The sequence below is a fragment of the Ranitomeya imitator genome, chromosome 4 (genome assembly GCF_032444005.1).
Source record: "Ranitomeya imitator isolate aRanImi1 chromosome 4, aRanImi1.pri, whole genome shotgun sequence".
NCBI classification, from domain to species: domain Eukaryota; kingdom Metazoa; phylum Chordata; class Amphibia; order Anura; family Dendrobatidae; genus Ranitomeya; species Ranitomeya imitator.
The window spans coordinates 701,976,578-702,120,756 of NC_091285.1; the positions used below are offsets into that span (position 1 = coordinate 701,976,578).

Here is a 144,179-nt window from a genome sequence, read left to right on the forward strand (position 1 = left end):
TATGATCATTTCTATGAAAAAAGCCTTCCCTGTCGCCCATCACCAATTCCTGGCCTGCACCTTACAGTTTGAAGCACTTGTCTACAATAAAATTACACCCTTGAGAAAGCGGTCGATTAGGGATGCGAAACGCGCGTCGGGGGGCTTTTCCTACACACCCAGCCCAGGACCCTCCTACCCCTGTCAGTGGTAAGTGCCTGCCGACCCTCCTTATAGTCACGACTGCCCCGCTGTGGGGATATATATACTTGGGGTTTCTATTTCAACTGGCAGACATACTTACCAGTGCCATAGCACTTTCTTGCACATGCACCTTATAAAGAAACCTATTGATAGGCATCTACAGACGAGGGCTATTGGTGGGTCCTGGTGACCCCGGTGTGTTGTCCTTGCACACGTGTCATTTTACGTATGTCTTCAATATTTATGTGTATAATATCATTTGAATCTTCAATAAACTTTGATATATTTTTTATATATACCTAGTACAACTCTTATTTTTCTCCTTCTAAGCAAATAAAATTACACTGTGCAGTTTTTACTAAACCAGAACCACATTTGTCTATGGGAAATGTCTGAAGTTAAGGAAAGAGAGCGCACAGGGCGATAAAAGTGATAATTTGGGTGACAAAACGTGGTAGGTGCACTCACCTTTACAGGTTGCGAAAGGTCACAACCCCTTGCAGGATATGAGAGGAAACAGTGGTTTCTACATACTCCCATGGATACCATTGTCACAAGGAAGGTAGAAGAAGACCGGGTTTCTTGTATCCACGCTGACCACACAATGATGGTAATGTTCTTAAAAGCTTCATTGTGCCGACGCGTTTCGTGCCAATCTGCTACTTCCTCAAGGCCAAAAATTAATCAGATTGCCTTGAAATGCGTCGGCACAATAAAGCTTTTAAGAACATTTCCATCGTTGTGTGGTCAGCGTGGATACAAGAAACCCGGTCTTCTACCTTCTTTGTGATATGGGGAATGTCTGGTATGGTCGATCATCTCTATAAACAGATGGACTGCCATCAAGAACCTGGCTAACACATAAGAGATGTACAAGGTCAGTCATTAGAAGCCACCGGCTGCAGGAACAAACCCGTTACCTGTAAAGATTCTTTATATACAGATACGGAAACATGGATTCCACTCAAATGCAATAAATTTATTGAAAATATTGAAATTAATTCAGTACAGGCAGAACATCCGGAAAACATAAATATCCTTTACTACATCATTAATCTTATTCATGTCTTATGATTTACTGTACTGCGAACATTTGTCAGCTGGCAAAGCCACGTTATTCCGGTATGTTTGTATCCCAAGGAAACTTCACACTGAAGTCTTTCATTTCTGCCTTGTAGATCTTGTCAAAATATTCATTTTGAGCCACAGTAAAATGATTTTTCCAATCTCCGACTATCCCTGTAAATCACAAGTGGTGACAAAATATTTAAATTTATGTTTAAGAGATCTGTTATAGGCACATAGTAACCCCTAAAATAGTAGCAGTCCTAAAACACAATACTTAGGAATAGTAAAGAAATAAAAAATGTGAAGAATGTGGCATAGTCCAGACAAAATTGGATAAGGGCAAAAAGAATTTCATCAAATAAACATAAACTACACGTTTCTACGTTGTACTGATGCCTTCCGCAGAAAAATATATCAGAAAAAAAGGAGCTATAAATGGGATAAAAAGACGGGAATACAAGTCTAAAGTCTAATCATGAAAACAATAGTAGAACATTTCATTCAAACTTAAATCCTTGAATAACTGTCAATGCACAATAAAAACACATGATCACGTAGAAATAGGTCATCAATATCTGAACAATAGGCTACAGCAACCCGGCCGACCAGCTGTTACCGTCGCCAGCTGGAAGTTCTCAGATAATGCCGGGAATACAGAATATTTATAGTGACCACAGTCAGGTACTGCACTTTGACCCCTATTCATTTAAATTATTATTATTATTATTTATTGTTATAGCGCCATTTATTCCATGGCGCTTTACATGTGAGGAGGGGTATACATAATAAAAACAAGTACAATAATCTTAAACAATACAAGTCATAACTGGTACAGGAGAGAGGACCCTGCCCGCGAAGGCTCCCAATCTACAAGGGATGGGTGAGGATACAGTAGGTGAGGATAGAGCTGGTCATGCAGCGGTTTGGTCGATCGGTGGTTACTGCAGGTTATAGGCTTGTCGGAAGAGGTGGGTCTTCAGGTTCTTTTTAAAGGTTTTGATGGTAGGCGAGAATCTGATATGTTGAGGTAGAGGGTTCCAGAGTAGGGGTGATGTGCGAGAGAAATCTTGTATGCGATTGTGGGAAGAGGAGATAAGAGGGGAGTAGAGAAGGAGATCTTGTGCGGATCGGAGGTTGCGTGCAGGAAAGTACCGGGAGACGAGGTCACAGATGGAGTGCTCTGCTGCACGGGGCTTCAGGAAAATGGCCACCGCAATCTCCATCTGCGCATGCGCGGCATCCCGCGGCCATTTTCCTGAAGCCCCGTGCAGCAGAGCACTCCATCTGCGCACGCGCGGCCCCAGGAAGATGGCCGCCCCCACCGATGACATGGGGTAATAGCGCAGATCACGCGCTGTTTCTTCACGTGCGCGCAGTGGATTCGGCACTTGGACATGCGCACACCACTACGCCACCAACGGAAAGCTGGGGAAGAAAAGAGCGATGTCACCACGCCCACCCAACCTGACCAGCCTGATTGACAGGCGAAAACGGCGACTTTGGTAATGTATTTCGCAGCATAGGTGGGGAATCAGGGTACACTACATACACTATTGTAACGCACAGCGCAGGCCCTATTTAACAGTATTTTTATCTCAATCTGAAAAAACGGGGTGACAGGTTCCCTTTAAAGGTTAGATTTGTGATGTAGAAGACCGATCACGCAACAATAATATTCGGGTAAGGGGTTCTCAGAGACTGTTCAAGAAAAAAAGCTTACTATTCAATTTTGTAAATTTCGGAAGATGGTCTGTTAGGAGTCGAGTTTCCTCTGCTGCACAGGGGGAATCTCGATCCGTGTCTGCTGCGGTCTCCCATTCTGCATCGGCCGCAGTAGGGTCTGCTCAGCGGAGACGTCGCTCCCAGCGTCTCGCTGAGGTTGATTCTGTGCATAGGGTTACTGCTGCCTTTTCTGGGTCTCCTATTGTACCCTGCACTGATCTGTGGCGAGCAGGCTTCTCTGGGACTAAGTCCATATTTACACACACTGAGCATGCCCAGGGCAAGATCTCTCAGTGGAGGTCTAGGGTTACATGCTCAGGTACTGCAGCGACTCCCATTGGTCCTTTTCATGGAAGGTCCTGCAGGTACTAGGACTAGTTCTGCTTTGCACAATGAGCATGCCCAGGGCAGGATCTCTCAGTGGAGGTCTGGGGTCACGTGCTCAGGTGCTGCAGCAATTCCATTGGTCCTTCTTTCACAGTTCCTATATGTGCTGCAGCTATTTAAGGCTCGCATGGCCGCATGGCCATGCGCTAGTATCGTCTTATGTTATATGCTTTGCGCCAAAGTGGTCATGTGTTTGAATGTGTTCAGGGACCCGGCTGAAATAAGCCCCTAGAATGCTGGCACCTCCGGCGAGGAGATTGTGTTTAAGTGTGTTCAGGGACCCGGCTGAAATAAGCCCCTAGAATGCTGGCACCTCCAGCGAGGAGTTTGTATGCATGCATAACCACTCACTGCTCACATCTGGGTAGTTGGCCTGTGCCTCTGTGAAAGTCTAACAGGGCACAGAGCTTTCCTCTCGCGGTTACTCTGTGAAGCTAACAGAGTTGGTATATACCGCCATATAGAGCCGCCATTATTTAGCAGCAGGTATTTTCCTGCACGGTGGATCCCGGGTTGCGAACGCACCAATTCCATTTAATAAATAATATATTTGGTGCGTTCCACCAACCCTAACAGTATACTAGCGCCAGGATCTGGCTAAGTAATGGCGGATGAACAGCGATTGCAGGAGTACATCCAGCTGCTGGAGGGCCGGTTGGCGTCTCTTGAGCGTGCAACCTCGGCGGTGGATGTTACCGCAATAGCTGTTCAGGCTGCTAGCGTGGCTGCAGCAGCTTTACCCACTGCCACCTCTGTTCCCACCCTATCTCACCTTCCTTTGCCTGAGAGTTACTCTGGGGACAGTAAGTCCTGTAGGGGTTTCGTGAGCCAATGTGGTATACACCTCGAGCTCCTGGCTGCACGTTTCCCTACTGAGCGGGCAAAGGTGGGATTCATAATCTCTCTCTTGTCGGACAGAGCGTTGGAGTGGGCTACGCCGCTGCGCAACGATCATGTGGTGCGGAGTGTTCCTCAGTTTCTGGACACTCTGAAACAGGTCTTTTTAGGACCTCAGGTCACCCATGATACAGCGCTCCAACTGCTGGCTTTGACTCAAGGTTCAACCATGGTCAGCCATTTTGCTGTTCACTTCCGGACATTAGTGTCTGAGTTGGAATGGCCAGATAAAACCCTCATTCCCGTATTTTGGAGGGGGCTGGCTGACCATGTGAAGGACGCTTTGGCCACTAGGGAGATTCCCACCACAATGGAGGAGCTCATAGCCATATCTACTCGCATAGACCTTCGTTTTCACGAGCGAAGGTTGGAGTGAGCCCAGTGTAGGCAGAGGTTTCGGCTGGCTCCCACCTTCGCCAAACCTTTGGAATCTCCAGTTCAGGCATCCGAGTCACATGAGGCCTTAGAGGTGACTCAAGCGGGATCCAAGTCTCAGTCCGCCCATGCACATAAGGTCCGTCATGTTTGCCGGCAGTCAGGACATCTTGCCTCCAAGGGTCCTCAGTGGTCGGGGAAACGTCAACGTCTAGTGGCAGTTGGAGGAGGTACACTAGACACGGCGACGTTTGCCTCAAAGTTGTCCTTCAAGGGGACAATTACCATAGACCCATCCACTCTTATGGTCGAGCTATGCATGGATTCTGGGGCAGAGGGTAACTTTATGTCTTCCGCTTTTGCCCAGCGTCACGCAATACCCTTGGTGATGCTCGCCAAGCCAGTAACTGTTCGAGTGGTAAATGGGTCGACACTACCCTCACAGATTACCCACCAAACCATTCTTTTCACGCTTTCTGTGTCTCCATCACATCAGGAGATAATCTCCCTATTAGTCATTCCTGAGGGAATTGATGAGGTCCTGTTGGGGATACCATGGCTTCGCTACCATTCTCCTCATATTGAGTGGTCCTCAGGGAGAATTTTGGGATGGAGTAAATCCTGCGAGGGTAGATGTCAGAGGGAGTGTGTTCAGGTTGCTACTACACAGGTACCCGCAGATCTTTCTTCTCTGCCCAAGCAGTATTGGCCCTATGCAGACGTGTTCTCCAAAAGGGCTGCGGAGACCCTTCCTCCTCACCGCCCCTATGACTGTCCTATTGATCTCTTGCCTGGTGCTGAGCCTCCCCGGGGTCGAGTCTATCCGTTATCTCTCCCGGAGATGGAGGCAATGTCTCAGTACATCCAAGAGAATCTGGCAAGAGGATTCATTAGGAAGTCAGTGTCACCGGCAGGGACTGGGCTCTTCTTCGTACAGAAGAAGACTGGAGACTTACGTCCATGCATAGACTACAGGGGTCTTAACGCCATCACCGTTAAGAACAAGTACCCATTACCCCTGATATCTGAGCTTTTTGATAGGCTATGGGGAGCAAGGGTATTTACAAAGTTAGATCTGCGGGGTGCTTACAACCTGATTCGCATCCGTGAGGGGGATGAATGGAAGACGGCTTTTAACACCAGGGATGGGCACTATGAATATCTGGTGATGCCCTTCGGGCTCTGTAATGCCCCAGCCATTTTCCAAGACTTTGTGAATGACATCTTCCGAGATATGCTCACCACCTCGGTCGTAGTCTATCTGGATGATATTCTCATCTACTCTCCAGATATTGACTCCCATCGGAGAGATGTTCGCAAAGTCTTCGACCTCTTACGGGCAAATTCCCTCTGCGCCAAGTTGGAGAAGTGTGTGTTTGATGTTGTGAATTCTGTGGCAGAGTTCACTCCTGTGGTCACAAGTGGTACTTCGGCTGATTCTCTCTGGGATCTTCCGTTTGTGGAGGAAAGTGGTACTGCAGCTTCTGAGTTTCCTCCCTCAGGTGATCTGGTGAGCTCGTTAGCTTCTTCTCTACTTAACTCCACCTGATGCTTTGATCCATGCTTCCTGTCAATGTTCCAGTGTTGGACTTGTTTTTTTCCCTGGATCATTCCTGTGGCCTGCTGCTCTGCAAAGCTAAGTTTTGCTTATGTTATTTTGTTGCTATTTTTCAGTCCAGCTTGCTTTATTGGTTTTTCTCGCCTGCTGGAAGCTCTGAGACGCAGAGGGACCACCTCCGTACCGTTAGTCGGTGCGGAGGGTTTTTTTGTCCCCTCTGCGTGGTTATTTATAGGTTTTTGTGCTGACCGCAAAGTTATCTTCCCTATCCTCGTTCTATTCAGCTAGTCGGGCCTCACTTTGCTAAATCTGTTTCATCTCTATGTTTGTGTTTTCATCTTACTCACAGTCATTATATGTGGGGGGCTGCCTTTTCCTTTGGGGAATTTCTCTGAGGCAAGGTAGGCTTATTTTTCTATCTTCAGGAATAGCTAGTTTCTCAGGCTGTGACGAGGCGCCTAGGTTCTGGTCAGGAGCGCTCCACGGCTACCTTTAGTGTGGTTTGATAGGATTAGGGATTGTGGTCTGCAGAGTTCCCACGTCTCAGAGCTCGTTCTATTATTTTGGGTTATTGTCAGATCACTGTATGTGCTCTGACCTCCATGTCCATTGTGATTCTGAATTGCCTTTCATAACAGTTTGAGCAGGAGTCCTTGCCTTTCCTTGGTTATATCATCTCTGCCCAGGGTTTGGCTATGGATCCTGCCAAGCTACAGGCTGTAATGGACTGGCAGGAACCCCGTTCTCTTAAAGCGGTGCAGCGCTTTATGGGGTTCATTAATTACTATCGCCAGTTCATTCCACACTTCTCAACTTTGGTAGCTCCCTTGGTTGCCCTCACCAAGAAGGGAGCAAATCCCAAGTTGTGGTCAGAGGAGGTCTCCAAAGCCTTTCTCTCGATCAAGTCACACTTCGCTAGCCCTCCCATCCTACATCGCCCTGATGTAGATAAACCATTTATCTTGGAGGTGAATGCCTCATCCGTTGGTGCTGGAGCAGTCCTTTTCCAAAAGGATGCTCAAGGTCGGAAGCATCTTTGCTTCTTCTTCTCCAAGACCTTCACACCAGCGAAGAGGAATTATTCCATCGGGGACAGGGAGTTGCTAGCCATGAAGTTGGCTTTTTCAGAGTGGAGACACCTCTTGGAGGGAGCTCGCTTTCCCTTCCAAGTCTTCACTGACCACAAGAACTTGGTGTATATACAGATGGCCCAGCGGCTGAATTCTCGCCAGGCTAGATGGTCCCTGTTCTTCTCCCGGTTCCATTTTACTCTCCATTTTCTCTCCGGGGAGAAGAACGTTAGTTCCGACGCTCTCTCCCGCTCCGTAGTGTCATCTGAGGAGGAGGAGCCTCGGCTTATTGTCCCTTCTGAGAGCCTGAGAACTGTAGCTCCGGTTTCGCTAGAGTCTGTGCCCCCGGGCAAGACTTTTGTGCCAGCAAATTTGCGACCGGAGGTTCTCTCTTGGGCTCACTCCTCCAGAGTGGGTGGGCATTTTGGGACCAAGAGGATATCTGAGCTTCTGGCGAGAACATACTGGTGGCCGCATATGGCCCGAGATGTCAGGGACTATATTCAGGCATGCGTTTCTTGCGCCCAGAATCGGTCTCCTCGGCAACGGCCTGCTGGGCTGCTTTACCCTCTAACTGTGGCAGACAGGCCCTGGGAGATGGTTGGGATGGACTTTGTGGTGGGCTTACCCAAGTCGCGTGGCTGCTCCGTTATTTGGGTTGTCACCAACCATTTCTCTAAGATGGTGCATTTGGTGTCACTTCCACGGTTACCTTCTACACGGGCCTTGGCGGTGTTGTTCATTAAGCACATTTTCCGATTACATGGTATGCCTGATAAAATTGTCAGCGATCGGGGTCCCCAGTTCGCGTCTCGGTTTTGGAGAGAGCTCTGCCGTTTACTCAGCATAGAGTTGAACCTCTCCTCTGCATATCATCCCGAGACGAATGGGTTGGTGGAGAGAACCAACCAGACTCTGGTGACATATTTGCAACATTTCGTCTCTGTTAGGCAGGATGACTGGGCATCTTTGCTACCTTGGGCGGAATTTGCCTTGAACAACGCCGTAGCCGATTCCACTGGTCAGACTCCTTTTCTCCTTAATTACGGCCAGCATCCGCGTGTCCCTGTGCCCATGCCTGTGTCATCCACCGATTCTAGGGTGGCAGACTGGGCGGTGGAGGCACGTGACATCTGGGACCGCACACAGGATGCCATCCAGGCCTCCAAGGAGAGAATGAGGGTTTTGGCTGATACACACCGGCGCCCTGCTCCGATCTTTGCTCCTGGCGACTTAGTGTGGATCTCCGCCCGTAACATCAGGCTGCGAGTTGAGTCCACTAAGTTTGCTCCTCGCTACATTGGCCCGTTTAAGGTTCTGGAACAGGTCAACCCTGTGGTCTACCGTTTGGCTATTCCTCCACGCCTTGGTATCACCGATACTTTTCACGTTTCCCTCTTAAAGCCCGTTCATTTGTCCCGGTTTTCTGAGTCATCTGCTGGGACATCGGGTTCATCCACGGATGAGTTTGAGGTGAATGCTATTGTGGGGTGCATGGTGGTACGTGGCAAGAAATTTTATCTGGTGGACTGGAAGGGTCACGGCCCAGAGGATAGAACCTGGGAGCCTGTGGAGCACATTCAGGCTCCGCTGCTTATTGCAGCTTTTGAGCGTAGTGAGGCTCAAGGAGGGGGGGGCCCTAGGAGGGGGGGGTAATGTTAGGAGTCGAGTTTCCTCTGCTGCACAGGGGGAATCTCGATCCGTGTCTGCTGCGGTCTCCCATTCTGCATCGGCCGCAGTGGGATCTGCTCAGCGGAGACGTCGCTCCCAGCGTCTCGCTGAGGCTGATTCTGTGCATAGAGTTACTGCTGCCTTTTCTGGCTCTCCTATTGTACCCTGCACTGATCTGCGGCGAGCAGGCTTCTCTGGGACTAAGTCCATATTTACACACACTGAGCATGCCCAGGGCAAGATCTCTCAGTGGAGGTCTAGGGTCACATGCTCAGGTACTGCAGCGACTCCCATTGGTCCTTCTCATGGAAGGTCCTGCAGGTACTAGGACTAGTTCTGCTTTGCACACTGAGCATGCCCAGGGCAGGATCTCTCAGTGGAGGTCTGGGGTCACGTGCTCAGGTGCTGCAGCAATTCCATTGGTCCTTCTTTCACAGGTCCTGTATGTGCTGCAGCTATTTAAGGCTCGCATGGCCGCACGGCCATGCACTAGTATCGTCTTATGTTATATGCTTTGCGCCAAATTGGTCATGTGTTTGAATGTGTTCAGGGACCCAGCTGAAATAAGCCCCTAGAATGCTGGCTCCTCCGGCGAGGAGTTTGTATGCATGCATAACCACTCACTGCTCACATCTGCGTAGTTGGCCTGTGCCTCTGTGAAAGTCTAACAGGGCACAGAGCTTTCCTCTCGCGGTTACTCTGTGAAGCTAACAGAGTTGGTATATACCGCCATATAGAGCCGCCATTATTTAGCAGCAGGTATTTTCCTGCATGGTGGATCCCGGGTTGCGAACGCACCAATTCCATTTAATAAATAATATATTTGGTGCGTTCCACCAACCCTAACATGGTCCTTCCAGAACACGACCACGGGACTTGATGATAGACAGAATCCATATTGTTCCTAAGCCAAAGAATTTTAACCCATCTTTGCCAACGATTATATTGGCATAATTTAATTTTTCTAAGCTAAGGAAGCCTTTTTACTAAATCTGAGGAAAAAGCCTAACTTGCCAGACCCTTTTCAGAATATTTCAGTTTTTCCAGATTTGTCTATGTCGACAATTGCTAAGAGAAAGGAACAAGCACCTGTAGCTAAAGTGTTGAGAGACAACAGCATTATATATAAATGAGGCTTCCCAGTCAAAATTATGATTCTCTATTCAGGAACAACGCATGTGTGCCAGTCACCGGCACAAGAGGAACATCTGTTATATAAATGGAGCCTGCTATCTTCTATGCCTGAGAATAAAGCTCAAAACAGCGGCAGTCAGAAGAAATTGGACCTGGACTAGCTAAAGATTTAAATATGGAGAGATCCATAAGTCTTGCTGGGCTTAGTTGAAACTGGGGTTTATTGCAAGTCAGAAATAAGCAACTTGTGCTTGACACTTCAGGATTCTCAATAACTTTGCCTGTATCAGGAATGTCTTCAATTTTTTGTGACAAATCTACTTGCAAAAACAATATATTGATTTTACTCTACTCCTATATTAAAATAGATGTAGTAATTAGTGATGAGCGAACGTGCTCGCCACTACACGTTACTCGCCCGAGTTTCGAAGCACTCGGGGTACTCGCCGAGCAGCGAACATTTCTGGAATTATTTGGCGGTAACTGGTGTCTGCAGCCAGCATTTTTGCCGGACTTTTGAGACCCAATCATGGTGCAGGGATTGTCTTCCAGGCCATGAAACACCACAGCCATATTTGTTGTGGTCGTGCAGTGATTGGCTGGGCCGCACAGCATCATCCCGAGGATAAACGACCAGGCGCCGCCCTGCTCGCCGCAATCTGTTCCTGTTTCAGTGAGAGTAGGGAGAGCTGCTGCCGAGGTAGGGTCAGAATCGTGGTTTTAGAGTTAGTGTAGAGCTGCAAATCTTACATCCACAACTCCTCAGAAACCAAAAGCCCTTTTTAGGCCTAATTCGTGGGTTCCGATTTTGCAGCGCGAGGTAGGCAGGGCACATCATATCCACATCAGTGCAAGGCCTGCAGGCACTGTATGTGCGTCCATTGGTCCCAATGCATCCTTCCCAAAACTCTATAACTGCCTGCTGCTGCAGCTTATTTACTGTCTATATTTTTTTTCCAACCCCCCCCCCCAAAAAAAGAAAAAAAAATATATATATATACAGTCTGTTCTGTCAGACTGAGGCCTGTTGAAAAGTTATTCTTTGTCAGGCATAGTTGTGTGTGCTACCCTTGTGCCCCTTTTTTTTTTTTTGGTGTTTTAAATTCACCGAAAAAGGCCTCATATATCTGCGTGCTTCAAGTTTGGGCATTGGAGGCCGGTGTACTTATTTTTTGGCTGTGTGATACTCAAATTCTATACAGCGTTATTTAGCATAAAAAAATTGAAATGACCCAGATTTGCCAGTGGGGTAATTTCGTTACAGCTGTCACATATCTCTGTGCTCCAAGTTTGTTCATTGGAGGCCGGTGTACTTATTTTTTAACTGTGTGATACTCCAATTCTATAGAGCGCTATTTAGCACAAAAAATTGAAAGGCCACAGATTTGCCAGTGTGGTATTTGAGTTAGAGCCGTCATATATCTCTGTGCTCCAAGTTTCAGCATTGGAGGCCGGTGTACTTATTTTTTGGCTGTGTGATGTGCAAAGTCTATACAGCACTATTTCGCATAAACTATCTTTTAAAAAAAATTGAATACAGTCTGTGAGGTCAGGCTGAGGCCTGCTTGGTGTTTGTGTTTGATTAATCGTAGATTTTCAGGCATACTGATCACATATTATTTTGCTACTAATAAAGACATACAGTTAGGTCCATATATATTTGGACAGAGACAACATTTTTCTAATTTTGGTTATAGACATTACCACAATGAATTTTAAACAAAACAATTCAGATGCAGTTGAAGTTCAGACTTTCAGCTTTCATTTGAGGGTATCCACATTAAAATTGGATGAAGGGTTTAGGAGTTTCAGCTCCGTAACATGTGCCACCCTGTTTTTAAAGGGACCAAAAGTAATTGGACAATTGACTCCAAGGCTATTTCATGGACAGGTGTGGGCAATCCCTTCGTTATGTAATTCTCAATTAAGCAGATAAAAGGCCTGGAGTTGATTTGAGGTGTGGTGCTTGCATTTGGAAGGTTTTGCTGTGAAGTAAACATGTGGTCAAAGGAGCTCTCCATGCAGGTGAAACAAGCCATCCTTAAGCTGCGAAAACAGAAAAAACCCATCCGAGAAATTGCTGCAATATTAGGAGTGGCAAAATCTACAGTTTGGTTCATCCTGAGAAAGAAAGAAAGCTCTGGTGAACTCATCAATGCAGAAAGACCTGGGCCTCCACGGAAGACAACAGTGGTGGATGATCGCAGAATAATCTCCATGGTGAAGAGAAACCCCTTCACAACAGCCAACCAAGTGACCAACACTCTCCAGGAGGTCGGCGTATCAATATCCAAATCTACCATAAAGAGAAGACTGCATGAAAGTAAATACAGAGGGTTCACTGCACGGTGCAGCCACTCATAAGCATCAAGAATAAAAAGGCTAGACTGGACTTTGCTAAAAACATCTAAAAAAGCCAGCACAGTTCTGGAAGAACATTCTTTGGACAGATGAAACCAACATCAACCTCTACCAGAATGATGGAAAGAGAAAAGTATGGCGAAGGCGTGGTACAGCTCATGATCCAAAGCATACCACATCATCTGTAAAACATGGCGGAGGCAGTGTGATGGCTTGGGCATGCATGGCTGCCAGTGGCACTGGGTCACTTGTGTTTATTGATGATGTGACACAGGACAGAAGTAGCCAAATGAATTCTGAGGTATTCAGAGCCATACTGTGTGCTCAGATCCAGCCAAATGCAGCCAAACTGATTGGTCGTCGTTTCATACTACAGATGGACAATGACCCAAAACATAAAGCCAAAGCAACCCAGGAGTTTATTAAAGCAAAGAAGTGGAATATTCTTGAATGGCCAAGCCAGTCACCTGATCTCAACCCAATTGAGCATGCATTTCACTTGTTAAAGACTAAACTTCAGACAGAAAGGCCCACAAACAAACAGCAACTGAAAACCACCGCAGTGAAGGCCTAGCAGAGCATCAAAATGGAGGAAACACAGCGTCTGGTGATGTCCATGAGTTCAAGACTTCAGGCAGTCATTGCCAACAAAGGGTTTTCAACCCAAGTACTAAAAATGAACATTTTATTTAAAATTATTGACTCTGTCCAATTACTTTTGGTCCCTTTAAAAACAGGGTGGCACATGTTAAGGAGCTGAAACTCCTAAACCCTTCATCCAATTTTAATGTGGATACCCTCAAATGAAAGCTGAAAGTCTGAACTTCAACTGCATCTGAATTGTTTTGTTTAAAATGCATTGTGGTAATGTCTATAACCAAAATTAGAAAAATGTTGTCTCTGTCCAAATATATATGGACCTAACTGTATGTGTTGAGCATTTGAAATAGTGCAGAAGTCCATTTAAAATGGTTATGGCAAGGGGCAAGGGATGGGGAAGTGGACGTGATGCTGATGTACATCCAGAGGACGAGGCCGTGGGCAAGGTGAAAGTGGGCAACAACAAAGACCCACATCTTCTTGCTTGACCTTCCTGTCCCAGTTTCTAGGGGACTGCAGCACACCACTATTGAAGCCAAAGCAGTGTGAAATGGTTGTTGGTTGGATAGCAGATAATGCTTCCAGTCACTTAGCCACCACCACCACCTTGTCTTCCACACAGTCAAGTCTGAGTAGCCGTAAGTGTGGCCAGGATATTCCTCACCCTCATCCTCCTTCATCCCACCATGCCAAGTGCCCTGAGACAACTGATTCCACACTTGGACACTCTGAAGAGCTGATCAGTTTTCCATTTCAACATTCAGAAATCTCAGCCGGTCAACTTTAAGTGGAGAAAGTTGAGATCGCATGTAGATTTGCCCAAAGATTTGACCAGCCCTAGTCACACAAAGGAGACGGTGGGAAAGTATCACAAGAGGTGGATGATGATGAGACACAATTGCCAGAAAGTCTGGAGGAGGAGCAGGGGGCGGATGTGGAAGACGAGGTAGTGGATGACACAGTGACTGACCCATCCTGGCAGGAGGACATGCATAGTGAGGACAGCAGCACAAATGGGGAAGGAGGCATATCCCCCCAACAGGCAGGAAGAAGCAGTGTGGTGGCTACAGACAGAAGGCGTGCATCCATTCCCATAACACCAAGATGAGTGAAGTTGCCATTCCACCTGTGAGATCTTCCCTCGACTGGCTATTTTTTAAAGACTCTGCCGATAACCCCAAACAGGCCATTTGCAGCACCTGCCATGCCCGCATGAGCAGGGGTAGCAAAACAAACAGCCTGACCACCAACAGCATGATCAGGCACATGCAAGCAAAGTACCTGACTTTGTGGGCCGAACCACAGGCTCTAGGACCGCTGCCTGCTGGTCACACCCCTGCTTCTTCCACTGTTTTGCATAGAAGCCAATCCCCAGTAAACCGAGCATGTGAAGATGCCTCTAGACCTGCACCTGTTATGGCCCACAGTCAAGCAGCACCATCAGCAAGCCCGTCCACGTTCTTGTCCCAGCAAAGCGTCAAGTTGTCTATAATACAGTCTTTTGAATGCAAGCGGAAATACCCAGCCAATGCCCCACAGGCCACAGTCTTCAATTCTAATATTTCTTGGTCCCCAGACACCACTATTTCTCCCTGCGTGCCGTACCGGCATTGCACCAGTATGTGTCCCATAACATTACCTGTGCCCTCAAGAATGCTGTTACCGGGAATGTCCACCTAACTACGGATACGTGGACAAGTGCTTGTGGGCAGGGATGGTACATCTCTATGAAGGCACACTGGGTTAACATAGTGATAGCCGGGAACCAGTCGGTCCTTCTGATGGGACACATCCTCCCCATGCCGAGGATTGCTGGCCCTACGTCAATCAGGGTTGCCCCCACAGTCTACAGCTCCTGCACCTCCTCCTCTTCATCCTCCATCTCTGAAATCAACACATCAGTCAGAAGCTGGAAGCACTGAAGTACTGCCTTAGCCAAGAGGCAACAGGCTATGTTGAAGCTAATCTGCCTAGGTAACAAACCGCACAATGCAGAAGAGTTGTGGACAGCGCAGAAAGAGCAGTCAGATGTCTGGATGACACCGCCGAACCTACAGCCAGGCACGGTCGTGTGTGACAATGGCCGTAACCTGGTGGCGGCTCTGAGGCAAGGTGAGCTCACACACATACCTTGCTTGGCACATGTGCTTAACCTTATGGTTCAACATTTTCTGAAAAGCTACCCAGAGCAGCCGGATCTGCTAGTGAATGTACTGCGTCTCTCTGCCCATTTTAGAGAGTCAGCTACAGCTTCAGCCACCCTTGCCGTGCTTCAGTAGCGTTTTTACCTTCCAGCTCACCGGCTGTTTTGTGATGTCCCCACGCGCTGGAACTCTACGCTGCATATGTTGGAAAGGATTTGTGAGCCGAAGAGGGCCGTTGTTGACTACCAACATCAACAAGGCCATCGAATTTCAGGTCAGACTCCACACATAAGACCTCAGGAGTGGACATGGATGTCAGACATATGTAACTGTTGTGAAATCTGTTGCCGAACTCCCTCCTGTGGTCGTGAATGGTACTTCGGTGAGTTCTGTCTATGGGCTCCCTCTGTTGGCTATGAGTGAAGCTTCTGCTTCTGCCAGCTGTCAATGTTTTTGCATTCGTTCAGTTCGCTCCTGGATCTCTCTGGTGACCTGCCTTCTCCTGCAGAAGCTAAGTTCCTTATTGTCTTATTTTGTTCTCTGTTTTCTTGTCCAGCTGGTTTTCATGATTTTGTCTTGCTAGCTGGAAGCTCTGGGATGCAGAGTGGCCCCTCCGCACCGTGAGTCGGTGCGGAGGTCTTTTTTGCACACTCTGTGTGGTCTTTTGTAGGTTTTTGTGCTGATCGCAAAGTTACCTTTCTTATCCTCTGTCTGTTTTGTAAGTCTGGCCTCCCTTTGCTGAAACCTGTTTCATTTCTGCGTTTGTGACTTTCATCTTTACTCACAGTCAATATATGTGGGGGGCTTCCTTTACCTTTGGGGAATTTCTCTGAGGCAAGGTAGGCTTTATTTTCTATCTCCAGGGCTAGATAGTTCTTAGGCTGTGACGAGGCGCCTAGGTCTGGTCAGGAGCGCTCCACGGCTATTTATAGTGTGTGTGATAGGATTAGGGCTTGCGGTCAGCAGAGCTCCCACATCCCAGAGCTCGTCCTGTATGAGGTTTAATTATCAGGTCATTCCAGGTGCTCCTAACCACCAGGTCATAACATGTAACATCTTCCAAAACTTTGAGGACTGCACCAAGATGGTGAGCGGCGATGAGGCCATAATTAGCACCACCATCCCGCTTCTCAACATTCTGAAAAACTCTCTGGTCACAATCAAAGAGGATGGATTGCAGGCGGAGCACGTCGACATGGAGCAAGGAATCATACAGGGGGATTACACTCAGCCCAGCCTCATGTCTTCTCAACGTGGATTGGTAGGCAAAGAGGAGGAGGAGGAGGAAGAACAGGAGCTACTTTCATGTGCTATAAACAGTACTACAAACACATCTGTATTAGCTTCTGTTCAGCGGGGATGCCCTGAGGACAGGGAGGAGGAGGATGAGGATAAGGAGGACAGCATGGTCAGTCGTCCTGTTGGTGAGGACACAGAAGTCTTTCCTGTTAGCAGTCTAGCACCCGGAGAATATGTTAGAGAACCCGGAGGAAACCCGCGCAAACACGGGGATGACATACAAACTCCTTGCAGATGTTGTCCTTGGTGGGTTTTGAACCCAGGGCCCCAGCGCTGCAAGGCTGCAGTGTTAACCACTGAGCCACTTTTTGCCCAAATGGAAGCATGCTCCTTTGGCTTTGAAATTGTACTGCTTCCCTTATATTCACCTGAATTGCACCATTGGACTTCCGCCTCTTTCTAACAATAAAGTTATTTTTGAAGGGCAAGCATTTTCCAGATGATGAAACTCTGATTTCCAAAGTCACAACATGGCATTTGGAACAACCTGTCGACTTCAACAAGTGAGGTGTTTACAGTTGCTTTAAGAGATGAGAGAAGTGTGTCCCTAGGTGGAACCTATGTAGAGAAGGACTAATACCTGTGCCAAGTTTCATTGCTTTCAGTCCACAGGAAGTGAGTCAGGGAAAATCTTTAATGAATTCCCCTAGTATATCACCTGAATTAGTGTTTGACTAAAGACTAGTGATGAGCCAGAATATTCGTTGCTCGGGTTTTCCCGAACATGCTCGGGTGTCATCTGAGTTTTTTGGAGTGCTCGTAGGTTTAGATTTTGTTGACATAGCTGCATGTTTTGAGGTACCTAGACAGCCTGATTACATGTGGGGATTGCCTGTTTGTTAGGGAATCTCCACATCTATTCAGGCTGTCTAGCAGCTGCAAATCATGCAGCTGCGTCAACAAAAACTAAATCTCCGAGCACGCCAAAATACTCGGAGGACACCCGAGCATGCTTGGGAAAATAAGAGCAATGAGTATACTCGCTCATCACTTCTAAGTGCTCCTCTGTTTTCTTTGAGAGAGCTGCTACAAACATTTCTGGTGGCAACTTATCTGTTAGATAATAAAAGGATCTACAATCTGAAATTGGAAACGCCAGATTCTTATTTCCCCCAACAATCATCAGTCAGAAGCACCCATGCATACTACACTGTCGGCTGAACCTTTTGATATTGGACAGTTTGGCCACCGTTAATATGTCACTTTTAGGGTACAGTCACCATTAGAGTATGTGCACGTTATGTCTTTTCAACATCTTTGAGCCTGACAATTTTTCAAGTGGAAGACGCTGAAGAGTCTTATTTTGCATCTCTCATTTTTCATTAGTTTTTTCTCAAATTCTTTTGTTTGCCCTTTTTGGACCAGTCACTTTTTAACGTCTTGACGTCTTTGGAAGCCCAAAATAGCTAATGGAATCTAAGCATCAAACCGTTTTCACATTGCAGTTCATATGTTAAGACTGCTAGAATCTGTTTTGGTTTTGACCATCCACCATCTTGTTGTGGTTTTCTTGCTGCTGGTATTTTTCCCCTGGTGCTGGGTTGTCTTAGGTCAGGTGATTGTATAACCCTTTATTACCCAGCACCGGCCTTCCATTCCTTGCTGGACAACAGTGTTAATCCACTAGAGTTCTGGCTTGGTGCTTTGATAGCTTTCTGTGTTTGATATTGTGCAGTTCTGGTTTCTCTGGTTCTGCTATCTTTAGTTTCTGTTTTCAGTTTTCTTGTGCAGCCTTCTCTGTGTTTTCTATTAGGAGGTGACCTGTGTTATACCCAGTCCTTAGATCTTTTAGGGAACTCCTTCCCCCTATCTATAGGTCTTCACTTGAGATTAGCCTAGAATCATCAGTGAGTCTATTCACAAGGAATGGGTCGCCCACTCCATCGTAAGGTATCAGCCTAGTCTCAGTGCAGGGACAGTTTTCCCCCTTCTATCCTAGTTCTGTGTTGCAGTTCCGTAACACAGACCTTTAGAGTTTCCTTTTTGAGGCAGGTTATATAGCATACCCAACTGAAAAAGGTAAAAAAGCTTGGGCCTCCTGAATATTGGGCTTTTCACATCTTTCTGCCGCTTCAAGGCTTTTGAAGCTTGAATTTAAAAGTAAAAGTAACAAATGAAGGGACCTACGAACAGCAAGTTAATTTGACATTGCTGCGCTTAAGTTAATTCATTTATTTTATTTTTTTACTTTTCAGGCAAGTTTTAAGTGGAATCCACCAGATAAAAACACATTGCATGCATATATTCAGTCTGACTTGCCAGGAGAAGGCATGACAGAAATTGGCTAGTGCAGAATTAACGCAAGATATGACCTTGACTGTATATATTTTTTTCTCAATATGATAAGTTTTTACCTTTTCTCATAAATGGGCCTTTCTCCAGGTCCATCCAATCAAGTGGCGCAAGGCTGTAATTAGCCATATTGTTCTGTTTCATGTTCTTAAAGGAAGCATGTTTCACCACAGAGTCCACTGCTTCGTCATCTAATTCCTTTCCAAGAAATCTGCAAATCTTAATCACGCTTCCTCGTAGGTCCTGTTGCCAATTAGGAAAATCCAATATTTAGCATAATAATTATACAGAATGAAATTAAATATTTGTTTCTACTTTTATGGTGAGACCACACACTGCGACTGGACACATGAGGACAGAACTCCGTTCATGTTTTTTGCCAATTGCTGCATAATTTTATTTAAAAATAGTGTAGACATTGGCCAACCATGGCCAGTAGGAGACTCAATGCATGATGAGCCGTAGAGTGTAGCTGCATCCCAAGACTGCACTTACATCTTATAAGTTACTATCTTTATTAATGCATGTCTAGATGTATTCTTGCTCTGCTCCATGATGGCATACTCTCTCTTTCTCTCTCTCTAGACTCCGAACTGTAAAATCAACTTCCAGGAGAAGTCCGTATTCGGAGTTCAGCATAGGACACCAGGTGTCTAGTAAGATCCCCAAACTTTACAGTTCGAGTTTGCTCATCTCTAATCTTCGTCATCATAGGTTCATGCTACAGCTTTGCTTCTTATTGTTTAGATTGGTTGCAAATTTAGTAGGAATTTGATGCCTGGAGATTTTGTTATATTGGGTATAGAATGAATATAAGTAGCAAGAAACTGAACTACCAGCAATAAAAATGCATAACTGGAGTTGCATTTACTTTTGACAACTAATCAACACTTTTTTGGTTTGAGGATTGCGGCAGAGATCAATGATTATGATAATGGGACAACCTCTTTAACTCCTTTCCCCCCAAAAGTGGTTTGCACGCTAATGACCAGGCCAATTTTTACAATTCTGAACATTGTAAATTTATAAGGTAATAACTCTGGAACGCTTCAATGGATCCTACTTATTCTGAGACAGTTTTTGCGTGACATATTATACTTTATGATAGTGGAAAAATTTGTTTGGTATGATTTGCGCTTATTTGTGATAAAAAATGAACATTTGGCGAAAAATGATTACAATTTAGCAATTTTTGCAATTTTTCATCGTCTACTTTACATCAGCACAAATTTGCAACCAAATTTTTTTTTGTTATAAGGGTTAACGTTGACCAGTGAGTTTTAATTTTTCCGACAAAATTTACAAAACCAATTTTTTTTATAGGGACCACATCACATTTAAAGTCATTTTGAGGGGTTTATATGATAGAGGACACAAAAGTGACAATACTCTAAAAATTGCACCCCTGAAGGTGCTGAAACCCACTTTCAAGAAGTGTATTAACCCTTCAGGTGCTTCATAGGAATTTTTGGAATGTGGAAAGAAAAAGTGAACATTTAACTTTTTTCATAAAAAATTTACTTCAGATCCAATTTTTTTTTTATTTTGACAATGGTAACAAGTAAAAGTAGGGCACAAAATTTGTTGTGTAATTTCTCCTGAGCATACTGATACCTCGTATTAGGAAGTAAACCACTGCTTGGGCGCATTGTAGAGTTGAGAATGGAAGGAGCGCCACTTGACTTTTTGAAGGCAAAATTTGCAGGAACAATTGGAGGACGTCATGTTGTCTTTCGAGAGCCTCTGATGTGCCTAAACAGTGAAAATATCCCACAAGTGACACTATTTTTGGAAACTAGACCCCTCAGGGAACGGATGTGTGGTGTGTGGTAAGCACCTTGAAACTCTCTGGTGCTTCACAGATGTTTATAATTATTATTATTTATTTTTATAGCACCATTAATTCCATGGTGCTGTACATGAGAAAGGGGTTACGTACAGGGTTATAGATATCGTCTACAGTAAACAAATTTTGGCCCCAAATTTTGCATTTTCAAGGAGAACAGGAGAAATTGCACCATATAATTTGTTGTGCAATTTTTCCTGAGTATGGCGATGCCCCATATGTGGGGGATACTACTTTTGAGGCACAGTTCAAAGCTCAGAAAGGAAGAGGCATCATATTGGAGTTCAGATTTTGGTGGAATGGTTTGAGGGTGCCATGTCACATTGGCAAAGCCCCTGAGGTGCGAGAACAACATAAACCACATATGTGAACTGATTTTACAATCAACACTCCCCAATGAATTAGTCTAGGAGTGCAGTGATAATATATTCACATCTCGTGTGCCTCACAGAATTTTATACCATTGAGTGGTGAAGAAAGAATAAATTACATTTTTACCACTAAAATGTGGTTTTATCCCCAAATTTTTAATTTTTATAGGGCTAATAGGATTTTTTTTTTTACAAAAAAACGATATCCACTTTTTCCTGATACCCTACATGTAATCAAGAAATTATTTTCAGACACAGTCCATAGCAAGAAGCACCAGATTTTACTATTATGCTTGGACCCATTAGGAGAGCCCATGAGGTGCCAACACAGCAGAACCCCCAATAAGAGACCCCATTTTATGAACTACACCTCTCCATGAATTCATGGAGGGGTGCCATGATCATATTGATACCACGTATATGTCACAGAATTTTATACCATTGGACAGTGAAGAAAATATAACTACATTTTTACCACCAAAATTTTGTTTAGCCCAAGATTTTACATTTTCACACAAGAAGTGAATAAAAATGGCACCAAAATTCGTCCCACAATTTCTACTGAATGTGGCAATAGACCATATGTGGCTGTACAGCACTACATAGCCATACGAAGAGACTCGGGAAGGACAGAGCGCTATTTGCCTCCTGGAGTGCAGATGTTTCTAGAACAGTCTGCAGACTCCATATGCAGAGCCCCTAATTCCTAGAAAAGCAGAATTTCACCCTCAAGACGACCCAATTTTGGAAATTATACCTCTTGGGGAATTTATCTACAGGTGCAGTGACAATTTTGACTCCATGGATATTTTCCAGAAACAAGTAGTAATGAATGTTGCCTAGTGAAAATCGCAAACTACCGTTGCAGTGATCAGTATGTTGCAGTCACCATTACCCTATGCCCAGCCCTTGCTTCTGCAGGCATGCACCCATAAGTTAAGCGGGTTCAGAAATGCCAAGCATGGATTCTATATGTGGTTTAGGTACACTTTGGGGCTCAGAAAGGAGGGGACATTTGGATTTGGTAGCGGAGAATTTGCTGAATTTCTTTTGGTGGGTGAGGAGCCATTTCGCTTTTCCAGAGCCTTTGTGTTACCAGTAACATGGACGCCTCCTATATTTCCATTAACAGATGACGGACCTGAGTGGGGACTTGCTATTTTGTGTGGATTGAATTGAAGCTTTTATGGGGAACATTTTACATAAAGTTTGAGATCACATTTATCCTGCCCTTTACGCTGAGCACTTACTTTGGGGTTTCCATCAAAATCTCTAATTAATGTGATTCAGATGAAACTTTAGAGTGATTCGCTCACTATAGTGATGCAGCAGAGTTACTTCTGTCTGGCCTCTGTTCAGCGGTGTCTTTCTTTTCAAAAGTGCACAAAACTGTGGCAGGCTGCACTTTTATGCAATCCTAAAAGATGGACATTGGCGGATCACAGGTCTGACGGTGCCTACAGTGCTTGCATCTGCCTCATTATAGGGAATCTTTCACCAAGGGTTCATTCTGAATCACATATTTCAGAGATTTCAGAGAAACCTCGATGCAAGTGCTCAAAGCCGAGTGCAGGATAAATGTGCGCCGAACCTTGCTGTGATTTTTGTGAGGCAGAATGAAAAAATCCACAGCAGGTGATGAACTGGTTTTATTTATTTTTCCTCATACTGTATAAGTGACAAGGTGACTTTATTCTTGTGGTAACTGCGATTACAGCGATATCAGATTTATATCGAGTTTTTATGTTTTGGCTGCTGCCACGCGCTAAAATACACTTTTTATTGCAAAAAATTGTTTTTGCATCACCACACTTTGAGAGCTATAATTTTTCCAGATTTTGGCTCACAGAGTCTTGTTAGGGCTTGCTGTTTGTGGGACAAGTTGCCATTTTTATTGCTACCAATTTTAGGCAAATTACATTTTTGATCACTTTCTATTCCAATTTTTTGGAAGCAGAATGAACAAATACCAGCAATTCAGGAATAATTTTTTGTTTGGGGCGTTATACGTTCCATGTGTGGCAATATTGATAAGGCAGTTTAATTATTCAGGTCAGTATGATTACAGCGATAACTCATTTATACCTTTTTTATGTTTTGGCACTATTATAGACTAAAAACTATTTTACAGAAAAAATAAGTATTTTTGCAGCACTTTTTTCAGAGAGCTATAACTTTTTTATATTCCACTGATGGAGCTGTATCTTGGCTTGTCTTTTTACAGGACAATATGATGTTTTCAGGGATACCATGCTGATTTATATCTGCCTTTTTGATCACATTTTATTCCACTTTATGTTCTGTGGTATGACAATAAAACATTGCTTTTTGCCTTGCTTTTTATTTTATTTTTTTTATGGTTTTCACCAAAGGTGTTAACTTCCGGAACAGTTTTATAGGTCGGGCTGTTGCAGATGCGACAATAACAAACGTGTGCTTTATTGTTTATATTTTTATGGCTAGAATATCTTTTTATTTTTTTTATTATTCTACATTTATTAAAAACATGTTTTTACAATTATTTAAAACATTTTCTTTTTTACTTGTTTTACTTTTTTAATTCGTCTACTATGAAGCTATCATTCTTTTGCAGGATGATTGCATGTACACTATGGGTATGCAGCAGCATCCCTGTGCTGTACAAACTGTCAGCTCTGCAATGACGCAGAAAGTTGCTGATCATGCACTGTTCATGATCAAGCAACTTTCCTAACTCTGGTGACCCAGATGTCGTCATGATGACATTGCGTTACCATGGCAACTATTGGCAGCCTACGTCATGCCACAAGGTCTCTGATTCATGTGCAGTGGGGCTGTCATCCCTCTGCGGCTCCCGAAATGCTGCAATCACTTTCGATTGCAGCATTTAGGGAGATAAAGTGCTGGGAGAAGTGCGTGAGCGCTCCTATCACTTAGTGCCGTGTGTCAGCTTTCAGAATCAGTTGACAACCGGCGGTGATCGCCCACGCACAAGCTGTGTGCGCGGGCAATCGCAGTGATGTAATAATCTGTCCCTGGTCAAATAGGACCAGGGCACAGGAACGTATTATTATAACAAATGTCATAAAGGGGTTAATATGATTTTTTTTTACATAATAGACATTTATATCAAACCACATTAATTGAAAGCAGTTGCCCATGACTACTGATCACGGTAAGACGGCCGTCAGGCTTTGGCTCTTTTGCTTAGGTGGCGGTGCCAAAAATGTAAAATGCAGAGAACCACAGTCATGTAGCGAGAACCTGTTAGCTTGATTTGTAATGTTAAGTAAAGACATGGCTGTAATGCTGATTGATTTTATAGTTTTATTAAATATGCAATTTGTCTCTTTAGAGAGGAAAAGGAATAGAATTCTAGTGCCACTTATAAGAAGTACGGTAGCAATCCTAGAAGTTAATGTTGACTCTTTAACAAGCCTTGCCACATGACCTAGGATAAAAGCCAAAACCAGAATATTAATTTGTAGACACTGTTTCAGAGTACTGCCTCTCATCAGGGAAAAGTGTGAGATTTGGTTTGGCTGTGGGAGAGATGACTGACCGGGATCCAAGGGGTATCGTTTCTCCTTGCGGAGAGTGACATGTCAAGCTTGTTGAGATGAGACTTTCAAGCCTCAATGCTCCTCTGGGAAATAAGCAAATTGTCTCTTTGCATATTTCCCAGAGGAGCATTGTGGCTTGAAAGTCTCCTCATCGTGGCATGCTTGATATATCACTCTCCACAAGGAGAAACAATACCCCTTGGATCCCTACTTTAGGTGAAGAAATACGCTTTGTTGACTTTGTTTTTCTTCTTTAGTCACCATTTGAAATTTTTTGCTAAATAGGTTTTGGTGCACAGGGGCCGGACTGAACATTTGGTCTTCTCCTTCCCGTCTGTGATTCCACTTATCTTTTTCTATGCCTTCCCTTCTGTGTTTGAAACCTCAAATTCAAAAAAAAGGAAGCAGGCGAAGGAGCCAGAGAGTCAGACAGTGAGAACACCCAGTGTCCGGCCCCTGTGCACCAAAATCTAATTAGCAGAAAAATTCAAATGGTGATTAAAGACGAACCAGAAAGTAGATTTCCTCACTAAAGGTATTAATGTAATTTCTGCTATTTCTGTATTTCTGAGCCATTACAGCCATGTATTTATTTTACATTCCAAAATCGTGCTAACAGGTTCTCTTTAGTCACACATCTGGATGATATTACATCCATTCTTCTGTTATTTTGGTTTTTACAAAGGTGAGATTTAAATCTATTACATTTTTAACCTTTTTCACGAGATTTATTTCTATACTTAACATGGATATTCATAAGAATCTTTCCTCTACGTGTCAATAATTTCATATTAAAGATTTACCTTCTTAAGATCCTCATAAGTCTGAAACATAAAGTTATCTTTTCCCAGCAATCCCATCCATCCCTTGACGTGATTAAACCAAGATCCATATGGTACTGCAATGAATAAAATAGGACAGTGGAGAATATGTTTATAACTGACAATTTTATAAGTTTACATTAATTTTAATTACTTACTGTTTTCAGTTAAGAATTCTCTTATCAAATTATCCATATTTTTTGGATCTTTGAAGTATGTACTCATTGTTGAAAAATAATAAAGGGACACCGCAACATCTTTAGGATCTCTGATTGTATATATGATCTAAAACAAACATTTCAAAAGCAAGAAATGAAAAATTTATATTTTATATGATTGTTTATACAATTTTACGTATGACTACTTACTTTTAAGATGTACAGTATTTCCTCTATAAAAGAAAGGATAGGATTTATTTCAAAGTGGTGTAAAAACTAAATTAATTCGCCCCAGAGGGTTAGAGTTGACGGGTGATATAATATATCTTGATATTAATACCCGTCTTCTATATAATCTAACATGATATTTTTTCCTAATGCAGAACCAAAACGCAACACTGGATCACAACAGTTTGAAAAAATAAAAACAAAAACTGATGCTAATTATTAAACAGATAGTTGAGTTGTGATATGATGCACACCTTCATCCTGTAATGCTTCCACCCCTTAGTATGTCTGATCAGAAATTGACAACTCAGTAGTCCAGCTTCATGCCGGGGCGTGCTGAGCTGTCTATGCAGTAATTCATAGATCAGGTGTTCAGTCTGTTGCAGGGGTGTGATGACCTGTTTGTATACTTATTGACAGCTCGATCATCCAATTTGAGACTTTCACCAGATGCTAACTATTCTCTTGATTGCTCAGCTATGTAACTGAGCTGACAGTCCCAGATAGCTGTCAGCCATTGCTTCAGCTCCGTGTGCATTGTTTTATCTGTGCCAAGTGCCTTGCTTATTGATCTATCGTTGCCTGACCTTGAACCTCATTCTGACCATCCATTTGTCTAATCCTTGTGCTCTGACCTGCTTTTCTTCTTTGCATTATGACCTTGGACTGCTGGATGACAACACATTTGTGTCTTCCCCTTGATTATGAAGTACTTTCCTGGCTATTGACCTTAGACTACTTGCCTATCCCGACTCGCGGTTTGTCCATGAGAAGTGACTCGTGTCACATTACGGCTGAACTACACATTTCTCGTTTTCACCTATGTAGAGCCTGTTCACACACTGTGTGATCAGGTGGCAAATTTGTCACAGGATTATTCTAATGAATGCCAGAGTCTGGAACCATCACAGTACCAGTTTCAGGGTCAGATAATTTGTTCGAATTCGAATGAAAACTTCCTCTAGCTCTGCACTGCCGGCAGTGGCTATGACATCAGTACACTCTGATGTACGATTGATCTCTTCCAAACCTATAATGGACCTTCTGGGTAAATTATTAGGAGAGGAAGACCAGTTTAGAGTGTTTAGGGAGAGCTGTAGGTTATTTTTTACTCTGCTTCCCCAGACATCAGGGATTGAGTTCCATTGAGTAGGAATAATCATATCACTAGTGCGAGGGGGTCTTCAGACCTGGGCATTTTCCTTGCCCTCACAGGTCCCAGAATGGTCTTCTGTGGACACCTTTTTTGAAGTTTTAACTTTGATCTATGACAAATCCAGCAGGATCCAGGTTGCTGAGACAAAGATCATGCACAGGGTGGCCACACAGCTGAGGACTACTTCACTGACTACTGACAGTGGTCTACTAAATTCCTGTGAAATGATGCAAGTTTAAGGTGTCAGTTTCACAAAAGTCTTTCGAGGCTCTTTAAGAATGCTCTGGTTAATCATGATGCCCCTTGCTCTCTGGTGGAGGCCATAAGGCTACTTTCACACTAGCGTCGTACTCGGCCCCTCGCAGTGCGTCGGGCTGACGTACCGATGCATACTGTGGAAGCACCGCACAACGGGGGCAGCGGATGCATTTTTCCAATGCATCCGCTGCCCCATTGTGAGTTGCGGGGAGGTGGGGGCGGAAACAACTTTTTTTGTTCGGACGGTCCGCCAGAACACGATGTGTAGCAATGCGCCGCAATGCATCGCTAATGTTAGTCTATGGGGAAAAAACGCATCCTGCAGACAACTTTGCAGGATGCGTTTTTTCCTCAAAATGACGCATTGCGACATATCCCAAACGACGCTAGTGTGAAAGTAGCCTAACCCAGTATATATAAATGGACAGCAGAATCAATGAGAGACGTGTTGAACAAAAGGCTGCCCTTTATACTTCCACAAAGAAAGTCCATTTACCTGAGGTGAAGCCAATGAAAGTTAGAATTGCCAGTCTTCTTGTTGTGGAGGGAAAATGCAGATAAGATCTTGGATTCTGTCTTTACTGTTGTCTCACAGGACATTTTCTCAAGAAGCGTCCAACTCATTCTCAGGCAATCAAACCATCGGGAGAATGTTAGTCTGGGTGATGGCTGAGGTACGCATCCAGACTCCCAGGTACCTTTTTCTTCCTTTCATAGAGTACTGATGTTATCTTTCAATAACTAGATGTTATCAGCATTGGGATTCTTTGACTGTGGGACTGCTGCTAACTTTATTGATTTGGGACTGGTTGTAAAGTTGGGATTAATGGCAGTTAGTTTTGAAAGACCTTTTCAAATTTTTGCCATTGACAAGACACCGTTAATCTGGAATTTGGTCAAGAGTGTAACGGTGGATTTCACTCTAAGAGTAGGAGCATTTCTGTCTGAATCCGTCTACTGTTTTTTTTTACCTACAGTTTTGGGAATCAGACATTCATGGCAGCTACTTCACAAACCTGTTATTGATTGATGTCAGAAGGAAATTGTTAAATGGAGCCCCAATTGTTACAGCAAATGTTTAAAATTGGTACAAATATGCTCTGCTACTCTGAGGGGTGTGCCGGGGTTCCTGCAAGACTTCAGAGTTGTGTTCTCGGAAAAAGATGAAGAGATGCTACCTGCCCATTGTCCTACTGATTGTGCTAATAATCTTGTCCCTGGTGCAAAATTACCTAAAGCTCACCTTTACAATTTGCCAGGGCCTAAACTGACAGCCATGAAATAATATGTTTATGACAGTTTATGAAAGGGTCATATCTGTCCGTCCTACTCCCCTATAGCTTCTTGACGGTCCTTGCCTTGATTTCCGAGAACTAAACAAAATCACAGGTAAAAATACATACCAGCTTCCACTTATCCCCAACCTATATAATTAGCCTCTGGGGGCTAAATGGTTTTCTAAACTTGATCACAGAGGGGCTAAAAATTTAATACACAGCTGGAACAATGATGAGTGGAAAATGCCATTCCTTATTCTATTTGAAAATCTCATCATGCCATTTGACTTATCCAATGCACCTGCTGTTTTCCCAAAATGTTATAAATGATATTTTTCATGATTACATTGGAAGATGTGTTGTGATTAGTGATGAGCGAACCCGGTACTTGCCCGAGTATCACTATGCCCGAGTATTTCCTGGATTATTTGGCGGGAGCTCGAGTCTCCGCCCTGCAATTCTGGCGCTGGATAGAGCACCAATAACAATGCAGGGATTGTCTGCCATGCACTGTAATGCCACAGCCATCTTTGTTGTGGTATTACAGTGATTGGCTGGCCGCACAGGGTCATCAGGTCTATAAGAGACTTGGCGCCACCCTGCTCGCCGCATTCTGCGCAGGACTTATGCACTGCACTGTAGGGAGAGCTGCTGCTGAGATAGTTTCAGAATCGTCCTTTAATAGTTAGTGTGGGTCTGCTAGTGTTCAGTCCACAAATCCTGAGAAACTAACAGTCCTTTTTAGGGCTAATTCAGGGTTACAGAGATTGTAGCGCTAGGTAGGCAGGGGAGTGTATGCGCACATATCCACATCAGTGCAAGGTCTGCAGGCACTGTATGTGAGTATATAGACCTCACTTCATACCTCAAAAAGTTCTATTACTGTCTGATGCTTATTTAATATATACCTAGCTGCAGTTACCTGTGGATTTTTTTTTCAGCTTATAACTGGTCATTTTATTCTTAAGCAATCCATAGCCCCCCTTTTTCTACATTTATTTGCTTGGTCACGCTGAAGACTACAGCCAGGTCATTGCAATAGAAGAGCGTGCAAATCTAAGAATTTTATTTATTTTTTTATTGTCCCAGGCATCAGATGTGAGTGCACTAAAAAATCTGTCCTTTTTTTTGGTACTATCTAATATTTTGTAGTGTCTTACAACATTTTTGGACACCATTTTGCTGCCCCAAAAATCTGTAGCTGGCCCAAAAATATTTAGCTACAGCTCATATATTTATCACAGTGAGTTGTACGACACACGCATCTCATATCATTGCACTAAATAGTTTTAAATTTTAGTACTCCTTTTTTTAGTGGCATAGCCAACTAGTTGACTCAATTTTGGTTTGCCCAAACAAACCAAGGTCACATTTTGATGAGTCTGATATCTCAGGCTTGTAAAGTAAGCTGCGGAAACACCATCACGTGTTTCTCAACGCAAGCAATGAATAGCCAGGCCTTTCCCCGGGAAGGAACAACCATGGGAAGGGCAGCATTCAATAAAGGAAAACATCCAATAAAGGAAAACCACCTATGCCAAGCATGGTATCCATCCACAGACAGCTGTTTCGGGGTTTTTGCCCCTCATCAGTGTGGAGTAGGAAACTGGCTATAAAGAGCAGTGCCTAGTAAAAGGCTGTGAAGGTACAGATGAATGACCTCGGGGAGACCAAAACATCCAACACCGGGAGACACCATCACGTGTTTCTCAACGCAGTGATCCAGAACACTGCCCCCATCCCTTATGGGAAATATGCAAATGCATGTAAAGTAAGCTGCGGAGACACCATCATCAGTGTGGAGTAGGAAACTGGCTATTAGGAGCAGTGCCTAGTAAAAGGCTGTGAAGGGATGGGGCAGTGTTCTGGATCACTGCGTTGAGAAACACGTGATGGTGTCTCCGCGGTGTTGGATGTTTTGGTCTCCCCGAGGTCATTCGTCTGATATCTCAGGCTGACGCTTAGTGTATCTGTGGTGTAAAATTCTTCACTTTGCAGGCATAAGTTTCATTGTTATATCTGCTATCCTTGTTCTACTCAGTATTTACTGTTTTAGAAAATTACCCCCAAAAATTCAGTCTGTTATCTCTGTCAGATGCCTCATGTATCTGTGGTGGAAAAATCTTCACTTAACAGGCATACGATGCATAGTTCTGGCTGCTAGCCTTGTTCTACTCAGTATTTAGTGTTTAAGAAAATTATTTAAAAAAATGTAAACAGTCTGTTATCTCCATCAGACGCCTGTTGCATCTGTGGTGGAAAAATCTTCGCTTACCAGGCATACATTGCATAATTCTGGCCGCTAGCCTTGTTCTACTCAGTATTTAGCGTTTTTCAAAAATTACAAATTTTTTTTAAAAAAAATGCATAGTCTGTTATGTCTGTCAGATGCCTGGTGTATCTGTGGTGGAAAAATCTTCACTTATCAGGCATACGTTGCATAGTTCTGGCTGCTTGCCTTGTTCTACTCATTATTTAGTGTTTTAAAAAAATGGCTGCTAGCCTTGTTCAACTCAGTATTTAGTATTTAAATTTTTTTTTTTTTAAATTTAGACAGTCTGTTATCTCCGTCAGATGCCTGGTGTATCTGTGGTGAAAAAATCTATGCTTAGATGGCATACGTTGCATGGTTCTGGCTGCTAGCCTTGTTCTACTCAGTATTTAGTGTTTTCAAAAATTGCAAAAAACAATTTAAAAAAATACATACAGTCTGTTATCTCTGTCAGACGCTTGGTGTATCAGTGGTGGAAAAACCTTCACCAGATATATGTTGCATACTTCTGGCTTCTATCCTTGTTCTACTCAGTATTTAGTGTTTTTTTATTTTAAACATTTAAAAATATCAGACAGTCTGTTATCTCCATCAGACGTCTGGTGTATCTGTGGTGGAAAAATCTTCACTTACCAGGCATACGTTGCACAGTTCTGGCTGCTAGCCTTGTTCTACACAGTATTTAGTGTTTAAAAAAATAAAACATTTCAAAAAATGTAGACAGTCTATTATCTCCGTCAGACGCCTGGTGTATCTGTGGTGGAAAAAGCTTTGCAAGCATACATTGCATTGTTCTGTCTGCTAGCCTTGGTCTACTCATTATTTTTTGTTTAAAAAATACATTTTTTAAAATATATATCTTAGCTGGCAGTTATCTCCGTCATACCTCTGTCAGACCCTTGGTGTATCCGTGGTCTCCAAAAACGTGCTTTTCAGGCATACTGATCACATACAATTTTTCTCCAAATAAATCCATTTGTATTGAGCTTTTCAAAGATTTAAGTAGTCCATTTAAAATGGGCAAGGCAAGAGGCAAGGGACGGGGAAGTGGATGTGATGCTGATGATTCATGCAGAGGATGAGGCCATGGGCAAGCTAAAAGTGGGCGACAACAGAGACCCACATTTTCGTGCTCGACCTTTCTGTCCCAGTTTCAAGGGGACCACAGCACACTACTATTGAAGCCAGAGCAGTGTGAAACGGTTGTTGGTTGGAAGGGGAAAATGCTTCCAGTCACTTAGCTACCTCCACCATGTCTTCCACATGGTCAAGTCTGAGTAGCTGTGAGTGTGGACCGGATATTCCTCACCCTGTTCCTCCTTACTCCCACCATGCTGAGTGCCCAGAGACAACTGATCCAACACTTGGACACTCCAAAGAGCTGTTCAGTTTTCCCTTTAAAGATTCCAGACTCTCGGCCGGTCAAAGATGTCAACAGCCACGGTCACACGAAGGCGATGGTGGGAAAGTGTCACAATTGGTGGATGATGATGAGATTGCCAGAATGTCAGGAGGAGGAGCAGGGTGCGGATGTGGAAGATGAGGAGGTAGATGACATAGTGACTGACCCAACCTGGCAGGAGGACATGAAAAGTGAGGACAGCAGCACACATGGGAAAGGAGGCATATCACTCCAACAGGCAGGAAGAAGCAGTGTGGTGGCCACAGACAGAAGGTGTGCATCCATTCCCCGTAGCACCAACATGAGGGAAGTTGCCATTCCAACTGTTAAATCATCCTGAGTATGGTTATTTTTAGAAGACTCTGCCGATAACCCCAAACAGGCCATTTGCAGCACCTGCCATGCCTGCATCAGCAGGGGTAGTAAAACTACCGGCCTGACCACCTCCAGCATGATTAGGCACATGGCAGCAAAGCACCTGACTTTGTGGGCCAATCCTCAGGCTCCAGGAGCACTGTCTGCAGGTGAAATCACTGCTTCTTCCACTGTTTTGCGTACAAGCCAATCCCCAGTCCACCGTGCATGTGAAGATGTCTCTGGCCCTGCACCTGTTGTTGCACACAGTCAAGCAGCACCATCATCAAGTCCGCCCACATCTTTGTCCCAGTGCAGCGTTCAGTTGTCTATACCCCAGTCATTGTAACGCAAGCAGAACTACCCAACCAACTCCTCACAAGCCAGAATACTAAATTCTAACATTTCTCGTCAGCTTGCTCTCCAAATGTTGCCTTTTAGGCTGGTTGAGACAGAAGTTTTCTGCAACCTGATGGTGGCTGCAGTCCCAAGGAACTCGGTCCCCAGTCGCCACTATTTCTCCTGGTGTGCCGTAAAAGCATTACACCAGCATTTGTCTCACAACATTATCCATGCCCTCAACAATGCTGTTACTTGGAAAGTCCATCTAACCACAGACAGGTACACAAGTGCTTGTGGTCAAGGACAGTACATCTCACTGACGGCACACTTGGTTTACATAGTGAAAGCCGTGACCCAGTCGGACCTTGGGATTGAACACATCCTCCGCACGCTGAGGATTGCGGGCCCGACATCAAACAGGGTTGTCCCCACAGTATACAGCTCCTGCAACTCCTCCTCCTCTTCAGCCTACTTCTTTTAAATGAACACATCAGTCAGGAGCTTGAAGCACTGCCTCAGCCAAGTGGCAAAGGCAGTGCTGAAGCTAATTTGCTTAGGTGACAAACAACACAATGCTGAAGAGTTGTGGAGAGCGCTGAAAGATCAGTCAGATATTTGGATGACACCAGTGAACCTACAGCCAGGCATGGTCATGTGTGACAATGGCCGGAACTTGATGGCGGCTCTGAGGCGAGGTGAGCTCACACACGTACCTTGCCTGGCCCATGTGCTTAACCTCACTATTCAACTTTTTCTCAAAAGCTACCCGGAGCAGCCGGATCTGCTAGTGAATGTACTGCGTCTCTCTGCCCATTTTAGAGAGTCAGCTACACATTCAGCCGCACTTGCCATGCTTCAGCAGCGTTTGCAGCACCCGGTGTCATGATCCGTTCCAGGGTATATTAGTGTCTGCCCTTTTTTCTGGATGGATCATGTCAAGGGTTAACTTTGCTCTGCCTCATTCTGGGTTCAGGTTTGCTATTTAGCTCTCATGAATCTTGCTGGCAGTGTCAGCTATAGTTCTGCCTTCAGTGTGTTAACCTGACCCTGCTGATAGCTCTTGATTTTCCCTGCTGTGAAACCTGACTTGTCCTGTGTCTGTTAACTCCCTCTGTCTGCCCTTGTCCCAGCTTGATTCTCCAGTTTTGATCTCCTGGCTTGGTTGTTTACTTCGTTGCTGTTTGTCCCTATTGTACTGTATATTGCCCGTTCTGGTTTACTGATCTCTGGCTACGTTCTGACTATCCATCTGTCTAATCCTATTATACTGTTGTGCTATCTCATGCTTTTGACTCGGCTTGTCTGACCACTCTCTCGCCACTTGGTGGTGTCTGTTCTGCTGTCCTGTGTGTGCAGTCTCACTTTGCTCTCAAGCTCCCCCTGGTGGAGGTTGCGCTGTACTGCACTGCAGCAACCTGACACCCGGATCACCGACTGGTGTGTGATGTCCCCACGCGTTGGAACTCTACACTACATGTACTGGAAATGATTTGTGAGCAGAAGAGGGCAGTTTTTGAGTAACAACATCAACATGGCTGTTGATATTCAGTTCAGACTCCACACATAAGACCTCAGGAGCGGACATGGATGTCAGACATATGCACCATCCTTCAAAACTTTGAGGACTGTACCAAGATGGTGAGCGGTGATTACGCCATAATTAGCATCACCATTTCACTTCTCTGCATTCTGAAAACCTCTCTGCTCACAATTAAAGATGATGCATTGCAGGCAGAGCACGAGGACATGGAGCAAGGAACCATACAGGGTGATTACACTCAGCCCAGCCTCATGTCATCCCAACATGGATTGTTAGACAATGAGGAGGAGGAAGAAGAACAGGAGTTACTTTCATGCGCTATAGATTGTACTACGTACTGTCATACCATCTGTTCAGCGGAGATGGCCTGAGAACAGGGAGGAGGAGAAAGAGGATGATGATGATGAGTAAGAGAGCATGGTCAGTCGTTCTGTTGCCTGTTAGCTGTCTGGCATGCATGGCTGACTTTATGTTGCACTGCGTTTCACTTGATCTTCCCATTATATAAATTTTGGTTACACTCATTACTGGTTGGTGACACTTCTAGACCCATGCTACAAGGAGAACTTTCAATCTCTTTTGCCAGAGGCAGACAGGTGTACTAAATTTTTGCAGTACCAGAGGGCCCTTATAGTGGAATTTCTTAGAAAATTCCCATGTGAGAACGCTGGCAGCAGAAGTCAGAGTTTGTTGTACAGCCAAGGAGTCCAAGCGAGAGAGACAGAAGTACAATCCAGCTCAGGCAGAGGAACAATGGCAAAGTTCTGGGACAATTTTCTCATACCCTCCCATCGTGCCGGCACAGAGGGGTGCTGTCACAAGAAGTGCATTATTTGGGAAGATGCTGAGGGAGTACCTTGCAGATTGTACAAACGTCCTCCGTGATTCCTCTGTGCCTATTAATTATTGGGTATCCAAGCTGAACACATGGCATGAACTGGCTCTCTACGCCTTGGAGGTCCTGGCCTGCCCTGCTGCTAGCGTTCTGTCAGTGCGGGTTTTTAGTGCCGCTGGTGGAATTATAAGAAAATCCTGTCTGACAGGCTGACTCTTATGTAAATGAACAAGGGCTGGATTGGGAAAGACTTCTGTACACCACCAAGTGAAAACAGTGAAACATAGCCTCAAATACATTCTCTGTTTTGGGGCCGTGTATTCTCATGCACCTCTTCACAACCACACATGAGTATACACTTCCAGATTTGGTCTGTTTGTTGTTATCCTCCTCCTTATCCTCATCCTCATTATCCACAACCAGAAGAACACCAGGGTGAAAGGATTCTGTGATGCCAAAGTCACAATTTTTTTTGTGCAAAGGTGTTTTTATGATGCCAATAATAATTAGAAACCAAAACAAATGTTACTCCCACAGGGGGAAATGTCAAAAAAAGAGATGTACGTCAAATATTCCCATTTATTCTTATATTTTCCATTTTCCCTATCTCTGGACAGTCCTCTAATGAGGCAGTATATACCTCTACATTATAAAATTATTCAAAGACTTTTATATTATATTTTTATTTATAGCCCTGTCTCTGAGCTGTTGCTAGGGACAAACATCTCGTTGGACACATTCTGGCTTCAAATCTATGAACCTTTGTTCACCCCTCCCTTTTGTTATTTACTGTCATCCGTTGATTCACATTTTTTATTTATTTGTTTGATTTCATTATGATTTAGCTTTATGTCTCCTCATTATCCACCACTAGATCACCAGGCTTAACATGTTCTGTGCCGCTACAGGCAGTCAATTTTTTGGCAAGGGTGTCTGTGATGCCCATAGTATATTTTTAAAAAAAATGTATCTCCCTTGGGGAAATGTTTGTCAGCCCATGCACTGCGTGTACATGCATTACAGGTCTAGGAGGCACAATTCTTTAAATTACGCCTAGTTTTTAATGAGGCCTTCAGAAATGTCTGCTCATTCTCCACCACTAGATCACCAGGCTTAACATCTTTTGTGCTGCTACAGACAGTCATTTTTTTGGCAAGGGTGTCTGTCATCACCATTAAGTATTTTTTAAAAATGTACCCCATGGGGAAATGTTTGTCGGCCCATACATTTAGTGTATGGGATTTCAAGTCTAGGAGACACACTCCTTTACATTGGGCCTAGTTTTTAATGAGGCCTTCAGCAATGTCTCCTCATTCTCCACCACTAGGTCACCAGGCTTAACGTCTTCTGTGCCACTACAGGCAGTCCATTATTTGGCAAAGGTGTCTATGATACCCATAGTATGTTTTCAAAATATGTATAATACTTGGGGAAATGTTTGTCAGCCCATGCACTTAGTGTATGGGCATTACAAGTCTAGGAGACATACTCCCTTACATTGGGCCTAGTTTTTAATGTGGCCTTCAGAAATGTCTGCTCATTCTCCACCACTAGATCACCAGGCTTAACATCTTTTGTGCTGCTGCAAACAGTCAATTTTTTGGCAAGGGTGTCTATGATGCCCATAGTATATTTTTAAAAATGTACCCGCCATGGGGAAATGTTTCTCAGCCCATGCACTTAGTGTATGGGCATTACAAGTCTAGCAGACCCGCTCCTCCACCTCTGATCATTTTCCACCAGTAGATCACCAGGGTTCACGTGTTCTGTGCCACTACAGACAGTCAATTTTTTGGCAAGTGTGTCTATGCTCCCCAATCCTTTAAAACCCTGCTGTTCTGTTCCCATGTACTATACACCTTTATTGCTCCTGGGTCACTATGATCCGGTTTATTAAATCTTGATTTTAGATACTCTGACTCAATTATTTTTATACCTTTTGCTTACTAGACTGTATGGGAACATGTTTGGAAATTAAAAAAAAAAGAAAAATGAAATTGAGATCTTTATTTTATTTTTATTAAAAAAAACTTAGCAATAAGCAAAACGAAAAATAGCAAACTACACATATGTGGTAAAAAATCAAAACCAGAACAAGCAAATCAAACATTTTGTGAAAAAAATTAAAGATAATAAACACTTAAATGTGAACCTATTTATATGGTAATATTAATTTATGTATTCTTGCATGAAGATTGAAGAACAATAAACATGGGCTTTACATAAGAATTTTTTACATCCAGAACATGTAATAATTGTTTTATTATCACAAGAATAAGGGCAATAGCTGCACCTTTTTCTTTTTATTCTGGAAGCACCGCTGGTAGAGACCTTAAAAGGAACCCCAGGAGGATCGCGGTAAAATTATTTGGTTTTCCCATAAACTTACATTGGGCTCATTGCTCGGGTCGGGCACCCGAGTACACCAATTTGCTCAACCTGAGCAACGAGCACCCGAGCTTTTTATTGTTCACTCATCACAACTCAAAAATAGTATTTCTCCACAAATGTGATATCATCAGCACACTCGGAAGAAACAAATTGTATGGTGCAATTTCTCCTGTTACCCTTGTAAAAATAAGAAATTAGGGCTCAAATAACATTTTTGTGGGGAAAATGTGATTTTTTTTTTTTTATTGATTTTTACAACTCAACGTTATAAACTTCTGTGAAGCACCTTAGTCTTCAAGGTGCTCACCACACATTTGAGGGGTCTACTTTCTAAATTGGGGTCACTTGTCAGGGGTTTCCATTGTTTTGGCACATCAGGAGCCCTCCAAACAAGTCATGGCATCCACTAAAGATTCCAACAAATTTTGCGTTCAAAAAGTGAAATGACGCTCCTTCTCTTCCGAGCTTTGTTGTTTGTCCTAACAGTGGTTTTCTCCCACATATATTGTATTGGCATGGTCAGGAGAAATTGCACAACAAATTGTGTAGCTCATATTTTCCTGTTACGCTTGGAAAAATAAAAAAAATTGGGCCTAAATAATTTTGTGAAAAAAAGTTAAATGTTCATTTTTTTTTCCTACATTCCAAAAATTCCTGTGAAGCACCTGAAAGGCAAATAAATAGCTTGAATGAGGTTTGCACACATCTTAGTGCTTGTGCACTCTTTAGATTACACTTTTTACATTATAAAATTTGATCTACATATTGCATCTAGTTGTTATTTACTTTTCATTTTTACACAATAATAGTATTGATAAATATAATATTAACAATATAAATGTGATCACACTAAAGCATTGTAGAATGATTTTGATGATTATTTATGTAATAATTTACCTTTGCCTTTGAACCATTAAATGATTTCATAAACATGTTTCTATGCAAGTGGCTGGTAATTAGGCGAGGGTGTTCCTCACTTTGTTGTAGTTTTTCGGCATAATCAAACTCTTCAATCCAAGGTACTCTTTCCCAGTTCAGTACAGTATTGCTCCAGGTTGGGTCTCCATTCTTTTGAATGAGGCTTAAAATCTCAACCATCCATGTGGTACCTAATAATGTTATTAAAAGCAAGAAGAAAAAAATGTATATTTTTAACATTCGAGAAATTTTAGGTATGCAAGTTGATTTCTGCGCATTTGTACAAGGCTTTTAAAATTATGGGGCTGGATCTAAATACATCTTATATGACACATGCAAAAATATACACTGCTCAAAAAAATAAAGGGAACACTTAAGATCCTGATTTGGCTTTCATCCTAAGTCATATTGCACGACTCATTAAAGGGTTGATTGTGACTTGTAGGATCGCTACTTCCAACAGGTGGCGCTATAGAGTTTAAGTCCTCTTTTTCTGAGAAGAGGCAATTTGCATAAAGAGAACACTAAAATCCCACATCCCAAATATCTCTGAATGAAATATTCGAGTTACAAATTTTTATTGATTGCATATTGGAATGCGTTCAGAACAATAAAACATAACAATTATCAATGTAATTCAATATGAATATCCCATGGAGGTCTGGAGTTGGAATGATGCTCAAAATCAAAGAGGAAAATCAAATTGGAGGCTGATCCAACTTCAGTGGAAATGCCTCATGACAAGGAAAAGATGCTCAGTACTGTGTGTGGCCTCCACGTGCCTGTATGACCTCCCTACAATGCCTGGGCATGCTCCTGATGAGGCGGCGGATGATCTCCTTAGGGATCTCCTACCAGACCTGGACTAAAGCATCCGCCAACTCCTGGACAGTCTGTGGTGCAACGTGATATTGGTGGATATACCACAAAAAGCTACGTATACAAATAACACGTGGCTCAAGGAATGTAAAAATGTCAAAAAAAAATGTCAAAAAACTTTATTTATAAATATTTAAACATAAAATAACACCAGAGTACCTCATATTCCAACAAAAACATCAAGGCAAAGGCAAGAAGCACAGATAGTAACAAAAATGCATATTATATCCTACTCCTTAGGTCCCTATAATAACATGGCTTGAAAAGCTCAAAAAGCTCCTGCATGCAGCGTCACATACGCCACCTGGACTAAAGAAGACCTAAGTGGAGAGCGCACTAAGCAAGAAAACCTCTATATGTACAGTAAATCCTAATAGGAGCAGAATTTCGTAATGCAGATAGGAATAAATATAAATATATTACCAAATGGTAAGCCTTTGTCTAGATGAACGTCCCGGCGCGCGTTTCGCCTGTTCTTCTTCCGGGGGCGTATACGCATTACGGAATTCTGCTCCTATTAGGATTTACTGTACATATAGAGGTTTTCTTGCTTAGTGCGCTCTCCACTTAGGTCTTCTTTAGTCCAGGTGGCGTATGTGACGCTGCATGCAGGAGCTTTTTGAGTTTTTCAAGCCATGTTATTATAGGGACCTAAGGAGTAGGATATAATATGCATTTTTGTTACTATCTGTGCTTCTTGCCTTTGCCTTGATGTTTTTGTTGCAATATGAGGTACTCTGGTGTTATTTTACGTTTAAATATTTATAAATAAAGTTTTTGACATTTTTTTTTTGACATTTTTACATTCCTTGAGCCACGTGTTATTTGTATACGTAGCTTTTTGTGGTATATACAGTAGTACGGAATGTGACCAGGCTCTTTTGAGTTTTAGGTCGTTTTTGGATTAATATGTATAGTGATGTTGGTGGAGGAGCAAGGCATGATGTCCCAGATGTGTTCAATCGGATTCAGGTCTGGGGAAAAAGGGGGGCCAGTCCACAGCTTCAATGCCTTCATCTTGCAGGAACTGCAGACACACTCCAGCAGCATATTGTTGTGAATTCTGTGGCAGAGTTCACTCCTGTGGTCACAAGTGGTACTGCAGCTTCTGAGTTTCCTCCCTCAGGTGATCTGGTGAGCTCGTTGGCTTCTTCTCTACTTAACTCCACCTGATGCTTTGATCCATGCTTCCTGTCAATGTTCCAGTGTAGGACTTGTTTTTTTCCCTGGATCGTTCCTGTGGCCTGCTGCTCTGCAAAGCTAAGTTTTGCTAATGTTATTTTGTTGCTATTTTTCTGTCCAGCTTGCTTAATTGGTTTTTCTTGCCTGCTGGAAGCTCTGAGACGCAGAGGGACCACCTCCGTACCGTTAGTCGGTGCGGAGGGTCTTTTTGTCCCCTCTGCGTGGTTATTTATAGGTTTTTGTGCTGACCGCAAAGTTATCTTCCCTATCCTCGTTCTGTTCAGCTAGTCGGGCCTCACTTTGCTAAATCTGTTTCATCTCTATGTTTGTGTTTTCATCTTACTCACAGTCATTATATGTGGGGGGCTGCCTTTTCCTTTGGGGAATTTCTCTGAGGCAAGGTAGGCTTAATTTTCTATCTTCAGGACTAGCTAGTTTCTCAGGCTGTGACGAGGCGCCTAGGTTCTGGTCAGGAGCGCTACACGGCTACCTTTAGTGTGGTTTGATAGGCTTAAGGATTGCGGTCTGCAGAGTTCCCACGTCTCAGAGCTTGTTCTACTATTTTGGGTTATTGTCAGATCACTGTATGTGCTCTGACCTCCATGTCCATTGTGATTCTGAATTGCCTTTCATAACAGCATATGGTCTCACAAGGGGTCTGAGGGTCTCATCTTGGTACCTAATGGCAGTCAGGCTACCTCTGGCGAGCACATGGAGGGCTGTGTGGCCCTCCAAAGAAATGCCACCCCACACCATTACTGATCCACTGCCAAACCGGTAATGCTGAAGGATGTTGCAGGCAGCAGATCGGTCTCCACGGCGTCTCCAGACTCTGTCACATGTGCTCAGTGTGAACCTGCTTTCATCTGTGAAGAGCACAGGGCGCCAGTGGCGAATTTGCCAATTCTGGTGTTCTGTGGCAAATGCCAAGCGTCCTGCGTGTTGGGCTGTGAGCACAACCCCCATCTGTAGATGTCAGGCACTCAGACCATCCTCATGGAGTCAGTTTCTGACCATTTGTGCAGGCACATGCACATTTGTGGCCTGCTGGAGGTCACTTTGCAGGGCTCTGGCAGTGCTCCTCCTGTTCCTCCTTGCACAATGGCGGAGGTAGCGGTCCTGCTGCTGGGTTGTTGCCCTCCTATGGCCCCCTCCAAGTCTCCTGGTGTACTGGCCTGTCTCCTGGTAGCGACTCCAGCCTCGACTGGAGCATCTTATGGGGGCCATAAACTTTAATGGTGCAGCATACGGGGCATATAGTATGGAGCATCTTATGGGGCCATAAACCTTTATGGAGCATCTTATGGGGGCCATAAACCTTTATGGAGCAGTGTATGGGGCATATAATATGGAGCATCTTATGGGGGCCATAAACCTTTATGGAGCAGCATATGGGGCATATAGTATGGAGCATCTTATGGGGGCCATAAACCTTTATGGAGCAGTGTATGGGGCATATAGTATGGAGCATCTTATGGGGGCCATAAACCTTTATGGAGCAGTGTATGGGGCATATACTATGGAGCATCTTATGGGGGCCATAAACCTTTATGAAACAGTGTATGGGGGCATATACCATGGAGCATCTTATAGGGGCCATAAACCTTTATGGAGCAGTGTACGGAGCATATACTATGGAGCATCTTATGGGAGCCATAAACCTTTATGGAGCAGTGTACGGGGCATATACTATGGAGCATCTTATGGGAGCCATAAACCTTTATGGAGCAGTGTACGGGGCATATACTATGGAGCATCTTATGGGAGCCATAAACCTTTATGGAGCAGTGTATGGGGCATATACTATGGAGCATCTTATGGGAGCCATAAACCTTTATGGAGCAGCATATGGGGCATATACTATGGAGCATCTTATGGGGACTGTGATGAGGGAACAGCCGCCATCTTGGAACAGGCATGCTATCAGATTGGCGTGACTCCATTTTGTCTCCTGGACACAGGAGTGCTCCTGGCCCCCACCTTTGCTAATGAATAGAGTTCCTATTAGTATGCTAACGGGCTGAGCTCAGTGTAAACTGTAGATGGTAGTTCAAAGCCCCATGAGGAAACCACGCCACCAGGGGGCTTGGAAATGCTTGGGGGCTTAATTAAAACACGCATGCCAAGTGGCCACTGGATACACATCTATTATGGCAGCCCAGCCGAACCGTCTCCAACATGGAATTGTGAATTATGGACGCATCATCCGAGGTACAGGCTCATAAAAAATATTCTCCTTACCCTAAAGAAATTGTGCATCCAACAGTGTGACTCCCGTGACGGTGGAAGGTCTGAAACCCGAGATATAGGGATCAGCCTCCCACAGGGACCGAATGGGTCCAGGTTTGATCCCAGTACGACCGGCAGAACAAACCACAGGCGCTGGTACTGCCCGTGTGCTGATCCGATCATCCTGAGAGAAGTTATCCCATTTATTAGATATTGGAATAAATCTTGCAGGGAGACAGAGGGGGTGGAGATTGCTAAGCCCACCCAGCTGCAGGCAGGGGGGCTCAGCCAGGTATAAGAAGAAGCTGAGGTCACTGGGAGGGTCTCACTCCACAGAAGAAGATGATGATGATGACATCTTAAGGAACAGGGTATGCCAGCCAGGGGGGAGCAAGCACATGCTTTCTGGGGGCTGCCCGGCAACTAAGTTTTTGGACCTGCGGAATGCTATGCCCCCCGGCTTCCACAAGCGACCTTCGACCTGGTAAATGGACCTCCAGCTTTATACCTTTAAGCCTTGTATTATTGTTGTTATATTGTACTCTGACTGTAACTCTTGATATATTGTGATTGTGTATTTCTTGTAATTATCTAGTGTGCCCTTAAGGCAATTAAATCATAAATTAATTTTGGGCTGATCCTTTTGCTCTGATTGCGAATCTTAGAATACCCAGGGTGGGTAACAGGGCAGTCTCCCCGGCGGCCATTTGCTCTAGCTGCAGTCCTTTAACTGACCTGAGAGACAAAGGGGGCGCCGGAGAGCTGGACCTGTGTAGTGACGTCACGGATTGGTGACGTGGGAGGAAGGGGTAATCCTTCACAGTGGTGGCAGCGGTGGGATTGTGATGAGGGAACAGCCGCCATCTTGGAACAGGCATGCTATCAGATTGGCGTGACTCCATTTTGTCTCCTGGACACAGGAGTGCTCCTGGCCCCCACCTTTGCTAATGAATAGAGTTCCTATTAGTATGCTAACGGGCTGAGCTCAGTGTAAACTGTAGATGGTAGTTCAAAGCCCCATGAGGAAACCACGCCACCAGGGGGCTTGGAAATGCTTGGGGGCTTAATTAAAACACGCATGCCAAGTGGCCACTGGATACACATCTATTATGGCAGCCCAGCCGAACCGTCTCCAACATGGAATTGTGAATTATGGACGCATCATCTGAGGTACAGGCTCATAAAAAATATTCTCCTTACCCTAAAGAAATTGTGCATCCAACAGTGTGACTCCCGTGACGGTGGAAGGTCTGAAACCCGAGATATAGGGATCAGCCTCCCACAGGGACCGAATGGGTCTAGGTTTGATCCCAGTACGACCGGCAGAACAAACCACAGGCGCTGGTACTGCCCGTGTGCTGATCCGATCATCCTGAGAGAAGTTATCCCATTTATTAGATATTGGAATAAATCTTGCAGGGAGACAGAGGGGGTGGAGATTGCTAAGCCCACCCAGCTGCAGGCAGGGGGGCTCAGCCAGGTATAAGAAGAAGCTGAGGTCACTGGGAGGGTCTCACTCCACAGAAGAAGATGATGATGATGACATCTTAAGGAACAGGGTATGCCAGCCAGGGGGGAGCAAGCACATGCTTTCTGGGGGCTGCCCGGCAACTAAGTTTTTGGACCTGCGGAATGCTATGCCCCCCGGCTTCCACAAGCGACCTTCGACCTGGTAAATGGACCTCCAGCTTTATACCTTTAAGCCTTGTATTATTGTTGTTATATTGTACTCTGACTGTAACTCTTGATATATTGTGATTGTGTATTTCTTGTAATTATCTAGTGCGCCCTTAAGGCAATTAAATCATAAATTAATTTTGGGCTGATCCTTTTGCTCTGATTGCGAATCTTAGAATACCCAGGGTGGGTAACAGGGCAGTCTCCCCGGCGGCCATTTGCTCTAGGTGCAGTTCCTTTACTGACCTGAGAGACAAAGGGGGCGCCGGAGAGCTGGGCCTGTGTAGTGACGTCACGGATTGGTGACGTGGGAGGAAGGGGTAATCCTTCACAGTGGTGGCAGCGTACGTGGGATCAGAGTAATAGTGTGCGTGGGACCCCTACTCCCAGACACTAAAGACTACCAGTGGTAACTTTCACTGCTGGGGTCTTAAGGTCAGCCCAGCACTAGACGGTCAGAGTGTAGATATAATAAGTTGTGTGCAAGGTCAGGGGTACAGCTGTGTCAGTAACCAGAGGTTCCAAAGATGGCGGAGGGCACCAGGAGTGCAGTGAGGGCGCAGGCCAGTGCTATGGCCTATGAGGAGGTGGTGGTGGACGGTACTGTTCCAGGCGAGGGGGAGCTCAGCCCAGACTCCCCAAGGAGCCAGCCACCCGTGCTTAGTCCGGCAAGGGACTACCCACCACCTACCCGCCCCAGCCTGTCCACATCAGCGGCCCTTGTTGCAGCGGCAGTAGCACGTCTCGAGGCGGGTAATGAAGACGCCTATATGAGACTCATGGCAGCTGCAGAGAAAGCAGCGGAGGCCGAGCGTGCAGAACGCCGTGAAGCAGAGGAGCGGGAGAGGGCAGAACGCCGTGAAGCGACAGAGCGAGAGAGGGCAGAACGCCGTGAGGCAGCGGAGCGGGCAGAGAGAGCTGCTGAGCAGGCAGCGGAGCAAGCAGCGGCAGAGAGAGCAGCGGAGCGCCAGCACCGACTGGAGATGGCTCAACGCGGGCTCCCGCTGGACGCCCCAGCACCGCCAGAGTCCAGGGTTTCCAAAGTCCGGGCCGAGGACTTCCCTCTGCTTGAGAAGGATGGAGACCTGGATTCCTTCTTGCTGGCCTTTGAAAGGACCTGCCTTCAACACCATCTGGCCCCGGATCAGTGGGCAAGATACCTGACCCCCCGTTTGAGGGGTAAGTCCCTGGAAGTTTTGGGGGACTTACCTGCCGGGGCGGAGCAGGACTACAGCAGCATCAAGCGGGCGCTGATCCAGCACTACAACCTCACCCCAGAGTCCTACCGCAAGAAGTTCCGGAGCCTGCAGCGGGGCCCAAAGGACACCTGGACCGACCACATGCGGGCGTTGCTGAGAGCTGCAGAGCACTGGACCTCGGGTCTAGCGCTCACCACCCGCCAGGAGGTCCAGGAACTGTTCGTCATGGAGCAGTTCTTGTGGAACTGCCCAGAGGACCTCCAGCAGTTCCTCCGTGACCGGAAACCGAAGGGGGCTTCTGCTACAGCCGCCCTGGCAGATGAGTATGCCAATAACAGGGCGCCTGAGCCGAAGAAGCCTGCCAGCAGCACCTGGAGAGGGGGTAAGCCCAATCCTGCCCCTGTTTCCCCAGCCCCCAGAGTGCAAGGGGTGTACCCCCCTGCTGCCCTCTCCAGGCCAGGCGCAGAACCCAGACGTTGTCATCACTGCAACCAGCTGGGGCACTTCAAGACAGCATGTCCCCAGCGTCTTAAGGCCCCATCCATGTCCCCGAAACCGTCCACTGTTTTATGTGTGGGAGGGGGTGGTGGGAGGTCCCTGGACAATTACCAACCCGTCACTATCGGCCGCTCAGCGGTCATGGGACTGCGGGACACAGGCGCTGAACGAACCCTAGTACGTCCTGAGGTGGTGTCCCCTCAAGACTTGGTACCGGGGAAAACCCTTTCCGTCTCCGGAATTGGAGGCGTGGAACCGGCGCTGCCTGTCGCAAAGGTGTTTTTGGACTGGGGCGCCGGGAGGGGAATGCGGGAGGTGGGAGTAACGTCAAATATTCCTGCTAATGTATTACTTGGGACCGATTTGGGGCGGCTAGTGTCTCAGTATGTGGCCACTGAACCCCCAAGTTCGGCTCCCCAAGAATGTCATGTCTCTACTGTGAATGTTGATGTGTTGAATGTGCCTCCAACAGTGGGGGAGGGAGTGAAACCTGAGGGTACTCCATGCACTGACACCACACACACGGGGCTCACGGGGAGGACAGGTGGGGAGACTGTAGGGGAGAGCTCAGAGGTGGAGGGAGGGGCTGCTATGGGCAGTGTAGGGCCCCTAAGTGAATCCAGCCTGCTGAGTCTAGGACCCCTGCAGGAAGAGGAACAGGCCATGGGGGGAGGAGGCGTCCCGGGAGAGGAGCCACCAGGTAAGACCCCAGGGCAGGAGTTCCCCACCCCCGGGATGTCAGGAGGGCAGGAAAGTCTGCCTGACCCGGCGACTTGGTCAGGGGCCGGGGGGAAGCAGGTGCTACCCATGGGCACAGCGGTCGTGGCCGCTGTCACCCGGAGTGGGAGCGCCGGAGCCCAAGGAGCCTTGCAGAGGTCCGACGGCTTCCCCCTCTCTGACCAAGTGGCTGCCGAGTCAGACAGCGGCCAGCAGACAGATCCCGGGGAGCTGACGGTGGATGTGGCGGTGTTGTCCATTCTCGCCACATCGAGTCAGGGATGTCAGGAAGCGCTGGAAGCTGACGCTAGCCTGAAAGCTCTTAACCCTTGTCAGGCTGCATAATTTTACAACCTTAACAGGCTGCATAGGTACAATTGTACCTTCACATATACCTCCACTGTGGGAAGACTTTACTTGGTTTCAGAAACTAAAGTTCATTCAGCTACAAATGTTATGCTGATATCTATTGTTCAGTGTTGTTACTGGTCACTTATGTTGCTGTCAATTAAGTTAATTCAAACTGGGAGTGGCTTCTACTTGTCTTCCTGCCTCCCTCCTCTCATTAGCCATTTTGCTGTTCATCTCATTGCTGTGAGCACACATTTCTAGGCTTGTGAAGTCTTCAATTTCTTGGAAACGAAGGTAGGAAAGTCTCACAGCATCTAACAGCCAGTTATACCTTTATTCTCATTATGTGGGGACAGAACAGTCAAATTGTCTTTCAGCCTGGACTTGGCTTACATATATTTTGTATGAAACTTATCACTATAGGTATAATTTTTATACGAAAAATGGATAATAATTAGTATCTACATATTGTTTTACGATGTTTTATTTATATTCAGCACAAAATACGAAGCCAAAATTCATCTAGCAAGTCATCATGAGTGATAGTAATGCTGGATCTAGTTTCCGCCATAATCCAAGAAAACGTGTTTGCAGGTTAGTATAATTTTGTGAAAAGCCAATAATGTAGTATTTCGGAAAATTATTTATTTTACATTTTTTCATATTTACAGATTTACGTCTGACGAAATAATGCGAATGCTAGAAGAATCTGATTCTGAGCATGAGGATGAACCATATGTTCCATCTGATGATGAAAACTATGTACCACAAGTGGATGTTACTGAAGAAGATTCAGACATTGAACAAGAAATGGTCATAGAGCATGAAAATGAATACGAATCAGACGAAAGTGTTGAGGATGATTCTGTGCCTCAAAGTGCAGGCGACATTTGGACTGCTAAGGATGAAACTCAATGGTGCAGTAATCCACTGCCAAATGCACAAACAAAATCTCGTAATGTCCTACGACAAAGAGGTGGCCCTGCAGCAATCAGCAACCTATATACAGCAAAAGAGCTATTCAAGTCCATCATGACTCCCGAGATGTGTGACATCATATTACGGGAAACGAATCGAAAGGCCAAGAGAGTTTGTGATGCTTACAACAACGAACTGGTACAACGTTTTCCTGATTCTTCCAAACGGCCACCACAAAAAACATTCAAGCAATTTACTGAAACTGAACTTCATGCATTTTTGGGCATACTGATTGTTGCTGGTGTGCACAGAGCCAACAAAGAGAATCTGGAGGAAATGTGGAATGTTGCTGCTCTGCCTCTTATACGTGCAGCCATGTCTCGTGACCGCTTCAAGATGATACTCAGATTTATCAGGTTTGACAACGAAAATACACATGCAGAACGTGTGCAAACAGATAAAGCTGCACCAATACGGGACATCTGGACAATGCTGAACAGTAATCTGGAGAGAGCCTACAAGCCATATCATTGTATCACCGTCGACGAGCAATTATTTCCATTTAGAGGTCATACTAAATTTACCCAGTATATACCTTCAAAACCAGCTAAATATGGCATAAAGATTTTCTGGGCTTGTGACTCATCAAATGCCTACCCTTTACAAGGTCAGCTCTACACTGGGAAACCAACTGATGGTCCTCGACAAGTAAACATTGGAGAACGAACAGTATTGGACCTAGTGAGCTCGTATAAAGGCTCTGGAAGAAATGTCACCACCGATAACTTCTTTACAACCATGGAACTAGCTAAGGTATTGAACTCCTGGAACATGACACTAGTTGGTACAGTGAGAAAAAACAAAACGTTCCTACCTAACAACATGCAGCCTGCCAAAGAAAGGCCTGTATACTCGACAAATTTTGCCTACAATCATGATGCAACAGTCTGTTCATATGTACCAAAGAAGAACAAATCAGTCGTGCTTCTATCATCTATGCACATGACGGGAGAAGTTGAAGAGACACTAGCAGCCAAGCCAGAGATAATAAAATACTACAACATAACAAAAGGTGGCGTTGATGTTATGGATAAAATGTTGGGAGAGTACACTGTGAAACGACGAACATCACGTTGGACTTTGGCATTTTTCTACAATATGATTGATGTCAGTGGGTTAGCATCCTACATCATCTACAGAGAACACAATCCAAGCTTCAGGGCAAAGGATCAACGAAGAAAGTTCCTGAAAGATCTCGCAAATCAGCTGTGTATGATTGCAATTGAAGATCGTAGTACAAACAAAATGATAATGAGAAACCATTTTCTTCGAGGTGCAGTAGAAATGGTGCTTGGACGATGCATTGTGGTAGCATCGCAGCCAGCAGCTGGCCCCAAAATACCTCATGGTAGTCGTGGACCCTCCCCTGTTGTTGGTAGTTGCTATGTCTGCAGAGACCTGAGGCGAAAACAACGCAAGACTAGAAAGTCTTGTGTGGTTTGTGTGAAACCCATTTGCGATGAACACTCTGTAGCAAAGCCAACATGCATTACTTGCAAAGAAAATCAATAAAAAAAAGTTTCTTACATTTTCTTTTATAATGTAAATGACCAGTTTTTTACTTGTTTATAATAGTTAAATAGCATTATCATTAAAAAAAAATTTATGCTTTTTCCCTTGCATTATCTTCATTCAAAATATATGAGGTACATTTGTACCTATGCAGCTTGTTATGGATGCAAAAAGATCTCGACCCCTTATCTCGGAAGCGGGTGGAGATATTTTATTGAAATTTGGCCAATATATTCTGGACCAAAAATGTAGAGATGTCACGAAATTTCAGCCCTCTACGTCTTTTCAAAAAAAAGTTATTGCAATTTTAAAACGGAATAGTTACAATTGTACCTATTCAGCCGGATAAGGGTTAAGGAGCAGGCGGCACAGCCTCCCGGGGAGTCAGACCACGAGCAGGTGGTCTGGGACCAGGGACGGCTGTACCGGGTAACGGTCCAGCAGGGTTCACCGGAGGCGTGGCCCAGGGACCGACAGTTAGAGGCAGCCTCTGAGAGAGAGAGAGAAGGAGGAGGGGGCAGAGGCAGCCTCAGAGAGAGAGGGAGGAGGAGGCAGAGACAGCCTCAGAGAGAGAGAGGAGGGGGCAGAAACAGCCTCAGAGAAAGAAGGAGGAGGGGGCAGAGACAGCCTCAGAGAGAGAGAGGAGGGGGCGGAGACAGCCTCAGGAAGAGAGGGGAGGAGGCAGAGACAGCCTCAGGAAGAGGAGGAGGGGGCAGAGACAGCCTCAGAGAGAGAGAGGAGGAGGCAGAGACAGCCTCAGAGAGAGGAGGAGGGGGCAGAGACAGCCTCAGAGAGAGAAAGGATGAGGCAGAGACAGCCTCAGAGAGAGACAGGGGAGGAGACAGCCTCAGAGAGAGAAAGGAGGAGGCAGGGACAGCCTCAGAGAGAGAAGGAGGAGGGGGCAGAGACAGCCTCAGAGAGAGAAAGGATGAGGCAGAGACAGCCTCAGAGAGAGACAGAGGAGGAGGCGGAGACAGCCTCAGGAAGAGAGGGGAGGAGGCAGAGCCAGCCTCAGAGAGAGACAGGGGAGGAGACAGCCTCAGAGAGAGAAAGGAGGAGGCAGGGACAGCCTCAGAGAGAGAAGGAGGAGGGGGCAGAGACAGCCTCAGAGAGAGAGAGGAGGGGGCAGAGACAGCCTCAGAGAAAGAAGGAGGAGGGGGCAGAGACAGCCTCAGAGAGAGAGAGGAGGGGGCGGAGACAGCCTCGGAGAGAGACAGAGGGGGAGGCAGGGACAGCCTCAGAGAGAGAGAGGAGGAGGCCGAGACAGCCTCAGAGAGAGACAGCGGAGGAGGCGGAGGCAGCCTCAGAGAGAGAGAGGAGGGGGCAGAGACAGCCTCAGAGAAAGACGGAGGAGGGGGCAGAGACAGCCTCAGAGAGAGAGAGGAGGAGGCCGAGACAGCCTCAGAGAGAGACAGCGGAGGAGGCGGAGGCAGCCTCAGAGAGAGAGAGGAGGGGGCAGAGACAGCCTCAGAGAAAGACGGAGGAGGGGGCAGAGACAGCCTCAGAGAGAGAGAGGAGGAGGCCGAGACAGCCTCAGAGAGAGACAGCGGAGGAGGCGGAGGCAGCCTCAGAGAGAGAGAGGAGGGGCAGAGACAGCCTCAGAGAAAGACGGAGGAGGGGGCAGAGACAGCCTCAGAGAGAGAAAGGAGGAGGCAGGGACAGCCTCAGAGAGAGAAGGAGGAGGGGGCAGAGACAGCCTCAGAGAGAGAGAGGAGGGGGCAGAGACAGCCTCAGAGAAAGAAGGAGGAGGGGGCAGAGACAGCCTCAGAGAGAGAGAGGAGGGGGCGGAGACAGCCTCGGAGAGAGACAGGGGGGGAGACAGAGTCAGCCTCAGAGAGAGGAGGTGGCAGAGACAGCCTCAGAGAGAGACAGGGAAGGAGGCAGAGACAGCCTCAGAAAGAGGGGAGAGGCAGAGACAGCCTCAGAGAGAGAGAGAGAGGAGGGACTGAGTCAGCCTCAGAGAGGAGGAGGCAGGGACAGGCTCAGGGAGAAAGTGGCAGAGACCATGGTAATGCTGATGGGTTGTTCTGGCAAGGAGAAGGTGTGGAAGGGCGCATGGGGGAACACAGGAATGTGATGCCCCCTAGCGCCCTCTAAAGCAGGGAGGTGTGATGAGGGAACAGCCGCCATCTTGGAACAGGCATGCTATCAGATTGGCGTGACTCCATTTTGTCTCCTGGACACAGGAGTGCTCCTGGCCCCCACCTTTGCTAATGAATAGAGTTCCTATTAGTATGCTAATGGGCTGAGCTCAGTGTAAACTGTAGATGGTAGTTCAAAGCCCCATGAGGAAACCACGCCACCAGGGGGCTTGGAAATGCTTGGGGGCTTAATTAAAACACGCATGCCAAGTGGCCACTGGATACACATCTATTATGGCAGCCCAGCCGAACCGTCTCCAACATGGAATTGTGAATTATGGACGCATCATCCGAGGTACAGACTCATAAAAAATATTCTCCTTACCCTAAAGAAATTGTGCATCCAACAGTGTGACTCCCGTGACGGTGGAAGGTCTGAAACCCGAGATATAGGGATCAGCCTCCCACAGGGACCGAATGGGTCCAGGTTTGATCCCAGTACGACCGGCAGAACAAACCACAGGCGCTGGTACTGCCCGTGTGCTGATCCGATCATCCTGAGAGAAGTTATCCCATTTATTAGATATTGGAATAAATCTTGCAGGGAGACAGAGGGGGTGGAGATTGCTAAGCCCACCCAGCTGCAGGCAGGGGGGCTCAGCCAGGTATAAGAAGAAGCTGAGGTCACTGGGAGGGTCTCACTCCACAGAAGAAGATGATGATGATGACATCTTAAGGAACAGGGTATGCCAGCCAGGGGGGAGCAAGCACATGCTTTCTGAGGGCTGCCCGGCAACTAAGTTTTTGGACCTGCGGAATGCTATGCCCCCCGGCTTCCACAAGCGACCTTCGACCTGATAAATGGACCTCCAGCTTTATACCTTTAAGCCTTGTATTATTGTTGTTATATTGTACTCTGACTGTAACTCTTGATATATTGTGATTGTGTATTTCTTGTAATTATCTAGTGCGCCCTTAAGGCAATTAAATCATAAATTAATTTTGGGCTGATCCTTTTGCTCTGATTGCGAATCTTAGAATACCCAGGGTGGGTAACAGGGCAGTCTCCCCGGCGGCCATTTGCTCTAGGTGCAGTTCCTTTACTGACCTGAGAGACAAAGGGGGCGCCGGAGAGCTGGGCCTGTGTAGTGACGTCACGGATTGGTGACGTGGGAGGAAGGGGTAATCCTTCACAGGGACCATCAACCATAATGGATCAGCATACAGGGCATATACTATGGAGCATCTTATGGGGGCCATCAACCATAATGGAGCAGCATATGAGGCATATAATATGGAGCATCTTATCGGGCCATCAACCTTTATGGAGCAGCGTATGGGGGATATGGATGGGAGCAGCAAATTACAGAATGGTGGTGCAGGATGGGAGCAGCACATGACAGAACGGGGGCGCAGGATGGGAGCAGCACATGACAGAATAGGGCAGCACATGACAGAACAGGTGTGCAGGATGGCAGCAGCACATGACAGGATGGGGGCGCAGGATGGAAGCAGCACATAACAGGATGGGGGCGCAGGATGGGAGCAGCACATGACAAAACGGGGGCGCAGGATGGAAGCATCACATGACAGGATGGGGGCGCAGGATGGGAGCAGCACATGACAGAACGGGGGCGCAGGATGGGAGCAGCACATGACAGAATAGGGCAGCACATGACAGAACAGGGGTGCAGGATGGAAGCAGCACATGACAGGATGGGGGCACAGGATGGGAGCAGCACATGTGAGAATGGGGGTGCAGGATGGGAGCAGCACATGACAGAATAGGGCAGCACATGACAGGACAGGGGTGCAGGATTGAAGCAGCACATGACAGGATGGGGGCGCAGGATGGGTGCAGCACATGTCAGAATGAAGGCACAGGATGGGTGCAGCACATGTGAGAATGGAGGCGCAGGATGGGTGCAGCACATGTCAGAATGAAGGCACAGGATGGGTGCAGCACATGTGAGAATGGGGACGCAGGATGGGAGCAGCACATGTCAGCATGGGGGCACAGGATGGGAGCAGCACATTACAGAATAGGGCAGCACATGACAGAACAGGTGTGCAGGATGGCAGCAGCACATGACAGGATGGGGGCGCAGGATGGAAGCAGCACATGACAGGATGGGGGCGCAGGATGGGAGCAGCACATGACAGAACGGGGGCGCAGGATGGAAGCATCACATGACAGGATGGGGGCGCAGGATGGGAGCAGCACATGACAGAATAGGGCAGCACATGACAGAACAGGTGTGCAGGATGGCAGCAGCACATGACAGGATGGGGCGTAGGATGAAAGCAGCACATGACAAGATGGGGGCGCAGAATGGGAGCAGCACATGACAAAACGGGGGCGCAGGAAGGAAGCATCACATGACAGGATGGGGGCGCAGGATGGGAGCAGCACATGACAGAACGGGGGCGCAGGATGGGAGCAGCACATGACAGAATAGGGCAGCACATGACAGAACAGGGGTGCAGGATGGAAGCAGCACATGACAGGATGGGGGCGCAGGATGGGAGCAGCACATGTGAGAATGGGGGTGCAGGACGGGAGCAGCACATGACAGAATAGGGCCGCACATGACAGAACAGGGGTGCAGGATGGAAGCAGCACATGACAGGATGGGGGCGCAGAATGGGTGCAGCACATGTCAGAATGAAGGCACAGGATGGGTGCAGCACATGTGAGAATGGAGGCGCAGGATTGGTGCAGCACATGTCAGAATGGAGGCGCAGGATGGGTGCAGCACATGTGAGAATGGGGACGCAGGATGGGAGCAGCACATGTCAGCATGGGGGCACAGGATGGGAGCAGCACATGACAGAATGGGGGCACAGGATGGGTGCAGCACATGACAGGATGGGGGGTGCAGGATGGAGCAGCACATGACAGGATGGGGGTGCAGGATGGAGCAGCTCATGACAGGATGGGGACGCAGGATGGAGCAGCACATACCAGGATGGAGACCATATACCAATATAAATGCTCGCCACCCGGGCATAGAACGGGTTCAATAGCTAGTAATATATAAAGATATAGATACAAAGATGGTAGAAAAATCTAAATTATATAGATAGTAAATAGAATAGATACGGAGGCTTGCAAAAGTATTCACCCCTTGGCATCTCCTTTGGTTTGCTACCTCACAACCGTTTTTTTAAGGGTTTGCATCAGGTCATGTAAAAACAAGACAAACATGTAGGACAAAATAAATGAAAACTTCAGTGTGAATAATTAAAGTCAGTACTTTGTAGAACCTCATTTTGCAGCAATTAAAGCTGCAAATTGCTTTGGATTAGTCTCCATGAGCTTTCCACATCTTGCTACTGAGATTTTTGTTCAATCTTCAAGGCAAAACTGCTCCAGCTTCTTCAGGTTGGATGATTTCCTTTGTTATAAAAGAGAAGGAACCGGGCGCACTACCATAATATAAATTATATGAAGCTCAGGGTGCAAGAAAGTGGTAAACATGAATAGCAAACACAGAAGAAAGCACCACTACAATTATGCACACCACGCAGAAGTATAAATATTCCAGTAGACAATATATAGAAAGCAGAGGTTTTTATTGAAACACCACACAATATGAAACATACTAAAAACCAAAAAAACAACATAGAAACCTTGTTCATATAGAATAAAAACACATAAACAACTTAGTGTATAGTATAATACCTGAACCCTAGCACATATATCTATTGGCTCATGGGGCTCATGACGATGGACATGATTACCAACCAGCATATGAATCCCCCAAAGAAAACACAAGGAAAGTCCAAAGCAAATACATGAAAAGGCTTATAAGCCATCACAGACAACTAACCATATGATAAGGTAAAGTAGCCCATTGAGTACAAAGAGCCCAAGGGATTAGATTACCCGATGTTCAGCATTGGCAGGGGAACAATGTCCCCATACACCCAAGATAGATGAACCAAGGAATGCGGCCCAACGCGTATCGCCCTCACGAATCGGGCTTCGTCAGGGGAAGTAATGGCGTCCACGCCGACCTCTGTTTAAATACAAATAAGAGTATACTCCACCTAATAGCCACCTGGTGTGTACCGGAAGAACCTGGGCAGTAGCCAGCACCACGCCGAGCTGCGCATGCGCGGCCTGGACCGCAAGATGCGCAATAAACCACAACAGCGCATGCACGTGCCTGAACCGTAAGTAGCGCAACAAACCGCAAATACGCATGCACCAGCTGAGAAGCCCGAGTATATGTGTCACGAGCTGCAGGACCATACATAGCACCCACATAGACAAGTCTAATGCCAGTCCCAAAGGGCAGGCGTGGCTAAATAGCCAGGGAAGGAGTGGGGCGAAGGAAGGGAAAAAAGAGGGGGTAAAAAGAGCGGGACAAAAAAAAAGGGGGGGAAGAAAAAAAAGGGGGGGAAGGAGGCCAAATGTAAGCAAATATATAACAGATATCTGTGAAAGGTGTCAGAGAAATTCTAAGCGTAAAGGCTCGGGATAAACACCCCCAAGGCAGAAGAGCCATTAATACTTATAACCATGTATGTTTGATGGCAGGGGATAAAAATATCCCTTGGACCCCTAAAATATACACCATTAAGATATAGAGAAACAAAAATGACACACTGTCACTTTTTGGAGCCCAAGGTAACATCAAAAGCACCACAAGTGCAAGTGTACCCATAATGAATTATATAAATAACACATAGTGATAGCAAGGCACATCCACACTAATCATCCATCATTTAACCACAGGTGGTACATTCATACAGTCATCACCTGACACTTTTTTGAGAAAGTATATCAATAACAAAGTACATATAATGCCATAATAAGCATGCACTGAAAGAAAATCTTTATTAGGTCTCAAAATAATTACAGAAACAATACAGTAAAGTTCATATATAGGACCCATAACTTAGGCCCAGAATGAATAATGCACGTTCGCCCTAAAGCCCTGAATAACAATACAAACTATATACAGGCACCATGATTACCCAAAATAGGGCTGCACCACTACCCAGATCCAAGTTGCCAAAACCGTATGAACCATGGGGCAAGACCGGGGTCCAACCCAGGAAGAACCTAAATCCATAGTAGAAGAACGCCGCCCCATGAGCCAAACCCAAAGGAAGGAGCATAACAAGGGAAGGGAAGAGAAGAGAAAATCTCCTCTACATAGAATGTGAGCAATCGCCCCATGAGCCAGAACACCAAGATATCTAAATAGAAAACACATCGACTGTATATACATAATAGATACATATGTCATGACATAACTAATAACAAGTGACAACAAACAATGTCCAACAGTAAAATTGCATCATAGGTATAGCACATTAAAGAGAAAGGAACCCACAAGAGCAGAACCATGAGGTATCCAATGTATCCAATCCAAAATTGGCCATAAATGGTGACCAAATCTTCAGATTAGGCCTAGTTGGGATGATGTGTCCAACCTCCTCTCCATGTAAGGTCCCACGGAGCCACCTCCAGCATATTGTAATAAGGACGGGAAGGCAGATCTCATCCTAAAAATCCCGTAAACAAGAGCTCCTCATTGAGACCTGCCGGGCAACAGATCCAAGATTAAAAATCCATTGAGACTCAGAACGTAATAGGCACGGTTTGTACGGACCACCCCTATTAGAGATATGGATTTTTCCCAACCCCACTACCCGTGTGTTCGAAACCCACCCTGCGTGGTGTGCCAAAATATGGACCACTACAGGCGTGAGCGTCCTGCCCTTAAATGAATCACTAGAAGACAAATTAATGGTGGAAAAGTGTTTTTGAACTCTACGGCGTAACTCCTGCGACGTTTGGCCCACATACACCAACTGACATGGACTAATAAGAGTATAGATGATGCAGGTAGATTTGCAATTGATGTAAGACTGGAGCCTAGGTCTTCTCCCATCCAAGGGATTGACAAAGACATCCCTGGTGGCCACCATGTAAGAACAGATATTGCAGCAACCACAAGCAAAGGATCCACTGAGTCTGGTCCCCTGATTGATTCTCATTGTTTGCCTCCAATGCCCAAACTTGGAGCACAGAGATATATGACGGCTGTAACAGAATTACCACACTGGCAAATCTGTGGCCTTTCAAATTTTTTTATGCTAAATAGCGCTGTATAGAATTTGAGTATCACACAGCCAAAAAATAAGTACACCGGCCTCCAATGACCAAACTTGGAGCATGCAGATATATGAGGCCTTTTTCGGTGAATTTAAAACACCAAAAAAAAAGGGGGCACAAGGGTAGCACACACAACTATGCTGCGTATGCCTGACAAACTATCACTTTTCAACAGGCCTCAGTCTGACAGAACAGACTGTATATTTTTGGGGGGGGGGGGATTTTTGGGAAAAAAATAAAAAAAATAGGTATCTAGACAGTAAATAAGCAGCAGCAGGCAGTTGTGGATCTTTGGGAAGGATTCAGTGGGAGCAATGTAAGCACATACAGAGCCTGCAGGTCTTGCACTGATGTGGATATGCTGTGCCCTACCTACCTAGCGCTGCAAAATCGGGACCCCCAAATTAGCCCTAAAAAGGACTTTTGGTTTCTGAGGAGTCGTGGATGTAAGAGTTGCAGACCTACACTAATTCTAAAACCACAATTCTGACCCTATCACGGCAGCAGCTCTCCCTACACAAGCAGAAACACTAAAAGAATGCGGCGAGCACGGCGGCGCCAGGTCTGTTATACTCGAGATGATGCTATGCGGACAAGCCAATCACTGCCACAACAAAGATGGCTGCGGCATTTCATGGCCTGGCAGACAATCCCTGCACCATGATTTGGTCTCTAAAGTCCGCAAAAACGTGGGTTGGAGATACCAGTTACCGCCGAATAATCCCAGAAATGCTCCCTGCTCGGCGAGTACCCTGATATTACCGTGAGAGCAGGAGCAACGGATGGGAGTATTCATCAGCCGCTTCTGCGCTGTAAATAAATAATTTTTAAAAAAGAGGCGTGGGTTCCCGTGTATTTTTGATAGCCAGCCAGACAAAACTCACAGCTGGGTGCTGCAACCCTCAGGTGTCTGCTTCAGAAAGGCTAGTTATCAGTAGGCCCCTTAAAAAATAGTGAGGAAAGAATGGTTGTAGATGATGAGGAAAAAGCTAACATATTAAACACCTTCTTCTCCACGGTATTCACGGTGGAAAATGAAATGCTAGGTGAAATCCCAAGAAACAATGAAAACCCTGTATTAAGGGTCACCAATCTAACCCAAGAAGAGGTGCGAAACCGGCTAAATAAGATTAAAATAGATAAATCTCCGGGTCCGGATGGCATACACCCACGAGTACTAAGAGAACTAAGTAATGTAATAGATAAACCATTATTTCTTATTTTTAGGGACTCTATAGCGACGGGGTCTGTTCCGCAGGACTGGCGCATAGCAAATGTGGTGCCAATATTCAAAAAGGGCTCTAAAAGTGAACCTGGAAATTATAGGCCAGTAAGTCTAACCTCTATTGTTGGTAAAATATTTGAAGGGTTTCTGAGGGATGTTATTCTGGATTATCTCAATGAGAATAACTGTTTAACTCCATATCAGCATGGGTTTATGAGAAATCGCTCCTGTCAAACCAATCTAATCAGTTTTTATGAAGAGGTAAGCTATAGGCTGGACCACGGTGAGTCATTGGACGTGGTATATCTCGATTTTTCCAAAGCGTTTGATACCGTGCCGCACAAGAGGTTGGTACACAAAATGAGAATGCTTGGTCTGGGGGAAATTGTGTGTAAATGGGTTAGTAACTGGCTTAGTGATAGAAAGCAGAGGGTGGTTATAAATGGTATAGTCTCTAACTGGGTCGCTGTGACCAGTGGGGTACCGCAGGGGTCGGTATTGGGACCTGTTCTCTTCAACATATTCATTAATGATCTGGTAAAAGGTTTACACAGTAAAATATCGATATTTGCAGATGATACAAAACTATGTAAAGCAGTTAATACAAGAGAAGATAGTATTCTGCTACAGATGGATCTGGATAAGTTGGAAACTTGGGCTGAAAGGTGGCAGATGAGGTTTAACAATGATAAATGTAAGGTTATACACATGGGAAGAAGGAATCAATATCACCATTACACACTGAATGGGAAACCACTGGGTAAATCTGACAGGGAGAAGGACTTGGGGATCCTAGTTAATGATAAACTTACCTGGAGCAGCCAGTGCCAGGCACAGGATCATGGGGTGCATTAAAAGAGGTCTGGATACACATGATGAGAGCATTATACTGCCTCTGTACAAATCCTTAGTTAGACTGCACATTGAGTACTGTGTCCTGTTTTGGGCACCGGTGCTCAGGAAGGATATAATGAAACCAAAGCCATCCACAACCTTTCTCCTCCATACATCTGTGACATGGTCTCCCGGTACCTACCTACACGCAACCTCCGATCCTCTCAAGACCTCCTTCTCTACTCCCCTCTCATCTCTTCTTCCCACAACCGCATCCAAGACTTCTCCCGTGCTTGCCCCATACTCTGGAACTCTCTACCCCAACACATCAGACTCTCGCCTACCATAGAAACCTTCAAAAAGAACCTGAAGACCCACCTCTTCCGACAAGCCTACAGCCTGCAGTGATCCTGAAGTTACTGAACCGCCGCGCAACTTGCCCTACCCTCTCCTAGTGTTTCATCACCCATCCCCTGCAGACTGTGAGCCCTCGCGGGCAGGGTCCTCCCTCCTTATGTACCTGTGTGCCTGTTATCTGCTCATGTTTAATGTATTTGTCTATATTTGCCTCGTATTCACATGTAAAGCGCCATGGAATAAATGGCGCTATAAAAATGTATAATAATAATAATAATAATAAAATAATAACTAGAGAGAGTACAAAGGAGGGCAACAAAATTAATAAAGGGGATGGGAGAACTACAATACCCAGATAGATTAGCGAAATTAGGATTATTTAGTCTAGAAAAAAGACGACTGAGGGGCGATCTAATAACCATGTATAAGTATATAAGGGGACAATACAAATATCTCGCTGAGGATCTGTTTATACCAAGGAAGGTGACGGGCACAAGGGGGCATTCTTTGCGTCTGGAGGAGAGAAGGTTTTTCCACCAACATAGAAGAGGATTCTTTACTGTTAGGGCAGTGAGAATCTGGAATTGCTTGCCTGAGGAGGTGGTGATGGCGAACTCAGTCGAGGGGTTCAAGAGAGGCCTGGATGTCTTCCTGGAGCAGAACAATATTGTATCATACAATTATTAGGTTCTGTAGAAGGACGTAGATCTGGGGATTTATTATGATGGAATATAGGCTGAACTGGATGGACAAATGTCTTTTTTCGGCCTTACTAACTATGTTACTATGTTACTATGTATCAAGAATAGAGGGGTCCCCACCTTGTTTTTTCAAATTATTTAAATAAATAATTTAAAAAAAGGTGTGGAACCCCCCTATTTTTGACAACCAAACTTGCTAAAGCAGACAGCTGGAGGCTGGTATTCTCAGGCTGGTAAGTAGCCATCGATATTGGCACCCCCTAGCCTTAAAATAGCAGCCCACAACTGCCTGGAAAAGGTTCATCTATTAGATGTGCCAATTCTGGTGCTTTGCCCTTATCTTCCCACTTGCCCTGTAGCGGTGGCAAGTGGGGTTCATATTTTTGGGGTTAATGTCACCTTTGTATTGTCAGGTGACATGAAGCCCACAGCTTAGTATTGGAGAAGTGAAGTGTCTATAAGACATTAAGACATCTATACATTAATAATCCTATAGTTGTATGTTAAATAAAGACACATACAGAACAAATTCCTTTATTTGATATAATACTAAGCACAGTTTTCCATTTTATTTAAATGCCTAATTCCAGTGAAGCCCTCGATTTCATGTAATAAAAGTAAAATTAAAAAACAGCAATATCCATCACCTCTCCATCGTTCTGTCCCATGCCGTAATCCATGTCTGGGGGATAAACAGTTTTCAACCTCGATGGTGCCAAGATGTGTCTGTCCAGGCTGAGAACTGCTGGTGACTGAATTGTTGTGAGTGCAGCCTCAGTGACCGGTGGTGATGTCATAGAGGTTACGTCTGGTCACTGAGGCTCCGTTCCTAGCCGGGCTGAACTGCAATGACATCGGTGACATCCCCACTAGCACCAAGAGAGTTTTTCTCACTGTTCGAGTTTGCCCATCTCTAAAGAGAAGATCAGCAACTCTGCTCTGCAGGAAAGTCTTGGTCTTTGGTACTTAGTGGTCTTGACTGGCTAAAACCTGTAAAACTTAAGTAATGCACATGAGAAGTAGTTAGTAGATGCCAGTGGATTGTTGGGCAGATGTTATGTTGGCACGTAGGCCCAAATAACTAGGACTCTATTCCGGAATCAGTGCATCTCCAATAATGAAGACTACACACCCCGGGAAGAAGTGAACATTGATTTTTTGTGTTTCATAGGCTTTATGTGAATTGGGGCCTTCCAGATTCAGGTTCCCTGAATGGGTGAGGACGACAATTGTTAAAGAGGGCAGGAATGAAAGAGTGGTGGACTGTACTGTTGTGTTCCTATTCCTGAAGACACCGATCTAGCCATGTATGTAATGTCATGTGTTTTATATAAAATGTGCTATGTGAAATGTGAACTACGTACTGTGGTTTTAGCATAAATTGTGAATAGACTGTGATATGGTAGTGTACAGCATATGGTAGAGATATAAATTAGGATCTAAGACTTTACTGATATGAGACAGTAACTGTAGCTAGTTAGGACATATGATGGATAATAACTATAGTGTATGCATTATAGGTGTAATTTACTTAGTGCAAATGTGTGGGTGTTCCACCAGCTACATACTGTAAGGCCAGACATAGTTAAAGGTTTGGATTAGCCTACAGTGGGAGGGACAAGTCCCATTAAAAAGGGACCGCTTCCTGGTAGTGACTCGGATAGGAAAGTACAGTATCAAAGGTCAAGTGCAATTACACCTAGACAGGCTGTTTGAGGTTAAGTCTTACAAAATGTTACAGATATTCTTTAGGACAGTACTAACAGTCAACTTTGTCCAAATCTGGCTAGCATAGCTTCAATCCTTCTGACTCCCGCTCACCTACAGTGACTTCCAAAAGTATTCACTCCTCTTGGCTTTTTTCACGTTTTGCTACTTCACAACCTGGAATTTCACTGTTTTTTAATGTTTGCATCAGTTCATGAAAAAAAATTCCTACAACTGTGAACATTTGTTTTTGTTTTTTTTATTGTGAAGCAAACAACAAATAGGAAAAAAATTTTTGGAAAGTATTAGATTTGCACACAGGAAACCAGAAGAGACCTGTTTAATCCTTAGATTGCGAAAAATACACTGAATCTATATAGAAAAAATATATGTTTACTGGGGGTATATATTATCACTGAAGAGCTTGATGGAGGACCATTAATGCATACAGGACCGTCCCTGATGAAGAAAAGTGTACTTTCCGAAACGCGTAGGAATTGAATGGTCCCTGTTGCACCCTGTTCCATACGAGCGGCAAACACGCAGCGGTTCCACGTGGTTGATGACGTTATGCGCCAGGCCCTGCCCTGACCGTCCACACAGCACAGCGAGGCAGTAACCAGCAGCTGGCTGATCCGAGCTCCCGCACACCACCTGATTTTACCCTGCCGCCCGCACCGCTAGGAGAGAAGAAGCGGCGTCGCCTCAATAGAAGCTCAACAATAAGGTAATGCGTTTGCAGATTTCCAACCTGTTTAATCTCATCACCTTAATTCTTAGAAGCACTGCCACCGGCCGGGGCATCTTCTACTAAATCTCGACTACTGCATGCATGATTTGACTTTCATGGGATTCTTCACTTTGGATCAAAGATCGGGATGGTTACCCAATATCAGAGGTTTAAACCCTCTTCAACAGACTCCAACTGGACTCTTTTTTATAAACTTTTGTACAACTTGTCACCCCTCTGTTGTTCCATTTTTTACTTTACATGCTGTCAGTATAATAACTTTGCAATTTTCACTTTAGGTGGCTGCACATACCCACCAGATTCCTGATTACACAGCGCATTAACCCGCACTTTAGCATTTTCTCCATTTTTCCACAGGTGTCTAGCGCTGGTTCAACTAAGTATATGTTATATTTTTTCATAGCATCACAAATCAAATATTGTTGGCTTTATGGGCATAGTGCAATCTAATCATACAGGATACTGTTGTCTCTACATTGTATTTTCTATGCATTTTTAGTACCCCCCTCTTGTGAACAGTATTCAACTCTTTAATATATACCCTCAGTAAACATATATTTTTTTATATAGATTGTGTATTTTTCGCAATCTAAGGATTTAACAGCATTCTTTTCTGGTTTCCTAATACTTTCTATATTATTTATCTTTTTGACAACATTGTGGTCATTGTCTAGATTTGCAGCAATAGGACACCTCATATACTAGCGCCACTGTAAACATATATTCTAGCTAAATAGGACAAAATACCTGAAAACTTCAGTGTGCATAACTATTCACCCCTTAAGGTTAGTACTTTCTAGATTCTTTGTGCAACAATTACAGCTGCAAGTCAGTTTGGATAAGTCTCCATGAGCTTTCCACATTGTTTCTCTGGGATTTTTGCCCATTCCTCAAGTCAAAACTGCTCCAGATCATTCAAATTAGATGGTTTCCCCTGATGAACAGCAATCTTCAAGTCTGACAACATATTCTCAATTGGATAAAGGTCTGGGCTTTGCCTAGGCCATTCCAAAACATTTATATGTTTCCCCTTAAACCACTTGAGTGTTGCTTTAGAAGTATGCTTGTTGAAGGTGAACCTCAATCCCAGTTTTAAATAGCTGACAGACTGAAACAGGTTGTGCTCAAGAACATCCCTGTATTTTGCACCATCCACCTTCCTCTCAACTTGGACCATTTGATCTGTCCCTGCTATCAAAAACATTCCCAGAGCACAATTGTGCCACCACCATGTTTCCTTGTGGGGATGATGTTCTTGGAGTGATGAGCTGTGTTGATTTGGCACCAGATATAACGTTTACCTTGGTGGCCAAAAAGTAAAATTTTTCTCATCGGACCACAGCCCCTTCCTTCATACATTTGCGAAGTCTCCCATATGTCTTTTGGCAAGCTCAAAATGAGCCTTAAAATTTTCTTGTGAAAGGAAAGGCTTATTTTTTCCCACTCTTCTGAGAATGTTGGCAGGTGGCACCCTCTTGGTTGGTTTATTGTTCTACCATGTTCTTTTCATTTGATGATTATGGATTTGATGGTGCTTCTGGGGGTCATCAGAGATAAGGATATTTTTTATAACCCAACCCTGACTTGTACTTATTATTATTAATTTATTTATATAGCACCGTTAATTCCATGGTGCTGTACATGAGAAAGAGGTTACGTACAGAGTTCTAGATATCATTTACAGTAAACAAATTTACAGTGACAGACTGGTACAGAGGGGAGAGGACCCAGTCCTTGCGGACTTACATTCTACTTCTCAACAACTTGGCCACTGAATTGTTTGGAGTTCTCCTTGGTCTTCATGATGTTGTATGGTTAGTGGTGCCTCTTGCTTAATGGTATTTCAGCCCCTGTGGCCTTTCAGAAAAAGTGACACATGGGTTAAACGTCGCCCAGTATCTATGGAGACGAACCCTGTTGCATCACAGGGCCACAATACCGCTGAATAAATGCTAGTGTTCGATCACAGGACTCTGCCCCAAGGACGCGGGGTTATAGTCCCTCTAGACCCACTAGTGCTCGGCACCGCACCTGCAGTGCCAGGGAAAACTAACATAAATTGACTTAGCGCACTGAGTGAGCTCAGCACTGCTCTGTCAGATGCCACTAACCACCCTAACTAGGGTAGGAAAATGCACTAGCTGAGCACGGCACCGCACTGGTGAACGCTGCCTAAATTGGCGCAGTAGGATTGTGCCTCGTGCTGGATGGCACTTAACTGGCGCTAGTCAGTTTTAAACACCCAACCACATACAACAATGCTAGGGAAGGGGATAATTAGGAGCTTTCACCAGATAGCATACACACATCCACACACACACACGATTTCAGTTTATACTAGCGCATGGCAAAGCGGCCATGCAAACCTTTTATAGCTGCGACCTTCCTGGTGGTACAATCAGGGCTGCTTCAGGAACTGAACATGTGACCCCCGACTCCAATGAGAGTTCATCCCACGGGCATGCTCAGTTGACCGAAAGCAGGACATAGTCCCTGGAGCATCTGCTCGCCGCTGATTACTGTTGTTGGCTACAATAGCTGAACCTGGGAGCAGAGCAGTAACCAGATGCTCAGCATCATCTTGAGCAAGATGCTGGGACCGACATCTCTGCTGAGCAGGCTCCTCTGCGGCTGAGGAAAATTGGGAGACCACAGGGAACATGGTTCGAGATTTCTTCTGTGCAGTGGTTGGAACTCAACAACTAACACCAAGTTAGAGTAGGCAGCTTTATAGGTCATGCAATTTTCCTTTGGGAATTTATATAAGCAATCAGAGCGGAAGACAACTGGAACTTAGCGCTCCTGATTTCTTTCTCTCTGAGGACGTTCTTTGCATTGACTGTTGTTACACAAATACAAAAACAGGTTTTAATCAAGCAAAACATGAAAGCTCCACATTTAAAATAAATCAATATTTTGGGCCTTGCACCTTTATAATTTGATCCTTTAGATGTCTTTAATTATTAATTTTACATACATGTCAGCACTGTTTTTCTCAAATTGCTGTTTCAAATTCATAATCTCTCCATTTGATGCCTCCAAGTTAGGCACCAAGATTTATTCCACAAGCCAACAGTTTTAAACAGGCTTGAACTGGCCAGTAGGGGAAATAGATAATTCTCTGGTAGGAAGTAGTGATGAGTAGGGTTGAGCGAAACGGATTGGACAAATTCAAAAATCCCCGACTTTCGGCAAAGTCGGGTTTCATGAAACCCCACCCGATCCTAATGTGGGATCGGCCATGAGGTCAGCGATCTTCGTGCCAAAGTCGCGTTTCGTATGACGCGTTCAGTGCCATTTTTCAGCCAATGAAGGAGGACGCAAAGTGTGGGCAGCGTGATGACATAGGTCTCGGTCCCCACCATCTTAGAGAAGGGCATGACAGTGATTGGCTTGCTTTCTGCGGCGTCACAGGGGCTATAAAGGGGCATGCACGCCAACCGCCATCTTACTTCTGCCGATCTTAGTGTAGGGAGAGGTTGCCGCAGCAGAAGAAGGGATATAGTTAGGGAGGCAAGATTAAGCCCCGAAACTGCTTGTGCTGTAGCGATTTCCACTGTCCAACACCACCATTTGTTTGCAGAGACAGTGGAGGCTACATTTCTGTGCATCAGCTCTGTAGCTTATAAGGCTCCCTGATAGCTGCATTGCTGGTTGCACGCCGCTGTGCAAACCAACTGCTTTTTTAAAAGCAAAAATCCTGTTGCTCCTTTCTGCACAGTTAACTTGTTTATTTGTCCACACTTTTGTGTGCAGCAGTCCTTTTTATTGCTGCCATACTTTTCCTCAAATCATTGTAGGGAGATTGAAATTGTACTACAGTCCTTGTATTTTTTCATATATCTTCCAGCCACTTTCTGCCACTTAGATTGCGTTGTTTTATACACAGGGCCTGAGTTTTGGGTAAGTCTCCCCGCAAAAAAGGGAGTTTCAAATTCTTACAAAGTGGATCTACTGCAGTCCTGTTAGTTTGGTGTATGTCAGCAAGCAATTTTCTGCCACTTAGATTGCGTTGTTTTATACACTGGGCCTGAATTTTGGGTCAGTCTCCCCCAAAAAAGGAGATTTCAAATTCTCAACAAGTTTATACACACCTTCTACCTTGTTTTACAGTACCATATAACGGTTGTTTTTGGTTAGATTTTCCAAAAAATGAGGAAGTCTGGTGGAAGAGGCCGTGGGCGGTCGTTGCAAGCTGGTACTGATGGTGGTGGTGGAAGTGGAGCATCTGGTGGTAGTGGCAAAAGCACAATAGCACCTAAGGCTGGAGGTGTTGAGCCAGCGTCATCGTCTGGCTACACGAGGCCTCAAAGGCTCCATTATCTAGGAGTAGGAAAACGTCTTTTAAAGACGGAGCAGCAGGAAAAAGTTTTGGCTTTCCTTACTGACTCAGCCTCTAGCACTTTCGCCTCCTCTTCAGAAAGTTCCAAATATAAAAGCAGCGAGTCGTCAGTGGATGCTCCTGGTCAGGAACAAGACATTTCCTTGTGTCCTTCACCCAAACCAAAAGTGAAGGATGCGGCAGGCGAAACTACAGGTTACTCCATGGAGCTCTTTACACATACCGTGCCTGGGTTAAAACGGGTAATTGTTAACTGCTCATTACAAGATGAATCGGACATGGAGTGCACTGATGCACAGCCACAGCTAGATTATAATGCTGTTCCATTGACTCAGATCACTATATTGCCCTCGCAGTGTACTGAGCCAGAATCTGACCCTGATGAAACTATGGTGCTCCATCCTGAACGCTATAGCACCTTACACGGTGACCCAGAGGAAGGTACACATGACATTGAAGAGGAGATAGATGACCCAGTTGTTGACCCAGATTGGAAGCCATTGGGGGAAGAGGGTGCCGCTGCCAGTAGCTCTGAAGCAGAGGAGGATGATCCGCAGCAGCCATCTACATCGCAACAGCGGTCATCAGTTTTCGGACAGCGTGGCCATCCGGTGAAAGTAGCACAGCGTGCAATGCCTGTAAAGGTATTCCATAGTAGGAAGAGTGCAGTGTGGCAATTTTTTAACCAAGATCCGAATGATCAGTCAAAAGTTTTCTGTAAGAAATGCTCAAAGACCTTTAGCAGAGGGAAGAATCTTCAAAATTTAAATACAATGTGCATGCTTAGACATTTAACCAGCATGCACTTGCAACCCTGGACTAACTACCAAACGTCCCATACCGTTGGTGCACCTGCTCAGAATGAAGGTAGTCAGCAACGTTACATTGCTTCCCTCACTGTAAGCCCACCGGTTAGGACACCACCAGCAGCAAATGTGGAGGTATCGTCGCAAGGCCAAAGCAGTCAGGGAATCACAAGGTTATTTGTAGGAAACACTGTATGTAGGCCAACATCGAAAATACCATCACCAAACCTCTCTCAATCCGCCATGTCCACCACCACCCCCACTAGTTCGACCATATGCACCTCTCCAGTCCAGCTCACCCTACAAGAGACTCTTGATAGGAAAAGAAAGTACTCGTCCTGCCATTCGCGTACACAGGGTTTGAACGCCCACATTGCTAGACTAATCTTGTTAGAGATGATGCCCAACTGGTTGGTTGAAAGCGAAGCATTCAAAGCCCTGATGGCCTATGCAGTACCACACTATGACCTACCCAGTCGACACTTCTTTGCGAGAAAAGCCATCCCAGCCCTCCACCAGCATGTCAAAGACCGCATTGTCCATGCACTGAGGCAATCAATAAGGGAAAAGGTGCACCTCACAAGAGATGCATGGACCAGTAGGCATGGCCAGGGACGTGACGTGGGTTAATGTGGTGGATGCAGGGTCCACAGGGGACAGCCATAGTGGGACTGTTCTGCCTAGCCCACGGTCTACGAAACAGTTGGCTGTAGGCATTTGCAACCCCTCATCCTCCTCCTCCGGAAGCGAAAGCTCGTCCACAGAGCGCAGTTGCACGACCACTTCATCTGCAGCTGCCAGTTTTGCACACGAGGTGTCCCATTATCGAACAGCTAGTGGGAAGCGTCAGCAGGCTGTGTTAGAAATGAAGTGTTTGGGCGACAACAGACACACCGCGGAAGTACTGGCCGAGTACTTGCAGCAACAAACTCAGTCATGGCTAGGCAGTGTACATCTTGAGGCAGGCAAGGTAGTCAGTGATAACGGAAGGAATATTATGGCTGCCATAGCCCTTTCAGAACTTAAACCCATACCTTGCCTGGCTCACACCTTAAACCTGGTGGTGCAGTGCTTCCTGAAAAATCATCCGGGGTTACCAGCCCTGCTCCTGAAGGTGCGAAGACTTTGCTCGCACATCCGCCGGTCGCCCGTACACTCCAGCCGTTTGCTGAACCATCAGCGTTTGCTGAATCTTCCCCAGTACTACCTAATAATCGACTTTGCAACAAGGAGGAACTCCACACTGCTCATGGTTCAGAGGCTGTGCGAACAGAGGCGTGCTGTGATTAATTTGTGGGAGGATACACATACACGGGCAGGCAGTTGGATGGCAGACATGGAGTTGTCTGGTGTGCAGTGGTCGAAGCTCCAAGACCTCTGTCAAGTCCTTCAGTGTTTTGAGGAATGCACATGGCTGGTAAGTGCAGATGACACCATCATAAGCATGAGCATCCCTCTAATGTATCTGCTGATGCAAAGTTTGATGCACATTAAGGAGCTGGCGTCTGCAGCCGAGGAGGAGGGAAGCCTTGATGACAGTCAGCCATTGTCTGCTCAGGGAACTCTCCTGGATGAGGTGGTGGATGAAGAGGAGGTGGAGGAGGAGGATGATGGGAATAAATATTTATGGGAGGAGGATGCTTCTCAGGGGGCAATAGAAACTGGTGGCGTTGCAAGGTCAGGTACAGGGTTTTTGCGGGACACAAGTGAGGTTGATTTGCAAGAAAGTGCTCCTCAACCCAGCACAAGCAGTGAATTGACACCTGGAACATTGGCCCACATGGCTGAGTATGCCTTGCGTATCCTAAAAAGGGAACGCCGCATTATCAAAATGATGACCGATGATGATTACTGGTTGGCCTGCCTCCTGGATCCATGATATATAGGAAAATTACAAAATAGCATGCCACATGAGAACCTTGAGCAAATATTGGCTACCAAACAAGCAACTCTTGTAGACCGTTTGGTTCATGCATTCCCAGCACACAGCGGCGGTGATGGTTCTCAGACGAGCCGTAGGGGGCAACATGGCAGAGGAGTTAGTGGTGCACAAATCCGAAGTGGTGTTGGAGAGAGGGTTTTATGACCAGGTTGTGGAGTGATTTCGCATTGACCGCTGACACGACAGGTAGTGCTGCATCGACTCAAAGTGACAGGAGACAGCATTTGTCCAGTATGGTTACCAACTACTTTTCCTCCCTTATCGATGTTCTCCCTCACAGGTCATTCCCCTTTGATTACTGGGCATCTAAAATAGACACCTGGCCTGAATTGGCAGAATATGCATTACAGGAGCTTGCTTGCCCTGTTTCTAGTGTGCTATTAGAAAGAGTCTTTAGTGCTGCTGGTTCAATACTGACTGAAAAAAGGACAAATCTGGCTACCCAGAATGTTGATGATCTAACCTTCATTAAAATGAACCAATCATGGATTTCAAATTATTTTGCCCCTCCTTCTCCTGCTGACACGTAGCTTGCCTGAAAAATCTTCTCCAATTCCTCCATTTGCAGATGCTGAATGTCCACCATAGGCCATTTTTATACCACCATAAATGGGCTGACTCCCCCCACAGGGCCGTGGTCACCACCTGGCGCAAGCACCCATGCAAGTGCCATTTGCCTGGACACACCATCGTAATATGAGGTGCCCTGTGCCAGTACTGCTGCCCACGAGAGAGTGTTCCACCCCGCTCAAACAGTGCTCTACCACTTGCAATACTTACCTCTCCCTGCTCCACCACTGTGTAGTCTGTGATGTTAAATCCTTCAAAGGCTCTGCCAAAACAAATTTGTTGAAATGATAGATGATAGTTAAAATATACAGGGGCCTTAGCCTCCATTTAGACCAGTTAATACTTTGCGCCTACTACCACTGTCTGCTACTCAGCAGAGGAGCCCACCCCTGTACCTAGGTATGCCGCCTCTTTAGTCTTGTTACCAATTTTGAACTGCTTTTAGCCTACTTTTGTATTTTGGGCCTACTACCTGTGTCTGCGCCACTCATTACAATTGTCCTCCACTGAACAAAGCAATGCCGCCTGTTTAGTCCTGTTACCAATTTTGAACTGCTTTTAGCCTACTTTTTTTTTTATTTTCGGCCTATATCTGTATTTCCTCCTCATCCTGCCCATTGCCCAGCCACTGCTAGATGAGTCTGCTGTTACATTGACCCAGACCACTACATTCCCCTTCCACGCTACACAGCCAGAATCTGACCCTGCTGAAAGTCAGGTTCCCCTTCCCGCATACTATACCACCTTACACGGGGACAAAGAGGAAGGTGCAGATGAAAGTGCAGGTTCCTTCATCAGGTGATGGGAGGAATACTCGTTGGCACTGGCACAGGGCCCCTCATAGTACGCAAAAGTGTCTCTGGCAGTGGGAGGCGCCACCTGCCGTCAAACACACCACCGTGCTATGAGGGGCCCTGTGCCAGTGCCAAATAGTGGGCCCCCTTTGCTTGCTCAGGATCGCAGCACTTGCAAAGTTGAAATACTTACCTCTCCCTGCTCCCTGAGACAGCCCTACTCCTCCACAACTTTAGCCAAATGACCCCCTGTTTTCAATTCCTAGCTATTATTATAAAGTAACTTAAGATTGACAAGCTTAAGAAATAAGAATTGATGTTTTTGGCATTAAAATGGGCACTGTAGGTGTTTTCCTGGCCTCCACTCTCTGCCGACTTTGATTCCCTTTTGACTTGCATTGGGTTTCGTGCTTCGGTCGGCCCCCGACTTATTGCAATAATCAGCCGATTTCACCCGACCCGACTCTTGATAAAGTCGGGTTTCGTGAAACCCAACTCGATCCTAAAAAAGTAAAAGTCGCTCAACTCTACTGATGAGCACTTGGTTCACTATTTATAGAAAAAAAAGACATCATCTAATCATTCAGTAATCACCCTAGCCAAATTAATATTATTATCTATTATTTCATTTTTGCACGTAGCTGAACAGTGGGGCCAAATAATCAATGTAATTGATGGGCATTTGTCAACCCAATCTGACACTAGTTTAAAATATTTGTGGAGCTGTTGTCAAAGTCAGAAACACACATTAGCTTGTAAATTATACAATCTCTTGCCCACTCGTGCCGCTTACACCTAAAGAACATCTCTAGAATCCGCCCTTTTCTCACCATGGAAACAACAAAAACCCTCACTGTCGCCCTGATCCACTCCCGCCTGGACTGCTGTAACGCTCTATTAATTGGCCTCCCCCTCACTCGACTTTCCCCTCTCCAGTCCATCCTTAATGCAGCAGCCAGGGTCGTCCATCTGACTAATCGTTACTCGGACGCGTCCGCTCTTCGCCAGTCGTTACACTGGCTACCCATTCATTACAGGATACAATTCAAAGTACTTGTTCTCACCCACAAAGCTCTCCACGGTGCGGCACCCCCTTACATCTCCTCCCTCATTTCTGTCTATCGGCCTAACCGACCACTGCACTCTGCAAATGACTTTCGACTAATCCGTACCTCCCACTCCCGACTCCAAGACTTCTCCCATGTTGCGCCAATTCTCTGGAATGCTCTACCCCAAGATATTAGGACCATCCACAATGGACGCATAGTTTTAGGTGCTCGCTCAAAACACATTTGTTCAGAGAGGCCTATCAGGTTCACTAATCAGTCATTTTATGTTTGTGTGTGTGTAGCCCATTCACTATCCCCATCTACCCCCCACCCCCTGAAGATGGCCGGACCATCATTGTAAATACATCAATGTAAATACACACCTGTACTTTGCATCTCCCCCACCTCATTGTAGATTGTAAGCTCTCACGAGCAGGGGCGGCTTATTGTGCTTTATTATTGTATTGTTAACATTGTTACTTATGACTGCTGTGTTTGATACTGTTAAACTGTAAAGCGCTGCGGAATATGTTGGCGCTATATAAATAAAGATTATTATCATTGTTATTATTAAATATTACTTTGTATTTAAAATATAGTAAAAGAGAAAACAAGGAAAGTGTGAAAAAAAACACTGACAATGCAGAAGAGCTGTATTATCTAAAATGAAATGATTTGTATTTAATCTTTGACTTTAATAATCCTTCACCTGATTTTGGATAGGTTATATTATAGACGTCATCATCTCTAACTTGAAATTCATTTTCCACAAACTCCAGAACTTCCTTAGACATTGATTGGTTAGGGTAAAGGACTCCCTTGTATTCAAAGTGAAGATCCGACATGTTTTACTTTAAAAGAGATAAAAAATGAGGTCACAATAAGGGAATATGCATACTTCGAGCTATTGACCCCACACAGCCCCCTACATACAGTGGCTTGCAAAAATATTTACCCCCTTGGCTTTTTACCAATTTTGTTAAATTACAACCTGTGTTTAAATATTTTTATATTCTGATCTGTGTGATGCATCAGCACTAAATAGTCTAAGTTGGTGCAGTGAGGTGAGAAAAATATAGGCATAAATTAAATTTTTGGGAAGAAATAACTAACAATTGTATTCACCCTTTTTGCTATGAAGCCCCTCCAATTTTTTGATACAATTATTACCAATATAAGTCACATGCTCAGTGAAAGGAGATGCACCTGGGTACAATCTACAATAAGTGTCACATGGTCTGTCAGCATACACTCACTTTTTCTGAAAGGGCATAGAGGCTGCAACACCATAAGGCCATGTTCACACTATAACAGAACATGCAACATATAACATACAACATATAACGGACAGGGAGTATGCGGTTTATTATTTTTAGTTTTTTTGCAGGCGATCGAGTATGGTGAGAATGGTTAAATTAAGAATATTAAAATACTTTTTTCTGGCTGTGTCTTTACTTTTTTTAAACTCTTTCACTACTATTGGTTTAACAATGGATAGGCGTCTTATTGACGCCCCTCCATTATTAACCGGGCTTAATGGCACCTCACATTAGCATGGTGACATCAACCCCTTATTACCCCATATCCCACCGCTACTCGGGAGTGGAAAGAGAGGGGCTAAGTGCCGGAATTGGCGCATCTTTCAGGTGCACCTTTTCTGGGGCGGCTGCCGACTGGTATTTGTAGCCGGGGGGGGGGGTGGGGGGCAATATCCACGGCCCCTCTCTAGGCTATGAATATCAGCCCTCAGCTGTCTGCGTAGCCTTTCTGGCTATAAAATATAGGGGACCATATGTCATTTTTTGGGGGGTCCACCTATTTTAATAGCCAGTAAATGCTACACAGACAGCTGTGAGCTGATATCCATAGCCTAGAGAGGGGCCATGGGTATTAACCCCTTCCCAGGCAACAAATATTGGCCCCCAGCCGTCGGCTTTCCCCCTCTGGAGCAGAAAATTGCGCGGGAGCCCACGCCATTTTTTTCTGTTTTTTTTTTTTTAAATAAACATTCATTAATAAACATAGGCCTTGCTATTATGTATCTATGGATATATCTATGGATGGATAACTATGGCTATTTTCTGGATTTTTAAATCTATAGATATATTTATAGATAGATAGAGTTGATTTAACCCCGGATTGCACCTGATGGCCACACGTTTCATCTGTTTTTTGGCCGGATCCATCAGAAAAGCTGTTTCCGGCGGATGGAGAAAACATACAGAAGAAAGTTTTTTCTGTCCTTCGAAGAAACGCACAGCGATGGATCCGGCAAAAAGCGTATGAAACTGAGATGTGCATGATTTCAATGGAAAAAAATTATGAAAAACCGGATCCAGAGGCCGGATTCATAATTTCACATCTCAGTTTCATATATTTTTCGTCGGATCCGTTGCTGGCGTTTTTTCGATGGACAGAAAAAAACTTTCCTCTGTATGTTTTCTCCGTCTGCCGGAAACAGTTTTTTTTTACAGATCCGACAAAAAACGGATGAAATGTGTGGCCATCAGACGCAATCCGGCGCTAATACAACTCTATGAGAAAAAAACAGATCCGGCAAAAAAAAAACAGATCCGTTTTTTTTCAAAACTTGCCGGATTATGCCTGACAGCAAAAACCTGATGTGTGAAAGTAGCCTAACTATCCATATATCTATCTACATCTATCCATAGATATATCTATCTACATTTATCTATCTCATTCCTTTTATCTATCTGTCAATCTGTCTATCTATGTGTGTTAGGGCAGTCCCACACGTCCAGATAATTCCGGTACCGGAAAAATCGGTACCGGAATTATCCATGTCCGTGTGCCCGTGCGTTTCTGTGGCACATCAGTGTGGCACACGTGCGGCACATGTGTGCCGCCCATGTGCCGACTGGGCACCACACGCACCGTGCAGGAGACAGCGCTAGAGATAAGCGCTGTCCCCCCCACGTGGTGCTGAAGCCGCGATTCATATCTTCTCTGCAGCAGTGTTTGCTGTAGAGAAGATATGAATATTCCTTTTTTTTTGTTTCTCGTGTTTAACATAAAGATCCCTGTATCCACCCCCCTCCCACCCCCTTTGCGCCCGCCCGCTGTTATTAAAATACTCACCCGGCTCCCTCGCTGGCGCTGCTTCCTGTCCTGGCTGCACCTTCTACTGTACGTGGGGCCGCCGATTACAGAAATGAATATGCGGCTCCACCCCCACGTGACTGCTCATACAGTAGAAGGTGCGGCCAGTACAGGAAGCAGCGCTAGCGAGGGAGCCGGGTGAGTATTTTAATAACAGCGGGCGGGTGCACAGGGGGTGGGAGGGGGGTGGGGACAGGGATCTGTATGTTAAACACGAGAAACAACAAAAAAAAAGGATTATTCATATCTTCTCTACAGCAAACACTGCTGCAGAGAAGATATGAATCGCGGCTTCAGCACCACGTGGGGGGGACAGCGCTTATTGTAGTGCAGTCTCCTGCACGGCACATGGACTGCACACGGACAACGCCCGTGTGCGGTACGTGTTTTACACGGACCCATTGACTTAAATGAGTCCGTGTAATCCGTGCGCTCCCACAAACACTGACATGTCTCCGTGTTTGGCACACGGAGACACGGTCCGCAAAAAATCAATGACATCTGCACAGATGCATTGATTTCAATGTGTCTACGTGTGTCAGTGACTCCGGTATGTGAGGAAACTGTCACCTCACGTACCGGAGCCACTGACGTGTGAAACCGGCCTTATGGAGTGTGGGTTGGAAAAATGTAAAAGAGGAAGTTGTACAAGACAGGACATCACATTTTTTTTTTTTGTTCAATAATACATCTTTATTAGCTTTCAAAAACACATACAAAAATGCATCAAAACCGGGCAAAAATGCATCAAAACCATGCAAAAAACGCACCTGCATTTTCTGCCAAGAGCTGCGGATTTAGTGCAGAAAAATCCGCAGGCAAATCTGCAATGTGTGCACATAGCTCAAGGCCTCATCATGGTGCTTGTGGTGATCTCATTGAGGTCACTGAAGTTCATTGAGCTGCTCTCAATGAAATGTAATAACACAGTTCCATGACCAGCTGTAACCTCTATGACGTCACCGCTCCTCACTGAATTTATGATTGCAGCACCTCATTGTATTCTGGTTTTCAGCCAGGATGATCGCATCAAGGCACCGCTCAGGTTGAAAACCTGGTATCGCTGAGATGGATTACGACATGGGACAGAATGTTCAACAGTTGAGGGATATTGTTATTTATTAATTTTTACTTTTTATATTGGACATGTGCATCAGAGGATTACCTTCATGCATGGCTGGACTGACCATCAGGCACTTCTGGCAAATGCCAGACGGGCCGTTGGCAGTAGTGGGCCGCTCAAATGTGCCGCTGTCAGCACACTCCCCCCGCTGTCATCAAACTCCCCCTCGCATTCAACTATACCAGCATCTATGATGCCAGTACAGTTGAATGCAATGATGGAGGAGAAAGCATCTGCTGTCGCTGCCTCTCCAATCATTCCCCGCTCTGCCTCTGACACTGCGGGTGCACGATGACGTCATATCATTGCGTACCCATTGTGTGTCGGGCGGGCAGACTGCAGCTGCTGAGATGGGAGCCAGGAGCAGCACAGGGCACGACGAGAGGTGAGGAGAGTGGTTTTTTTTTTAAGTGATAACTGGATTGTGGGGCTATTGGGGGGCTGTATTACATTCTATGGGGGCTGGCTGTATTACATTTTATTGGGGCAGTGCTGTATTGCATTCTATAGGGAAGGGCTGTGATGCATAACATTCTAGGGGGCTGTGCTGTATTGCTTCCTATGGGGGGCTTCATTAAATTCTATGGGGACTGTGCTGTGTTATATTCAATGGGGGCTGTGCTGTATTACATTCTATGAGGGCTGTGCTGTATTACATGCTATGGGGGCTGGCTGCATTACATTCTATGGGGCCTGTGTTGTATTACATTCTATGGGGGCTGGCTGCATTGCATTGTATGGGGGCTGTGCTGCATTACATTCTATAGGGGCTGTGCTGTATTACATTCTATGGGGAAATCCTGTATTACATTCTATGGGGGCTGTGATGTATTACATTCTATGGGGAAGGGCTGTATTACATTCTTTGGGGCTGTGCTCTATTACATTCTGTGATGGCTGTGCTTTATTACATTCTATGAGGGCTGTGCTGTATTACATTCTATTGAGGGGCTGTAATAAATTGTAGGGGGGATGTGCTGTATTACATTCTATAGGGGGGATGTATTACATTCTCTGGGGGATACATTATATTCTATGGGGGGCTGTCTTATACTCTACGGGGGGTGGGCTTTATTATATTCTATGGGGGGCTGTATTACATTCTATGGGGTGCTGTATTATAATCTATGGGGGCTGTATTACATTCAATGGGGGGCTGTATTACATTCTCTGTGGGCTACATTATATTCTATGGGGGCTGTATTATATTCTATGAGGGGTGATTGCATCATACTCTATGAGGGGGCTACATTATATTCTATGGGGAGCTGCATTATACTATATGAGGAGGGCTGCATTGTATTCTGTGGAGGCTGCATTTTGCTCTATGAGGGGGCTACTACATATTATATATGCAGGGGCTGCATTATACTATATGAGGGGGCTGCACTATATTCTTTGGGGGTTACATTCTACTCATGTGGCTACAATATATTCTGTGGGGTGGCTGCATTATTCTCTGGGGTGGCATCATTAAACTATATGTGGGCTGTGTTATACTGTATCGATGACTATGGGGAATACATTATACTATATGGAGAACTATGGGGTGCATTATACTATGGGAAGTGAATGGTACTACATGGATGACAATGGTGGGGCATTATACTATATGGAGCACTATGAGTAACGTATTATACTATTTGGAGAACTGAGGAGTGTTTTATACTATATGGAGGAATTGCAGTGTATTTTAATATGAAGGACTAGGAGGAGTGTATTATATTGTATGAAGGACAGGGGAGTGTATTATACTATATGAGGACTGAGGAGTGTATTATACTATATGGAGGACTGAGGAGTGTATTATACTATATGGAGAACTGAGGAGTGTAATATACTATATGGAGACTGAGCTGTGAATTTTAATATATGGAGGACTGAGCAGTGTATTTTAATATATGGAGGACTATGAGGAGTGTATTATACTATATGGATGACTGAGGAGTGTATTATACTATATGGACCACTGAGGAGTGTATTATACTATATGGAGGACTGAGGAGTGTATTATACTATATGGATGACTGAGGAGTGTATTATACTATATGGAGGACTGAGGAGTGTATTATATTATATGGAGGACTGAGGAGTGTATTATACTATATGGAGGACTGAGCAGTGTATTTTAATATATGGAGGACAGAGCATTGTATTTTAATATATGAAGGACTATGAGGAGTGTATTATACTAAATGGAGAACTGAGGAGTGTAATATACTATATGGAGACTGAGCTGTGAATTTTAATATATGGAGGACTGAGCAGTGTATTTTAATATATGGAGGACTATGAGGAGTGTATTATACTATATGGATCACTGAGGAGTGTATTATACTATATGGAGGACTGAGGAGTGTATTATACTATATGGATGACTGAGGAGTGTATTATACTTTATGGGGGACTGAGGAGTGTATTATACTATATGGAGGACTGAGGAGTGTATTATACTATATGGAGGACTGAGCAGTGTATTTTAATATATGGAGGACTATGAGGAGTGTATTATACTATATGGATGACTGAGGAGTGTATTATACTATATGGACTACTGAGGAGTGTATTATACTATATGGAGGACTGAGGAGTGTATTATACTATATGGATGACTGAGGAGTGTATTATACTATATGGAGGACTGAGGAGTGTATTATACTGTATGGAGGACTGAGGAGTGTATTATACTATATGGAGGACTGAGCATTGTATTTTAATATATGGAGGACAGAGCATTGTATTTTAATATATGAAGGACTATGAGGAGTGTATAACACTAAATGGAGAACTGAGGAGTGTAATATACTATATGGAGACTGAGCTGTGAATTTTAATATATGGAGGACTGAGCAGTGAATTTTAATATATAGAGGACTATGAGGAGTGTATTATACTATATGGAGGACTGAGTAGTGTATTATACTATATGGAGGACTGAGGAGTGTATTATACTATATGGAGGACTGAGGAGTGCATTATACTATATGGAGGACTGAGCAGTGTATTTTAATATATGGAGGACTATGAGGAGTGTTTTTTCTATATGGATGACTGAGGAGTGCATTATACTATATGGACCACTGAGGAGTGTATTATACTATATGGAGGACTGAGGAGTGTATTATACTATATGGATGACTGAGGAGTGTATTTTAATATATGGAGGACTATGAGGAGTGTATTATACTATATGAGGACTGAGGAGTGTATTATACTATATGGAGGAGTGAGGAGTGTATTATACTATATGGATGACTGAGGCGTGTATTATACTATATGGAAGACTGAGGAGTGTATTTTAATATATGGAGGACTATGAGGAGTGTATTATACTATATGGATGACTGAGGAGTGCATTATACTATATGGACCACTGAGGAGTGTATTATACTATATGGAGGAGTGAGGAGTGTATTATACTATATGGAGGACTGAGCAGTGTATTTTAATATATGGAGGACTATGAGGAGTGTATTATACTATATGGATGACTGAGGAGTGCATTATACTATATGGACCACTGAGGAGTGTATTATACTATATGGAGGAGTGAGGAGTGTATTATACTATATGGAGGACTGAGCAGTGTATTTTAATATATGGAGGACAGAGCATTGTATTTTAATATATGAAGGACTATGAGGAGTGTATTATACTAAATGGAGGACTATGAGGAGTGTATTCTACTAAATGGAGGACTATGAGGCGTGTATTCTACTATATGGAGGAGTGAGAAGTGTATTCTACTATATGGAGGACTGAGGAGTGTATTATACTATATGGAGGACTGAGGTGCACATTATAATATATGGAGGACTATGGGGTGTATTATACCAAACAAGCAAAATGCTGCCTATTCATCAAGTGATTGAATTGTTTATGTGGGAACCGAAATCCTTGTTCTCAGCAGCACATTGCCTGTGTAAACTGTAGATGTGCTGCTGATAACATGATACTGTATGGGAACAGATTGACCTAATTGTGATTGTTCTGTTCCCTTCATTATTTCTCAGTTGGTGTAAAGAGGCCGGAAAACAAGTGAACGACTTCAGCATTGTCGATCACACTCGATTAGTGGCCTGAGATCAGTGCAAGTAAATACAGCAGAAAAGCTTTGCAGGGAGACCAGGCAAGGATGATAACAGTTATAGTTAGCAACTGGCGCCTGGGAATAGTGCTAACTACTGCTTTTCCCAGCTGCCAGAGCATTTAATTCTGGTATGTGTAAGGATTTTTAGGGTTGATGTCAGCTGTGTAATGTCTGCCGCTATCAATCCCTAGTGTAAGTAATGGAGAGGTGTCTATCAGACACCCCCACTACTAGCCCAGACCTGGCGAGATCCAGCGACTCTGAAGAGTGGTGACGGTAGTAACAGTACTGCTCTTCACAGTCGCCAAGCTCAGCGCAAGACACGGGATATCTGAAGAGCGGTGAGGTTACTGATGTCACCGCTCTTCAGAGCCACTGGGACTCATCGTGCTGCGCAGCGGAACCAAAAGTGGCTGTAGGCAAAGTTTATGGAGCATCAGAATGAGGTTCGATAGCCTTTGGTCGTGACAATCCCTTCATTATCTATGAGATCCAGTAATGTAGGTAAAGTAGCGGCTTTTCTTGGTACTGCAACTAAGAGCAATAAATAGGACTGAGCTGTAATGCTGGATACAGCTGTAATTATATGTTATATAGTCGTGTTACACTCCCCTCACTTCTTGTAACCTACAAGTGTACAAAGATATTATGCAGTCACCATGTGACAAGTGGGCCTGTGTACCTTCAAATGCCAGGGCTGAACTTTAGTCCCAGTCCGGTCATGCCTGCATGTCAGGGAAAGGTGAGCGATATGGTTGTTTATTTTTTTTTTTTTTTTTTACAGGAGATAAGGGCTTCAATACATTTGGCATAAGGTGAGTATAACTGCTTTTATTTTTAAACAAATGTGTAAAACAAGGTGCTTTGTATCTCAAATAAAGTGGGAAGAGCAGAGCTAAGCACTAGATATAGCGCATCTTATGGGCCATTTCTGAGGTGGCTGAGAGTTGATGTTAGTGGCCTGAGGGGGACAATATCTCTAAACTCTTACCAGCACAGCTGTCTGTTTAGCCTTTGCTGGTTTGAATTTCTAGAGGGACTCTGCAACATTTTTTTTCTGGGGTCCCAGGAAACATATTGGAGCTGTTATTAATAGCCTGTAAACCTTATAGGGTATTTTCACTTGTCCCAGATTATTAAGGTCAGCCCCCAGCCTTTGGCTTTGCCTCTGCTGGTAATGAAAATTTTGTGAGACCATCACTGTCTCCTGGTCATACTGATCTCAAGGAGACTGGGCAGCAATGGTGAGAGCTGTCTTCAGCATCCGTAGTCACCTGAGATCAGCGCAAACTGCACCGCTTCTCCCCAGATGCTGGCAGCTGAATACAATTCCCATGTGTAGGTTTTTTCAGACAGACTCAAGGTTTGAAAAATCTGACAAGTGCGGACCTACAATACAGACAAAAAGTTTGGACACACCTTCTCATTTAAAGAGTTTTCTATATTTTCATGACTATGAAAATTGTACATTCACACTGAAGGCATCAAAACTATGAATTAACACATGTGGAATTATATACTTAGCAAAAAAGTGTGAAACAACTGAAAAATATGCCTTATATTCTAGGTTCTTCAAAGCAGCCGCCTTTTGCTTTGATGACTGCTTTGCACACTCTTGGCATTCTCTTGATGAGCTTCAAGCAGTAGTCACCGGGAATGGTTTTCACTTGACAGGTGTGCCCTGTCAGGTTTAATAAGTGGGATTTCTTACCTTATAAATTGGGTTGGGACCATCAGTTGTGTTGAGCAGAAGTCTGGTGGATACACAGCTGATAGTCCTACTGAATAGACTGTTAGAATTTGTATTATGGCAAGAAAAAAGCAGCTAAGTAAAGAAAAATGAGTGGCCATCATTACTTTAAGAAATGAAGGTCAGTCAGTCCGAAAAATTGGGCAAACTTTGAAAGTGTCCCCAAGTGCAGTGGCAAAAACCATCAAGCGCTACAAATATACTGGCTCACATGAGAACCGCCCCAGGAAAGGAAGACCAAGAGTCACCTCTGCTTCTGAGGATAAGTTTATCTGAGTCACCAGCCTCAGAAATCGCAGGTTAACAACAGCTCAGATTAGAGACCAAGTCAATGCCACACAGAGTTCTAGCAGCAGACTCATCTCCACAACAACTGTTAAGAGGAGACTTTGTGCAGCAGGCCTTCATGGTAAAATAGCTACTAGGAAACCACTGCTAAGGACAGGCAACAAGCAGAAGAGACTTGTTTGGGATAAAGAACACAAGGAATGGACATTAGACCAGTGGAAATCTGTGCTTTGGTCTGATGAGGCCAAATTTAAGATCTTTGGTTCCAACCACCGTGTCTTTGTGCGACGCAGAAAAGGTGAACGGATGGACTCTACATGACTGGATCCCACCGTGAAGCATGGAGGAGGAGGTGTAATGGTGTGGGGGGGCTTTGCTGGTGACACTGTTGGGGATTTATTCAAAATTAAAGGCATACTGAACAAGCATGACTACCACAGCATATTGCATGTTATTCCATCTGGTTTGCGTTTAGTTGGACCATTATTTATTTTTCAACAGGACAATGACCCCAAGCACACCTCCAGGCTGTGTAAGGGCTATTTGACCGAGAAGGAGAGTGATAGGGTGCTACACCAGATGACCTGGCCTCCACAGTCACCAGACCTGAACCCAATCGAGATGGTTTGGGGTGAGCTGGACCGCAGAGTGAAGGCAAAAGGGCCAATAAGTGCTAAGCATCTCTGGGAACTCCTTCAAGATTGTTGGAAGACCATTCCCGATGTCTACCTTTTGAAGCTCATCAAGAGAATGTCAAGAGTGTGCAAAGCAGTCATCAAAGCAAAAGGAGGCTACTTTGAAGAACCTAGAATATAAGACATTTTTTCAGTTGTTTCACACTTTTTTGTTAAGTATATAATTCCACATGTGTTAATTCATAGTTTTGATGCCTTCAGTGTGAGTGTACAATTTTCAGTCATGAAAATCCAGAAAAATAGGTGTGTCCACACTTTTGGTCTGTACTGTACATTGAATACAATATATGTGCGTATGTCCGTATTTGCGATCCTTAAAAATGGACCCATCCCATATAGACATAAAAAACAAACTTATGAATATGGACTCAAAGGAAAAGTGCAATAAAAAATGTTTTTTAATAAATAAAAAAATGTAAGTTATTAAGGTTTTAATTTTTTTTTAAATATTATAATTTGTTTTAAATTAACTAAGATATGAAAAATAATTTGAAAGGTTTGGTATTTCCACTTTAAAACACTAGATCGAGAAGGAGATGAAATTTGCCATGAATCTTGTGTACAACTAGCTCATATTATGACAGCAGTAAATGGCTGAATCTGCTCACATGTGTCTGACATCACTGCTCTCCTCCCCTTCTGTGTGTTTGTAAAAAGATTAGTGTGACCTCCCTGTGTCCACAATATTACTACTTCCTTATAAGTGGAACAATTTAACCAAGGATGTGTATCATTCAGGTAATGAAATGAAGTAGGTACCGTAGATTATTACTTTTTTTTAATATATAATTTTTATTTCACAACAATGTATAAAAATGCATAAGAACTAAAAAATACACATAGGTGCTGGAAATGATGAACGTTGTGCCAGATATTCAAAGACAGCTCAAAGTTATAAATAAATCATAATACAGTCAGAACAGGTGCGACGCTTAAACATTTCTTGCTGCTATCAGTTACATTCATTTTACCACAAACTTTCCCTTATCCTGGATAGACCATGTTGCTGCCAGGCACGAAAATTTTGAAGGCCTAATTTATTCTGTAATATGGTGCTGATTATTAAAGTGCACATGGTGCCTTTCTAATACATCTACAAATAGACCGCCACCCCAGTTTCTGAAGAAGTTTCTAATGCCTGCCAGAGATGATCTGCCGCTGCACACGATGGAGTACCTCTGCCCCGACGCGTGTTTCATTCCACTTTTTCGAGAGGCATGTCAGGGCAGGGGGCATCCAGGTTTAAATACTCACATCAGCCAATCATGAGCGAGTGGATCAGGAAGTCTCTGTCAGGGCCGCAAATTTAGCCCTAAAATAAAAAAAGGTGGCTTCATGCAGTTCAAAACTGCTACCATGACTCACCAGGCGGCCTAGCTTGTTTCAGGGGGGGACAGTTGTAATGTGTGGCGCAGACAGAGACAGACAGACAGAGGCCTAAAATAAAAAAGGTGAGTTCATGCAGTTCAAAACTGCTAGCAGGACTAACCGGGCGGCCTAGCTTGTTTCAGGGTGGGGCAGTTGTAATGTGTGGCGCAGACTGACAGACAGACAGACAGAGGCCTAAAATAAAAAAAGGTGGCTTCATGCAGTTCAAAACTGCTACCAGGAATAACCAGGCGGCCTAGCTTGTTTCAGGGGGGGAGAGTTGTAATGTGTGGCGCAGACAGACAGACAGACAGACAGAGGCCTAAAATAAAAAAGGTGGTTTCATGCAGTTCAAAACTGCTAGCAGGACTAACCAGGCGGCCTACCTTGGTTCTGCGTGGGAGGACAACTGTTATGAGATGCTGAAAAAGTTACTAGGCAAAAAGAAGTAAGTAGGCTACATGCAGTTCACAATTGGTAACAGGAGTACACAGGTGGCATAGCTTTGTTCCGCGGAGGACACCACTTATAAGTGGCTGACACAGTTAGTAGGCCAAAAAACTAAATTGGGCTAAATGTCTGACGAGGAATTGTTCATAAATAAACTGGTGGTATAGCTAGGTAGAGAGGTGGGCTCCTCTGCAGAGTTGCAGACAGTGGTATTTGGTGCAAAGTATTAAGGGGTCTAAATGGAGGCCAGGGCCCCTGTATATTTTTACTATAATCTATCATTGCAACAAATTTGTATTGGCAGTGCCATTGAAGGATTTAACAGCACAGACTACACAGTGGTGGAGCAGGGAGAGGTAAGTATTGCAAGTGGTAGAGCACTGTTCGAGCTGGGAGGGACACTCTCTCGTGGGCGGCGGTACTTACACAGGGCCCCTCATATTACGACGGTGTGTCTGACGTTGGTTGTGCACCACCATCATCAGAGACACTTCATTGTACTATGTGGGACCCTGTGCCAGTGCCGTCGCCCAAGAGTGGGCACACACACCTGTCCAGGCAAACGGCACTCACACGGGTGCTTGCGCCAAGATGTGACCACGACCCTTTGGGGGGCGTCCGTCCATTTAGGGAGGTATACAAATGGCCTATGGTGGACATTCGGCACCTGCAAATGGCGAAATTGGAGCAGTCAGTAAGAGGAGGCCAAATACAAGAAATTATTCTGGCAAGCTACATGTCGGCAGGGGAAGGTGGGGCAAAATACTTTGAAATCCATGATTGGTTCATTTTAATGAAGGTTAGATCATCAACATTTTGGGGAGCCAGACGTGTCCTTTTTTTGGTCAGTATTGAACCAGCAGCACTGAAGACTATTTCCAAGAGCACACTAGCAGCTGGGCAAGCGAGCTCCTGTATTGCATAGTCTGCCAATTCAGGCCAGGTGTCTAGTTTAGATGCCCAGTAATCAAAGGGGAATGACCTGTGAGGGAGAACATCAATAATGGCGGAAAAATAGTTTGTAACCATACTGGACAAATGCTGTCTCCTGTCAATTTGCATTGATGCAGCAGTACCTGTCGTGTCTGCGGTAATTGCAAAATCCCTCCACAACCTGGTCATAAATCCCCTCTGTCCAACGCCACTTCGGTTTTGTGCACCTCTAACACCTCTGCCATGTTGCCCCCTACAGCTCGTGTGAGAACCATCAGCGCCGCTGTGTGCTGGGAATGCCTGAACCAAACGGTCTACAAGAGTTGCTTGTTTGGTAGCCAATATTTGCTCAAGGTTCTCATTTGGTATGATACTTTGTAATTTGCCTTTGTATCGTGGATCCAGGAGGCAGGCCAACCAGTAATCATCATCGGTCATCATTTTGATAATGCGAGGGTCCCTTTTTAGGATATGCAAGGCATAGTCTGCCATGTGGGCCAATGTTCCAGGTGTTAATTCACTGCTTGTGCTGGGTTGTGGAGCACTTTCTTGAATATCTACATCACTTGTGGCCCGCATAAACCCTGTACCTGACCTTGCAATGCCACCAGTTTCTATTGTCCCCTGAGAAACATCCTCCTCCCATAAATATTCAGCTCCATCATCCTCCTCCTCCTCCTCTTCGTCCGCCACCTTGTCCTGGAAAGTTCTTTGAGCAGACAATGGCTTCCCTCCTCCTCGGCCGCAGACGCCTGCTCCTTGATGTGCGTCAAACTTTGCATCAGCAGACGCATTAGTGGGATTCTCATGCTTATGATGGCGTTGTCCACACTGACCAGCCGTGTGCATTCCTCAAAACACTGAAGGACTTGACAGAGGTCTTGGAGCTTCGACCATTGCACACCAGACAACTCCATGTCTGCCATCCAACTGCCTGCCCGTGTATGTGTATCCTCCCACAAATACATGACAGCACGCCTCTGTTTGCGCAGCCTCTGAAGCATGTACAGTGTAGAGTTCCACCTTGTTGCAACATCGATTATTAGGCAGTGCTGGGGAAGATTCAGCGATCGCTGATGGCTAAGCATACGGCTGGAGTGTACGGGTGACCGGCGCATGTGCGAGCAAAGTCTGCGCACCTTCAGGAGCAGGGCTGGTAAATCAGGGTAATTCTTGAGGAAGCACTGCACCACCAGGTTCAAGGTGTGAACCAGGGAAGGTATGTGTTTCATTTCGGAAAGGGCTAAGGCAGCCATAAAATTCTTTCCGTTATCACAGACTACCTTGCCTGCCTCAAGATGTACACTGCCCAGCCATGACTGAGTTTCTTGCTACAAGTACTCGGCCAGTACTTCCGCGGTGTGTCTGTTGTCGCCCAAACACTTCATTTGCAGCACAGCCTGCTGACGCTTCCCACTAGCTGTTCTATGATGGGACACCACGGGTGCAACACTGGCAGCTGCGGATGGAGTGGTCGTGCGACTGCGCTCTGTGGACGAGTTTTCGCTTCTGGAGGAGGAGGAAGAGGAGGGGCAAACGCCTACAGACAACTGTTTCCTAGACCGTGGGCTAGGCAGAACTGTGCCACTATAGCTGTCCCCTGTGGACCCTGCATCCACCACATTAACCCAGTGTGCCATAATGGACACGTAATGTCCCTGGCCATGCATACTGGTCCATGCATCTGTTGTGAGGTGCTCCTTTCTACTGACCGATTGCCTGAGTGCATGGACAATGCGTTCTTTGACATGTTGGTGGCGTGCTGGGATGGCCTTTCTCGCAAAGAAGTGTTGACTGGGTAGGTCATAGCGTGGTACTGCGTAGGCCATCAGGGCTTTGAAAGCTTTGCTTTCAACCAAACGGTAGGGCATCATTAGTCGAGCAATGTAGCCGTTCAAACCCTGTGTACACGGATGAGTACTTTCTTTTCCTATCGAGAGTCTCTTTTAGGCTGAGCTGGACTGGAGAGCTGCATATGGTGGAACTAGCGGGGGTGTGGTGGACATGGCAGATTGAGAGAGGCTTGGTGATGGTATTCTTGATGTGGGCCTACCTACAGTGTTTCCAACCAAGAACCTTGTGATTTCCTGACTGCATTGGCCTTGCGACAACACCTCCACATTTGGTACTGGTGGTGCCATAACCGGTGGGCTTCCAGTGAGGGAAGCAATGTTGTGTTGCTGAGTAGCTTCAATATGAGCAGGTGCACCAACGGTACGGGACGTTGGGTAGTTAGTCCATGCTTCCAAGTGCCTGCTGGTTAGATGTCTACGCATGCACGTTGTATTTAAATTTTGAACATTCTTCCCTCTGCTAAAGGATTGGAGCATTTCTTATATATAACTTTGGACTGATCATTCGGATCTTGGTTAAAAAAATGCCACACTGCACTCGTCCTACTATGGAATACCTTTTCAGGCTTTGCACGCCGAGCTACTATCACCGGATTGCAACGCTGTCCTACACCTGTTGTGGTTTTTGACACATGTTTTGGGCCTGATACGGACCTGTCAGATGACAGCTTTTGCGATGTAGATGGCTGCTGCAGATCATCCTCCTCTGCTTCTGAGCTACAGGCAGCGGCACCCTCTTCCCCCAATGGCTGCCAATCTGGGTCAACAACTGGGTCATCTATCACCTCCTCTTCAATGTCATGTGCACCGTCCTCTGAGTCACCGTGTAAGGTGCTATAGCATTCAGGACTGGGCACCATAGTCTCTTCAGGGTCAGATTCGGGCTCAGTACACTGCGAGGGCAATGTAGTGATCTGAGTCAATGGAACAGCATAATAATAAAGCTGTGGCTGTGCATCTGTGCACTCCATGTCCGATTCATCCTGTAATGGGCTTTTAACAATTTCCCTGTCTAACCCAGGCACGGTATGTGTAAAGAGCTCCATGGAGTAAAGTGTAGTGTTGCCTGCCACATCCTTCACTTTTTATTTGGGTGAAGGACACAAGGAAGCAACTTTTTCCAGACCTGGAGCAGCCACTGACGACTCGCTGGTTTTAAATTTCGAAGCTTCTGAAGAGGAGGTGAAAGAGCTAGAGGCTGAGTCAGCAAGGAAAGCCAAAACTTTTTCCTGCTGCTCCGGCTTTAAAAGCCGTTTTCCTACTCCCAGATAAGGGAGCCTTCGAGGCCTTGTGTAGCCAGACGATGACGCTGCCTCAACACCTCGAGCCTTTGCTGCTATCTTGCTTTTCCCACTACCACCAGATGCTCCACTACCACCACCACCATCAGTACCAGCTGGCAACGACCGCCAACGGCCTCTTCCACCAGACTTCCTCATTTTTGCAGAAATGTTACCAAAATAACAACCGATATATGCTACTGTTAAACAAGGTAGAAGGTGTATATTAACTTTTGGAAAATTTATATCTCCTTTTTTGGTGGGAAGACTGCAGTGAAAAACAGGTCCTGTGTATTACACCATACAATGTACAAGGTAGAACGTGGCCGGCAGATATACGCCAAACAGAAATCACGTAGATCCACTTAGGCTAGGTTCACACTAGCGTTGCGCCGCCCTGCGTCGGCGACGCAACGCGCGACGCACGTAAAAACGTTTTGCGACGCGTGCGTCGTTTTTGACGAAAATCGGACGCACAGAAAATGCTACAATGTAGCGTTTTCTTGCGTCCGACGCTAGCGTCGGAAACGACGCACGTGGCGAAAAACGCCACCAAAACAACGCACGCGTCCCCTATGTTAAACATGGGGGCGCGTCGCCACTGCGTCGCCGCTGCATCGCCGGCGCAACAGCGACGCACATTGGCGGAACGCCAATGTGAACGTAGCCTTAGTGACAATTTAAAGCTCCCTTTTTTTTGGGGGGGGGGGACTGCAGGAAAAAACAGGCCCTGTGTATTACACCACACAATGGACAAGGCAGAACGTGGCTGGCAGATATACGTGAAACAGAACTCACATAGATCCACGTAGTGGCAATTTAAAGCTCCCTTTTTTTGGGGGGGAGACGTCAGGAAAAAAACAGGCCCTGTGTATTACACCACACAATGGACAAGGCAGAACATGGCTGGCAGATATACGCCAAACAGAACTCACGTACATCCACTTAGTGGCTATTCAATGCTCCCTTTTTTTGTTGGGGGTGAGACTGCAGGAAAAAGAGGCCCTGTGTATTACACAACACAATGGACAAGGCAGAACGTGGCTGGCAGATATATCAAAAAATACAAGCGCTGTAGTATAATTTCAATCTCCCTACAATGATCAAAGGACAAGTATGGCATCTATAAAAAGGACTGCTGCACAGTGCACACAAAAGAGTGTGGACAAAGAAACAAGAGAACTGTGCAGAAAGAAGCAACAGGATTTTTGCTTTGAAAAAAGCAGTTGGTTTGCACAGCGGCGTACAAACAGCAATGCAGCTATCAGGGAGCCTTAGAATGCAGCCTTAGAAACTACAGAGCTGATGCACCCCCCAAAAAAAATCCACTGTCCCTGCAAAGAAAAGATGGTGTTGGACAGTGGAAATCGCTACAGCACAAGCGGTTTGGGGGTTAATCTTCCCTCCCTAACTATATCCCTGCTTCTGACAAAGCTGCAGCAACCTCTCCCTATGCTCAGATCGGCAGAAGTAAGATGGCAGTCGGCGTGCACGCCCCTTTATAGCCCCTGTGATGCCGCAGAAAGCAAGCCAATCACTGTCATGCCCTTCTCTAAGATGGTGGGGACCGACACCTATGTCATCACGCTGCCCACACTCTGCGTCCACCTTCATTGGCTGAGAAATGACGCTTAAAGCGTCATATGAAATGCAACTTTGGCGCGCAGATCGCCGACCTCATGGCCGATCCCACAGTGGGATTGGGTCGGGTTTCATGAAAACCGACTTTGCCAAAAGTCGGCAATTTCTGAAATTGTCCGATCTGTTTCGCTCAACCCTAGTGTCCTCCCATTGGGCTGCTTCTGTGAAGGAGCATTCTACATAGATCGCTGTTTGCCCATGGGGTGCTCCATATCCTACTCACTATTGGAGGCGTTTAGTTGCTTCCTCGAATGTGTCGTCATGGACGTTTGTAAGGCGGCACATATTATCCATTACCTCGACGACTTCTTATGCCTGGGCCCAAAATATTCGCCACAGTGTGAAAACACGCTGTAGTCCACCTGTGAGAAGGAGAGAGCTGGAGGGAGAGTGGACACCCCAGAGCCGAGGTGTTACATTGAGAAAGAAAGAAGGCTGTGCGCTGCTGAATAGCACTAAATTCTTCTAGGCCCAAAAGGATTTCCTGGGCTAGATGCCGTTACAAAATAGTAGTTAGGTAAACAGGTGGTGTAGCTTGCTTCATGGGTGGGGTACGTTGCTGAGTTGCACTAAATTCTACTAGGCCCAAAAGGATTTCCTGGGCTAGATGCCGTTACAAAATAGTAGTTAGGTAAACAGGCGGTGTAGCTTGCTTCATGGGTGAAGTATGCTGCTGAGTAGCACCAAATTCTACTAGGCCCAAAAGGATTTCCTGGGCTAGATGCCGTTACAAAATAGTAGTTAGGTAAACAGGTGGTATAGCTTGCTTCATGGGTGGGGTACGCTGCTGAGTAGCCCTAAATTCTACTAGGTCCAAAAGGATTTCCTGGGCTAGATGCCATTACAAAATAGCACTTAGTTAAACAGGTGGTGTAGCTTGCTGCATGGGTGGGGTACGCTGCTGAGTAGCACTAAATTCTACTAGGCCAAAAAGGATTTCCTGGGCTAGATGCCATTACAAAATAGTACTAATAATTACTATAATTTACCGAAGTAATATTACTTCGGTAAACAGGCGGTGGGTGGCTGGGCTACTATGCTGACTAGCAGACACTGAAGCTTTAGAGCAGACCTCTGATTCCCAGGCCATAGTATGAATAAACAACTCTGCAGACGACCCCACGCACCTTGAATTGACAATGGCAACGTCATGCAAGGGGACTAAATAAAACAGTCTCCATTTTTTTTAGAAATTCAGCCACAGACACCACTTAAGTGGCATCAATTTCGTTTTAAAACGGTTGGTGAGGTGATTTTCAAAAATCATCAAGCTTTTAGTCTCCCCAAGATGACACAGGGGTAGAAAGGTCCTTGAAGATCCAGGATTTGTTCATCTTGATGAACGTTAGTCTATCTACATAGTCACTGGACAGCCGCATGCGCTTATCTGTCAGCACACCACCAGCAGCGCTGCACACATGTTCAGAGAGAACGCTGGCTGCGGGGCACGACAAGATCTCCAAGGCGTGAGTGGCAAGCTCAGGCCATTTTTCAAGATTGGAAGCCCAAAATGAGCAAGGATCCAGTTCCACAATCATGGCATCGATGTTAACTTGGAGATACTTTGATACCATCCTCTCTAGGCGATGGCTGTGTGTCAGACTTCTTGTCTCCTTTGGCCTTGCAAACAGTGGTCTAAAAAAATCTTGAAATGATTGGAAAAAATTGCTGTTACCACCAGATACGATGTTACTGTTATGGTTAGAGTGATGACTTGATAGTCCCATGGTTGGCAAGTTAGAACTCAGAGATTAACTACGTGCACCACTGGTGTTTTGTGGAAAAGCAGATGTTAGATTCTGTAACAGTCTCTGCTGATACTCCTGCATACGTGAATCCCTTTCTATGGCAGGAATTATTTCGCCAAATTTGCTTTTGTACCGGGGATCTAAGAGTGTGGCAACCCAGTAGTCGGCATTACTTCGGATTCTGACTATCTGGGGGTCATGTTGCAGGTAGTGCAGCAAGAAGGCACGCATGTGTCTTGAGCATCAGGAGGACCTGGTCCTTGTTGTCTTGGTGGTGGTGAGGTGAGAATCATGCTTCCTTCGTCTGCCCTCTCCCCCCAACCTCGCACAACAGAAATTTGATCAAAGTCTCCCTCATCTGATGAGTCTTCCATACCCAGCACCAGTTCATCCTCCACTTCTTCCTCGCCTCCACTTCTTCCTCAACAGTTTGGCTGCTACCATGCGCCCTCGGTAATCCCTCTCCCCCAGCCTCCAATGCCAGCCGCATTGGTACTGCCAACCTTCTTGAGCTTGGAGATATGATCCCTTCCGCATACGACTCCTCCTGTTCCTCCACCTCCTCTTGTTCCACCACCTGACTCTGAACACTGTGCAAGGTGTGCTCCAGCATGTAAATCACCGGAATGGTCATGCTGATAATGGCATCGTCAGCACTAATCATCTTCATTGCTATTTCAAAACTGTCCAGAAAGGTTCATAGGTCCCTGATCTGAGACCACTCCTGCAGCGTGATTTGCCCCACCTCTTGATCTCGTTGGCCCAGGCTATACATCATAACGTATTGCACCAGGGCTCGTCAGTAGGGTTGAGCGACCTTTACTTTTATAGGATCGGGTCGGGTTTCACAAAACCCGACTTTTTCAAAAGTCGGGTCGAGTGAAATCGGCCGATCCTATAAAAAAGTCGGGGTCGGGGTCGGACGAAACTCGAAACCCAATGCAGTGCATTGGGTTTCCAATGGCTCCCAGGGTCTGAAGGAGAGGAAACTCTCCTTCAGGCCTTGGGATCCATATTTAAGTGTAAAATAAAGAATTAAAATAAAAAATATCGCCATACTTACCCTTTGACGTGCCCTGGTACTAACCGGGAACCTTCCTTCCTTAGAATCAGCCTTCCAGGACCTTGCGGTGACGTCGCGGTGACGTCGCGGCTTGTGATTGGTCGCGCGGCCGCCCATGTGACCGCTCACGCGACCAATCACAAGCCGCGACGTCACCGCGACGTCACAGAAGATCCTGGAAGGGCTGATTCTTAGGAAGGAAGGCTGCCGGAAAGAAGCAGGGCGCGTCCGAGGGTGAGTATATTCCTATTAGGTATATACTCACCCTCGGACACGCCCTGTTTCTTTCCGGCAGCCTTCCTTCCTAAGAATCAGCCCTTCCAGGACCTTCGGTGACGTAGCGGTGACATCACAGCTTTTGATTGGTCGCGCGAGCGGTCACATGGGCGGCCGCGCGACCAATCACAAGCCGCGACGTCACCGCGACGTCACCGCAAGGTCCTGGAAGGCTGATTCTAAGGAAGGAAGGTTCCCGGTTAGTACCAGGGCGCGTCAGAGGGTAAGTATGGCGATATTTTTTATTTTAATTCTTTATTTTACACTTAAATCTGAATTCCGATACCAATTCCCGATATCTTAAACATATCGGGAATCGGTATCGGAATTCCGATTCCAGATTCAAAAGATTGCCGACTTCATGGCCGACCCCACACAGGGGTCGGGTTTCATGAAACCCGACTTTGCCAAAAGTCGGCGACTTCTGAAAATTGCCGACCCGTTTCGCTCAACCCTACTCGTCGGTGCTGCCTCAGTCGCTGCAACATGTGCAGAGTTGAATTCCACCATGTGGGCACATCGCATTTCAGCCGGTGAACTGGCAGTCCCAACGACTTCTGTAGAGGTGCAAATTGTCGAGCTGTGGGATGCAAATGGCGGAAGTGAGCACACAGCGACTGTGCCCTCTGCAGAAGCCCATCCAGTCCAGGATAGTGGGATAAAAATTGCTGGACAACCAGGTTCAAAATGTGAGCCATAAACAAGGCACGTGTTTGACATTGCCCCCGCGAAGGGCCGCACCCTAGTTTGCAGCATTGTCGCACACAGCCTTCCCTGGCTGCAGGTTGAGTGGAGACAACCATTGATGGAACTCGGTCTCCAGAGCTGACCACAACTCTTCAGCTGTGTGACTCACATTTCCCAGACATTTCAATGTAAACACTGCCTGATGAAGTTGAGCCCTTGTGACAGCATAGTGAGGAGGTGTGCAGGATTCCTTCTGCGCAGTTACAACGCGGTTGACATTACCAGACAGGCTGTGGGTGCAGGTGGGGGACCGAGAGGAGGTTGAAGAGGCAGAAGCAGTGGAGGAACATCTAGATACAGAGGCTCGACGAGCAACTCGTGGGGACAGCAAGACTTGGACAGCAGCCCCTTCTCCTGATGTCGCCGTAGTTACTCAGTGCCCAGTCACTGACATGTAACGCCCCTGTCCATGTCTACTCATCCAAGTGTCTGTGGTGAAATGCACCCTGTCACACACAGAGTTTCTCAAGGATTGGTGATGTTGTGTGCGACATGCTGGTGTAGTGCAGGCACAGCTTTCCTTGAGAAGTAGTGACGACTGGACATCTGGTACTGGGGCACTGCGACGGACATAAGGTCTCGAAAATCCTCTGTGTCCACCTGGCGGAAAGGCAGCATTTCTGTAGCCAACAGCTTGCAGATGGAGAAATTCAACCTCTTAGCTTTGTCATGGCTAGGAGGAAATGGTCTTTTACTTGTCCACATCTGAGGGCCTGAGGGCTTGCTGCCGTGCTTAGACAGAGTTGAGTAGGGTGTCCCCGGCAAACTGCTGGTCTGGGACGAAGGTGCAGGCGGAGATGTTATGTTGCCTTGATCAAAATGTGGTATCGATGTCGGAGAGCGCTCAACACCAGCAGGTGTTTCCACGTGCAAATGTCCTGACGACCTGCCAATCACATTGGCTGTTGCGGGTAAAGAGGTGGAAGGTCTGCATCCAAAACTATCTGCGACTGCTGTCCCCACAGTCACAGAGGATGAAGAGGACGCGGGTGCACTTGATGGGGCAGACGGTGGTTGACCCAGCCCACTAGGCCGCATTGTAGCACAGTGAGCTTCCCACTGCAACTTATGCCTCATATCCATGTGACAGTTCATGCATGAAGTACTCAAGCTAGTGATTTTTTGGCCTCTACTGAGATTTTGTTGACAAATCTTACAGACAACATGAGTTGGGTCATCCTTTGCGATGTCAAAAATGCCCAGGCTATGCAAAGCTTAGAGCCCGTTCAACCTTAAAAGCCACCACGACTTCTGGTCTGAGGCACAGTTTGGGTTGAGGATGCATTTGTTGACGTGCTTCCAGTACCCCGTCTCTGTCCAGGGAGGCGCTCCGTTACCTCGTCATCAGACTCGTCACTAGCATCCTCCTCCACCTCCTCTGCTGACCTCATAGACTGGTGGACTGGGGGTTGACAGTAAGTGGGGTCTACAACCTCATCTTCATCATCCTGTGTGTTCTCACACCCGTCGTCCTCAGAGCGAACCTCTTCCTGCCCCGAACGAAAAGTCAAGTTTTCGTTCCAATCTGTTATCTCAGTCTCATCATCATCTTCCTCATTGTCTCCACCAACAGGAGTTACAGTTTGGGAATGAGGGTCTACATTATGCCCAGAACCTTCTTCATCTGGGCCTGGATCCGACTCACAAAGATTCTGGGCATCAGTGCAGATCATTTTCTCGTCTGGATTCACAGAAGCTCTCGAGCAGACCTCTGATTCCCAGGCTATAGTATGCGTAAACAGCTCTACAGACTCAACCATGTGTTACCCCATGCTCAGACAGGCAGCTGGAGACTTGAAAGCTGTGAGGAAGCAAGTGCGATTGGGGTGACAACTCTGAGGACTGGAGTAGTTGTGATGTTGACATGGAGGAGAGCCCACTTGAATGAGCACTTAATATCCGTTCACTGCTCCTAGGCCCAAAACTATTAACTGGATTAGATGCAGTAAAAATAGAGATACACAGGCGGTGTAGTAAGTTTCACAGGCGGTCTACTCTGCTGACATGCAGACACTGCTCCTAGGCTCAAAACTATTAACTGGATTAGATGCAGTGAAAATTGAGATACACAGGCGGTATAGCTAGTTTCACAGATGGGCTACTCTGCTGACGTGCAGACACTGCTCCTAGGCCCAAAACTATTAACTGGATTAGATGCATTAAAAATAGAGATACACAGATGGTATAGTTAGTTTCACAGGCGGGCTACTCTGCTGACATGCAGACACTGCTCCTAGGCCCAAAACTATTAACTGGATTAGATGCAGTGAAAATTGAGATACACAGGCGGTATAGCTAGTTTCACAGATGGGCTACTGTGCTGACGTGCAGACACTGCTCCTAGGCCCAAAACTATTAACTGGATTAGATGCAGTAAAAATAGAGATACACAGGCGGTATAGTTAGTTTCACAGGCGGGCTACTCTGCTGACATGCAGACACTGCTCCTAGGCCCAAAACTATTAACTGGATTAGATGCAGTGAAAATTGAGATACACAGGCGGTGTAGCTAACTTCACAGGCGGGCTACTCAGATGCCTATCAGACAATGCTACTAGCCCAAAAGGATTGGCTGAGCTAGATTACACCAAATGCTGTGACAAACACTTGCACAGCACTGACACAGACCTGCCTGGCAAACAGTGCTATGAACTGCTGGAACCTACCCTGAAAAGGGCTGATATTACAACTAGTCCCGACTCCTCCCGACTCCCTAAACCTATCTTTCTGACAATTTGCTAAAAAAATCACTCTTAGACTGTATAGCGCCCACAGCAGCAGCGTTGCCGTCTAAGTCTAAGCTGCAGCAGTGAGGAAATGGTGGTGACGGGGCAAATGGCTGCTTCTCATAGGGCAAGGACATGTGACATACACAGCCAATGACACATGCCCTTGCTTGTGTGCATCATATGCACTTTGCTGTGTGTGTGTGCACTGGTGATAGGCTGAGAGACTGCACCGCGTTAATTCAGCACAGCTCTATCCCCCGCCCACTATACACTGTAACAGTCTAAACTAAACCGTTTTAATGTGCAAATCACGCTATGTTTTTGGTGAAATAACAGTTATCGAACAGAAACTCGAACAGCCGAATTTTAAGCAAATTGTTCGGGTTCGTCGAACGACTCGAACACCGCCCAAAACAGCTCGAATTTGAAATTGGCGGACAGTTCGACTCGAACACCGCTCATCTCTACTTAACAACCAGCAACTTGACCAGGTCCCCTGAGGAAGCCCACGCGAAACGTGCGTTGGGGCTGCGTTCAACCTTGCAAACGGACCTATTTGGGTGAGATACAACTCTAGCTATACTGATTCACATCACAATGGGTTGGGATATTGAATCTTGGGCCACACTTGTGGTGATTTATGCGGCTTGTTTCCCTGGATCTCTCCTTATAGCCAGTGCTAGATGGTGATACATACATTTTGTGATACACCCATGGTCCCTTTTTACACTATGTAAACTAGGTTGTCTCTGTCTGTGTCCTTCACATTTTTTTAACCTATTTGTCCTTGGTATATTTTTTTTGTATATTATACTGTACTCTTAGTTACATGTTTTTTATATTTACTACTAATAAATAATTGATTTTATTTATGGGTGGTTTGGTACTCCTGTTTCTCTTTTGCTTGCAAACTTGACCAGGTGATAGTATATCTAGAAAATGATTATATGACTGGAAGCATATGCCTGCTTTCCTGACACAAAGTCAGGGATGGATATTTGCCTTTCAAAGAAGGAAAAGTGTATTTGTGGAAACACAACTGTAGTGATGATGACACTGAGCTGTTGGTGCGGCCTGGCTGACAGGAAGATGACAACTTGAGGCTTGCTCTAATTGCTGGCTACCTTATTTTTCACAAATGAGCAGGTGATGTTGATTATGTGCCAATAGAAAGCCATAGTTCTTATCTTATGTGAGCTGGAACATACACAGCTAATTTTTCCATGGCAGAGCCTGCAGGCTGCAAATAAATTGTTTGTTGGGAGTATGAAAAAAAGAGCTCTGTCACATGAGAAACCTCAGGGCATTACTGCCGTAAATCATGTGAATCATGTACCGAGGGTGTTGTTCAAGATACAGCAGCATCACATATGAGAAAATAACACATTTCCACACAGCCCAGCGTCAGTAACTATTTTACTTAGAAACTAAGTTATTCCTAATCGGTTTTGCTAAATGTGCAAAGCAAACACATCAAACAAACATTTTCCTAGAAGTTATATCCTCTGTGCTGGACAGCTCGGCACTCAAGAGAGCTGTTTCTGCTATTGACTCTTAGGAATTTACCGGTTGGTGTGCCCATCGGAACCGGTTGGTGTGCCCATCGGAACCAGCCACCCTGAGAGTAAACTGGTGAGTGCAAAGCACACGCTCACCTACGGACTATCACAGTGGTTTACATTCTTAACCTTCCTCTAATGTTAGGGTCGTGACTGACCCGTTTTAGGTTTTAAATGCATACAAATTCTACATACATTTGTTTATTGCATCAAGACTTTTTGACTTTTTTCAGGAACTTATTGTTAAACAAAATACAATAAAATAAAACTATTTTACTAAATTGTAAAATGCTCTTATTAAAATTATAACATTTGTGTTGTTGGGGTCAATTTTGACCCAGATCTAATATAAGAGTAAAAAAACAACAATAAGCCCCAAAACTGAACTCATAAACACAATATAAACCAACAGCCCACAGCAAGCTCTACCTCCAACAACTTGAGTTAGGGACGTGTCCAGGCATGTATGGCCAAATCAGCTTAGAGTTGGTACTTTGCAGAGTATAGTTTATATTATTCTCTTGAGGTTCATTTGACAATATTTTTATGCTGAAAATGAAGGGTATGCTCTCAAATGAAAGGCCCAGGGGGGCACAACAAAAATATTCAAATCAATCATTCCATGGATGAGAAACCCTAACAAGGTAACTAAGAGGTAAGAAACAATTTGGATCATAAATAACTGTTTTTAGGGTATCCTAGGGGTGATTTAAGACATGGGTCAAAACCGACCCGTTAACATAAGAAAGAGTAACAGAAAGCTAACACTAGAGGAAGGTTAAGAATATATATTTCTATTCCTATTTCCCAGTCAAACATTCCCCTCCCATCCCAGTATAAACTCAAGAAACTAGAGGAAATGTCCGTCCTCTACTATATGGAGACTTTTACAGAATTAATCAAACATACATATATATGTATATATAGATTAGCGAGGGTGCCAAAACGTACTGGCAAATCTAGAGTTTCTGGTCATTGATTCCGGTAGAAAAATGTGGTCTGTAGAGTCAATATAACTAACTAACGAAAGGTTTATTTGCGGCCTTGTGTCTTTTGGCGCCAAAATATATTATGATGCGTGCTTGTTTACTTACTGCGGCGTCACAATGGTCTTTTAGTGTTTCTTACCACCGGGTCTTCTCTAAACAACACAATCAGGACACACAAATGGAAGCAGAGCTCTTCCAGCTGGTGAGCAATACAGAGAAGGCTTGTGCTTGATGCGGCACCTTTCACTTCACAGGTTACGGGTCCTTTCTGTTCTTTAGCAACACTAACAGAAGGAATTCCCTCACATCTGGACAGGTTCGGATACCAGTTAAGTTTAGCCTCAATCCGCCACAGCTCTTTACTCAGACAGGTGCTGTCATGAGGAGATTTCACCACATCTGTCTTCAGCACAACCTTACACACTCCTGCAGACCCTGCTCAAGATGGCCATCTGCATCTCTCAGTCATACTTCAATTTTCCAGGTGACACTGGGGGTGGTTCAAACTGGCTTTATCCCTGTGTGCCAACTGACATACAGGTGACAGTCATATGAATCTGTAAACTAGTTGCTAAAACACCTTTAGTTATAAATAAACAGATCTATTGACAACAAGTACAAAGATTATTCAGGAGTGAGTACAATTACATTTATGTTCAAATATACTGCCCTGGAGAGCCAACATACATCGCTCACTGCTAAGGTTGAGCAACTTTTACTTTTTTTAGGATCGAGTCGGGTTTCGCGAAACCAGACTATCTCAAAAGTCGAGTCGAGTGAAATTGGCCGATTATCACGAAAAGTCGGGGATCGACCGAAACACGAAACCCAATGCAAGTCAATGGGGAAGCATGGTCGGCAGTGAGTGGAGGCCAGGAAAACACCTACAGTGCCCATTTTAATGGCAAAAACATCCATTCTTGTTACTGAAGCTTGTCAATCTTAATTTACCTTATAATAATAGTTAGGCATTGGAAATTGGGGGTCATTTGGCTAAAGTTGTGGGGTGTATAGCTGGTTCAAGTATTTAGTGGGCCCAGGAAGCGTGGACCACGTCACGGCAGTGGAGCAGGGAGAGGTAAGTATTTCAACTTTGCAAGTGCTGTGATCCTGAGCAAGCAGGGGGGGCCCACTCGTTGGCATTGGCACTGGCACAGGGCCCCTCAAAGTACGGCAGTGTGTGTGCACGGCGGGGGCGTCTCCCACTGGCAGCGACACTTTTGCGTACTATGAGGGGCCCTGTGCCAGTGATGTCACCAATGAGTATTCCCCCCACCTGATGAGGGAACCTGCACTTTCATCTGCACCTTCCTCTTTGTCCCCAGTGTAAGGTGGTATAGTATGCGGGAAGGGGGACCTGACTTTCAGCAGGGTCAGATTCTGGCTGTGTAGCGTGCAAGGGGAATGTAGCGGTTTGGGTCAATTTACCAGCAGAGTCATCTAGCACTGGCTGGGCAATGGGCAGGATGAGGAGGAAACACAGATATAGGCCCAAATAATAAAGTGGGCTAAATGCATTTCAAAATTGGTAACAGGACTAACCAGGCGGCATTGCTTTGTTCATTGGAGGACAACTGTATTGAGAAACTGACACAGTGAGTAGGCCCAAATCAGTAAGTAGTCTAAATGCAGTTCAAAATTGGTAACAGTAGTAAACAGGCGGCACTGCTTTGTTCAGTGGAGGAGAATGAACATAATGAAAGCCTGAAGATCGAAGCTCAGGAAAGGAAACCAGGAGAACACCTAGGAGCGGCAGACACCGTTAGTAGGCCCCAACCCAACTAGTAGGCCAAATGCTGTGTAATCTAAAAACTACTTAATGAAAGCCTGAAGATCGAAGCTGAGGAAAGGAAACCATGAGAAAACCTTGGCGCGGCAGACACATTTAGTAGGCCCCAACCAAACTAGTAGGCCAAATGCAGTGTAATCTAAAAAATACTTAATGAAAGCCTGAAGATCGAAGCTCAGGAAAGGAGACCAGGAGAAAACCTTGGAGCGGCAGACACCGTTAGTAGGCCCAAACCCAACTAGTAGGCCAAATGCAGTGTAATCTAAAAACTTATTAATGAAAGCCTGAAGATCAAAGCTCAGGAAAGGAAAACAGGAGATAACCTTGGAGCTGCAGACACCGTTAGTAGGCCCCAACCCAACAACTAGTCCAAATGCAGTGTAATCTAAAAACTACTTAATGAAAGCCTGAAGATCGAAGCAAAGGAAAGGAGACCAGGAGAAAACCTTGGAGCGGCAGACACCGTTAGTAGGCCCCAACCAAACTACTAGTCCAAATGCAGTGTAATCTAAAAACTACTTAATGAAAGCCTGAAGATCGAAGCTGAGGAAAGGAGACCAGGAGCAAACCTTGTAACGGCAGACACCGTTAGTAGGCCCCAACCCAACTAGTAGGCCAAATGCAGTTTAATCTAAAAACTACTTAATGAAAGCCTGAAGATCGAAGCAAAGGAAAGGAGACCAGGAGAAATCCTTGTAGCGGCAGACACCATTAGTAGGCCCCAACCCAACTAATAGGCCAAATGCAGTGTAATCTAAAAACTACTTAATGAAAGCTTGAAGATCGAAGCTCATTAAAGAAAACCAGTAGAAAACCTTGGAGCGGCAGACACCGTTAGTAGGCCCCAACCCAACAACTAGTCCAAATGCAGTGTATTCTAAAAACTACTTAATGAAAGCCTGAAGATCGAAGCAGAGGAAAAGAGACCAGGAGAAAACCTTGGAGCGGCAGACACCGTTAGTAGGCCCCAACCCAACTACTAGTCCAAATGCAGTGTAATCTAAAAACTACTTAATGAAAGCCTGAAGATTGAAGCTCAGGAAAGGAAACCAGGAGAACACCTAGGAGCGACAGACACCGTTAGTAGGCCCCAACCCAACTAGTAGGCCAAATGCTGTGCAATCTAAAAACTACTTAATGAAAGCCTGAAGATCTAAGCTCAGGAAAGGAGACCAGGAGAAAACTTTGGAGCGGCAAAGTTTGGCTTACTAGTTTGGTTGGGTTAGTAGGCCCCAACCAAACTAGTAAGCCAAATGCAGTTTTCAAATTTCGATAGGCTGAAAACCTGACAATTGAAGCTCAGCTTTTTTAAGAGGAGGACAGCTGTATAGAGTAAAAAAGAAGTCTAGCACTCATCTTCAGCAAACGTGGAATAGATTTATTTGTAGCACTTGAAACGTTTCAGTTCAAAGGGACTTTCATCAGTCACTACAGTATTATAAGAAAATAAAGAAACAAATAATGATGTACAACCAGTACAAAAATAACCAAGGTATATACAAGATAACATACAGTAACATATAAACAATAAATTGACATACAACATTCGCTTGACGCAAGAGGTCAAAATGGAGTATCATACTAGAATAGGATATAAAGGCAGTAGGCTGAACCGCAAATATCTACCCCCCGTGTCAAAGAAAGTGAGACAATAAGTGACCATAAGAGCCCACACAATGGAGGACGTACCGTGCTAATGATAGCCAGTAGGGCTGTGTTCATGGGAAAAGAAACAGTACCCAATCAATGTACCTAACATAAATAAACAGGAAACGAAAAGAATGTTTGTAAAGAATGCTTATAAAAGATATCCTGGAGAGGATGGAAAACCAAGGGTATGACTAAAATACTCACAAAGACGCCGCCACTCTATAGGGCACAAAGGATAGGAGTAATATAACTTAGGCAGAGTGCTAATATGGTGGGGCGATGACCACCTATAAAGTAAAACACCTGCAGTCTGGGAAAAAAAGAAAAAGAAAAAAGGGGGGATTCAGACTATTGTTAAACCTAAGGATATGGGGCGCTCCAGTAAAAATGTGCCAAATGTCCAAGAAACATATTACCTGAGGATGATGGTAACAGGTAGTGTTGAGCATTCCGATACCGCAAGTATCGGGTATCGGCCGATATTTGCGGTATCGGAATTCCGATACCGAATTCCGATACTTCCCGCGTATCGGATACCGGAATCGGAAGTTCCCAGAATTCAAACTGAACGCAGCAGCCAATGAGGAATGATTGGAAGTGTGGGCACATCCTGTTTAGCATGGTGGGCATGTAAGTACTGGCAAGGCTGTGATTGGCTGCTGAAATGATGTCACTCTGCACTATAAAAAACGCTGCCGCCATTTTGCGCTCACTCTGCTGTGATTTCAGTTAGGGACAGGACACTGTGTTCTAACTGAGGGCCAGTTGAGATAGCTAATTGCTTTATTTTCCTTTCCAAAGGCTAATTTAGCAAAACGCTGTGTGTTCTTCACTGTTCACCTTGCTCTTGCCTTGCAGCGCTGTTTTAACAGCGTTCTGCAAGGTCTCTGTGTGTGTGTGTGTGTGTGCAGCTCACTCTGTAGTCTGTGTGCAGCCATATACCCGGTTGTATTCAGCTCAGGGGGGGTTCACACTGCCTCACACAGTTGTCCTTTTTTGCTCATAGTGCAGCCTGCTGCACATTTTTTCTCAAATTTCCTATTAGTGTTTTTCCACCCGTCTCCAGCTAAATTGTGGAAAAACACTACATAGGATAACCTAGAGGGGGGTTTTTGGGCCTTGCAGCGCCGTTTACGGCTGTCTGCACGGTCTCCGTGTGAGCCCAGCTCGCCCTGTAGTCTGTGTGCAGCCATAGCCGGTTGGATTCAGCTCAGGGTTCGTTACTGCCTCATACCTTGAGAAAAATTTTCCTTTTTTTCAAGTAGTGCAGCCTGTTTAAAATTTAAAAAAAAAATTCCTATTAGTGTTTTTCCACCCGTCTCCAGCTAAATTGTGGAAAAACACTACATAGGCTAACCTAGAGGTTTTTTTTTGGGCCTTGCAGCGCCGTCTACGGCTGTCTGCACGGTCTCTGTGTGAGCGCAGCTCGCCCTGTAGTCTGTGTGCAGCCATAGCCGGTTGGATTCAGCTCAGGGTGCGTTACTGCCTCATACCTTGAAAAAAAATTTCATTTTTTTCAAATAGTGCAGCCAGTTTAAAATTAAAAAAAAAAAATTCCTATTAGTGTTTTTCCACCCGTCTCCACCTAAATTGTGGAAAAACACTACATAGGATAACCTAGAGGGTGTTTATTGGGCCTTGCAGCGCCGTTTACGGCTGTCTGCACGGTCTCTGTGTGAGCGCAGCTCGCCCTGTAGTCTGTGTGCAGCCATAGCCGGTTGGATTCAGCTCAGGGTGCGTTACTGCCTCATACCTTGAAAAAAAATTTCATTTTTTTCAAATAGTGCAGCCAGTTTAAAATTAAAAAAAAAAATTCCTATTAGTGTTTTTCCACCCGTCTCCACCTAAATTGTGGAAAAACACTACATAGGATAACCTAGAGGGTGTTTATTGGGCCTTGCAGCGCCGTTTACGGCTGTCTGCACGGTCTCTGTGTGAGCGCAGCTCGCCCTGTAGTCTGTGTGCAGCCATAGCCGGTTGGATTCAGCTCAGGGTGCGTTACTGCCTCATACCTTGAAAAAAAATTTCCTTTTTTTTCAAATAGTGCAGCCTGTTTAAAACTTAACAAAAAAAATCCCTATTAGTGTCTTTCCACCCGTCTCCAGCTAAATAGTGGAAAAACACTAAATAGGATAACCTAGAGGAGGTTTTTTGGGCCTTGCAGTGCCGTTTACGGCTGTCTGCACGGTCTCCGTGTGATTTAAACTAGCTCTGTAGCCCGATCTGCAAAAAAAAAAAAGTAAAGTTCACCAAACACAACTTAACACTTGTGTAGGCCACATTTGAAAAATAATAAAGTTTAGTCCACACTTTACAACATTAGTGTTTCTTACACCTGTTGCATTTCAGGAATAAGCACACTAAGGCCTTAGTACTTTTCTGCTTATCTTTATCTGTCAACCAAGATGAAGAGGGCAGGGAGTAAGGCACGTGGGCGTGGGCGCGGAGCAGGGAGAGGAGCAGGGAGAGGACGTGGTGATTCTGTGCCTGCTGCAGGCGCCGGTGACTCGTCGTCACTCAGTTTCAGCAGGGAACAGTCCTTCATGCGCAGCTTTGTCGGAGAGCGCCGTGCACCGCTGCTGCGTGAAGACCAAATTGAAGCCGTTGTCGGGTGGATGGCAGCTAACGCCTCGGCATCGACTTCAGTTAGTGCCACATCCTCTCAGGCACAGACCACTGGAGAGCAGCCATCTGTCTCTTCACCACCTGCCAAATTGGCCAGGCAGTCAGAGAGCCCAGGACAGGAGCCGTCTCTACTTCTGTTCTCTGAATCTCTTGGCTTGGAAACAGGGGCCAGCCAAGCAGCATTGGAGAAATGGAAGAAGAGGCAGTGTGCAGTGATGCCCAACAGCTTTGTCTCTCTGACTCTGAAGAGGCGGGTGGGCCAGTGCCTCCGGTGACCACAGCGCAGTACGCATCTGATGATGAAACTCAGGTGCCGCTTTCTGGTGCGTACTGTGCTGCCGAGACTACCCAGGAGGAGCAGTTGGTGGCAGAGGGTAGTGGAGATGATGAGGTCGTTGACCCATCGTGGCGTGAGGAACAGGAAGGTGGTGGGAGCAGCTCTGAGGAAGAGATTCCCCTTACGGGCCAAAGAGGGAGAGGGAGGGGGAAGACTGTAGCCTCCACTTTGGCACCCGTTAGGAGCCTGTCTCTTTCCAAAGCCAAAAAGGGCGCTCCCAAGACTTGCAGTGCCTGGTCCTTTTTTGACACAGTTGCAGATGACATTTGTTTTGTCAAATGCAAGCTGTGTCATCAGAAAGTAAAAAGAGGGAAAAATGTCAGCAACCTCAATACCACAAATATGTGGAAACATGTGCGGACCAGGCACGCGGTGGAGTTACAGAAACAGACTGAAGATGTAGGCTAACCAACAGCGGCAGCTACCACCTCTTCAGCTCGTGTTGCCTCTTCCTCCAGCTCACGCACAGCTGGTTTGGCTTCCTCCCAGGATCGCCATGGAAGAACCTCTGGCACTGTTGTCCAGAGACCTTGTGTAATTCCACCCACAGCACCACCTTCCCAGTCATCCTCACACTCCCAGTCTACTCTACAGCCATCGGTAGTACAGGCATGGGAGAAAAGGCGGGCATTCTCGGCCAACCACCCCCGAGCACAGGCTCTGAATGCAGGCATTGCCAAACTGTTGTCCCTGGAAATGCTCTCGTTCAGGCTGGTGGAGACTGACAGCTTCCGTGACTTGATGGCATTGGCAGTCCCACAGTACAAGGTGCCCAGCCGCTTTTACTTCAGCAGGCAAGCTGTCCCTGCCCTGCACAGGCATGTTGAGGGAAACATAAAACATGCGCTACTGAACGCCGTCAGTAGCAAGGTCCACATCACCACCGATGCGTGGACCAGTCAGCATGGACAGGGGCGATATGTTTCCCTCACTGCCCATTGGGTTAATGTTGTTGAGCCAGGTACAGATCGTGCGAGTGGCGCAGGACGTGTCCTGCCCACTCCAAGGATTGCAGGAATCCAGTCTGTACGCTTTGACTCCTCCTCTTACACAAGTTCCTCAGAATCAACTCTGCAGGAGCCGTCACAGTCCACCTCCACATGGACCCGTGAACGTTTACCTATGACCGACATGAGCACAGCCGTGGCCAAACATCAGCAGGCCGTCTTGAAACTAGTTTCATTGGGGAATCGAAGCCACACAGCGCAGGAGCTCTGGAATGCCATCAAGCAGGAGAGCGATGTGTGGTTACTGCCAGCGAATCTCCAGCCAGGCATGGTAGTGTGTGACAATGGCCGAAATCTGGTGGCAGCTTTGGCCCTTGGCAACCTCACTCACATCCCATGTCTGGCACATGTGCTCAATTTGGTTGTGCAGAGTTTTCTGAGGGACTATCCGGATCTTGATGCACTGCTGCACAAGGTCCGCCTAGAGTGTACTCACTTGCGGCATTCCAGCTTGGCCAGATCCCGCATTGCTGCTCTGCAGCGCCGATTCCGCCTTCCGGAACACCGCATCATATGTGACCTACCTACCCGGTGGAACTCCACGTTACATATGTTGGAGCGGCTGTGTGAGCAGCAGCAAGCAGTTATGGAGTACCAGCTGCATCAGGCGCAAAGAAGTCGCAGTCAGCGCCGATCAGACTTCACAACCACAGAGTGGGCCACTATGAAGGACGTCTGCCAGGTTTTGCGTCCTTTTGATTATTCCACACGGATGGCAAGTGCAGATGATGCACTAGTCAGCATGACTGTCCCCCTTATCTGCCTGCTTCAGCAAACTTTGCAAGGGTTAAGGGATGATGTTGTGGAAGAGGTGGAGGATGAGGAGTCACCTTTTCCATCAGCTTCTGGAGAGACAGCGCCACGTGGTTCCTCACAAAGGGGTACGCAGGGGCCAATTTGTGAGGAGGATGAGGAGGAGTCAATGGAGGAGGAAGAGCTCCGTCCAGAGGAGGGAGCGACACAATTGTCCAGTGGTCAGTGTGTACAGCGAGGGTGGGGTGATGACGAGCGGGCAGAGATCATGTCTCAAGCAGGGGACAGCGTTTCTGGGCCAGTTGGCACTCTGCAGCACATGGTGGATTTCATGCTGCAGTGCCTGAGAAACGACCGCCGCATCGACCACATTCTCAACATGCCTGATTATTGGGTGTTCACCCTCCTCGATCCTCGCTACCGGGACAACGTCCAAAACCTCATCCCAGCGTTGACCCGGGAGCGTAAATTGCGGGAGTACCACGACACACTGGTGAATTCCATCATCTTCTCCTGTCCAACTGAGAGGAGTGCTGCTAGTGCTTTACAAAGCAGCTCAGTGCGTCGAGGCAGTGGGGGAGGCTCTGCCCAAAGAGGGAGCAGAAGCAGTGCCTCTGCCCAAGGCAAGCCCAGTATGGCACAACTATGGCACACTTTTGTGTGCCCGCCCCAAATGTCTACACCATCACTGGCGGCTCCAGTCAGCAAGAGGCAACGTTTCCGTCAGATGGTGACAGACTACATGGCTTGCCCTCTTACTGTACTCCCAGACGGCTCTTCCCCGTTCAAGTTTTGGGTCTCTAAGCTGGATACATGGCCAGAGCTAAGCCAGTATGCATTGGAGGTGCTGGCTTGCCCTGCGGCTAGTGTCTTATCGGAACGTGTCTTTAGTGCCGCAGGTGGTGTACTAACAGACCGTCGCATGCGACTGTCCTCCGATAACGTTGACCGGCTTACTTTCCTGAAAATGAACCAGGCCTGGATCTCGCAGGAATTTGCCACTCCTCTGCCTGATTAAGTAATTGGGTGTCATCCAGGTCTCCTGCTGTGTTCATCTTTCTACCACCTGAACTGCTATTCCTGGGCTCCAACACCGCCAGTTGCGGCTCAGAAGTGCAGGCTGCACAGTAAAAACATACGACCCAGTGTTATTGGGTTTCAGTAACGTCAGCTGATCCCCAGCTGTGTAGCCGGCAAAGTGTCCTGCGACTGCCACGCTGGCACAACAACCTAAATGTAAGGGAACCTGTTCCCCCCCCCCCGTCGTTTGTTACTGAAAGAGCCATCTTGTGCAGCAGTGATGCTGCACAAGGAAAAGGTAGCTCTTTTGGTTTAGCTCCTTGCACACGCAGAATTTAACACTTATAAAATGTGTTCACTGATACCGTTATACCGTCCCGGAGCTGGGACTTTCCTTCGTAATGTGACGCAGCACAGCCATCATTCCTACCCCCTTGGTGCCATGCGCTGCCTCCTCAGCGTTGTTTTAAGCTGTCACGGAGCCTGCACTGTTCTGTTATCCCTTGGGCATGCCCTATTTGCGCTGCCTGTCTTCTGACATAATTTGGTGTCAGGCTGGCTGCGCCTGTGCGGCCGCGCTGCCCGAGATCCCGCCTCGCAGTGTTTTCTGATTGAGTCACACTGCGGGCCTGGGATCCATGGGCATGCGCAGTGCATATACTAGCCTCTCACTCCCCTTCTTCACGCTTCTTCAGACTAGGCGGCGTCAGCTGATCCCTAATAGCATGCCACGGCCGTGACGCCGCACAGTCTGAAGAAGCAGGAAGGAGGTGAGTGAGAGGCGATGATATGCACTGCGCATGCCCATGGATCCCTGGCCCGCAGTGGGACTACATTAGATGACACTGCAAGGTTGGATCTCGGGCAGCTTGGACGCACAGGCACTGCCAGCCTGACACCTACATGATGTCAGAAGACGGGCACCGCTAACTGTGCATGGCCAAGGGATAACATTACAGCGCGGGCTCCGTGACAGAACCAAACAACGTTGAGGAGGTGGCGCACGGCACCAAGGGGGCTGGAATGACGGCTTTTCTGTGTCACATTACAAAGGAAAGTCCCACTTCCGGGACAGTTTGACAGTGTGAGGGGACACATTATATGAGTGTGTACTTCAGCGTTTGCAAGGAGCATAATTTTCGGAGCCACCATTTTCCATGTGCAGTATTACTGCTGTACAAGATGGCTCTTTCAGCAACAAATGCCTGGGGGGGGGGGGGTTAAAGGTTCCCTTTCAACTTGCTCCACTGCAGGCTTCGGCCTACACTCTGCTCCTCTTTGATTCCCTGGGTTTCAACACTGGAAGTGTTGTCTACACAGAAAAAACACTAGGTGATGTGTCAGTGGGGTTCAGCACCGCCAGCTGTTCCCCAGCTGTGTAGTCGGCAACGTATCCAGCACAAGCCACGCTGGCACAACAGAACAAAAGCTGCCACCAGTGCAGGCTTTGGCCTACACTCTGCTTCTCTCCTCCTCCTGCTGACCCTGGGCTTAAACACCGCTAGTTTTTGCCCGGAAGTGCTAGCTGCACAGAGAAAAACACCAGCCAATGTGTTAGTGGGGTTCAGCAACGCCAGCTGTTCCCCTGCTGTGTAGCCGGCAACGTGACCTGCAAACGCCACGCAGGCACATGAACTGAAATTAAAGGGAACCTGGCCCCACCCCCCCAGGTGTTTCTACGTATAACAGCCACCTAGTACAGCAGTACTGCTGCATTTGTACAAGGTGGCTGTTTTTTTATCCTTGCCCACGTAGAATTAAACACGTAAAATATGTGTCTCATTACAGACCATTACAATGTCCCTGAGGTGTGACTTTCCTTTTTAATGACACGCACCACCCCCCTTGGTAGCGCTGCCCGTCTTCTGACATCATTGGTTGGCTGCCTGTGCCTGTGCGTCCGCCCTGCCCGACACAACCCCCCTCGTTTCATATATTTTGGCTGCGAGGGTGTGATTGATGGGCATGTGCAGTGCATATGTTCGCCTGTCTTAACTCATCTCCTTCCGCCTTCTTCAGACTGTGCGGCCTCCTGGCCGTGGTAGGCGATAAGGGATCAGCTGAGGCCGCCCAGTCTGAAGCAGGTGTAAGGACATGTGTGAGCGGCAAACATATTAACTGCACAAGGCCACGAATCCCAGCCACGCAGTGTGATTTTTTGAAAACACACTGCGGGCCTGGGATTCATATCCATTGCTAACCGCAACGGCCAACATGAAATGAGGTGAGAAGACAGGCAGCGCTCACAGTGCATGGCCAAGGGATCACAATAGCGCAGACTCCTGTACAGCTAATAACAACGCTCAGGAATCTGCGCCCACCACCTAGGTGTAAATTTTGACACCTGTGCTGCGTCTCCTTAAAAAGACAAGTCACGCCTCCACTACTGTTTGACAGTATAATGGGCTAAATAGTGTACGTGTTTTATTCAGCGTGTGCAAGGAGCAAACTAAATAGAGCAACCTTTTACTTGTGCAGCATTAATGCTGCACAAGGTGTGGTTCTTGTACCTTGCAACACCTGAGGGGGAGGTTTTAGGTTACCTTTGAAATTGGTTCAACTAGGCTTCGGCCTACACTCTGCTCCTCTCCTCCTCCTGCTGACCCTGGGCTCTAACACCGCTAGTTCTTGCCCGGAAATGCGAGCTTCACAGAGAAAAACAACAGCCAATGTGTTAGTGGGGTTCAGCACCGCCAGCTGTTCCCCTGCTGTGTAGCCGGCATTGTGTCCAGCAGAAGCCACGCTGGCACAACCGACCAAAAGCTGCCACCAGTGCAGGCTTCGGCCTACACTTTGCTCCTCTCCTCCTCCTGCTGACCCTGGGCTCTAACACCGCTAGTTTTTGCCCGGAAATGCAAGCTTCACAGAGAAAAACAACAGCCAATGTGTTAGTGGGGTTCAGCACCGCCAGCTGTTCCCCTGCTGTGTAGCTGGCAACGTGTCCTGCAAACGCCACGCAGGCACATGAACTGAAATTGAAGGAAGCCTGCCCCCCACCCCCAGGTGTTTCTATGTATAACAGCCACCTTGTACAGCAGTACTGCTGCATTTGTACAAGGTGGCAGACTTTTTCTCCTTTCTCACGTTTAATTAAACACGTACTAAATGTGTCTCATTGAGACCATTCCACTGTCCCTGAGGTGTGACTTTCCTTTCTAATGATACGCAGCACCACCCTTGTTAGCGCTGCCCGTCTTTTGACATCATTGGTTAGCTGGCTGCGCCTGTGCGTCTGCCCTGCTCGAAACAACGCCCCTCGGTGTCTTATTTTTTTGGACAACGAGGATGTGATTGATGGGCATGTGCAGTGCATATGTTTGCCTGTGTTCACTCATCTCCTTCCGCCTTCTTCAGACTGGGTGGCCTCATGACCGCGGCATGCGATAAGAGATCAGATGAGGCCGCCCAGTCTGAAGCAGGTGTAAGGACATGTGTGAGCGGCAAACATATTTACTGCACAAGGCCACGAATCCCAGCCACGCAGTGTGATTTTTAGAAAACACACTGTGGGTCTGGGATTCATGTCCATCGCTAACCGCAACGGCCGACATGAAATGAGGTCAGAAGACAGGAAGCGCTCACAGCGCATGGCCAAGGGATAACAAGAGCGCAGACTCCTGTACAGCAAATAACAACGCTCAGGAAGCTGCGCCCATGCACCAAGGTGTTATTTTCGACACCTGTGCTGCTTTTCTTTAAAAAGACAAGTCACGCCTCCACTACTGTTTTACAGTAGAATGGGCTAAATAGTGTACGTGTTTTATTCAGCGTGTGCAAGGAGCAAAATTAAGAGAGCAACCTTTTACTTGTGCAGCATTAATGCTGCACAAGGTGTGGCTCTTGTACCTTGCAACACCTGAGGGGGGGGTTAAAGGTTACCTTTGAAATTGGTTCAACTAGGCTTCGGCCTACACTCTGCTCCTCTCCTCCTCCTGCTGACCCTGGGCTATAACACCGCCAGTTGTAGCCTGGAAGTGCTAGCTGCACAGAGAAAAACACCCGCCAATGTGATAGTGGGGTTCAGCACCGCCAGCTGTTCCCCTGCTGTGTAGCCGGCATCGTGTCCAGCACAAGCCACGCTGGCACAACTGACCAAAAGCTGCCACCAGTGCAGGCTTCGGCCTACACTCTGCTCCTCTCCTCCTCCTGCTGCCCCTGGGCTCAAACACCGCTAGTTTTTGCCCGGAAATGCTAGCTGCACAGAGAAAAAAAACAGCCAATGTGTTAGTGGGGTTCAGCACCGCCAGCTATTCCCCTGCTGTGTAGCCTGCATCGTGTCCAGCACAAGCCACGCTGGCACAACTGACCAAAAGCTGCCACCAGTGCTGGCTTCGGCCTACACTCTGCTCCTCTCCTCCTCCTCCTGCTGACCCTGGGCTCTAACAACGCTAGTTTTTGCCCGGAATTGCTAGCTGCACAGAGAAAAACACCAGCCAATGTGTTAGTGGGGTTCAGCACCGCCAGCTGTTCCCCTGCTGTGTAGCCGGCAACGTGACCTGCAAACACCACGCAGGTACATGAACTGAAATTGAAGTGAGCCTGCCCCCCACCCCCAGGTGTTTCTATTTATAGCAGCCTCCTTGTACAGCAGTACTGCTGCATTTGTACAAGGTGGCTGACTTTTTCTCCTTGCCCACGTGGATCTCAACACGTACAAAATGTGTCTCATTAGAGACCATTACAATGTCCCTGAGGTGTGACTTTCCTTTTTAATGACACGCAGCACCCCCATTGTTAGCGCTGCCCCTCTTCAGACATCATTGGTTGGCTGGCTGTGCCTGTGCGTCCGCCCTGCCCGACACAACGCCCCTCGTTGTCTCATATATTTTGACTGCGAGGGTGTGATTGATGGGCACGAGCAGTGCATATGTTCGCCTGTCTTCACTCCCCTCCTTCCGCCTTCTTCAGACTGTGCGGCCTCATGGCCGTGGCAGGCAATAAGGGATCAGCTGAGGCCGCCCCGTCTGAAGCAGGTGTAAGGACATGTGTGAGCGGCGAACATATTTACTGCACAAGGCCACGAATTCCAGCACCGCAGTGTGACTTTATGGAAAGGCACTGTGGGTCTGGGATTTATGGCCATCGTTAACCGCACCGGCCAACATGAAATGAGGTCATAAGACGGCCTGCACTAACAGGGTATTGCCAAGGGATAACACAAGAGTGCACTCTCCTGTACTGCAAATTACAACGGTAAGGAGTCTGCGCCCAGCACCTAGGTGTAAATTTTGACACCTGTGCTGCGTCTTCTTCAAAAGAAAAGTCACGCCTCCACTACTATTTGACAGTATAATGGGCTAAATAGTGTACGTGTTTTATTCAGCGTGTGCAAGGAGCAAAATGAAGAGAGCAACCTTAGACTTATGCAGCATTAATGCTGTTCAAGGTGTTGCTCTTGTACCTTGCGACACCTGAGGGGGGATTAAAGGTTTCCTTTGAAATTGGTTCAACTAGGCTTCGGCCTACACTTTGCTCCTCTCCTCCTCCTGCTGACCCTGGGCTCTAACACCGCTAGTTTTTGCCCTGAAGTGCTAGCTGCACAGAGAAAAACACCAGCCAATGTGTTAGTGGGGTTCAGCACCGCCAGCTGTTCCCCTGATGTGTAGCCGGCATCGTGTCCAGCACAAGCCACGCTGGCACAACCGACCAAAAGCTGCCACCAGTGCAGGCTTCGGCTTACACTTTGCTCCTCTCCTCCTCCTGCTGACCCTGGGCTCTAACACCGCTAGTTTTTGCCTGGAAATGCAAGCTTCACAGAGAAAAACAACAGCCAATGTGTTAGTGGGGTTCAGCACCGCCCGTTGTTCCCCTGCTGTGTAGCTGGCAACGTGTCCTGCAAACGCCACGCAGGCACATGAACTGAAATTGAAGGAAGCCTGCCCCCCACCCCCAGGTGTTTCTATGTATAACAGCCACCTTGTACAGCAGTACTGCTGCATTTGTACAAGGTGGCTGACTTTTTCTCCTTGCCCACGTGGAACTCAACACGTACAAAATGTGTCTCATTGAGACCATTCAACTGTCCCTGAGGTGTGACTTTCCTTTCTAATGATACGCAGCACCACCCTTGGTAGCGCTGCACGTCTTCTGACATCATTGGTTGGCTGCCTGTGCCTGTGCGTCCGCCCTGCCCAACACAACGCCCCTCGTTGTCTCATATATTTTGGCTGCGAGGGTGTGATTGATGGGCATGTGCAGTGCATATGTTCGCCTGTCTTAACTCATCTCCTTCCGCCTTCTTCAGACTGTGCGGCCTCATGGCCGCGGCATGCAATAAGGGATCAGATGAGGCCGCCCAGTCTGAAGTAGGTGTAAGGACATGTGTGAGCGGCAAACATATTAACTGCACAAGGGCACGAATCCCAGCCACGCAGTGTGATTTTTTCCAAACACACTGTGGGTCTGGGATTCATGTCCACCGCTACCCGCATCGGCCAACATGAAAGAAGGTCAGAAGACAGGAAGCGCTCACAGCGCATGGCCAAGGGATAACAAGAGCGCAGACTCCTGTACAGCAAATAACAACGCTCAGGAAGCTGCGCCCATGCACCAAGGTGTTATTTTCGACACCTTTGCTGCTTTTCTTTAAAAAGACAAGTCACGCCTCCACTACTGTTTTACAGTAGAATGGGCTAAATAGTGTACGTGTTTTATTCAGCGTGTGCAAGGAGCAAAATTAATAGAGCAACCTTTTACTTGTGCAGCATTAATGCTGCACGAGGTGTGGCTCTTGTACCTTGCAACACCTGAGGGGGGTTAAAGGTTACCTTTGAAATTGGTTCAATTAGGCTTCGGCCTACACTCTGCTCCTCTCCTCCTCCTGCTGACCCTGGGCTCTAACACCGCTAGTTTTTGCCCGGACGTGCTAGCTGCACAGAGAAAAACACCAGCCAATGTGTTAGTGGGGTTCAGCACCGCCAGCTGTTCCCCTGCTGTGTAGCCGGCAACGTGACCTGCAAACGCCACGCAGGCACAACAGAACAAAAGCTGCCACCAGTGCAGGCTTCGGCCTACACTCTGCTCCTCTCCTCCTCCTGCTGACCATGGGCTCTAACACCGCTAGTTTTTGCCCTGAAGTGCTAGCTGCACAGAGAAAAACACCAGCCAATGTGTTAGTGGGGTTCAGCACCGCCAGCTGTTCCCCTGCTGTGTAGCCGGCAACGTGACCTGCAAACGCCATGCAGGCACATGAACTGAAATTAAAGGGACCCTGCCACCCACCCCAAGGTGTTTCTATGTATAACAGCCACCTTGTACAGCAGTACTGCTGCATTTGTACAAGGTGGCTGACTTTGTCTACTTGCCCACGTTTAATTAAACACGGAAAAAATGTGTCTCATTACAGACCATTACAATGTCCCTGAGGTGTGACTTTCCTTTTTAATGACACGCAGCACCCCCCTTGTTAGCGCTGCCCGTCTTCTGACATCTTTGGTTGGCTGGCTGCGGCTGTGCGTCCGCCCTGCCTGAAACCACGCTCCTCGTTGTTTTACTTATTTTGACTGCGAGGGTGTGATTGATGGGCACGAGCAGTGGATATCTTCGCCTTCTTCAGAATGTGCGGCCTCATGGCCACGGCATGCGAGAAGGGATCAGATGAGGCCGCCCAGTCTGATGCAGGTGTAAGGACATGAGGGACAGGCGACAAAATTTACTGCGCAAGGTCACGAATAACAGCTCTGCAGTGTGACTTTATTAAAAGACACTGCGGGTCTGGGTTTCATGGCCATCGCTAACCGCACCGGCCAACATGAAATGAGGTGAGAAGACAGGCATCGCTCACAGCGCATGGCCAAGGGATAACAAGAGCGCAGACTCCTGTACAGCAAATAACAACGCTCAGGAATCTTCGCCCAGCACCTAGGTGTAAATTTTGACACCTGTGCTGCATCTCCTTAAAAAGACAAGTCACGCCTCCACTACTGTTTGACAGTATAATGGGCTAAATAGTGTACGTGTTTTATTCAGCGTGTACAAGGAGCAAACTAAATAGAGCAACCTTTTACTTGTGCAGCATTAATGCTGCACAAGGTGTGGCTCTTCTACCTTGAAACACCTGAGGGGGGGTTAAAGGTTACCTTTGAAATTGGTTCAACTAGGCTTCGGCCTACACTCTGCTCCTCTCCTCCTCCTGCTGACCCTGGGCTGTAACAACGCTAGTTTTTGCCCGGAATTGCTAGCTGCACAGAGAAAAACACCAGCCAATGTGTTAGTGGGGTTCAGCACCGCCTGCTGTTCCCCCACTGTGTAGCCGGCAAAGTGTCCTGCAAACGCAACGCAGACACAAAGCTGACTCCAGTGCAGGCTTCGGCCTACACTCTGCTCCCCCTGCTTACCCTTTGCTCCAACACCGCTAGTTGGGGCTGTAGGAAGACAATGTTTGATAGGCAACGCATCCGGGTTCCAGCACCGCCAGCTGGTTCTCGGCAGTGTTTTTGTCACAGGTACTCCCTCGTGCCAAACCTGGTTTCAGCACCGTCAGCTGTTTCCGGGTTGTGTCAAACTCGCTGAGACGCCTATGCTTGCCCCTTCGTGTTGCAGTCGGGTTAGCCAACTCCAGGGTGCCTCCAGTTTAGGAGCTTCCTATGTGGGCTGCGTGAACTGGTAGTCAAGGCTGGTTCTGTAGTGCCAGTAGGCCCAGCTCCCCCTGTAGGACTGTTGGGGTTCGGTAACTGTGGCTGCCTCACGGCCTAGCTGTTCTCTCCTCTCCTGTGGGCCTTCGGGTCCACCACCTGGTTCCAGCACCGTCAGCTGGTTCCGGGCCGAGCTTTTGGCTTAGGTGCCTCCTCCTGGGTATCCGAGTTCCGCCAACGTCAGGCGGTCCTTGGTAGTGCTTTTAAGCGCGGGCACCTATAGCTTAGTAACCGTGTTCCAGCACCGTCAGCTGGTCCTCGGTCGTGCCATTGGCTCTTGCACACTGGGGCAACGCATCTGGGTTCCAGCACCGCCAGCTGGTTCTCGGCAGTGTTTTTGTCACAGGTACTCCCTCGTGCCAAACCTGGTTTCAGCACCGACAGCTGTTTCCGGGTTGTGTCAAGCTCACTGAGACGCCTATGCTTGCCCCGTCGTGGTGCGGTCGGGTTAGCCAACTCCAGGGTGCCTCCAGTTTAGGAGCTTCCTATGTGGGCTGCGTGAACTGGTAGTCAAGGCTGGTTCTGTAGCGCCAGTAGGCCCAGCTCCCCCTGTAGGACTGTTGGGGTTCGGTAACTGCGGCTGCCTCGCGGCCTAGCTGTTCTCTCCTTTCCTGTGGGCCTTTGGGTCCACCACCTGGTTCCAGCACCGTCAGCTGGTTCCGGGCCGAACTTTTGGCTTAGGTGCCTCCTCCTGGGTATCCGAGTTCCGCCAACGTTAGGCGGTCCTTGGTAGTGCTTTTAAGCGCGGGCACCTACAGCTTAGTAACCGTGTTCCAGCACCATCAGCTGGTCCTCGGTCGTGCCATTGGCTCTTGCACACTGGGGCAACGCATCTGGGTTCCAGCACCGCCAGCTGGATCTCGGCAGTGTTTTTGTCACAGGTACTCCCTCGTGCCAAACCTGGTTTCAGCACCGTCAGCTGTTTCCGGGTTGTGTCAAGCTCACTGAGACGCCTATGCTTGCCCCGTCGTGGTGCGGTCGGGTTAGCCAACTCCAGGGTGCCTCCAGTTTAGGAGCTTCCTATGTGGGCTGCGTGAACTGGTAGTGAAGGCTGGTTCTGTAGTGCCAGTAGGCCCAGCTCCCCCTGTAGGACTGTTGGGGTTCGGTAACTGCGGCTGCCTCGCGGCCTAGCTGTTCTCTCCTCTCCTGTGGGCCTTCGGGTCCACCGCCTGGTTCCAGCACCGTCAGCTGGTTCCGGGCCGAGCTTTTGGCTTAGGTGCCTCCTCCTGGGTATCCGAGTTCCGCCAACGTCAGGCGGTCCTTGGTAGTGCTTTTAAGCGCGGGCACCTACAGCTTAGTAACCGGGTTCCAGCACCGTCAGCTGGTCCTCGGTCGTGCCATTGGCTCTTGCACACTGGGGCAACGCATCTGGGTTCCAGCACCGCCAGCTGGTTCTCGGCAGTGTTTTTGTCACAGGTACTCCCTCGTGCCAAACCTGGTTTCAGCACCGTCAGCTGTTTCCGGGTTGTGTCAAGCTCACTGAGACGCCTATGCTTGCCCCGTCGTGGTGCGGTCGGGTTAGCCAACTCCAGGGTGCCTCCAGTTTAGGAGCTTCCTATGTGGGCTGCGTGAACTGGTAGTCAAGGCTGGTTCTGTAGTGCCAGTAGGCCCAGCACCCCTGTAGGACTGTTGGGGTTCGGTAACTGCGGCTGTCTCGCGGCCTAGCTGTTCTCTCCTCTCCTGTGGGCCTTCGGGTCCACCACCTGGTTCCAGCACCGTCAGCTGGTTCCGGGCCGAGCTTTTGGCTTAGGTGCCTCCTCCTGGGTATCCGATTTCCGCCAACGTCAGGCGGTCCTTGGTAGTGCTTTTAAGCACGGGCACCTACAGCTTAGTAACCGTGTTCCAGCACCGTCAGCTGGTCCTCGGTCGTGCCATTGGCTCTTGCACACTGGGGCAACGCATCTGGGTTCCAGCACCGCCAGCTGGTTCTCGGCAGTGTTTTTGTCACAGGTACTCCCTCGTGCCAAACCTGGTTTCAGCACCGTCAGCTGTTTCCGGGTTATGTCAAGCTCACTGCGACGCCTATGCTTGCCCCGTCGTGGTGCGGTCGGGTTAGCCAACTCCAGGGTGCCTCCAGTTTAGGAGCTTCCTATGTGGGCTGCGTGAACTGGTAGTCAAGGCTGGTTCTGTAGTGCCAGTAGGCCCAGCTTCCCCTGTAGGACTGTTGGGGTTCGGTAACTGCGGCTGCCTCGCAGCCTAGCTGTTCTCTCCTCTCCTGTGGGCCTTCGGGTCCACCACCTGGTTCCAGCACCGTCAGCTGGTTCCGGGCCGAGCTTTTGGCTTAGGTGCCTCCTCCTGGGTATCCGAGTTCCGCCAACGTCAGGCGGTCCTTGGTAGTGCTTTTAAGCGCGGGCACCTACAGCTTAGTAACCGTGTTCCAGCACCGTCAGCTGGTCCTCGGTCGTGCCATTGGCTCTTGCACACTGGGGCAACACATCTGGGTTCCAGCACCGCCAGCTGTTTCTCGGCAGTGTTTTTGTCACAGGTACTCCCTCGTGCCAAACCTGGTTTCAGCACCGTCAGCTGTTTCCGGGTTATGTTAAGCTCACTGCGACGCCTATGCTTGCCCCGTCGTGGTGCGGTCGGGTTAGCCAACTCCAGGGTGCCTCCAGTTTAGGAGCTTCCTATGTGGGCTGCGTGAACTGGTAGTCAAGGCTGGTTCTGTAGTGCCAGTAGGCCCAGCTCCCCCTGTAGGACTGTTGGGGTTCGGTAACTGCGGCTGCCTCGCGGCCTAGCTGTTCTCTCCTCTCCTGTGGGCCTTCGGGTCCACCGCCTGGTTCCAGCACCGTCAGCTGGTTCCGGGCCGAGCCTTTGGCTTAGGTGCCACCTCCTGGTTATCCGAGTTCCGCCAACGCCAGGCGGTCCTTGGTAGTGCTTTTAAGCGCGGCCACCTACAGCTTAGTAACCGGGTTCCAGCACCGTCAGCTGGTCCTCGGTCGTGCCATTGGCTCTTGCACACTGGGGCAACGCATCTGGGTTCCAGCACCGCCAGCTGGTTCTCGGCAGTGTTTTTGTCACAGGTACTCCCTCGTGCCAAACCTGGTTTCAGCACCGTCAGCTGTTTCCGGGTTGTGTCAAGCTCACTGAGACGCATATGCTTGCCCCGTCGTGGTGCGGTCGGGTTAGCCAACTCCAGGGTGCCCCCAGTTTAGGAGCTTCCTATGTGGGCTGCGTGAACTGGTAGTCAAGGCTGGTTCTGTAGTGCCAGTAGGCCCAGCTCCCCCTGTAGGACTGTTGGGGTTCAGTAACTGCGGCTGCCTCGCGGCCTAGCTGTTCTCTCCTCTCCTGTGGGCCTTCGGGTCCACCACCTGGTTCCAGCACCGTCAGCTGGTTCCGGGCCGAGCCTTTGGCTTAGGTGCCTCCTCCTGGGTATCCGAGCTCCGCAAACGCCAGGCGGTCCTTGGTAGTGCTTTTAAGCGCGGGCACCTACAGCTTAGTAACCGGGTTCCAGCACCATCAGCTGGTCCTCGGTCGTGCCATTGGCTCTTGCACACTGGGGCAACGCATCTGGGTTCCAGCACCGCCAGCTGGTTCTCGGCAGTGTTTTTGTCACAGGTACTCCCTCGTGCCAAACCTGGTTTCAGCACCGTCAGCTGTTTCCGGGTTGTGTCAAGCTCACTGAGACGCCTATGCTTGCCCCGTCGTGGTGCGGTCGGGTTAGCCAACTCCAGGGTGCCTCCAGTTTAGGAGCTTCCTATGTGGGCTGCGTGAACTGGTAGTCAAGGCTGGTTCTGTAGTGCCAGTAGGCCCAGCTCCCACTGTAGGACTGTTGGGGTTCGGTAACTGCGGCTGCCTCGCGGCCTAGCTGTTCTCTCCTCTCCTGTGGGCCTTCGGGTCCACCACCTGGTTCCAGCACCGTCAGCTGGTTCCGGGCCGAGCTTTTGGCTTAGGTGCCTCCTCCTGGATATCCGAGTTCCGCCAACGTCAGGCGGTCCTTGGTAGTGCTTTTAAGCGCGGGCACCTACAGCTTAGTAACCGTGTTCCAGCACCGTCAGCCGGTCCTCGGTCGTGCCATTGGCTCTTGCACACTGGGGCAACGCATCTGGGTTCCAGCACCGCCAGCTGGTTCTCGGCAGTGTTTTTGTCACAGGTACTCCCTCGTGCCAAACCTGGTTCCAGCACCGTCAGCTGTTTCCGAGTACTGTCAAACTCACTGAGACACCTATGCGTTGCCCCGTCGTGTTGCGGTCGAGTTAGCCAACTCCAGGGTGCCTCCAGTTTAGGAGCTTCCTATGTGGGCTGCGTGAACTGGTAGTCAAGGCTGGTTCTGTAGTGCCAGTAGGCCCAGCTCCCCCTGTAGGACTGTTGGGGTTCGGTAACTGCGGCTGCCTCACGGCCTAGCTGTTCTCTCCTCTCCTGTGGGCCCTGGGGTCCACCACCTGGTTCCAGCACCGTCAGCTGGTTCTCGGCAGTGTCTTTTGCTCTTGTACCTTCTGCTCCCCATCCTGGTTCCAGTACCGTCAGCTGGTTCCGGGCAGAGCCTTTGGCTTAGGTGCCTCCTTCTGGGTATCCAAGTTCCACCAACGTCAGGTGGTCCTTGGTAGTGCTTTCAGGCACGGGTACCTCCTGCTTAGTAACCGGGTTCCAGTAACGTCAGCTGGTCCTCGGTAGTTCCATTGGCTCTTGGACCTTCGGCTACCCATCCGGGTTCCAGTACCGTCAGCTGGTTCTCGGCAGTGTCTTTTGCTCTTGTACCTTCTGCTCCCCATCCTGGTTCCAGTACCATCAGCTGGTTCCGGGCAGAGCCTTTGGCTTAGGTGCCTCCTTCTGGGTATCCGAGTTCCACCAACGTCAGGCGGTCCTTGGTAGTGCTTTTTAGCACGGGTACCTCCTGCTTAGTAACCGGGTTCCAGTAACGTCAGCTGGTCCTCGGTAGTTCCATAGGCTCTTGAACCTTCGGGTAGCCATCCGAGTTCCAGTTCCATCATCTGGTTCTTGGCATTTTCTCAGCCTTCTTGTACCTTCTGCTACATTTCCAAGTTGAAGACCCTAAAGTCGACGACCCGGAAGACCACCCCGATGACGACAACGACAACCCGGAAGACCACCCCGATGACGACGACGACGGCGGAGACGACGACGGCGGAGACAACGACGGCGGAGATGACGACACTGGAGAAGACGACATGGAAGACCGAGAAGCAGAAGAACAAGAGGCTGCAGAACAAAGAGCAGAAGAACATTAAGCATAACACTTAATATCAGAGCAAAAGATATTATCTCAATTATATGCAGAAGAAGACTAAGCAGTGTATGGGGGTGAGTCCGTTCCTCCTCGTGGTGCCCCTGGATAAAGCCTGATGCTGCAGGCCAAACTGAATGCGGACAAATGTAACTTTTGTGACTGGCAGAACGGAAGGTGTAATCTTCCAACTTTTATAGATAACAACTACGGGAATGCCTGTCACAAATGAGAATATGATGAAGAAGTAGAATAGGAAGAATAATACAGTTGAATAAAATGAATATGTAGAATAGGAAGAATAATAATAGTTGAATAAAATGAATATGAAGAATGTAATAAAAAAAAAAAAAGGTAAAGGATGAAGAAGAAGATGAATAAGGTGAAGAAGAAGTTGATGTCAAAGATGCTGATGATGATGAAGATGAAAGTGTGGGAAAAGTAAAAAAAAAAAGAAGGGGAAGGGCGTGGAATAGTGAAACATCAATATCTGACAAAATAAAAAAAATATTTACATAGTCAATATCTTTTTCACTCCGAACGTCTTTAAAAAAAAAAAAAAAACATGCTATTCTATTTGATTGGGCTAAACCTCTATGACTTTAATGTCTCCGCCACCTCCCCAAATACATCCTACATTATTCTTAGTTGTTTTCCTTCATGTAGAATGAACCTACAAGGAAAGAAAGGGTTTATTTTAATTCCGATATTTTGGTCCCATTGACTTGCATTGGGATCGGGTATCGGTATCGGCGATATCCGATATTTTTTGAATATCGGCCGATCCTATCCGATACCGATACTTTCCGATATCGGAAGGTATCGCTCAACACTAGTAACAGGAGAAAAAGAGGCACGACCTCCAGACACGCAATCCACCGCAAGTCTGGGGAGTGTGGATCTGTCTGTGTATAAATAGTATATGAGGCAGAAGCCGGGTAATTAGGGGGCAGTGCCACTAAACAGGATGTGATGTGGCGTTGGAGACAGAGACAAAAAAAAAAAAAGAACGCTGTATTATCTGTGTAACAGTGTCTAAATTGAGACGGATATACTGAGTATGATAGAAGGTGAAATCTGAATACCTATAACAAGGAAAAAGTATGGTATTAGACACTTAGTGGGTCCGTGATATAGTTGCATACGTCTAATGACATTAATGGTGTCTAGAGTACATTATGAAGAGGTGTCTCCAGGTAGTGCTAAATCAACGGAAGGGTGGCAAGATGTTAGGTGAAATATTTTAGCGTGCCCATCCAATCGGTTCAATAGAGACGACTCTAAAAGAAGCAGAGACATATATTAGAGAATAGAACATATCACAATTATTACATATATACAATAGCCACTATGGTATTACATTAGGTAAAAGCAGATAGTTCGTACTCTCTATTCAGACCTTTTGGTGACAATGTGTCTAATGCATGAATCCAAAACGCCTCACGCTTCTTGAGGGTCAGGATTCTGTTTCCACCTCTACGTGGGGGTGGTACATGTTCCAAGATTAAGAATATCAGTTGGGAAATGTTATGTCCCATGGAGAGAAAGTGATGGGGTATCGGTAAGAGAAGGTTTTTGCAACGGATGGTTGATTTGTGTTTAGACACTCTATCACGGATGGGTTGTGATGTCTCGCCTACATACAGTAGGCCACAAGGGCATTTAATAACATAGACTACATATGTGGAACTGCATGTAAAGTAACCATGAATTTTAAATTTTTTGCCGGAATATGGGTGTGTAATTTTGTCACCTTTGAGAACATAGTTACACTGCGCACAATGAAGACATGGAAATGTCCCTTTTCTAGGTTTGTGGAGAAAACCTTCATTGGTTTTGTACAAAAGTCATTTCTATCTTTTAAAGATGACATAGAGAGGGGTACCGCAGACAGACTTACTAGGCCTAAAATAAAAAAATATATATATAAACAATCCGCGCTGGGTTCTGTAGTTTTATGACCCCTAAATCCCTCCAAAACAGAAAATAGAGAGAAAAAAAAAATAAAAAAATGAGCGTTTGCACCTTTTATATGGCTTTAAAAACTATTTAAAAATAAATATGTGTTTGTTTAAAATAGCCCCGCCATGGAGCACAACATTGTCCAAATAACAAAAGAGGTTCTGAGCGATGTAAACTGTCGGTTAGAAAAACTTTAGATTTTTACCTGGTGCAGTATAAATGGTAAGGTCCTCAGTTCCCTTTAGTCAATCTTTATACAAGTCCAAATGTGGAAGAGTGCGGCTTCAGTGGAGTTTATTTCTTCTTCCGCTTTCCCGTGAGGGAACCCAGCGCGGATTGTTTATATATATTTGTTTATAGCTACTAATACAGAGGGGTGGCACTGTATTTGTATCCGCTGCAGGATTCAGAGATACTGAAGCGCTACTGGTGTGTTTAATTTTATCCTAAAATAAAAAAGTAGGCCCTATGCACTTTTAAATAGGTTACAGGGGTACACAGGCAGCATTGGTGTTGTCAGCGGAGGACAATTGGAAGGAGGGACCGCAGACAGACTTACTAGGCCTAAAATAAAAAAGTAGGCTCTATGCACTTTTAAATAGGTTCCAGGGGTACACAAGCAGCATTGGTGTGGTCAGCGGAGGACAATTGGAAGGAGTGTATGACACAGTGAGTAGGCCAAAATAGTAAATTGAGGTTAATGTCTGGCAAAAAAATTTTTAACAAATAAACAGCTGGCGTGCCTAGGTTCAGGGGTGGGCTCCTCTGCTGACTTGCAGACAGTGGTATTTGGCGCAACGTATTAGCTGCTGTAAACGTAGGACAGGGCCCTGAATATTTTTAATAGAATCATATATGTCAACAAATTGGTATTGGCAGTGCCATTGAAGGATTTAACCGCATAGACTGAACAGTGGTGGAGCAGTGAGAGATAATTTTGCAAGTGGTAGAGCACTGTTTGAGCTGGGGGGGGACACTCTCTCGTGCCTGGCGGTACTGGCCCAGGGCCCCTCATATGACAACTTTGTGTCTGACGTTTGGTGCACAACACCACTGCCAGAAACACTTCATTGTACTATGAGGGACCCTGTGCCAGTGCCGTCACCCAAAAGTGGGCACACCCACCTCTTCAGATAAGCGGCACTCTCACGGGTGCTTGTGCCAAGTGGTGACCACGGCCCCGTGGGGGGAGTCAGCCCCTTTATGGAGGTGTAAAAATGTCGTATACATACAGCAGCTGAAAATGGAGAAATTGGAACAGTCAGTAAGACCAGTCCAAAAGCGAGACCTATTTACAGGAAAGCTAGGTGGCAGCCGGGAAAGGTGGGGCAAAATAATTAGAAATCCATGATTGGTTCATTTTAATGAAAGTTAGATAATCAACATTTTGGGTAGCCTGACGACTCCTTTTTTCGGTCAGTATTGAACCAGCAGCACTGAAGACTCTTTCTGATAGCACACTAGCAGCTGGGCAAGCAAGCTCCTGCAATGCATATTCGGCCAATTCAGGCCAGGTGTCTATTTTGGATGCCCAGTAACCAAATGGGAATGACGGGTGAGGGAGAACATCGATAAGGGATGAAAAATAGTTTGTAACCTTACTGGATAAATGTTCTCTCCTGTCACTTTGAATTGATGCTGCAGTACCTGTCCTGTCTGCGGTCATTGCAAAATCACTCCACAACCTGGTCAGAAAACCCCTCTGTCCAACACCACTTCTGATTTGTGCACCTCTAACACCTCTGCCCTGTTGCCCCCTGCAGCTCGTGTGAGAACAATCACCGCCGCTGTGTGCTGGGAATGCCTGAATCAAACGGTCTACAAGAGTTGCTTGTTTGGTTGCCAATATTTGCTCAAGGTTCTCATGTGGCATGATATTTTGCAATTTCCCTTTATAGCGTGGATCCAGGAGGCAGGCCAACCAGTAATTGTCATCGGTCATCATTTTTATAATGCGGGGGTCCCTTTTTAGGATACGCAAGGAATAATCCGCCATGTGGGCCAATGTTCCAGGTGTCAATTCACTGCTTGTGCTGGGTTGAGGAGCACTTTCTGGCAAATTAACGTCACTTGTCTCCCTCAAAAACGCTAAACCTGACCTTGCAATGCCACCAGTCTCTATTGCCCCCTGAGAAGCTTCCTCATCCAAAAAATATTCATCCCCATCATCCTCCTCGTCCTCCTCCTCCTCTTCGCCCGCCACCTCATCCAGTTGACTTCCCTGACCAGACATGGCTGACTGTCATCAAGGCTTCCCTCATCCTCGGCTGCAGATGCCTGCTCCTTTACGTGCGTCAAACTTTGCATCAGCAGATGCATTAGGGGGATGCTCATGCTTATGATGGCGTCATCTGCACTAACCAGGCGTGTGCATTCCTCAAAATACTGAAGGACTTGACACAGGTCTTGTAGCTTTGACAAGTGCACACCTGACAACTCCATGTCTGCCATCCAACTGCCTGCCCGTGTATGTGTATCCTCCCACAAATACATAACAACATGCCTCTGTTCGCACAGCCTCTGAAGCATGTGCAGTGCGGAGTTCCACCTTGTTGAAACATCGATTATTAGGCGGTGCTGGGGAAGCTTCAAAGATCACTGATGGTTCTGCATACGGCTGGAGTGTACGGGCGAACGGCGCATGTGCGAGCAAAGTCTGCGCACCTTCAGGAGCAGGTCGGGTAACCCCAGATAACTTTTCAGGAAGTACTGCTCCACCAGGTTCAAGGTGTGAGCCAGGCAAGGAATGTGTTTCAGTTGTGATTGGGCTATGGCAGCCATGAAATTCATTCCGTTATCACTGACTACCTTGCCAGCCTCAAGATGTACAGTGCCCAGCCATGACTGAGTTTCTTACTGAAAGAACTTGGACAGAACTTCCGTTGTGTGTCTGTTGTCGCCCAAACACTTCATTTCCAACACAGCCTACTGACGCTTGCCACTAGCTGTTCCATAATGGGACACCTGGTGTGCAACAGTGGCAGCTGCGGATGGAGTGGTCATGTGACTGTGGTCTGTGGATGAGCTCTAACTTTTGCTGGAGGATGAGGACGAGGAGGAGGGGGGCCAACGTCTTCAGCCAACTGTTTCCTAGACTGTGGGCTAGGTATAACTGTTCCAATATGGCTGTCCCCTGTGGACCCTGCATCCACCACATTCACCCAGTGTGCCGTGATGGACACGTAATGTCCCTGGCCATGCCTACTGGTCCATGCATCTGTTGTGAGGTGCACCTTTCTACTGACAGATTGCCTGAGTGCATGGACAATGCGGTCTTTTACATGCTGGTGGAGGCTGGGATGGCTTTTCTCTCAAAGAAGTGTCGACTGTGTAGGTCGTAGTGTGGTACAGCGTAGTCCATCAGGGCTTTGAAAGCTTCACTTTCAATTAACCGGTAGGGAATCATCTCTAGTCTAGCAATGTGGGCGTTCAAACCCTGTGTACGCGGATGCGAGGATGAGTACTTCCTTTTCCTAATGAGAGTCTTTTGTAGGGTGAGCTGGACTGGAGAGCTGCATATAGTGGAACTAGCGGGGGTGATGGTGGACATTGCAGACTGAGAGAGGGTTGGTGATGGTATTCTTGCAATTGGCCTACATACAGTGTCTCCTACCACGAACCTGGTGATTCCCTGACTGCTATGGCCTTGCGACGAAACCTCCACATTTGCTGCAGGTGGTGTCATAAACGGTGGGCTTACAGTGAGGGAAGGAATGTAGTGTTGCTGACTAGCTTCATTGTGAGGGGTTGCAACAACGTTAAGGTATGTTTGGTAGTTAATCCAGGCTTGCAAGTGCATGGTGGTTAAATGTCTACGCATGCAACTTGTATTTATATTTTAGATTTTTCACATTCTGACCTCTGCTGAATGTCCTTGAGCATTTCTTACAGATGACTTTGTACTGATCATTTGGATCTTGGTTACAAAATGGCCAGACTGCACTCTTCGTACTGTCAGATACCTTTTCAGGCATTGCACACTGATCTACTTTAACCGGATGGCCACGCTGTTCTACAACTGTTTTTGGTTTTGACACACGTTTTTTGCCAGATACGGGCCTGCCTGATGAAAGCTGTTGCGATGTTGATGCCTGCTGCGGCTCCTCCTCCTCCGCTTCAGAGCTACTGCCGGCGGCACCCTGTTCCCCCAATGGCTGCCAATCGGGGTCAAGAACTGGGTCATCTATCACCTCCTCTTCTATGTCCTGTGCACCTTCCTCTGTGTCACCGTGTAAGCCGGTGCTAGAGCATTCAGGACGGGGCCCAATATTCTCATCAGGGTCAGATTCTGGCTCAGTACACTGTGAGGGCAATGTTGTGATCTGAGTCAATGGAACAGCATAATAATCTAGCTGTGGCTGCGCATCTGTGCACTCCATGTCCACTTCATCTTGTAATGGGCATGGCCTGTTAACAATTTCCCTTTCTAACCCAGGCACGGTATGTGTAAAGAGCTCCATGGAGTAACCTGTTGTGTCGCCTGATGCATCCTTTTCTGTTGTTCTGGGTGAAGGACACAAGGAAGCGACTTGTTCCTGACCGGGAGCATCCGCTGACAACCCACTGCTTTTAAATTTTGCACTTTCCAAAAAGGAGGCGAAAGAGCTAGAGGCAGAGTCAGCAAGGAAAGCCAAAACTTGTTCCTGCTGCTCCGGCTTTAAAGGCGGTTTTCCTACTCCCAGAAAAGGGAGCGTTCGAGGCCTTGTGTAGCCAGACGATGACGCTGGCTCAACAACTCGAGACTTAGGTGCTATATTGATTTTCCCATGACCACCTGATGCTCCACCACCACTACCATTATTACCAGCTGGCAATGACCGCCCACGGCCACGACCTCTTCCACCAGACTTCCTCATTCTTGGAAAAATGGAACCAAACTAACAAATGTTATATGGTACTGTAAAACCAGTTATAAGCTGGATGTAAACTTGTTGTGCATTTAAATCTCTCTTTATAGGTGTGTGAGAATGCTGGGAAAATCAGGCCCACTGTATTACACTACACAGTGTGAGTGGCAGAAAGTGGATGACAGATGCCACAAACAGGACTGACGCAGATGCACTCAGTGGCAATACAAATCTCCCTTTTTTATGTGTGGGAGACAGCAGGAAAAAAATCAAGAAACAAGAGAACTGTGCAGAAAAGAAGGAGCAACAGGATTTTTGCTTTGAAAAAAGCAGTTGGTTTTCACAGCGGCGTACAAACAGCAATGCAGCTATCTGGGAGCCTTATAAGGCAGCCTTATAAGCTACACAGCTGATGCACAGAAATCTAGCCTCCACTGTCCCTGCAAGGAAAAGGTGGTGTTGGATAGTGGAAATCACGGTGTGCACACCCTTTTATAGCCCCTGTGATGCCGCAGAAAGCAAGCCAATCACTGTAATGCCCTTCTCTAAGATGGTGGGGACTGAGACCTATGTCATCACGCTGCCCAAATTCTGCTTCCACCTTCATTGGCTGAGAAATGGCGCTGAACGCGTCATATGAAGATCGCCGTCCACGTGGCCGATCCCACACTGGGATCGGGTTTCATGAAACCCGATTTTGCCAAAAGTTGGCGACTTATGAAATTGACCGATCCGTTTTGCTCAACCCTACTCACTGCCCTTACTGCTCAGTCTGGGCTCTCTTGTGCTTCTGCTCACCAGGCCCCAGGGTATTGTGCACCAGTGCAGTGAGGCTTCTGGAGCTAGCGCCACAGCCTTCAAAACTGAATGGTTCTGCAGCTCCAAGGAAGTTCCTCCTCCTCTTCTGTGATGCACTCATGGCGTGTACACGATGGAATCATCGCATATGCACCAGCATGTACACGTGTTTCTTGCCAGGATACCAGTCCAGAAGTGGAGCTGCAGGAGATCGGATGAGAGATAAGTATGAAAAACTGTTTTACTAAAATAAATTAAATGGGCTTGGGGACAGCATATGATGTTGAATGGAGGGTACGGGTCGGTGGACAGTGAATGATGAATTGAGGATGGGGACTGTGAATGATGAACTGATAGTGGGGGAGGGGACAGTGGATAATGAATTAATTTTAGAGGGTGGGGAGAGCAAATTATGACTTGAGAGTGGAGGGTGGGGAGGTAAAGATAATTTGAAAGTGTGGTACAGCAAATGTTAATGTATAGGTGGTGGTGAAGAGAAAATATGATGAATTGAGACTAGGGGATGATTGACAGTAAATGATAAATTGAGGGTGAGAGCAAATTATGAATTGAGGGTGGGGGTCAATAAATGATTATAAATTGAGTGTGAGGGAAAGCACATGATGTTGAAATAAGGGTAGGGGTGGGAGAGAGGAAAGAGTATAGGTGATAATTAATTAATACATTTAATGGGTGGGGAAAATGGTTATTAACCCCTTTCCGACATATGGCCTACTCCTTTTGATGTGGGCCCACATCTTTCCCGCTACATGTCAGCTGTTTTAAACAGCTGACATGCGCCAGGAAAATCCATGGGTGGAATTGTGATCCAACCATGGCTATTAACCCATTAATTGCCGCTCTCAAACTCTAACAGCAGCATTTAACTCGCACTTACGACCATCAGTCCGGAAATCCGCCCATCGTGACGTGATCGCGGGTCACCAATATGTTGGCATGACAACCAGAGGTCTCTTGGAGACCTCTATGGTTATCACTGCTGGATTGCTATTAGCGCCACCCGGTGATCGGAGCTCATAGCAAGAGACCAATTCTGCTACATACAGGTGATCTGATCATCGCCTGTACTGTATGTAGCAGAGCCGATCGGGTTTTGGCAGCTTCTAGTCTCCTATGGAGACTATTGAAGCATGCCAAAAGTAAAAAAAAAGTTTTTAAAAATATAAAAAAAAACCATAAGTTCAAACCATCCCCCTTTTGACCCATTCAAAACAAAACAAGAAAAAATAAACATACACATATTTGGTGTCACCGCATTCTGAATCGCTCAATCTATCAATAAAAAAGGGATTAACCTGATTGCTAAATGGCATAGCGAGAAAAAAAAGTCAAAACAAAAGAATTATGCTTTGTTTGGTCGCCATGACATTGAATTAAAATGCAATAACGGGAGATCAAAAGATAGCATCTGAACCAAAATGGCATCATCAAAAACGTCAGCTCGTCACATAAAAAAATAAACCTTCACCCAACCCAAGATAACGAAAAATGGAGACGCTATGGGTATCGTTCTGTTTTTTGCACGGTTTTGATGCAGTTTTTGAAAATAAAAAAATAAACAGAAAATGTGCATGATTTGAATGGAAACATGCATGAAAAAAACGGATTCGGAGGCCGGATTCATCATTTCACATCTCAGTTTCATCCGTTTTTTGCCGGATCCATCGCTGTGCGTTTTTTCGCTGGAGAGAAAAATCATTCCTCTGTATGTGTTTTCCATCTGGCGGAAACAGTTTTTTTTAACAGATCCGGCAAAGAACGGATGAAACGTGTGGCCATCAGGCGCAATCCGGCGCTAATAAAACTCTGTGAGAAAAAAACGGATCCGGTGGAAAAAAATGGATCCTGCAAATGTGCTTGCAGGATTCGTTTTATACCCATAGACTTGTATTAGCAACGGATCGCGACAGATGGCCACACGTCGCGTCCGTCGTGCAACTGATCCGTCGTGTTTTGGCAGACCATTGGCACGAAAAAACGTTCAAGTGAACATTTTTTTGTCCGTCGCGTCTGCCGTTTTCTACTGCGCATGCGCAGCTGAAATTCAGCCCCCCTCCTCCCCGGACTTCAGAATGGGCAGCGGATGCGTTGAAAGACTACACCCGCTGCCCACGTCATGCACAAATTTCACAACGTGCGTCGATACGTCGGCCCAACGCTTAGCGACGGGCCCGTAAAGACACAAGTATGAGAGAGGCCTTAATGAGCGTTTCATTAAAAAAGAAAATGAAAAAAAGGGCCTGGGCTCCCACGCAATTTTCTGCGCCAGAGGGGGAAAAGCCGACTGCTGGGTGGCAATATTTGTAGCCTGCTATGAATATCAGCCCACAGCTGTCTGCGTAACCTTTACTGGCTATTAAAACAGGGGGAGCCCAAAAAATGACATGGGGTCCCCCTATATTTTATAGCAAGAAAGGTTGCGCAGACAGCTGCAGGCTGATATTCATAGCCTAGAGAGGGGCCATGGATATTGCCCCCGGCTCCAAATAGCAGTCCGCAGCCACCCCAGAAATAGCGCATCTCTGAGATGCGCCAATTCCGGCACTTAGCCCCTCTCTTCCCACTCCCATGTAGTGGTGGGATATGGGGTAATAAGGGGTTAATGTCACCTTTCTATTGTAAGGTGACATTAAGCCGGGTTAATCACGGAGAGGCGTCAATAAGACGCCTATCAATTATTAATCCAATAGTAATAAAGGGTTAATAAAACACGCACACATTAGGAAAAAAGTATTTTAATATTCTTCATTTAACCCTACTTACCATACTTCAGCGACTGCAAAAAGCATAAAATAATAAACCGTATACTACCTATCCGCCGTAGTCCAATTGATAATGAGTGTCCCACAACGAGCTCCCCTCTTGAACAGTGACATCGGGTGATGTCACTGCTCTGTAGGATCCTAAGTGACACACTGACAGGAGGCAATGGCTCCTGCAGTGCATCACTGAAATTACTAAAGTTCAAAGTCTAACTTTATGGCAATTGCTGCGTGGGAAATTTTCTCACACAGCATTACCAAAAGTGAGACTAGGGACTATTTTTTTTACAGCGGCGGAGGCATACAGTACGGAAAGATACCTTCCTCCCGTCATTGTGTTACTGGAGCCCTTGGAGAGCGGTCGCATCAGCTGATGCTGCCGTTCTCCATGGGAGATCATCGTGGGACACTCGTGGATTTCTGCAGACAGGGAGTATATTGGTTGTTTGTTATTTTAATATTTTTTATAGATGACACTGGCTTCGGGGAACAAAGTCACAAGTAATGGTGAGCATGTACTCTATGTTATATGTACTGTATGTCTGTATGTATGTACTGCATGTAATGTATGAATGTATTGTATGCAGCATGTAGAATGTATGTAGTATGTATGTATTATGTTGTATATATATAGTATGTATGTAGTATGTATGTATGTAGTATGTAGTATGTATGTAGTATATAGTATGTATGTATATAGTATGTCTGTATGTAGTATGTGTGTAGTATGTAGTATGGATGTAGTATGTATGTAGTATTTTTTTTTACATTCAACACATTAGCCGGATGATGGGACTGCTACTGTCCCATCATTGGCTAATGTGTCAATCACTGTCACTGTAGCAGGCATCGTCCGAAGGGACTTGTAGTCCCATCAGATGATGCCTGCACACATGCACAAAGCCCCGGCAGCCTGCACAGAGCCCAGGGAGCCCGCACAGAGCCTCGGCAGCCCGCACAGAGCCCCGGCAGACCTGCACAGAGCCCCGGCAGGCCCGCACAGAGCCCCGGCAGCCCACACGGATCCTGCCAGGTCCGCACAGAGCCCCGGCAGCCAGCACAGAGCCCCGGCAGGCATGCTCAGAGCCCCAGGAGCCCGCACAGAGCCCCGGCAGCCCACACAGAGCCCTGGCAGCCCACACAGAGCCCTGGCACCCGCACAGAGCCCCGGCAGGCCCGCACAGACCCCCGGCAGGCACGCACAGACCCCCCACAGTCACGCACAGACCCCGCCCGCACACACAGGCATGCAGTCTCTGCCCATGCACCACCCACACTCCATTATAGTGCATCATTGCACTATGGGAACTTCCAATTCCGGTATCCAATATCGCATAAGTATTGGAACTCAGTATTGGAATTCCGATACAGCGAATATCGGCCGATGCCCAATATCGGAATGCTCGGAATGTATCGGAATGCTCAACACTATCCATTACCCAACTCAGTTACTGTTTTTGCCACAAATCCCAAAGACTAATCCCATAAAGAACCCCTTGTATTTAGAGATGGACGAACACCTGGGTGTTTGAGTCCAGCAAGTTTGACCGAACAGTTACAAAAAGTTCAGTTTCAGGTACCAGAACATGAGTTTTGGGCCTAGGAGCAGTGTCTGCGCGTCAGCAGAGTAGCCCGCCTGTGAAACAAACTATACTGCCTGGGTATCTCAATTTTCACTGCATCCAATCCACTTAATAGTTTTGGGCCTAGTACCACAGTTTGGCCACTAAGTTCTGCTCAGTTTTCATCCATCGGTTGTTGTGCCAACAACTACAGATACAGAGTTGCCAATTAGTTAAGCACTAAAATGAGTGGCAAAAGGCCTGCTGATGGTGGAAAGGGGAATAGGTGTGTTGGAAAGGGAAAAACAGTTGTGTCCGTGGGGAATGTGGTAAAGCAACAGTAACATCTGCAGAAGAAAGACCATCTTCCAGCCAAAGTAAGATGTCTACTTCTTTTCGTGGACAATTGGATATGATGCCATTCTTACGACCATCGCTACAAGCATCGCCAAAAATTCCAGATGAGGCACAAAAACAGCAGATGCTTGAACGGATATCAAGTGCTCTTTCAAGTGGGCTCTCCTCCATGTCAACTTCAACATCACAACTACTCCAGTCCTCAGAGTGTTCACCCCAATCGCACTTGCTTCCTTACAGCTCCCAAGTCTCCAGCTGCCCATCTGAGCATGGGGTAACACACATGGTTGAGTCTGTAGAGCTGTTTACGCATACTATAGCCTGAGAATCAGAGGTCTGCTCCAGAGCTTCTGTGAATCCAGACGAGGAAATGATCTGCACTGATGCCCAGAATCTTTGTGAGTTGGATCCAGGCCCAGATGAAGAAGGTTCTGAGCATAATGTAGACCCTCATTCCCAAACTGTAACTCCTGTTGGTGGAGACAATGAGGAAGATGTCCCTGTTCGATGAACAGAACCGAACCCAAACACTAGGGAGGTGGCTCAACACTACTCCTAAAGATAAGCCAAGGTAATCAAATTAGGCATTTTCTTACAAAAAGAGAGGCAGTGGGAATAATGTTCTTAAGGTACCTTCACACTGAGCAACTTTACAACGAGAACGACAACGATCCGTGACGTTACAGCATCCTGGATAGCGATCTCGTTGCGTTTGACACGCAGCAGCGATCAGGATCCTGCTGTGACATCGCTGGTCGGAGCTAGAAGGTCAGAACTTTATTTGGTTGTCAGGTCGGCGTGATTCGTCATGTTTGAAAGCAAAAGCAATGATGCCTGCAATGTTTTTACATGGAGCTAACAACCAGGGAAAACGATAGTACGATAAGTACGTCACTGGATCGCTCCTGCATCGTTCTGGAGTAGCTGTGTTTGACGTCTCTACAGCGACCTAACAGCGACGCACCAGCGATCTAGTTTAGGTCGGATCGTTGTCTATATCGCTGGAGCATTGCTTAGTGTAATGGTACCTTAAGGTATCCTCAGTCCATCTGGTGGAGGTGTGAATTGTATCCATGTAGTGACTCATAAATCCAGGTGTTTAACTGAGTCCTAGTGTCAACGAATTAAACATCTTCATTAGTTTGTATTCCCAAATTTTTCTTTCCCTGTTTTCACAGAAACTTTGCTACAGATCATCTGAGAGACTGTGAAATCATCTAAATGGATTTTTCTACCTCAAGAAGAGGACCATCCATAAAGAGATAAATTAGGTACAGGACTGACTACAAGGACCGGATTATTGTCTAATCAAGGAGACATTGCAGGATTCCTACAAGAGTTTACAATATCACCTCATTATCAATAAGAAAAAGAAACTGGACAGACTCAGGAAGAAAGCAGGTCTCAATGTAGCTGAAGGTAAGCCCAATTTACAGAATCATTTTAATACATTGTCCTCTGTTGTTAACCTCTCACAATATGAGCCAAGAACAGGAGAAATGGATGTTCTATCAAAGGGACCAACATTCTGTCCTACAAAACAGCTTGATAGGGCTCAGTTTTGTAGTGATATCGAGGAATTCTTCCGCAGATTGCGACTCAAAGAATTCTTTCATAACCATGCAGATATTGCATCACAAGGCAATGTGAACGACACAGCAAAAAAGAAAAAGAGGACAAACTGGACCCCGCAACCAGGGCACAACCAAACGCTGGATCACTACATTGACTGTTTCCGTAAAAAAGTTGAATCTGACATTTTAGACAGACACATAAAGTGCCACAGAATAACAGTATGGGGGAAAGAAAATCCATACAATCCTTAAGAGACAATAACAATATCATCATCAAACCAGCTGACAAAGGAGGAGCTGTAGTCATAATGAACATGACAGATTACATCCAGGAAGCAAACAGACAACTCTTGGATATAAAATACTACACTCCACTTCAGGGAGATCCAACCACAAAATAGACAGAGGAACTAACACATATCATCAATGGATTTGATTCCACTTCATCCTCATTGTTAGAACTAATACCAGACAATCCCCACACAGGTACCTTCTACATATTGCCTAAAAAAACAATAAGGAGGTATTCCTGGGAGGCCTATCATCTCTGGTATTGGGACTTTAACTGAGAATATCTCAGGCTGGGTGGAGAACATTCTGAAACCCTTAGTGAGGCCGACACCCAGCTATATCCAGGACACCATGAATATTCTTTGCAAATTGTCAGCGCTGGGCCCTCTTCAAGAGGACACACTACTAGCCACCATGGATGTAGAGTCTCTCTATTCCAACATTCCTCATGAGGATGGAATTGCAGCATGCAAATTTTTCCTTCAAAAGAACAATCTAGCCACAGAACCAACACTACAATTTATCAGGTTTGTGCTTCATCACAACTATTTTTCTTTTGGGAACAATTTATACCAACAGTGTATGGGCAGCGCCATGGGAAGCAAAATGTCCCCACAATATGCTAACTTATTTATGGCGAAACTGGAGGAAGAATTTTTGTCATCTTGCTCTGTTAAACCTTTTGCATACTTCCGCTACATTGATGGTCTGCTAATAATATGGACAGGCTCAAAAGATGATCTACTCACCTTCCACAATAACTTCAACAAGTACCACCCGACCATCAAGCTCACCCTCAACTTTTCAAAGATCCAAGTACATTTTCTGGACATGACCATACACATCAAGAACAATGCCACACAAACATCAATTTATCATAAGCCCACAGGATGACTGGCTTATCTTAGATGGAACAGCTTTCATCCAAGACACCCAAAAAAATCCATCATCTACGGTCAAGCTCTGAGGTATATTCGGATCTGTTCAGACAGCAAAGACAGGAACACATTCCTACAACAAGGATACCATCAACTGGTAATAGATGAGCAGATCCACAGGGCTTCAAGGATCCCAAGAAACAGCCTCACGGTTTACAAACTAAGAGAGGATAACAACAGGATACCTCTTGTGGTCACATACAACCCCCACATGAGCATCCTAAGAAAACTTGATGCTGATCTCCAACGCATATTCCATAGAGATCACAAATTTAAAGACATATTTCCAGAACTACCACTTCTATCCTACAAACAGCCCCCTAACTTAAGGAATCTCCTTGTCAGAAGTGTCCCCTCATCCACATCAGTGACTGGCACATTCCCCAGTAACAAAAAACAAAACAAAAAGTGTACCCACATATTACCATTTATTATAGTCCGAGTACCAAACACAAATCAGGACTGAGGTCATGGGTTCCTTTTCTTGTAAATCCTCCAATGTGGCATACAATGTACGAGGTGCCCTGGAAGTATTTATATTGGGGAAACCATGCAAAGACTACAAACTAGGATGAACCTACACATCTGTGGTGAAACATTTCTCTGGACCTAGACACAGTATGACAGATTTAAAAGTCTTAGTACTAAAAGGTCTTTTTAAGGACCACAGAGAAAGAAACATTTGGGAATAAAAACTAATGAAGATGTTTAATTTGTTGACACTAGGACTCAATTTAACACCTGGATTTATGAGTCACTACATGGATACAATTCACGCCTCCATCAGACGGACTCCAGATAACTAAGAACATTATTCCCACTGCCTCTCCATTTGTAAGAAAATGCCTAATTTGATTACCTTGGCTTTTCCTTAGGAGGCATCACACTTTCCCACCCCCTGAACAAATGTCCTACTGTAGTATTCTCTAAATGTTGTGCTTATTTCTTGTTAAGGTACCTTCACACATAACGATATTGTTAACGATATCGTTGCTATTTATGACGTAGCAACGATATCGTTAATGAAATCGTTATGTGTGACAGCGACCAACGATCAGGCCCCTGCTGGGAGATCGTTGGTCGCTGAATAAAGTCCAGAACTTTATTTCGTCGCTGGACTCCCTGGAGACATCGCTGGATCGGCGTGTGTGACACCGATCCAGCGATGTCTTCACTGGTAACCAGGGTAAACATCGGGTAACTAAGCGCAGGGCCGCGCTTAGTAACCCGATGTTTACCCTGGTTACCATGCTAAAAGTAAAAAAAAACAAACAGTACATACTTACCTACAGCCGTCTGTCCTCCAGCGCTGTGCTCTGCTCTCCTCCTGTACTGTCTGTGAGCCGGAAAGCAGAGCGGTGACGTCACCGCTCTGCTTTCCGGCTCCCAGACAGTACAGGAGGAGTGCAGAGAAGCAGAGCACAGCGCTGGAGGACAGACGGCTGTAGGTAAGTATGTACTGTTTGTTTTTTTTTACTTTTAGCATGGTAACCAGGGTAAACATCGGGTTACTAAGCGCGGCCCTGCGTTTAGTTACCCGATGTTTACCCTGGTTACCGGCATCGTTGGTCGCTGGAGAGCGGTCTGTGTGACAGCTCTCCAGCGACCAAACAGCGACGCTGCAGCGATTCGGATCGTTGTCGGTATCGCTGCAGCGTCGCTAAATGTGAAGGGGCCTTTAATCTATTTGTAATCCTGCCTGAAGAAGGAGCCACTGTGCTCTGAAAGCTTGCAAACATATTATTTTCTGGTTAGCCAATAAAGGTATCACTCCTAGAATGCTTCTGTCATCATTGGGCAGAAAAGTATTCATATCGATCTCAAACAAGGAGACGACTGATCAGAGATGCAGCCAAAAGGCCCATGATCACTCTGGATGAACTGCAGAGATCTACAGCTGAGGTGTGACAGTCTGTCAATAGGACAACACGCAGTCGTACACTGCACAAATCAGGCCTTTATGGAAAAGTGGCAAGAAGAAAGCCATTTCTCAAAGATATCCATAAAAAGTGTCATTTAAAGTTTGCAACAAGCCACCTGGGAGACACCAAACATGTGGAAGAAGGTGATCTGGCCAAATGAAACCAAAATCGAACATTTTGGCAACAATGCCAAATGATATCTTTGGCGTAAAGGCAACACGGCTAATCACCATGAATACACCATCCTCACTGTCAAACATGGTGGTGGCTGCATTTCTTTAGCAGGGACAGGGAAAATGGTCAAAATTGATAAGAAGATAGATGGAGCCAAATACAGGACCATTCTTGAAGAAAAACCTGTTGGAATCTGCAAGACCTGAGACTGGGACAGAGATTTGTATTCCAACAAGACAATGATCCCAAACATAAAGCAAAATCTATAATGGAATGGTTCACAAATAAACGTATGCAGGTGTTAGAATGGCCACGTCAAAGTCCAGACCTCAATCCAATCGAGAATCTGTGAAAAGAGCTGAAAACTGCTGTTCACAGACGATCTCCATCAAACCTCACTGAGCTCGAGCTGTTTGCGACGGAAGAATGGGCGAGAATTTCAGTCTCTTGATGTACAAAACTGATAGAGACATACAACAAGCGACTTGCAGCTGTAATTGCAGCAAAAGGTGGCGCAATAAAGTATTAAGTTAAAGGGGCCGAATAATATTGCACGCCCCACTTTTCAGTTTTTGAATTTCCACAAAAATGTAAAATAACAAAGAAATTTTGTTCAACTTCACAATTGTGTTCCACTTGTTGTTGATTCTTCACCAAAAATTTACATTTGGTATCTCTATGTTTGAAGCATTTATATGTTGGAAAAGGTTCAAAAGTTCCAAGGAGCCGAATACTTTCGCAAGGCACTGTATGTGAGTCAGAAAGGCATGCCGGCATCTTCTCCATGCAGTTCACATTTAGTTTTAGCTCTTTCCCATCCATTTCAGTTTTTTTTTCTCAAGCCCCCAGACCGGTTTGTTGGGTCCAGCAGAAAATAATCGGCTTTCGAATTTACTTGCAATGGATTCATTATCCGATACGAATACACGGATATTAGAAATTTTTCGTGCCGATATTCCCAAATCCAAACATTTCAGTATTCGTTCATCACTACTTATAAAATTAAATTTAAAAAATTGCTAATTTTCCAAATGTTTCACCAACATTTCTGATATTGTCATTAATAAAGGCAAATTTTAATAATGTAAATTTGTTGCTAGCATGAAGTTTAAAGAGGGACCAAAAATAATTTCAGTAACGCTAAAATTAATATATTTAAATAAGATGACATGTCAGATGTAAAAAAAAATAGAGCTTTGTCAGTTAGTTAGCAAGCTCTCTCTATTTAAAACCTGAAAACCTCAATAAAGAGCTCTCCCCATAATCATCTTTCGAGGTAAGTTACTTGTAGTTTTAGGAACAACAAAGACATAAAGAAAAAATATATAAATGAGCAAAAATGAAAACTTTATGAAATGTTATATGTTATCAAGACTTTTCCTTGTTCTTAAGGCAAAACTTTTGAAACAATATAATAGTCACTTTTTTTCTAAATCAAATTATTAAAAGTATTAACTTTATTTTTATATGTAAGAAAACAAAGGGGACTCCAGAGAGAACAGCAAACAAATCTCCCAAGACTTACGACACACGTTTCCTTGTGTTATACTCTGTATATAAATTTTTGTGGCAGCTCATTCATCTTGCCGACGGTGGAACTGCACCACTATTTTGCTGTTCAACATTTCAGTTTTTTCTCACCGGAGTCATTCTTCACAAAATATTCACTGACATTAATAGAAGAAACTTAAAGCGCAAAAAAATATTTGATGTAAGTATTCTAAGAAATGTTTGAGAATCATTGGATGCTAAATTCTACTAAAGTGTCTAAAGTACAATGTTTTCTTCTTAAAAAAAATATAATAATAATGTATGTGCTCCAAGGATTTTAGACCTAATTAAGAATTTGACTTTCAAAAAGAAAAATGTGATCACTGAAATGTAATGGATAACGTTCGTTTTTTTTTTCATTTGCGAACAATGCAGTTTAATTTTATGTATTTGTGCGTTCTTTCAACCATTGTGCATTTTTCAGGAAACAGGAGAAGCTATGCATTTTGAGTGAAACAATATATTTGATGCAGTGACAATTCTGTATTTCATTTTTCGTTTTTGTTTCTTCTAGATTTGTTGGACCAGTCCTGTTTTGACTCTAAATATAAATGAATAACAATGAATTCAAATCAGAGGAATTCTAAGGTGCAAAGAAATGTGTAAATCTATAACTTGTCCATTTTTTTGTCCTTCCAATGTGGTTTTGTGTTTTACTTTCTTTTAACTTTGGATAGTGAAATGAGGTTAGAATTCAGGTCTTGATTACTTAGGGCTTTAATTCTGTTTTTTTTTGGTGTAAATTAACTGTTCACTTTTAGCAAGGGGATTTTTATTTTTCATTTCAAGAGATTATATTTTAATTACATATAAAATTATTTATATATATATATATATATATATATATATATATATATATACAGTACAGACCAAAAGTTTGGACACCCCTTCTTATTTAAAGATTTTTCTGCATTTTCATGACTATGAAAATTGTACATTCACACTGCAGGCATCAAAACTATGAATTAACACATGTGGAATTATATACTTAACAAAAAAGTGTGAAACAACTGAAAATATGTCTTATAATTTAGGTTCTTCAAAGTAGCCACCTTTTGCTTTGATGACTGCTTTGCACTCTCTTGGCATTCTCTTGATGAGCTTCAAGAGGTAGTCACCGGGAATGGTTTTCACTTCACAGGTGTGCCCTGTCAGATTTAATAAGCGGGATTTCTTGCCTTATAAATGGGGTTGGGACCGCCAGTTGTGTTGAGCAGAAGTCTGGTGGATACACAGCTGATAGTCCTACTGAATAGACTGTTAGAATTTGTATTATGGCAAAAAATAAGCAGCTAAGTAAAGAAAAATTAGTGGCCATCATTACTGTAAGAAATGAAGGTCAGTCAGTCCGAAAAATTGGGCAAACTTTGAAAGAGTCCCCAAGTGCAGTGGCAAAAACCATCAAGCGCTACAAAGAAACTGGTTCACATGAGGACCGTCCCAGGAAAGGAAGACCAAGAGTCACCTCTGCTTCTGAGGATAAGTTTATCCGAGTCACCAGCCTCAGAAATCGCAGGTTAACAGCAGCTCAGATTAGAGACCAGGTCAATGCCACACAGAGTTCTAGCAGCAGACACATCTCTACAACAACTGTTAAGAGGAGACTTTGTGCAGCAGGCCTTCATGGTAAAATAGCTGCTAGGAAACCACTGCTAAGGACAGGCAACAAGCAGAAGAGACTTGTTTGGGCTAAAAAACACAAGGAATGGACATTAGACCAGTGGAAATCTGTGCTT

General features: G+C 46.1%; 1 protein-coding gene across 2 annotated transcripts; it reads right to left on the reverse strand.

The window, feature by feature from the left end:
* Positions 1-1,141: 1,141 nt before the first annotated feature.
* Positions 1,142-101,142, reverse strand: LOC138677398 (sulfotransferase 2B1-like). 2 transcript variants are annotated; one of them, XM_069767491.1, is made up of 7 exons: positions 100,794-101,142; positions 73,696-73,837; positions 38,452-38,663; positions 25,500-25,626; positions 25,324-25,418; positions 18,824-19,004; positions 1,142-1,422 (listed from the first exon to the last, which is right to left on the reverse strand). In XM_069767491.1, the coding sequence occupies exons 2-7, from the start codon at positions 73,829-73,831 to the stop codon at positions 1,298-1,300; spliced, it is 876 nt and encodes a 291-aa protein (XP_069623592.1). In that variant the 5' UTR covers positions 73,832-73,837; positions 100,794-101,142; the 3' UTR covers positions 1,142-1,297. The 2 variants fall into 2 exon arrangements, with proteins under 2 accessions (XP_069623592.1, XP_069623593.1); XM_069767492.1 differs by lacking the exon at positions 73,696-73,837.
* Between the last annotated feature and the right edge of the window lie 43,037 nt (positions 101,143-144,179).

Bases quoted from the DNA above. Each gene is read 5' to 3' on its own strand.
- LOC138677398 (XM_069767491.1), bottom strand. From the start codon at position 73,831: ATGTCGGATCTTCACTTTGAATACAAGGGAGTCCTTTACCCTAACCAA. The intron at 38,664-73,695 runs GTGAAGGATTAT...TAACATTATTAG, and splicing joins TATAACCTATCCAAAATCAG to GTACCACATGGATGGTTGAG. The intron at 19,005-25,323 runs GTAAATCTTTAA...AATTGGCAACAG, and splicing joins CTTATGAGGATCTTAAGAAG to GACCTACGAGGAAGCGTGAT.